Source organism: Mixophyes fleayi, chromosome 5, assembly GCF_038048845.1.
Source record: "Mixophyes fleayi isolate aMixFle1 chromosome 5, aMixFle1.hap1, whole genome shotgun sequence".
NCBI classification, from domain to species: domain Eukaryota; kingdom Metazoa; phylum Chordata; class Amphibia; order Anura; family Limnodynastidae; genus Mixophyes; species Mixophyes fleayi.
In genome coordinates this window covers 110,691,379-110,829,620 of record NC_134406.1, presented here as the reverse complement: position 1 = coordinate 110,829,620, position 138,242 = coordinate 110,691,379, and the positions used below count along the sequence as shown (strand labels likewise).

The window sequence follows — 138,242 nt, the reverse complement described above, 5'->3', positions numbered from 1 at the left end:
GATGGGCGGCACTTTAACAGCTAGGAGTGTGGAATAGTTGTCGCTAGAGTGGGGTACAAATGTGATGAGCGTGGATGGGAGTTATGTTTAGACCGTAAAAATAAGATTTCTGGGGTAAGTACCAGGCCTGGTGGCGTCACTTTGAGTAGAAAGGCTAGACCGCACAAAGGTTTCAGACAATGGTACAGTTTAACACTGAGTGAGAGCTTCACTTATATAGCAGGCAGTTATTGAGCGCAGTAACCTATATCAGCCACCGGGTGGGAGCACTGGCACTGTGAAGTACAGATACGTTTAGGCAATTTGACTATGTGAATCTGCTTGTACAAAGTAGATTGAGAGCAGCAAAAGTTTATTTCCCACAAACTCCTATCTCTCTGAAAGAGTTCTACAGATCTGTATGGCAGGGAGCCCCACTAGAACTCACATTGAGTGTGGCAGGTGATGTGGAGATTCCCACGTCTATGAGGTGAGATGGAGATGATATTTAGGTAAATGGATCTTCTTACACACTGCAGGAGTGTGCTAAAGTGTGGGTGATCCGGGCAGGTGAAGGGGGAAGAGACTTACCCCTTACTGGATGATACAGGCAGGACGGTCTGTTTCAGTGTGTGCCGACCAGGAGGAGCAGGTCTGACTTTATTTTGTAGATGGTCCTCAGACTTTACAGCATAATAGCCATCTTCTGCTTGCAATTTGGAGCTGCCATGCTTTGTCAGGGGAGGTCCTGGTGATGAGAGGATCCGTGGGGGACACAGCACCCAATAATACAGTACTGGGTCTGGCAGGGGGTAAGATGTGTCCGTCAGGTCCGAAGATCGAGGCCGCGGCTTTTCAGTGCTAGTTAGGCCTCAGGGACACCGGGCGGGCTGAGCACAAGGACGACATCCCGAAATGGAGCCGGGCTGCAGTGGAGGGTGCCAGAATGGTGTTGTGGGTGTACCTTGGGTTGGTGGGTAGCGTCGGGGACCCCAAAGCGAAAAGGGTTCCACGGAGCTCCTATACAGTGTGTCTGTCTGATATGGCTGTCAGACCATGCCACAAGAGGGCTGTTAAATTATACTGGCTTGTTTAGATCCAAATGAAAGGTGATCATTAGAAAAGTAAGATATTTCAAAACAGCAATAACAACTACGTCTATGAGAACACTTATTCATAGGGTGAGGCCAATCTATCCCATAGATCAGAATTAGAATGGAATGGGTAGAATGGGTAGAAACATAAAATATGTTTTATGTATGAATGGGATTGAAAATTGCAATTTCTTGGGTTGTGACATTTTGAAACAAATAACATGATTAAAACTCCACAAAGAACTTACTCTAAACTACTAAAGGGAGAAATATAGCTATCTCTAAGCTGCACAATAACAAGCAAATGTGGCACAAATAACACATTGTTTTTACGAGAATATAACCAGTCATTATGAGAATATAACCAGTGGATTGGGAGGGCTGTTAAGAACTCAAATAAAAATTGGTGATTAACAAATAAATTAGAAGGTGGCTACAAGTAGCAGTGAAATAAAAGTTATACTGAGTTGGTCATATTGAATGAATGGAAGTGGATTACAAGAAATAGTGGCACAATAACAAGCCAAAAAGTACATTATGGGGCATATTCAATTGTCGACGGTAATAGTGCTCGGAAAAAACGTTACTACGGTAATTTTCTCACTGGATTTCACCTCGCAGCTCCCTGAGCCGCGAGTTGAAATCCAGCTAACTTCTACCGTAATAACGGTAGTAGTTTTAACGCCGCGGAAACCCGCGACAATTGAATATGCCCCTATAAGACTACTATAAAGGTAACATAAGTGGCACAGAGTGCTGATGACAATAACAAAACTTGGTGATTAATAAATAAGAAATCACAGTATAAGGATACCTTACATCTAGTTGACCCCAAATTGGGAGAACTAAACAAAGACTACAACTTTCAATGAATAATCATCAAAATGAATCACAATTGTATTATGTGAATAAAGCAAGCTACGCAATATAACTTTTGATCACACTTATTTTAAATTTAATATTTTGCTTGGGAGAAAGAGGAGTCTGACACACACAATAAAATGTTTTAAGGATATATATATAAATATATGGTATAAAATTAAATGCATTCCATTATGGATTGAGAGACAACTCATTTTCTTTTATCTAGTAACTAAAATATAACACCAAAGTCCAGTTTCTTACCACATTACATTAAATCCTACTTTTAATTATTTCTACTAAAACATTGCTCGGTTTAGTCTAATTTTTGTCTTTACTTAATCGTGAAAGTGACTGAATATCTGGACTTTTGTATTATGTGTCACTTTTATGTGTCTGATGCTTTTTATTACATTGTTTCTCTTTCATGGTGTAAACTCCGGCACAGTACATGTTGAAAATGTCAGATGTAATAATCTGTTCCGAGTTTGCCAATCTGGAAGCGCTTCAATCAGCTGGAGAGAATAGACACAGAACAAGTTCTGTATGCATGAAATATTCTGTTTATTGATACAAAGATACAAGATTGTATAGCCTTCTGAATATATGAATCCTACGTCATAAGCATACAATAGTTTATGGGATGCGCTGTGGATTAACTATTTCAGGTATTCTTGAGGTGTTTAACTTTCTCCCCCATCTCAGGCCAGATGTGCCAGTTATTCTTATCCCAAGGAAGGCTGGAGGTTTATCTCTTGTCTGCCATATCCAAGGACATGGGTGCAGCTCCCTGCACAGGTTGGGTACGTGTCCCCGACTACGAGTACACCGACCAGGACTTACCCGACTTCAGAAGGCAGAAGCTGTCAATCACGAAAAGATGTTAACAACGAAGCTTTGAAATCACGGTGTATTTGTAGTCGCATTAGTGACTGCCACTGCCCTGCACGCTACAAGCTGATAATGAACACACTTGTTGACTCCTTTAGACAAACCTTTCTACATTCTCACAGGAATTCTCTATGTCAGCTTAACCTTAAGGCTGTGGGCTTACATCTTGCAAAACTGCATTTCTGCAGAAAATGAATAACTTCTTTTAGCAAATAATATATATATATGCGAGTTACAAAAATGGCTGAACAGAGGCTTTATGAGGCCTTAACAAAAAAATCATATTTAACAAAAATGAATGTGCACACCTCGGGACTACAAAGAACGCCCATAAAAATATGCATACTCCACCCATTTATCTTATTTAATAATACTCACTTTGTAAGAAGGAAATCTAATTTCTGCAGAATGAGGTGCATCTGTATGCTTACTTAGTACTTTAGTAGGCAAACCTTCACTCCACCCACTTCCCTCCCCTCTGCCTGTGCAAACATCTGCTCCACTGCAAACAGTATCTTGCTTCTGAAAGCCATGCCACTCTGAAAACATGTGTGCAAATTGAGGTGCGTGTCAGATCCAAAGCAAATTTTTGTATTGTGCAGCAGATGGTTTAGGCCTCATAAATAAACTCACATTCAGACACCAATTTACATTACTGTTTCAACTCTTTAACCTGTTCAAGACCAGAGGATATTCACACCTCTGTGACCAGGCTCATTTTCATGGTTTTATGGCTTAGTTATCTTGGGAAAGAATTTTTCATTTCTTAGTCAAAATTGATAATTTTCTTTTCCTCGTTCTTCCAAACCAAGATAGAAAAGAGCAGAGTGAGAGCATGAGGACCAATGAAAAGCCACAATCAAGAGACTGTGGCATGTGATATACTCCCCTCATCCACCATCATTTTAAAGTGGCAGACGGAATTGATTTGCCGGTTCTGTAATACTGCGCTGGAGGATCCCCAGGAAAAACCACTACATGGAGGCTCCCAACATAAGATAAAAGAATGTTAACAAAATGTATCGAATAGGTGGTAGTGCAAAAGGGTTAAGTAAAATATTACACAGGGTCAAAGACTGGGAGGTAAAAGTATTAAGTGCCGATTTTTTTCAACTCGCCGCTATTATTTTGTGACTTTGCAGTCAAAATTTAAAGCGACAATGGCTTTAAAGGTAAACCAATGCTTTTAAAGCCATTGCCACTTTCAATTGTCACTGCACACTCACTGAATAGCGATGAGTTAAAAAAAAAATGGCACTTAAAACATTTACCTCCACGTCTATTTTGAGTAACTTCTGGAGACTATTTTACAAAGTGATTTGTAATAACCAGGATCTAGCAGTGCTCTTTAGTTCTATACATATGTTACTGGGTAAAAACCTTGTTAGTTTTCTGAATATCTGAAAAAGGCTTTAAGCAAACAAACTATCTGGCTTGCACTAGAGAAAGTCTCTCCACCTAGACTGTTCTTTATTCTATGAGGAGTGATGATAAATTACTGGAATGTTTGACAGCTAGCCTTAACAATACAATGGAGCAAATTAAGGCTATATGTTACAACTCTGCCTGTTATTTGTATCTAGCAGCAGTACCTTATACCACCAGAGGTGCTGCTGTTCTGTTCCTGAACTTTTCTACATGCCTGAAGGAGTTAATCACCTTGCATTATGCCTGATTAGAACTGCACCTGTTGCACTGCTTTAAGTACCTGCCTCAAGCTGTGCTCTGAGCAGTTCATCCTTGTATACCTGGCTGCTGCTTGTGTTCCCCCTGTTCCTGTTTGATTCTGCTGATATTTGATCTTCCATTGTGACCTTGGCCTGTTTACCGTTTATGCTTGTCTGCTTGTGACCCCGAACCTTGCCTGGATAATGGATACCGCTAGACCTCTCGTTACCTTAGACCTTGGCCTGATTACCGGACTATGCAAGTTTGCTTGTGACATTTACTTTGCCTGGACTCTGTTTGCGTCCTGGACTAAACTTTTGCATCCTGGAATTGGGTAACTCACCCTTATTATCCCTGCATTCAAACTATATTAGTATTCTGTGGAACCAGTTATTTCTGTGTACCTTCCTGCCATACCTGTTCATTATACCTGTTTATGAAAACCTGCATGTTCCTGGAACTGAATCCTTGCTTATATATTTTGCTGGAATAAAGACATTTGTATTATACTTCCGTGGCTGCTTGCTGAGTTTACTAGGAATCATAACATGATGAACTGCCATACAATCTAGACCTGCTGACTGCACGCCCTCTGCTTAGTCCCGGGATTCCTAGTATTTTTGTATTGAACTCTGTGTTTGGCTATTGAGACCATGTCACTTAATCCACAACTACAAATACTGCAGATGGACATTATTCAGCTCCGCTATCAAATCATACAGGTATCCACTCTACTCCAAGAACTGCTTAAAACCCTTCCTGCTGCTGTGTTAAGTAGTTTCAAGCAGCAGTCTCTGGAGAGTCCCCAGCTGGGACGGCAAGTTGGGCGCACTTGACGGGAAGCCTGGACTGGGCACAGCACACCGACTGGATAGCATTGTGAGATACCTCAGAGCAGACAGCACGGTGAGATACCTCAGAGCAGACAGCGCTGTGAGATGCCTCAGAGCAGACACCGCTGCGAGATGCCTCAGAGCAGACAGCGCTGCGAGATGCCTCAGAGCAGACAGCGCTGCGAGATGCCTCAGAGCAGACAGCGCTGCGAGATGCCTCAGAGCAGACAGCGCTGCGAGATGCCTCAGGGCAGACAGCGCTGCGAGATGCCTCAGGGCAGACAGCGCTGCGAGATGCCTCAGGGCAGACAGCGCTGCGAGATGCCTCAGGGCAGACAGCGCTGCGAGATGCCTCAGGGCAGACAGCGCTGCGAGATGCCTCAGGGCAGACAGCGCTGTGAGAGACCACAGAGCAGACAGCACCAAGTGGTAACTCGGGCTGAACCGCATAGAGTGGCAACTCTACTCCCGAGTCTTCAGCCGCTGCCTCTACTCCCGAGTCTTCAGCCGCTGCCTCTACTCCCGAGTCTTCAGCCGCTGCCTCTACTCCTGAGTCTTCAGCACCAGAGGGGGTGCTGCCCTTACAGTCTGCTCCAGAGGGGGCGCTGCCCTTACAGTCTGCTCCAGAGGGGGCGCTGCCCTTACAGTCTGCTCCAGAGGGGGCGCTGCCCTTACAGTCTGCTCTAGAGGGGGCGCTGCCCTTACCGTCTGGTCAAGAGGAGGCGCTGCCCTTACAGTCCGCTCCAGAGTTGCCTGTCCATGCGGTTCAGCCCGAGTTGCCTGTCCATGCGGTTCAGCCCTAGTTGCCTGTCCATGCGGTTCAGCCCGAGTTGCCTGTCCATGCGGTTCAGCCCGAGTTGCCTGTCCATGCGGTTCAGCCCGAGTTGCCTGTCCATGCGGTTCAGCCCGAGTTGCCTGTCCATGCGGTTCAGCCCGAGTTGCCTGTCCATGCGGTTGTCGAAGTCAGCAAATTGGATAAAGTCATTTCAATTAAAGTCTAGCAAACTTGGTTGTCTTTGTCTGAAAAGATGCGTACGGTACGCATCGACGTACAAGGGCACGCTACGGCGTGAAAGGGCGTACGCATCCACTACACGTGGCAACAACAGTAATTGGTCTTTTACCCTACATTCGCACAAACACGCATACTTATAAAATAGTACACATTAATGATAGTTGCAACACATAGTCAGTTATGTCGAAACATAGTAGTATTTATAGGTTATATCAGAGTTACATGCATATCAGTGAAATACACGGAATGGGTTAAAGGAATAACATCATGAGTGGTATCATAATGAACCTTATTACATATCCTACTGTTTGGTTCACTCTGCGAGGGAATCGCAGAGTGCATACGCAAGTTATGAATGATAGGGAATTATGAACTACTTAAGACTAAGGAATCCTGGCGGGAAGAGCAGAGCATACCCCCTGCAGAGATGACCCCCTCCTTTGGATTCCTTAGGATGAACCAGCCAATGATTGACGACCCCTTGGACATTCCTGAGACCCGGACCAATAGATGCAAGCTATACCATCTTCATTGTATTACTGTATTTGATTGTGTATATAAGCAGCAGCTTGTGATCCAGAGTGCAGACATCTTGTCCCCAGACTTCAGGATTGAATGACTGCACTGGATCCAGAGCGCCTGCGATAAGTAACGGCTGTATTTACTATTACATCGCTTGAGCATATTATTCCACTTATTGCGAATAAATCTTTGTGCTTTGGAAACACAAATCGAGGTTCGACAATCGTTATTGGTTAGCAACAATACGCACATAACACGGTTCAGCCCGAGTTGCCTGTCCATGCGGTTCAGCCCGAGTTGCCTGTCCATGCGGTTCAGCCCGAGTTGCCTGTCCATGCGGTTCAGCCCGAGTTGCCTGTCCATGCGGTTCAGCCCGAGTTGCCACTCTATGCGGTTCAGCCCGAGTTGCCACTCTATGCGGTTCAGCCAGAGTTGCCACTCTATGCGGTTCAGCCCGAGTTGCCACTCTATGCGGTTCAGCCCGAGTTGCCACTCTATGCGGTTCAGCCCGAGTTGCCACTCTATGCGGTTCAGCCCGAGTTGCCACTCTATGCGGTTCAGCCCGAGTTACCACTTGGTACTGTCTGCTCTGTGGTCTCTCACAGCGCTGTCTGCTCTGAGGCATCTCGCAGCGCTGTCTGCTCTGAGGCATCTCGCATCGCTGTCTGCTCTGAGGCATCTCGCAGCGCTGTCTGCTCTGAGGCATCTCGCAGCGCTGTCTGCTCTGAGGCATCTCGCAGTGGTGTCTGCTCTGAGGCATCTCACAGCGCTGTCTGCTCTGAGGTATCTCACCGTGCTGTCTGCTCTGAGGTATCTCACAATGCTATCCAGTCGGTGTGCTGTGCCCAGTCCAGGCTTCCCGTCAAGTGTGCCCAACTTGCCGTCCCAGCTGGGGACTCTCCAGAGACTGCTGCACAAGCTGGGAAATCTTCAGAGTCTGCTATTGAGCCTGAACACCCAAAAGCTTCTTCGGAATCTTCAGACCCTCCTCCAGCCTTCTTTGATGGAGACCTGAAACAATTTGCTTTAGTCTTTCAAGTTTGTATGAAGCAATTTGAAGAATTTCCAGGATATTTCTCTGACCAATTTAACCAAGTTGGTACGATTATCATGAATTTCAGAGGGGAGCCGCAGACTTGGGCTTTTTCCCTTCTTAAATCTGATGATCCCATTACTCACAACACCATGGACTTTATAAATGCAGTCTGTCAGAAATATCTTTCATCTCCAGTCAAGTCACCTGATCGGGGTCTCTCTATGCCACCTCAGTCTCCACAAGCATCAACCTTGGTGACTGGCTTTTTGGGCATATCGCCATCTTCTAATAGAATAAAAGGTCCTATCCCGACCCTTGGCTGGGACTCAGACTCTGAAAGTGAGTTCATTGAAGATGCTAGAGACTTAGTGGACGAACTTGCCAATTCTTCTTTTGCTTTTGAGGAATTGGGTCTTCTCTGTACTCCTTTGGAGAAGAGCCCAATTGTGTCTTCAGGAAGATCCCATAAAAAGAAAAAGAAGAGGAGGAAAACCTGAAGGGAGCTTGTATGGAGCGTCTGGAATCCGCTCCTTAAAGGGGGGGCTATGTTACAACTCTGCCTGTTATTTGTATCTAGCAGCAGTACCTTATACCACCAGAGGTGCTGCTGTTCTGTTCCTAAACTTTTCTACATGCCTGAAGTAGTTAATCACCTTGCATTATGCCTGATTAGAACTGCACCTGTTGCACTGCTTTAAGTACCTGCCTCAAGCTGTGCTCTGAGCAGTTCATCCTTGTATACCTGGCTGCTGCTTGTGTTCCCCCTGTTCCTGTTTGATTCTGCTGATATTTGATCTTCCATTGTGACCTTGGCCTGTTTACCGTTTATGCTTGTCTGCTTGTGACCCTGAACCTTGCCTGGATAATGGATACTGCTAGACCTCTCGTTACCTTAGACCTTGGCCTGATTACCGGACTATGCAAGTTTCCTTGTGACATTTACTTTGCCTGGACTCTGTTTGCGTCCTGGACTAAACTTTTGCATCCTGGAATTGGGTAACTCACCCTTATTATCCCTGCATTCAAACTATATTAGTATTCTGTGGAACCAGTTATTTCTGTGTACCTTCCTGCCATACCTGTTCATTATACCTGTTTATGAAAACCTGCATGTTCCTGGAACTGTATCCTTGCTTATATATTTTGCTGGAATAAAGACATTTGTATTATACTTCCGTGGCTGCTTGCTGAGTTTACTAGGAATCATAACACTATATAGGAATTTTGGTATGCTTTGTATGTGACTATTTTATTAAGGTTGTGCCTCAGTTTACTCACTTTTGCATATTAAGTTATATGGTTATGTGTGCTATGTAAATGCATTAACATGTCAAATATTTTTGTGTCTTCTTTCTAAACAATACATTGTAAAAGAAAAAAAACAGTGTTTTGAAAAGGTAGCTAGTCCTGTATACTAGTACGTGACTGACTTTTTAGTCAATTTACAATTCTGACACATACGTGCAATGGAACGGATGAACTACATTGCATAAAGTAGATGTAAACCACTTTTACATCTACTTTTTGGACCTCCGTTCTGGGATATCCTGGAGGGCAGGTCCAAGCCCGAGGTGTAAGGATGACACGATTTGGGTCATCATGGTCCTGTCCCCAGCTGAGGAATGATGTGTTTTGCTTTATCCTGCAGAGGGGGAAGGAGGGGGGGGCAGAGTCTGTTGACACAAGGCCCCTAATATTTAAGTGTGCTTGATTGCTGCCTGGAGCTTGCAGCCAGCAGCGTGGTGTGCAAGACGTGTGGGGGGGAGGGGGGGGGGCGACTTAAGGCTAGGCTGGAACAGGAACTGTCAATGGTGTCTTTGTGCATAAGCGTCGGTGGACGAGTGGTGTCAGCAAAATGGAGGCTCTAAGATCAACAAGCTAGTTATTCAAATCTTGCAGTTTATATACTATTGGTAGGTAAACCTTCTGCATAAATTTTGTGTACCAAACATATTTAAATTCAGCCATTTAGTACAAAAGTACTGCATGTGCAAATCATCAAAATGAAACTATAACCAGTGTACGTTTTTTTTCTTAACTGGTATTTTCGAGGGTCTGAGCAGAACAAAGCAATAGCCCTGGTTAAATCATTCACTCCCAAGACCACTCTTTGTCACTTTAGCAGTTGTCTCATCTGTAACTACTGTATACTTGCCTACTCTTCTGGAATGTCCTGTAGGCTCCCGAAGTTTGGCGAGTCTTCCCAGACTCCTGAAAAAACAGACACTCTCGAGGATCTCAGAAGGTGACAGGGCTTAATTATGTAACTTGTGTCATTAAGCCCTGCTCCACCACAAATCGTGATGAGCGATGCTATGGTGACAATAGTGTCACCTCACCCCCACACACACACTTGCAGGCTGAGGGGAGACAGTAAAAGTTGCTAAGTATGTACTGGCAAAGAGAACTGTGAACAGTTAACTAGCAATATGCCTCCTAAGAGCCGATGCTTGCCACTGAAACAACAAAGCGGTACTGTAGCTGGATCACTTATAAATAACTTAGTGTATAAATATATTTAAACTATTAGTACAGTGCACCTTTTTATATTATTAAAAATGTACTGATTTTTATTATATTGTGTTGCTCTTTTGTATAGGAAACGTATTTATTTCTGAGACAGTGTCAGGGGAGGAAATTCACTTTTTGTTTTGCAAGTTCTGAAGATAGACTAATCATGCTAATTAAGTTTTTTCATGTGAAGTGACCAACACAGCAGGGGGTCGTTACCGTTTGGTCCTGTGAAGGTTTTCTTCCTGTACTTTGGAACCTGTCTAAACAATGTAGACTCAGGCTGCAAGTAATACAGGAAACTTAACACCCAGTTTTAGGAAATTAAGAGATTGATGTAAATTTTGTTAAAGCTTAAATTGCATTAGCTTCACAGTTAAAGGATATATTACAGCCTAATGGTAATTATTCAATGTGATTTATCAGTCTTTGCGGAGCCATCTAGGATGAGGGGGTCGTGTAACACCCTGCTAACATGTGGGTCAGAATGTATCTAAAAATAGCCGTGTTTGACCATGTAATGTATCATACCATCTGTAACTTCTGCAAAGATTGATACTACCACAAACTGGTGTGTTTAACTGTCCTTATAAGGACACTTGAGCTAATATAATATCACTGCTTCAAGATCCTGCTTTGGCGCCTACTTACTGCGGCAATTCCTATGACCTACAGATTAGACCAATCAAAACCGTTACCCAGCTGTTCTGAGGTTGTGAGTCAGCATTCCAGTACCAACACTCTGCTGCTACTTTGCAGCACTGGCCAGGAGGAACCATTCACAGCAACCTTGATCTAAAAGAAGAGGTCAGGAGTACCATCCCAGGTGCCCAGTGAGGGGGTAGACCATCAGTGTACTGCGACACTTGGTGTGCATTTGGGATAAGAAAGAAGGATCGGTGGCAAGGCAAACCCAACCTGTCCCCAGTAACACAACAGATAGGGTAGCACAGGAGGTTCATCCTGTCACAGGTACTTGTTAATTAAATAGCTGCCAAGCAGTGGTGGTGGGGGACTGGAGAGGAGGTGGGTGGGATTCAATTTGCAACACCAGCTTCCCACTCATGCTGAAGATACCCAAAGTCTCCATAGAATAACAGATAGGCAGAGTCCATGTTTCAAGTGGCACTCATATAATTAGCAACTGCCTACCTGTAATACTTTAGATGCCCACAATAACACAGTTACAAATACAGTAAAATAATATGGTTATTTGTAGTTGTCTTATTTGGGAATCTTAAATATTGTATATAGTCAACTATGTGTTTTGTACAAATTTATTATTTACATACTATTTTAATTTTATTTTGTTTATAAATTGTGTCACTTCAAAAATATGGAGTAACATATATAAATCATATTGATTATTTTATGTCTGCCTTGAATACGTGGCTGGGAATACGAAAAACTCTTCAAGTCATCATTTGATATTCCCACGGGGAATGTGAATATCTGCCAAATCACATATATAATCAGTTGAGAGGTGCATCTGCAACTAAATCCGAAGCATAATAGAAATAGAAAAGGGTGAATATATCTTTATTTATTTTTATTTTATTATATTATATAGGGGTTAATAGAGTTATTGTTATGTATGCAACCCTCAGTCGATTAGAGCGAGTGTGCAAAATGAGTCTTAAATTCTTCTGTTTCTTTGAACTCCAACAAGCTTAACCAAGGGGGCGTGAAATCTGAGTACTTATCGTTTACAGAAAAAATAATATCATCCATAGACATGTAATACTCCACTCTGGTTATCCAATCCTTAATCGAAGGAAGGGATTGGGATCTCCAGTGTGCAGGTATAACCGCTCTGGCTGCATCGTTTAGATGTTTTAAAAGTGATTTCTTGTATTTGGATGAAGGAATATTAGAAAGAGACAGGAGCCAAAAACCCGGATCCTCAGGGACCTCATGACTAACAATGGTCTTTGAGAGCCTAATAACTTCGTCCCAAAAGGGTGTGGTTCATGGGCAATCCCACCATATATGCACCAAAGAGCCAGAAGCTTCATTACACCTCCAACACAATGAGGACATCTGAGAGTGATATTTATGTAGTGTGGAAGGGCACCTATACCATCTGGACAGAAGCTTATAATGTGTTTCAACAACAGAGGCACTCAAAGAGCAACTATGGGTATTTTGATAGATTTTGGGCCATGAGGTTTGTGATATATAAGGTGCCAGGTCGTGCTCCCATGGACCCGTGTAGGATGGAGATGACTGAAATATATAATTCATTAGGATTTTGCAAATCCCTGATATGGTATGAGAGGGTGTATTCTTAGATAAACACAAAGCCTCAAAAGGAGAAGGTTCCCTACTTAGTGATCCACAACTTCCTATAGACTTGACATAGTGCATCACCTGGAAGTATCTCCAATACTCGATGGAGGGTAGAGAATATGCAGATTGGAGTTCTTGGAAGGAGCAGAGTTTCCCATCAACCGCCAGTTGGCCGAGGCAGACAATCCCAGCTCTACTGAATGAATTTCTGGATAAACCAGGAGGAAAATCTGCATTAGACATGAAGGAAGTCAAAGGGGAGGGAAAGGTCGACACACTTCTCCAAGTGTGGAGTTTATTCCACATCGTCAAGGTGGGTCCGACCGTAGGGTGATTTATCTTAGGGATCATAGACAGCCAGGGCAGAACACTCAACGGTTTTTCACTAGAATCACCTTCCAATTCCAGCCATTGCTTAACTTCCCCCCCTCTAGTCCACTCCAAGACCCTATTCAAATATACTGCCTGGAGATAACTTTGGAACTTTGGCAACTGGATGCCTCCTTGATGCTTCCATCTATACAGAATAGAATGTTTGAATCTGGGTTTCCTTCCCCCCCAAACAAAGCTACTAATTCATTTTTGGAGATTATCAATAAATACCTTGGAAATCTGAATTGGTAATACTTGCATAATATATAGCACCTTGGGTAATATGTTAATTTTTATGATACTCATTCTGCCAAACCAGGAAAACTTAGGAAGGGACCATGATCCTAATGCTCTTTTAATTTTAGACAACAAGGGAGAATAATTCAGACAGAAAAGTTGATCATTATTTTTTGCAATGGAAACCCCTAGATAGCGTATATGTGACATTTGCCATTTAAATGGGAAAGCCACCTTTGAGACCTGCAATAGTTTGCTCTGGAGCAGAGATGTTGAGCGCATTTGATTTAGAATAGTTTATTTTAAAAGTTAGAAAGTTGACCAACCCTTAAAAACTCAAACATCAAGTTAGGAAGAGATATAACCGATTTGGTAACTATAGCTAATAAATTGTCAGCAAATAGAGCTAAACAATATTCCTTTTTTCCTACCTGCAGGCCCGAGATATCTGGATTACATCTAATAGCCCTCGCCAAAACCTCCATACATATAACAAAAATGAAAGGAAATAATAGACATCCTTGGTGTATTCCATTAGAGATAGAATCAGATAAAATACTGTTAATTCTAACTTTGGCTAAAGGAGAACTATATAAAGCTAAGATTCTATTTAGACAAAAGGGTCCAATCCCCATATGCCCAAGAATCCCCCTCATGAAACCCCAATCCACCCTGTCAAATGCTTTTTCAGCATTAGTAGATGGGAGGACCGTGGGAGTCGAGGAAATGGAGACTGAGTGTTTAAGATCAATAATTTTGGTTGTATTATCTCTCGTCTCTTCCAGGGATGAATCCCACCTGATCATTAGAAATCAGATTAGGAAGGAGTGTTTTTGGCCGATTAGAAATTAATTTGGCAAATAGTTTGACATCTATATTTAATAAAGAAATTGGGCGGTAACTGGGGCACAATGCAGGATCTTTCCCCTCCTTAGGGATGACTGTAATATGACCTTCTAATGACTTGGGCGAAAAGCCATTTACATTAGATACATCATTAAAAGCTTTTAGAAGAATGGGGCCAAGTTTTTCCATAAAAGCTTTATAATATGAAATCGAAAAGCCATCTGGGCCATGGCTTTTCCCTGATGAGGAAGATTTGATGGCCTCGGAGAGTTCCGCTAGTGTAAAGGGAGAGTCAAGCAGATCGCTAGTTTCTTGTGAGATCTTGGGGAAGTTAATGTCCCTTAAATATTTATTTATCTCTTCCACCCTGGAGACTTCAGCGTCAGTTGAAGATGAAGTTCGAATATTATATAAATGGGAGTAATAATCCCGAAAAGCTCCCACTATATTTTTGTCTGTGTGCTTCAGGACTCCCTTACTATCTTGGATCAAATGAATGTAAGTGAGAGATCTTTGGGCACGTAATGCTCTTGCCAAGAGACGTCCCGGTTTATCACCCCATTGATAATATTTATTTCTACATCTTTTCCAAGCAAGTTTCATTCGATCGTTCAACCATTTATTTAAAGAAGATCGTTTATTTTGTAACTCAACCAAAGTCTCAGGGGAAAGAGAATGTTTGTGGTCAGTTTCTAATTTTTAATGTCCAAAAGGAGAGCATTTCTGACGGCAGCCTTCTGTTTTTTGAGAAAAGTGCCTAGTTGTATACATCTGCCCTGAATAAAACATTTGTGGGCTTCCCAAACCACCAATTTAGATGTCTCGCCATTATCATTAATAGAAATATATTCATCAAGGGCAGACTCTAATTGTGATCTACAGTAATGATCTTGTAAAAGTAACTTGTTAACCTTCCACATCCATTGTCTGGGAGGGAGGGCAGCCATATTGATAGTCATTATTAAAGTAATTCTATCGTTTTAAAATAAGCATTGCCCAATCAATTGAATGTGTGTCCAAAGCACAAAGTAATTTATTTTAGCAGATGTAAATAGTCAACAATTCAATACATTATTATATTATGATACAGTACAGTACAGCACAGCCAATACCAAAAGATAAGTACATACCACTGCAATCGCTTGCGCACGCTGCGCAACCACGGGACCCGATGGACAATATTCTGTATAGAATATTGTGTCAGAGTTGACTGAGGCCACAGTGAGATGCAGCTAATATATATACAATCAGTGTTTCATTGTGAACAATAGAGATGACGTAGATTGTTTCTATAGGTCCAGACGTTGGGTGGGTCCAGGCCAGACAGGTAATAGGTTGATTCAATCTAAGGAATCCAAAGGTGGGGGTCTTCTCTCCAGGGGGTCTGCTCCTTTTCATAGCCAGTATCATACAAAGGTTTACTCTCTAATATCAATAACTAAAGTATGCAATGTGCGATCTCTTCGCCGACTGCATCGGACAGCTGCTGATGATTAGGGCTTCAATATGATATCAGGCATGACACCTTTCCTATTACCTAAACCTTTAATAACACTACAATGTACATATAATCACTATATATATATATATATATATATATATATATATATATATATATATATATATATATATATATATAGACTAATAATAAACCGAATACTATCTGCTCCTGAATTACAGTGTAACAGAACCAATATGAAATTATATAAATAACTGTTGTAATGCAAGTGTGTGCGTGCGTATTTTACCGTGCGAACGCACCACGTCACGTACCACGTGGCGTACGCTTCGCAATACGCACGGCAAACCAATATTAGACCAATATACTTTCGTTCATCCAATTATACGACTTTGACAGTCCACCCTTTGATAGTACAATAAACTATCACCTTAAAGATGTTATAAGTAGGATCTCAGTACCACGTTTCATTGTTATGTAATACAAATCCCCCTTGGTGTATGTCCACGCTGTTTGTAGATTTAAACAAGTTATCATGAGAGAGAGTCTTAATCCTCTAAACGACTTCTTCTTTTACTATAAACCGTACACTTCTGGAGCTTGGAGATAACCTTTTGTATGCCCTTCAAGGGTGCAATAAAATACTTAATACATTATTTGGAAAGGTACATGGTACAGTAGAACGTGTATCAGCTATACAGAATTTTCTACTACAGTTCTTCAAGTTTAACAGGTTCTTCTGTCCAACGCATGTCTTTAAGCTCAGAATACATTTAAACATTTCATGTTCATCAATAGCATCATCCTATGTCTATCCATAATGCCATATGCAATCTCCTTCAGCTTGCGTTAATATACACACATCTAATAATGTCACCAGTTCTTGTCATCAACACTTGTGGGCGGGCTATTGTCTGTTCGTTCTTCCCAGTCTCCCAATACTCAGATTTAACAGTGATCGGCTTGTAAAGCATTGGGAGACTTCAGACTAAGGGACCTAGGTGTCCTACTTTTTCCCCTAGTGACCTCCCACCCATAGTTCGGGTACCTCAAGAATATTTAGTGGAAAGAGAACTAATCCTACTTGATATAATCACTGAGGCACGCGTGAGCACGCCCAGCACTTTGTTTGGTCTAAAACCTTACCCTCCCAAGAATGATAATCATTCTCAAGGATGCCTGCTCAAGTCCGAATATTACTGGACTGGCATCGCTGGGTGTGTCTCTTTTTTTAACTATGGGGTCGCCGTACTTACGGACGTAATGCTACTCAGACAATAGCCCCTCGCACTTTCTCCAAGCTTCAAGGTTTCCAAATTTTCCTTTACCCCTGAATTGAATAGAGTAATTGGCCGGACTGATTATGCTACTAACTTCTTCCTCCCCAATACCTCCTTATCATTACCTGAACCAGTCTCTGTCACCTGCTAATAATCAAAAGAATTAACCGTCCTGAGAAGAGAGTGAAATGAGAGAACACAAAAGAGGAAAAACTACAACTTCATGCTGGACAACAGTCTTAGCCTTTGGCTCAGGTGCTACTAACTGCATTCGAGGCCTTCCAGTACAGACTCATGAGTGCCCTTGGACCCTTCTCTGAGTGTTGGCCCCTCTGCAGTGGGTGGTATGGGCACCAGTGTGTCTCTGCTACCCTTAAAGCCGTGAGGCTGGTAGCCTACACCTGGTACCTGTTTGGCAAATAACCTAAGCTTAAGAAATTTCTGCTCCGCAACTTACTCTCCCGATCCAACATCCTGACAGTTAGTGTGACCTTTCAGGAAACAGTGTTTTGGACGTTCTCGGTTGCTGTCTCACTATTTACCTTCTCTCAAGGTCTAACCTAGCCTCCCAGTTACAATCTCATCTCACGAGGGGTCAAGAACATTTCAAAAACTGACAGGTTAGGAGTCTGCCCAGGGGTGATCTCTTGATAGCGGGAAAGGACTAGTGGTACTTCAATCAAGTTCCAACTCTTATTCTATTCAATTCATTCTACCGAGTACCACTACTTTATGTTCACACTGGTTTATGGCTAATTGAAAGTATGTGATTTGTTACCACTACTCATACATTATACATCTATTATCCATAACATGAATACCCCTATCATCTATTATAACTCTAGGACTATCACATTGAATAACAAAAGCTTTGAGTATGATACAGTAATACATTAGACACATTTCAATACACCTCTACCTAGACATATTTCATTGGTACACCTGTGTATACTTGAGGATCCTGCATGGTGGTAATTGGATGACGTGTATTTGTTTTACCTGGAGGAAAACCCATCAGTAGGAGGGATATGGGATGGCTCTATTGGTCTACCTTGTCCATCTCTCCAGAGTCCACCAGACTCCTCACCACATCTCTTCACCTTCCAGACAGTTTATCCCTCGGGTAACACAAATCTTCCTATATTAACCAATATGTGTATGCGTGCATGTGTGTTTGTGTTCACCTTTTTAAAACTAAAACAATACAACGAAAAACAAAACAAAACATAGATTTGTTAGCTGTCACATAAAACCCTGCTGTCTATTTGACAGCTATGTTCTCCCTGGTGTGACAGCCATGTATGGTTGTGCGTGTAAGTGTGGACCTTACTAGCAGCTACTTCCGTTGGTAACTGTGTCCCTGTATAAAGTCCTCTATGTAGTGTCCTAATCATGTGCTGGTATTGCTATAAAACGATTTCTCAGTCACCTCAACATCGCCCTCTAGACTAGAAAAATGCTAAAGACCAATGTATATCAATCGATTTTCCCTCTGCCAACTCACATGTCATTCTCAGTACCTCATATTCAGCTACTTGACTAAGTGGGAAAGGCAAAGAGGTCTCTTTCTATAACACTTTCTTCAAATATAACAGTATCCAGTACATGCCTGTCTAACAGTGAAAATTATAAAACATGAAAATTCTACATTTTCTAGGGTTTCACATTATGTCGTATCTTGTGGTAAAAATCCTACTCCAATGTTCTACACAGAGATGCATATCTGTATGCCTATCCTCTAGCAATCTCCTGTCTCCACCCTTTGTGCATCCATAAAAAGGCACATTTTTGTACAGGAGGCACGAACCAAAACAACAAAAAAACAAAACAGATATGCAATCTATAAAACATGAATCGTATTTCCACAACAGAACCTTTCTGCTTAAAAATCAGCAGTTTCTATACACATGAAAACAAAACCCCTGACTGTTTCTGTAACTTGTGTCAATCTAGTGTGTGTATCTCTGAATTTGTCTTATGTAAAATCATAAAAATATGTTTTAGCCCCATTGTTGAGACTGTGTCTGATTTTATCTCTACCAGAGCAGAGAGAGAGAGAGGGAAAGAGAGAGAGAGGTAGAGAGAGAGAGAGGTAGAGAGAGAGAGAGAGGGGGAGAGAGAGAGGGAGAGAGAGAGAGAGGGAGCGGGAGAGAGAGAGAGAAGTAGAGAGAGAGAGGGAGAGAGAGAGAGAGAGAGAGACTAGCGTTTGTGTAAAGAATGAGAAATAGGAAAGCAATGAATGATGGGAATACAAAGGTTTGAATACAAACATACATGTAGCAAGGGAGATTTTTACAGCAAAATGACAGCTGGATTGGACTCTGACTCTATGGGGAAATGGCTGTATTTATTCCACTGTTCCCCTTAGCTATTTGCTAACTATGACCCCTCCCCATACTTGACTAGGGGTTCTTAACAGTGCAATCCAGTGTCGTCCGTCATTTGTTCATTAAGAACTCGGTATCTCATTGACTACATACCTTTTCAACTGACTTTTCTAACTTATAATAGAGAAATGTAAAAATGTACTCTTAGTGACTCATATTTTCTCTGAAATACATAAAACGATATTTTGGAGCAAAGTATGTACATACTTCATTGTTGGATAATGATTCTCAGCCAAACAAATTATCATGAGTCACTGCAGCCTAAAACAAAAGAGTGTTCCAATTGTCTATTGTTAATTAGTCTTTCAAGAGTAATTCTTCTATTTCTCTATCTCACCCCTTTTAAACACTTGTCTATACTTCTTTTGTGTCCCCTTTATCTGTGAAAAGAAAAACAAGATAGTTATCTTAAAACAGCAAACAAAACAAACATTTCTATTCTTTGCCGTCGGCTAGTGATTTAGGAAAACAAACATGTGACAACATAAAACGAACAAACAAAATCAACAAAGATTACTTTTAAAAAAAAAATAAGTTTCTTTCTACATTTTGCACCTTAATGCTCACCACAGATTAACTCTAGAGTCGGCTATATTTCTCCCCCAGAATATTAGTTGTTACAGAGTGTGCAATCAATTAAAGGGGAACCTATGAGAGAAGTGTACGCCTCCTTTGTGGATGTCTATGTGATTTCCAACCCAGGTATTCATTCTTCTCTCTACACAGTTCCTACTCATGTGTCCCTTCTTATGGCAGTAGAAGCACGTCCCTGTCATGTCTGCACAATGTTTTGCTAGGTGTCCTATTTTATTGCCTTGAAAACACTTCCTCAACTCGTGTTGTTTCTCTTCCTTTTTACAATCTTTCCTAATGTGTCCTTCTTCTCTGCAATTGTAACATCTCACTATTCTGGGTTTCCTGTTATGTGGGTTGTATTCTGGTGGTCGTGTGTGCAGTCCCTCTAGTGCTGGGATACTTATCATCATTACCCTATCACTTAGTGTCTCTTTCTGTTTGTTTATACTTTTATCATGTTCTATAGCTGACTCCCTGAGAGCACTTACAGTGGTTCCTTTCCAGTATGGTAATGAAGTTTGCACCCTTTTTTTCAAGTTTTCCCTGAGTCCATCCATTAGAACGTGAACAGCAACCTCTCTGTAATCTTCATTATCTTTTATGTCTGGTACCCCAGTATATTTGACCATCTCCATCAGAGCCCTGCAAAAGTAGTCTGTTGCATTTTCACTATCTTTTTGCTGGATACTAAAAATTTTACTCCAGTCCACTATCACTGGGAAATATATGGCCAACTGTGTGATTATATTTCTAATATTGTCCTGATTATCATCCTCGGTTAAGGATTCATCCTCCTCCAACATACAATCATTAATGAACTTTTGTATATCAGTATTGAGAGGAAGACAGGTCTTCAATAATACTCGCCAATCTTTATTAGTTGGCTCATACACATTACCATAATATCTAATAAACTGCTGACATTTGGTCAAATCTTTCCTAGGATCAGGGAAATCAGACAAAATTGAAAATGTTTCAGACCTAGTGCATGGATCATGCTTTGCTACATGTTTTAAGGGAACATCACTATTCCTGTCTGCTTTCCCATTAGGAACTGCTGCTGTGCAGACAGGATGTAAGTCTACCAAATCACTAAAACTAGTTGCTGAAATTGCTGCTGCAGTACAATGGATGTCTCCCCCTGTGTTAACCTTTTCATTATCCTCACCACTTTCAGCAGTTGCCCCTGCTGGTGGGACCGTTCCTCTTCTTTTTCCTGAAACATTACTTTTAACGTTACTTAAAACAACATACAACTTACTAGTAACAGTTTTTACATTTTTGGTATTGGCTGTACTTCCCGCCCCAACCGAATTTATCGGGGGCGTGTTTGCGCTCAGTTCGCCACGCTTTGCAACGCACACTTCCGGAATGCTTGTTTCTGGTACGCTTACTTCCGCTGAACACGTGTTTTTCCTTACACTCACTTCCGCTGTGCGTTCGCTGCTCTGCCACGTGTTACCTTCTATTTGCCACAATTTTAAACAGTCATCATGTTCAATTCTCGTTTTTGTTGATTTAATCAACCGCACTTTATCTCTAACATTATTTAACACCTCTGAGTCAAGAGTACCTATGTTTGGGAAAGGTTTCACACACTCCAGGGTCATCTTGACCCATTTGTCGCAGTATGCTGTTGCATACGCACCATATTTATTAAACATACGGAACCTTGCGGAATCAATTGGTCCTTCCTTAAGCAGCACAACATCAACCATCTCTAGCGTTTGCTTAGCACCCATTGTGAAAACAACCTATTTCTCAATGCTACGCAAAAAAAGACTTTTTACCTGTTCTCCTTTCAAACAGAACTTACTAGAGATTTTTTATCCGTGGACGGTTTCACAGGCTACGCCCACGCACCTCCTAACCCAGAAATATCACTATGGACAACAGAAATATCAGCTCCTCGATATCCTGGCTCTCCACAAAATTCTGTTGAGTATTACTGAACTGGTAGTACCGGGGTTTTATACCCGTTTGTACCAGCGTAATTCCTCTCAGCCGTTCAACCCAAGTCACAAGCACGGTTGTACAACCATGCGGTCCGATCGCACCGCTTAGCAATACTAACTATTACTAAACTTTGCGATTACTCTTGGGGAGAAAGTTTCCAAAAGCTTTTTAACTGTTCTCTTTTCAAACAGGGCTTTTGCTGCCAGTATACCTGCCTTGTATACTACCTCGGTTGCAAGCCCGCCTCGTCAAGCGGCAACCGATATCCCTGTCTTTTTGACAGTAAATCAACTTTCACTTCAAAATCATACAATCACAAAACACATACACCTTAGTTTTCTGCGCAGAAAATAACTTTCCCAAACAATGGCACTATCTTTTCAGAGACTTTACCATGTGCTTACAGTATGCATATAACAACTATCAAAACTATTGTTCAACCACGTGGCAAATCTACCGGAAGTTCGCGTACGCACAGCAGGAAATACACATACGCACAGCAATGCAATACACTTTTAAAACATAAAACGACAATAAAAAGAAACATTTTTCTTTCTTGTCCCTAGATTCTAATTAGCGTTCCTTCAGTCTATGCAACAACGGACATTCGGTTTCGCAACACACAGTGAACCACAGGTATTAGACGTATTACGTTCTTTCCTGCTTTATACGACGCGTCCGTCCATCCACCCTTTGTTGAGGAACCGAATATCGTAAGCGTTGCATACCTGCCGGTAACGTAACTCCTAACTCAAGAGCCCCCAAATTATTAAAGTAATTCTATCGTTTTAAAATAAGCATTGCCCAATCAATTGAATGTGTGTCCAAAGCACAAAGTAATTTATTTTAGCAGATGTAAATAGTCAACAATTCAATACATTATTATATTATGATACAGTACAGTACAGCACAGCCAATACCAAAAGATAAGTACATACCACTGCAATCGCTTGCGCACGCTGCGCAACCACGGGACCCGATGGACAATATTCTGTATAGAATATTGTGTCAGAGTTGACTGAGGCCCCAGTGAGATGCAGCTAATATATATACAATCAGTGTTTCATTGTGAACAATAGAGATGACGTAGATTGTTTCTATAGGTCCAGACGTTGGGTGGGTCCAGGCCAGACAGGTAATAGGTTGATTCAATCTAAGGAATCCAAAGGTGGGGGTCTTCTCTCCAGGGGGTCTGCTCCTTTTCATAGCCAGTATCATACAAAGGTTTACTCTCTAATATCAATAACTAAAGTATGCAATGTGCGATCTCTTCGCCGACTGCATCGGACAGCTGCTGATGATTAGGGCTTCAATATGATATCAGGCATGACACCTTTCCTATTACCTAAACCTTTAATAACACTACAATGTACATATAATCACTATATATATATATATATATATATATATATATATATATATATATATATATATATAGACTAATAATAAACCGAATACTATCTGCTCCTGAATTACAGTGTAACAGAACCAATATGAAATTATATAAATAACTGTTGTAATGCAAGTGTGTGCGTGCGTATTTTACCGTGCGAACGCACCACGTCACGTAACACGTGGCGTACGCTTCGCAATACGCACGGCAAACCAATATTAGACCAATATACTTTCGTTCATCCAATTACACGACTTTGACATCATATAAACCGGAGCATGATCGGAGTCCGTCATCTGCCCTATCCAAGAGTCATCTACTAGATCAAAAAACTTGTGATTAATGAAAAGATAGTTAATATGAGAGTATGAGGAATGGGGATATGAGAAAAAGGTATAATCCCTAACAGAAGGGTGGAAAACACGCCGAGCTTCGGCCAACTGGTGGTCATGGAACTCCTATCTGACCCTGCAAGAATCTTTGAGAGACGTCCTAGGAGAGCCAGTGGAAAAGTCTATTTGAGGAGTCAAGGCCAAATTTAGATATACACCGACCACTACTACACCTTCTAGTTGATCCTCAATCCGAGATAGGGTTCTAGTTATGAAGGCAACCTGCGAACTATTTGGTGCATATATGTTGACAAAAGTAAATAATTGGTTGGAAATTCTAACTTTAACCAGTAGGACTCTGCCTTATTCTAAATTGGACTTAGAGAGTTCTGTTAGTCAGAGGCGTTTAGCGAATAGAATCGCTACCCCTCTGGTCTTACTGGAGGAATAATTATTAAAGACACCTGTTGGATAATGGCGATTACATAATTTGGGAGCTATACCTTTTTTAAAAATGGGTTTCTTGTATAAAAGCCACATCAACCCTGTCTATGTGAAGTGTGTGAAAAAGGCTAGATCGCTTTTGCGGAACATTTAAACCCCTACCATTCGTAGAAATAAATTTTAACTTATCCATTGTCTAGTCTTTTCGGAGGGAGCAGCATTAAATGAGGCTTTTCAAGATTCTGATAGAAGAGTTCATAAGATGACACCCAATCTTCCGCAAAGTGTATCTGAGATGGAGTTTCAAAGGAATGAAGAGGGGAGGAGGAGAGAAGGGAAAAGATGGGGAAGGAAAGACAAAGACAAAAATAAAAAATGGAAATCATTACAATTACAATTAGGTGCAAAAGATCTGTAATGATCAAAATTGGAGACATCCATCACAAATACCAGAGGGGTAGGATGCCAAACCCCCTGCACAATTTCTACAGGACAGAATTAAATAGGGCGAGGGGGGATGTCGGGTAGCACCAACCAGGTTTAATGCGCAAAAAAGAAAATAAAGCTTAACAATCTCTGCGTATAAAATACATATGGAGCAACTGTATATTTAAAAACTAAAATATACTAAATGCATGAAATATGAAAATGGGAAACCATTTTTATTAATAATCTATGACCTAGACCTATAACGAATTCGAAAAAATGTCAACCTAACAAATATAGGTGTATATTTATAACAGAGTAATTACACACTTACAATTGAGTACTTAACATATAACAGGGAGGAGGAAACCTCCAGGCCTAGGCCTAATGTCACCTTTATAATGGTCAAAAAATATACATGTGACCTATGATTGATAGACATGAAATCTGGGCTATCAAAAGTGGAGCTGCAGAAGGTGATGGTACAGACACAAACGTTAGAATGGGATATCTTCACAAAAGTCCTTTAGCTCAAGTCACATTTTGATCCTCTAGGGCGGGGGTCGGCAACCCCCGGCACGCGTGCCGGAGGTGGCACGCAGCCCCTTGAGTCCTGGCACGCCGGCTGTCCGACTGTTCTAAATGACAGCCGGAGAAGAGCTGAACTGCAAGCGCAGCAGTTCAGCTCTTCTCCGGCTGTCATTCCTTCCCCGACACTGAACTGCTGCGCAAGCGCAACAGCTCAGCACTTCTCCGGCTGTCATTTATTAAAAATGACAGCCGGAGAAGAGCTGAACTGCTGCGCTTGCGCAGTAGTTCAGTGCCGGCTGCGCAGTTCCTCCCAAGCACCTTTGCGGACCGGATCACTGCTAGAAGTATAAAATTATATAATTTTTTATTAATTTATTAGTGTCCTAAAAAAATTTTTTATGCAATTCTGAGGCCATAAGAGTCAATGGGGGCATTACTGTGGCATAAAATGTATTGGGGGAAACTGTGGCATATTATGTGTTTCTGGGGGCAACTGTGGCATACTATGTGTTTCTGGGGGCAACTGTGGCATATTATGTGTTTCTGGGGGCAACTGTGGCATACTATGTGTTTCTGGGGGCAACTGTGGCATATTATGTGTTTCTGGGGGCAACTGTGGCATATTATGTGTTTCTGGGGGCAACTGTGGCATAACTATGTGGCATAAGATGAATTGGGGGGCACAATTATGAGGTATGATGTGAACTACTGTGCGGCATAACATTTTTTTTTGCTAGTCTCTTACTGTTAATATGATATTAGCCTCATAAAATGAGAAATAATTATATATATATATATATATATATATATATATAGCCGCCGAGAGGGGAGGGGCGGCTACAAATTGCCTGGGCCTGCTTGGTGGCCCGAGTCCCCTCTGGAGACCTAATTTTAAAAAAAAATTTTTTTTAAAAGTACTTTTTTTAAAAAAAAATAATTATTGAGTGCAGGGGAATCGGTAGTGGCTAAATCCCCTTCAGCTCAGGTACCTTCAGACGCCAGGTCATGTGACTGCAGTGGTCACATGGTACTCGGTGGGCTGCTGGATATCTTCCCATGCTGTGCAGTGGAGAATAAGGTAAGAAGAAGGTGTGATGGAGAGGGGCATGTGTCACTAAAGGTGCTGGGCAGAAGGGGGGCAAGTGTGATTAAAGCATGTGGGCAGAGGGGACATATGTGAGCAAAGCTGCTGAGCAAGGGAGCATGTGTGAGCAATGCATTTTTCTGTAAGAGGGTGGCCTGGTGCTTTTCACTTGCTAGACATGCCCCCAATGATGTACTGCCACACCCCCAATTGTACGACCACTCGCATGGGGAAAAACATTTTTTTAACTATGCTTAACTATAAGGGAGGACATATGGAGTTGCTGTACTGGGGCCATGAATTTCTCTAGGCAGCTCTGTATGTGTATGTATGTGTGTGTGTATATGTATATATATATATATATATATATATATATATATATATATATATATATATATACATATATATATATATATATATATATATATATATACACATACATATAGACATACATATACACACACACAACTGGCACACCTGGGCTTGACTAGATTTTAGCCGGCACTCCGATAGAAAAAGGTTGCCAACCCCTGCTCTAGGGTGTCGGATGGACGAGGGGTATGTATCAAGCCGAGAGTTTTCCGGCGGGTTTGAAAATCAGATTCTAGCTATAATTTATTTAGTGCATTCTACAAAATGAAAGCTAGAATCTGATTGGTTGCTACAGGCAACATCTCTACTTTTCAAACCCGCTGGCAAACTCTCAGCTTGATACATTTACCCTGAGATCTCCTTCTATTTCTCGAAACTTTGTGCCAGACTTCTCCACTCGCTGCAGGAAGTGACGACAACAGTGATGCTGGATTTTGCCAATCCGGAATGGAGAGTTTTGGAAGATTTAGACTTTCACAAAATTAATCGATTTCAGAATGGTTGTGGAGAGTGAAGACTTTACCTTCATGGTTCACTTGAATACTCAAGGGAAACCCCCAACGAAATCTTATGGAGTGTTTCTTAAGTTCATCAGTAAGGGGTTTCAGCAACCGCCTTTGTTGCAAGGTGGACCAAGACAGGTCTTGGAAAATCTGGATCTCATGGCCATTAAATATTAGACTTGAAAGGCCTAGAGCTTTTCTTAGTATTGCTTCTTTAACTGTATAGTAGTGGAGTCTACAAATGATGTTGCAAGGTTTATCAGATTGTGCACCTCTTGGGCGGAGGGCTCTATGAGCCCTATCAAATATGAATTGGTCATTAGGGTCTGCTTCCAATAGTTCATTGAAAATCTTACTGAAAGCGTCTATGATACCCTGAGGAGGTACGTCTTCTGGCACTCCACTGATTCTAAGATTATTTCTCCGCCCTCTGTTATCGATGTTATCTAGTCTCTTACAAAGCTCGGCAGCATCTTTTGCTTGATGGATGACAAAGTATTGAAGTTTATCAATACGAGAATCAGTTGCCTCTTTGTTTTCCTCCAATGATAACACCCTATCGGCAACCTGAATAAGGTCTGATTGGAATGATGCAATCTGTGACTAGAGGGTCTCCTGGACTTTAGTTTCAAGAGCCTGGAAGTCTGATTTGGTGGGCAGAGTTTTTAAATGTGTAGCACAGTGGCCTAGTGGTTAGCACTTGTGCTTCGCAGCACTGGGGTCATGAGTTCGATTCCTGACCATAGCCTTATCTGTGTGGAGTTTGTATGTTCTCCCTGTGTTTGCGTGGGTTTCCTCCGGGTGCTCCGGTTTCCTCCCACACTCCAAAAAAACATACTAGTAGGTTAATTGGCTGCTATCACAAATTGACCCTAGTCTCTACCTGTCTGTCTGTATATGTCTATGTGCGTGACTATATTAGGGAATTTAGACTGTAAGCTCCAATGGGGCAGGGACTGATGTGAATGAGTTCTCTGTACAGCGCTGCGGAATTAGTGGCGCTATATAAATAAATGATGATGATGATGATGATGTGTAGTAGCCAGAGAAGCTTTACTAGAAAAGAGCTGATGAAAAGCTACTTGTGTCGTGGATTCTTTCACTTTCTTTTGAGCTTTCTTTAAAGGAGTTCTCTTATCCTTCCCCATTTAATACCCCTGCATGATCTTCAAAACGGTATTTGAATGCAGAAGTTGCTTTACAAAGAAATCCTGGTCATAAGGCACCCCGGACCCCCTTCCCGCAGGGGGGACGTGTTAGTCGGCCATAATTAAGGAAGTAGACCCAATGTCACTGCATGACGCACAAATTGCATCATCCGCCTGCTAAGAAAGCCAGTCTCTTCCACAGAGATCTCCTCACTCTGCGGCCTGCACAGACTCCACCTGCACTGCCTGGCAACCGGAGGACATCACAGGTCTTATCGAGGGGAGTCAGCCGCACATCGAGACCGCAGCAGGTTCAGGCGGCGTCAGGAAGGCGAGTACTTGGAAACCACGATCTCCAGGAGAGGTACTCAAGATGGCGCTTGCGCCACTGGACTCCTTTGTTGGTCCATGGCGGTGTCCCAAGAAACCGAGCACTCCAGAAATAAGTGTGCGCCAATCCACCGCATCTACACCCGATCCGCCTGAGAAGATATATCTCATTGAGCGGAGGGGTAAAGAATCAGAGAGGACCCGGGCCCGGTGTTTCGCAGCCGTTAACGCGATCCTGCACAGAGAGGTGAGAGTTAGGCTCCAAAGTGAATAACGGGACCTCAGCCCAGAGAAAAAACTTATTTTGTTCCTCAGCCGGTCCCGGTACTGTGCCCAATCTGCCACTGCCGATATAAAGGGGAGAATGTGGCCAAAACCTCCAAAATATCCCCTCAGTAGCCGGAGCTCCTGTGTCACAAGTCCACTTAAGATGGCTACCAAGCCATGCTCCCCCAATTTAGTAAACTTTAGCATAAGCCTGATATAGTATAAGTAGATGGGTGTACCTGGGTCCCACGGTTTCAGCAAATGGAATTAGGGATTTGGTCAGGATTAATGATGTCCTTAATGCTGAGAAATACAGGCAGGTACTTACCCATCATCTAATACCATCAGGGAGGTGATTGACTGACTCTGATTAAGAACTATCTTCATCGTAAAGAAGAACACGGAGTCCTGGAAGTGATGATATGACCCCCACAGAGCTCTGATCTCAGCATCGTCTAGTCTGTCTGGGATTACATGAAGAGACAGATGGTTTTGACTAAGCCTACATCCTGTCACGGGCACTAGGAGTCTTTACCCAGGAATCACCAGGTGATAGGCTTACCAGAGCAGTATAGGTGGTAATATGGTACTCTGGTAGCAGGGTGATCACGGAACAGGAAATAGCAGATGATGAGATGCTCAGGAAAGTCTATGACTAGCAGCACTGGCAATATGGAGGTAGTAATACACGAGGAACTGTATGGACAAAGGACACGTGAAGGTAGTCAGTGGTCTGCGGTAGCAAGTTGTACCACTGCTATAGTGAGGAGGAATGTCCAACAGAAACGAGGAGGTGATGAGAGTCAGCGGTCTGCGGATAGCAAGTTGTACCGCTGTCTGAGTGAAGGAATGGAATCCAAGTGGAGGTATCCGGGGAGTCAGTGGTCTGCGTTAGCAAGTTGTACCACTGCTATGTGAGAGGATACTGGAGCAGGTGAAACTGGAAACAGGGGTCAGTGGTCTGCCACTAGCAAGTTGTACCACTGAATATATATGTGAGGAGGTGCACGGGGAGAGACTGCAACACAATATATACACGGGCACCTTGACTTTGATCCACAGTAATATGCACAATATAAATGTATAAATGACTGAACAACACTGCCAATATAGAAAGTCTCTTGAAGTAATCCAGCATGAGATAACACAGTCAATGATGGCAATAGACTCAGCGGATAGTACACTCCAGAGGAGAACCAACACAGTCCAGCAAGGTATGCAATACACAGCACAGTCAATGGGAAGTATGCATACCGTGGTTCAGGAGAAGGCAGTCAGACAGAAGTGCAGAGATACCTGAACGGCAGGAGGCCGGCAGGATGCAAAGTCCCTGGATGGGTGAAGCGGTGGTCTAGCAGGTGCAGCGCACAGGTAGGTAGACCAGCAGGGAACCCAGGAAGGCGTGGAGAGCGGATCAGCAGTAGATGGATGCGTAGCGCTGAGAAGTAACAGCAGCGGGTCTCTGCGGGAACACGGAGGTAGCCAATAGCAACCAGCAGGTGCAGTAACGATGGGACACCAGAGCAGAGTTGAACTGGAACAGTTGATCACGGAGAGTAGCGGGTAGCAATAGTGGCAGCAGACTCAAGGAAACACGGGAGAGTTGACAAGGGCTGAAGACTGAAGCGCACAGAGGCGGCGGATAGGAATCAGCTAAACAGTCACGATGAAACACAGGCTGGTTGCAGGTTGAAGACTGTAGTGCACGGAGGCAGCGGATAGGAATCAGCTAGCAGTCACGATGATGAGACACAGACGAGTTGCAGGTTGAAGACTGTAGTGCACGGAGGCAGCGGATAGAAATCAGCTAGCAGTCACGATGATGAAACACAGACGAGTTGCAGGTTGAAGACTGTAGTGCACGGAGGCAGCGGATAGAAATCAGCTGGCAGTCACAATCATGAACAGGTGAGTGGATGTGAATGAAAGACTGTAGTGCACGGAGGCAGCGGATAGGCATCAGCTAACAGTCCCAATGATACAAGGTAGAGTTGAAGTGGTTAGAAGACTGTAGTGCACGGAGGCAGAGGATAGGAATCAGCTCACAGTCACGATGATACAGTAGATGGTAGAAGTGGTATGGGAACCACAGTAGTAGAAGTGGTTTGGAAACCACAGAGGTAGAAGTGGTTTGGAAACCACAGGAATCAGCTGGGCTGAATAAACGAGGAAACACAGGAACACCTTCAGAGACTCATGGGGAATGAGACTCCAAGATCAGGCAATGTGGTGATGACCACAGGTGCTTAATATAGGGAGGTTGCCTGATCTGCCAATTAAGTTAAAGGAACATACACTGGAGGTATAGAAAGGGCTGCGCATGCGCAGTCCCTCAGGATGGAGGACGGCCACGGTTCCTAAATGCCGGGAAGAAGCACTCACAGTCCGGTGAGTGACAGTACCCCCCCTTTTAAAGGTGGGCACAGAACGCCTGGAACCGGGCTTGTCCGGATTTTTGGAATAAAACTTCTTCAGAAGGGCAGGAGCATTCAGATCTTCAGCTTTGATCCATGAACGCTCTTCAGGACCAAAGCCCTTCCAATGAACGAGGAAACGGAGGACTCCTCGCGAAATTTTTGCATCCAATACCTCAGTAATCTCGAAATCCTCCTCCTGATGAACTTGAACTGGCTGCGGTGCTGAGGGAGGAGTCGAGAAACGGTTGATGATGAGAGGTTTGAGCAAGGACACATGGAAGGCATTGGAAATCCGAAGATTCTTAGGAAGAAGAAGTTTAACACATACTGGATTGATAACTTGAATGATCCTATATGGACCAATAAAACGAGGGGCGAATTTCATAGATGGAACCTTCAAACGAATATTTTTGGTAGATAACCAGACACGATCTCCAATTTTTAGTGGTGGAATAGCCCGCCTCTTCTTATCTGCGAAAGACTTATATTTATTAGATGTCATCTTTAAACAGGTTTTGACCTGAGACCAGATATTTTTGAAGGTTTGACAAGCAGTCTCCACAGCAGGAACTTGGGTGGGCGGGAGGGCAGGAAATTCCGGAAAAGACGGATGGTGACCGTAGACCACAAAAAATGGAGTTTTGGATGATGACTCATGGTACATGTTGTTATGGGCGAATTCAGCCCAAGGGAGCAATTCTACCCAGTTGTCTTGGTTGGCTGAAGAGAACATCCTAATAAAAGTCTCAAGATCTTGATTGACTCGTTCCGTTTGTCCGTTAGATTGCGGATGGTAAGACGATGAGAGTGCTAATCGTATGCCCAAGGTTTTACAAAGGGCCCGCCAGAATCTGGAAACGAATTGTACTCCTCTATCCGACACAATCTCAGACGGACATCCATGGATGCGGAAGATTTCTTTAATGAAATGTTCAGCCAGAGTAGACGAGGAAGGTAAACCGGACAGAGGGACGAAATGGGCCATCTTCGAAAATCTGTCTACCACTACCCAAATAGTATTGTGATTCTTACTTGGTGGCAAATCAGTAACGAAATCCATACTAATATGGGTCCAAGGCTTGGACGGAATGGGTAGTGGTCGCAGCAACCCTGCTGGAGTTCTGCGGGAGGATTTGAACTGAGAACATAAATCACAGGAAGCAATAAACTCTTTGACGTCTCTCCTCATTGAAGGCCACCAGTAACTACGAGAGAGAATCTCAAAGGTCTTGTGTTCACCGGCGTGTCCAGAAAAACGAGAGGCATGGAACCACGAAAGGATTTTCCTCCTCAGAGTAGGAGGCACAAGGGTCTTCCCAAATGGTAGCATTTTGGTGGATGAAGCAGCCAGAGAAATACATTTGGGGTCTAGAATAGCATGGTTGGGAACCTCTTCTACATCAGAGGACGTCACAAAAGCTCGAGATAGAGCGTCAGCTTTCTTGTTCTTAGCGGCTGGTTTGAAGGTTATAATTAATTCAAAACGGGAAAAGAAAAGAGACCATCTTGCTTGACGAGGGTTCAAGCATTGAGCAGATTGCAAATATGACAAGTTCTTATGATCCGTGAAGATCGTCACCGGATGGCGAGCTCCCTCCAACAAGTATCTCCATTCCTCTAATGCAGCTTTGATGGCCAGCAACTCCTTGTCCCCGATAGTATAATTTTTCTCTGCGGGCAGAAGACCCCGAGAGTAGAAGGCACAAGGATGTAATTTTTGTTGCTCCGAGCGTTGGGAGAGAATAGCTCCTAAGCCCACATTAGAGGCATCTACTTCTAGGAAGAAGGGGAGTGTCACATCAGGCTGTCGCAGAATGGGAGCAGACGAGAAGGCCTCTTTGAGGATTTGAAAGGCTTGGAGAGCCTCAGATGACCATTGCTTAGTATTAGCCCCTTTCCGAGTTAGGGCCACAATGGGAGATGCAATGGATGAAAAGTCTTGAATGAAGCGTCTATAGTAATTGGCAAAACCTAAAAAACGCTGGATGGCACGAAGAGTAGTTGGCTGAGGCCAATGTAGTACAGCATTTACTTTGTCTGGATCCATCTTCAGGCCAACTCCGGAAACTATATACCCCAAGAATGGAATCTGGGGTAACTCGAATGAACATTTTTCCAATTTACAGAACAACGAGTTTTTCCGTAGTCTGGAGAGGACCTCTGCCACATGTTGGTGATGAGAAGGCAGGTCCTGTGAGAAGATCAATATGTCGTCTAGGTAGACAACGACACATACATATAATAAGTCCCGAAAGATCTCATTGATGAAACCCTGGAAAACAGCGGGGGCATTACACAGCCCGAAGGGCATTACTAAATATTCGTAATGCCCATCTCTGGTGTTAAACGCGGTCTTCCATTCGTCACCGGAACGGATTCTAATTAAATTGTAGGCACCACGAAGATCCAACTTAGTAAATATCCGAGCTCCCTTGATGCGATCAAATAGCTCAGTGATCAGCGGAATGGGATACCGATTCTTGATAGTAATGGCGTTGAGTCCACGAAAATCTATACAAGGGCGTAATGATCCATCCTTCTTTTTGACGAAGAAGAACCCAGCTCCAGCGGGAGAGGTGGAAGGTCGAATGAACCCACGCTGGAGATTCTCCTGTATGTACTCAGATGTGGCTTGAGTTTCAGGTAACGAGAGAGGATAGACCCGACCCCTGGGAGGAGTCTTGCCAGGTAGAAGGTCGATCGGACAATCCCAAGAACGATGAGGAGGAAGACGTTCAGACTGAGCTTTATCAAACACATCGGCAAATGAAGCATACTGAGGAGGGAGTCCCGGGGAAGAAGATGAGATGGAAGATCGCTGTACTTTAAGAGGAATAACTTGAGAGAGACAACGATGGTGACATTCAGACCCCCAAGACGTAACTTGAGGGGTGCGCCAGTCAATCTGGGGAGAGTGACACTGAAGCCATGGAAGGCCTAAGACAATCGGACTTGTCGTAACTGGAAGAATTAAAAACGAAATTTCTTCATGGTGTAGTACACCAATCTGAAGGGTTACTGGAGACGTACTCTGGGTGATGAGACCATTGATGAGGCGTGATCCATCTATAGCCGTCACAGTAATGGGTGTTTTTAAAGTGATCACTGGTAGGGACCATTGATTCACTAGTGATTTAGAAATGAAATTTCCTGCTGCTCCGGAATCAATCAATGCCTGTGACTCAAAGGATTTGGTAGCAAAGGAAATCGTAACATCAAAAGCGCAGACTTTAGATTTCATAGACAATGGAGAGGACTCCAGGGACCCTAACTTCACCTCTCCAGAACTAGTTAGGGCCTGGCTTTTCCCGATCTCTTAGGGCAAGAGCTGAGCATATGCGTGGAATCAGCACAATAGATACAGAGTCTATTCTTTACTCTTCGTTTCCTTTCCTCTGAAGATAATTTGGAACGTCCTATCTCCATGGGAATCACAGAGGATGGAGCTGGACGAAATTGAGGGTTTAAACGAAGAGGTGCTTTGACAGCTGTTGTTTTCTCAGACTCTCTTTCACGAAATCTCATATCTACACGATGGCAAAGAGAGATCAAATCTTCTAGTGACGAAGGAAGCTCTTGGGTAGTCAGTGCATCTTTAATTTTATCGGAGAGCCCCTGCCAGAAGGCGGCAACTAATGCTTCAGTGTTCCACTGAAGTTCAGAGGCTAAGATCCTAAATTGAATGACATACTGTCCTACTGTATGGGAGCCTTGTCGCAAACGAAGAATGCTGGAAGCAGCGGAGGTCACACGACCTGGTTCATCGAACACACTTCGGAACGTGGAAATGAATTTGGCACTATCTTGTAGAATTGGATCGTTTCTTTCCCACAGGGGGGAGGCCCAAGCCAGGGCTTGTCCCGAAAACAATGAGATAAGATAGGCCACTCTGGAACGATGGGTAGAAAAATTTTGAGGTTGGAGTTCAAAATGGACTGAACATTGGTTAAGGAAACCTCTACAAGTTTTGGGGTCCCCGTCATATTTTGACGGAGTAGGCAGGTGAAGCGTAGGAGCTGTAGACACCTGGGATGGCACTGGGGAAACGGAGGAAAGCACAGGAGCTTCAATATTAGCTGTAACAGTCTGTCCAGATGTTCCTTGGGAGGTTAATGATTGGTAACATTGAAGTAACAGCTGTTGGCGAGCATCCTGTTGCTCCACACGGCTGACCAGATGCTGCAGCATCTCTTTAGCGGTAGGTTCCGTATCTGGGTCTGTCATGGCCTGATCTTACTGTCACGGGCACTAGGAGTCTTTACCCAGGAATCACCAGGTGATAGGCTTACCAGAGCAGTATAGGTGGTAATATGGTACTCTGGTAGCAGGGTGATCACGGAACAGGAAATAGCAGATGATGAGATGCTCAGGAAAGTCTATGACTAGCAGCACTGGCAATATGGAGGTAGTAATACACGAGGAACTGTATGGACAAAGGACACGTGAAGGTAGTCAGTGGTCTGCGGTAGCAAGTTGTACCACTGCTATAGTGAGGAGGAATGTCCAACAGAAACGAGGAGGTGATGAGAGTCAGCGGTCTGCGGATAGCAAGTTGTACCGCTGTCTGAGTGAAGGAATGGAATCCAAGTGGAGGTATCCGGGGAGTCAGTGGTCTGCGTTAGCAAGTTGTACCACTGCTATGTGAGAGGATACTGGAGCAGGTGAAACTGGAAACAGGGGTCAGTGGTCTGCCACTAGCAAGTTGTACCACTGAATATATATGTGAGGAGGTGCACGGGGAGAGACTGCAACACAATATATACACGGGCACCTTGACTTTGATCCACAGTAATATGCACAATATAAATGTATAAATGACTGAACAACACTGCCAATATAGAAAGTCTCTTGAAGTAATCCAGCATGAGATAACACAGTCAATGATGGCAATAGACTCAGCGGATAGTACACTCCAGAGGAGAACCAACACAGTCCAGCAAGGTATGCAATACACAGCACAGTCAATGGGAAGTATACATACCGTGGTTCAGGAGAAGGCAGTCAGACAGAAGTGCAGAGATACCTGAACGGCAGGAGGCCGGCAGGATGCAAAGTCCCTGGATGGGTGAAGCGGTGGTCTAGCAGGTGCAGCGCACAGGTAGGTAGACCAGCAGGGAACCCAGGAAGGCGTGGAGAGCGGATCAGCAGTAGATGGATGCGTAGCGCTGAGAAGTAACAGCAGCGGGTCTCTGCGGGAACACGGAGGTAGCCAATAGCAACCAGCAGGTGCAGTAACGATGGGACACCAGAGCAGAGTTGAACTGGAACAGTTGATCACGGAGAGTAGCGGGTAGCAATAGTGGCAGCAGACTCAAGGAAACACGGGAGAGTTGACAAGGGCTGAAGACTGAAGCGCACAGAGGCGGCGGATAGGAATCAGCTAAACAGTCACGATGAAACACAGGCTGGTTGCAGGTTGAAGACTGTAGTGCACGGAGGCAGCGGATAGGAATCAGCTAGCAGTCACGATGATGAGACACAGACGAGTTGCAGGTTGAAGACTGTAGTGCACGGAGGCAGCGGATAGAAATCAGCTAGCAGTCACGATGATGAAACACAGACGAGTTGCAGGTTGAAGACTGTAGTGCACGGAGGCAGCGGATAGAAATCAGCTGGCAGTCACAATCATGAACAGGTGAGTGGATGTGAATGAAAGACTGTAGTGCACGGAGGCAGCGGATAGGCATCAGCTAACAGTCCCAATGATACAAGGTAGAGTTGAAGTGGTTAGAAGACTGTAGTGCACGGAGGCAGAGGATAGGAATCAGCTCACAGTCACGATGATACAGTAGATGGTAGAAGTGGTATGGGAACCACAGTAGTAGAAGTGGTTTGGAAACCACAGAGGTAGAAGTGGTTTGGAAACCACAGGAATCAGCTGGGCTGAATAAACGAGGAAACACAGGAACACCTTCAGAGACTCATGGGGAATGAGACTCCAAGATCAGGCAATGTGGTGATGACCACAGGTGCTTAATATAGGGAGGTTGCCTGATCTGCCAATTAAGTTAAAGGAACATACACTGGAGGTATAGAAAGGGCTGCGCATGCGCAGTCCCTCAGGATGGAGGACGGCCACGGTTCCTAAATGCCGGGAAGAAGCACTCACAGTCCGGTGAGTGACACATCCACAGTTGATCTGTGGTTAGTTCTCCAAGATGTTTGGAACAACCTCCATGTCAAATTCCTTCAAAAACTGTGTGCAAGTGTACCTAGAAGAATTGATGCTGTTTTGAAGGCAAAGGGTGGTCACAACAAATATTGATTTGATTTAGATCTCTTCAGTTCATCCACTTTTCATTTTGCTAATTGATAAAAATAAACTATTAACACTTCTATTTCTGAATGCATTCTTATTGTGCAGCATTTTTTCCACGAACGTTGCACAGTATTGTATACAGGGCCGGACTGGCCATCTGGCACTTCTGGAAAATGCCAGAAGGGCCGGTGGCTAGACGGGCCGGCCAACACTTCCCCTGGCTTTCTGATGGCTGGCTCCTCCCCAGGAACCAGCCACCTCCGTTGCCCTGGACTACTCTGCACTGTGGACACAGTTTGCAGATTTTTATTTTTCTGAATGAGGGAGGGGATCGCAGGGGGGGAAGGGGGGGGTCGCCGGGGGTGCCGCGATTTTCACGGGGGGGGGGGTTGTTGGTCGCGGGGGGTGCCGCGATTTTCAGGGGGGGGGGCAGTTGTCAGGTGTGTGAGAGAGCCAGGGTGGAATGAGTGCAGGAAGAGGACAGAGAGCCAGGGGGGAAAGGGATGCGAGCCAGGGGGAAAAGGGATGCTGGAAGAGGGGTGAGAGCCAGGGGGAAAAGGGGTGCTGGAAGAGGAGTGAGAGAGCCAGGGGGAAGAGGGGTGCTGGAAGAGGGGTGAGAGCCAGGGGGAAAAGGGGGTGCTGGAAGTAGGGTGAGAGCCAGGGGGAAAAGGGGTGCTGGAAGTGGGGTGACAGAGCCAGCGGGAAAGGGGGTGCTGGAAGAGGGGTGACAGAGCCAGGGGGAAAGGGGGTGCTGGAAGAGGGGTGCTTAAAGAGGGGTGACAGAGCCAGGGGGAAAAGGGGTGCAGGAAGATGAGTGACAGAGCCAGGGGGAAAAGGGGGTGCTGGGTGACAGAAAGGGGGAAAGGGGTACAGGAAGAGGGGTGACAGAGCCAGGGGGAAAAGGTGGTGCAGAAAGAGGGGTGAGAGCCAGGGGGAAGGGGGTGCAGAAAGAGGGGTGAGAGGGACAAAGGATAAGATGGTGCAGGGGCATAGCTAAAAGAAAGTGTAAAGGGAGAGACATCTTAAGAATGGGAATGTCAGGGATGCAGCCATCATAAAACACAAGTAGTAATGAAGAATGGGAATGCACAGAGGGGACAAGTGTTAAAAAAAAAAATAAAGCCTTCATACTCCATTCAGGTATATTTTCTATACCCCCACTTCTAAATTTCCACTTCGACCACTGCCCTCGGCCCCTGCTCCCAACTGGCTGTGTGAGCTGACAGCTGCTGATCCCTCCTCGCTCAGCGTGCCCAGTAGAAAAACAGAACACAGGATGCCATAATCAGGTAAGTTCATATATTTTCTCGTGTCCAATGTGTTTTTCACCATCCTTTCTTGAACTGCGTGCACTACTGTGTATCCAATGATGTTTAAAACACTATGTATTGCTCATTATTGCGCTGTAATGTTTCTTGCATATTTATCTGTACAGAGATTTTAAATTAAGAGGAAAAAACGCTGCTTGTCATACATTTTATCTGTGATTGTGTCAATATATCTATTTTTCTTTGCATTGTAAATGGGGTATTAATCTGCTCCTGGGACTCACACTCTCGGTATCTGATATGCTGTACCAATTTTTATTTGTGAATGAGTTTTTGTCTGGTCACTACTATAGATTTGGGGCACTACTGTATGGCATACTGTTATTTGGTGGCACTACTGTATGGCATACTGTTATTTGGGGGCACTACTGTATGGCATAATGTAATTTGTGGGCACTATTGTGGCATAATCTGATTTGGGGGCACTACTGTATGGTATATGATTTGGGGGCACTGCTATGCCATAATATGATTTGTGGGCACTACTGCATGGCCAAATATGAATTGAGGGTAATATTAAGTGACATAATATGACCTGAGGGCACTGCAATGTGACATATTATGAGCTGGGGGCACTATGGTGTGGCATAATATGAACTTCTGCCAAAGGCAAGTCTCTCATTGTTGAATGACAGGAGCCCAAAGAAGTTGCTGTACCAGGGCCCAAAATTCCTCTTGTCGGCCCTGCCTATGAGTCAAGGGGGTAGACGTCTCCAGGTAAATAATCTAAATGTTTCCTATCTAATCAAACTGATGGATCACATCCAATTATCTCTCACCCACCTCCTCTATCCCCTTCATTTATATACTGTGTTATATAAAATGACTAGAAAAGACGCATATCCAGTTACTGTAGTAAAAAAAATATTTTTCTCTGACATTTTGCTGTAGTTGGAAATACTTTTAATGCGGCTGCATGGGTTCAAATGCTCATTCAATAGTTATGGGTTTTTTCAAATATATGTTAGAGTTTTATTTCATGTGGAATGATTCATGAAAATTCTGCCATTACTATTTAATTGAGGGAAAAGGGTACCTGTTAACTATATGTGTGTAAGTACTCTGTTGTTGCTATTTTGTGGGAGATTTGAAAATAGCAAAACATTGGTTTCCTACAGTGGCGCCTGTATAATTGGTGGCATTGCTGTAGTATGGGGTGACGTAGTGGTGGCGGCATTGTTGTAGTGTGTTTGGGGCTTAGTATTGCTAATAAGTAGGAGAGAGTATTGCTGTAATGTGGGGGGTGACGACGGTTGCTGTAATGTGGGGGTGATGACGGTTGCTGTAATGTGGGGGGGTAATTCTGGTTGCTGTAATGTGGGGGGTGGGGTAATGCTGGTTGCTGTAATGTGGGTGGGTATTGATGTAGTATGAGTGTGTGTGGGGGGCTTTTTACTGCTGTAATTTTGGTACAAATAATGTATTGTCATGGTATTTATTGATGTAATATGGGTGCTAACAATGTAATGTTGAGGGTCATTAGGAGAAATAAATACCCCCCCCCACACACACTCATACTACATCATGTTGTACTGCACCAGCAACGCACACTACCCCAGCATCAGTGTGCAACAATATAGTGCATGAAGCCCACAACACGTGGGCCTGTGTGCTTTAAATGCCAGGGCTGATTTTTAGTCGCAGTCCGGCCCTGATTGTATATACTGAAAATGGAATTGCTTAAAACAAGTTATTGTTGCTGTTTTTTTAAAAAAAGCAAACAAAGTGTGACAATCTATCAAATAATACAGCTTCAAATCTGGGACTGACCTTGGAAATCAAGAACTGTTGGCAGGGGCTGGCAAATTTTTGCCCCAGGAACAAAAAGGAAAAAAAAAATCAGGTAGCCCAGTCAACCAGCCCAGCCAAATCCTGACTGTTGGCAATTGCACATATTCATTATATGCAAACACAACCTCTTATGGAATAAGTTACTTTCGAAGCTTTAAGTTTGCATTATGTGGTTACTGAATATGAATATTTAATTTCTTCTATTCAACTTACACTTTCTCAGCTTGCTAGCCAACCATTTTACGTTCGCTTAGTCATTAATCTTGAACAAAGTAGCGCTCCGTCTATTTGATGTGTCCTTCAGTAGCAGGCGACTGGAGTCTTGTCGGCCTCCGTAGTACTGAGAGCTGTAGGTGTTACGTCAGAGGAAGCAGTTGTACAGAATGTGACTTGCGCATACGAGCGGCCTGTCATAGAGAAGGATTTTATGGTTTACCTTTGGCGTTGTATTACAAGTCAGTAGCACTTTGTGGGCCATGGCACTGGTCTACGAGAATCTGAAACTGTAAGTAATAATTCATCGGATCATATATTTAATGCTACTTGTCATTTGCAGCTTATCATTCATTTTAGTGTGCTCAGCAAGTCAGCTAAATATACGGAAAGTATGTTCTTTGCATAAATCCGGTCTTTCAGCTGCCCAGCTACCGTCCAGATGATTTGTATATGAAAAGCTTGTTTCCCCTTTTGCGACTTCATATGTTTTGTTTCCAGTTCTTCTAAATGGTAACAGTGTACATAAGGTCCTACCACACCTTTGTATTGTATGATAGGATTGTAGTGATACCTTTTGTTGCACACCATTTTTTTACTCTGTCGACATTTACTATACACACTTTAAAACATACTTTTTTGGTGTGTTTAAGCCATTCTGGTCAAGCACGTTGACTGCTTATAGCACTTTCTTTTAAAGTTTCAGAATATCATATGTCACTCTAATGTTTAACATTTGTCTATTTATACGGGTGCCGATGTTTACACATTTTTACTTAATGTGCTTCTAATGTTTGTGTCATGCATTCATACATATCTTCCATCAATTCCAAAGTACTGTACAAAGGTGGAAAATGATGTAACAAGCCAGTTACAAACAACACAAGCAAATTTATGAGATTGTGATGTTCTTAATTATGATCTGTTACAATGTACTAGTTCAATGTATGGTACCCACAAAATGTGTGCTCTTCCTTTTTAACAGACTGAAAGTGGCAATAACTCTAAAAGAGTGTTGTATTGGAACTTAAATTGTATTACTTTCCTATTCCCTTGAATGAACCGATAAAGATTGATTTTAAATAAAAAATCAGAGCAAATATATTTAATTTTTTTGTGAGCACATATAATACAGTACTGCCCTTACAGAGCAGTCATCAGGTTATCTAACAATCAGCGAAGGTCGAAGAGCTGATTAAAGTTGGTCTATAATGACCCTCTTATAGTAGCTTGTTTTCCCCTTATATAATGCCATAACATAACTTATGTCTTCCTTCTGTAACCTCTCACAATCATACCTGAACTGTGTCCTACATTACTTGAACCTCATGTCTTTTGCATGACATGCATTGACTGAAAAATGTATGAATGGGTCACAGAACGGAGTGCTTTGTAACCCGACACTAATTATCCCAGTCCCTCCAGCATTTGTATTCCTAATTGGATCCAGCCTAATCTTACTCCAAAACAAATTTTACATTTTACCTGTGTGTTGCTGCCTTCTACTATGGATTTTCATGTAAACGAAGACAAGTTCACTTAGCAACAACCTGCAGATCTATACCACATTCACATTGCTGCCCCTGCAATATCCTGGGTTTTTTGAAGCCCGGATTTTGCCGTGGCACAAAGCATCCCAGCTCATCAGACCCCGTTCACACGGCACCTTGGACCCGGGAAATTCCTGGATCGACTCCATTCATACAGAACACGGGTCTGCACTATCAATAAGTGTCAGTCATCACAAGAGTAGCTATGATTGGTTGAAAAAGATGAGGTCATTTACAGGGGACTTTTTTTTTTGCACACAAAGATGAGACCACAATTTCTCCTGCAGGTTGAGTCTGTTGTGAGAAAGATTTTATTCAGCTTATCGGGAATAAAGTCCACCAACAGTACACTTTGAAAGCTGTTTCCGTGATAAGACAAGAAGCTCTGAGAACAAGCATAGGAGTATATTCTAGATTGATGAGATCGTGCCCAATCCAAGAAGGTTTTGTAGACACATTGTCTTGAATGGGAAAAACAAAGTGGGGGAGGGACTGGTCCATTTCAATATGATTATTTGTCTACCGTCATGCAGCAGAAAAGTGGTGATAATCTGCAAATTATAATATTTTTAACCATTCCAGAATATCTAACATTAAAGCAAACTGTTTCTTCAGGAAAATACACTTTTTAACTTGTTACCTACCAGCATTTGCAGTCCTTACTATCCAAGAAATAAACTTGGAACAGGCCCACCAAATTTGTGCATGACCCCCTTCCCCCCGCCTTTACTTTCCCCACACCCAGTTCATCACCGCTTTTGCGTAGGAAGGAATTAAATTATTTCGGGACTGAAAATATTTGAGATAAGGTTGTGATTGTGGGAGAATATGTTTGCACAGCTGACGTTTCAGTAATACTGGTAAAGAACAATGCAGACAGCCTCTTTTTGTCTGAGATTGTTGATAACCAAGAACAATAGTTTGCATTTAGCTCCATAGCAAATGTAAACACGATTTCAAGTATCTCAAATTCTGTTAAGCTGGCCACATGTTGCGTTATTAGGAAAGATTTGGGGAAATTAGCCTGATTTTGCCGCAATGCATGATCATTTTTCTATAGAACTCAATATTATAAAGAATGTTTGTAAATGCATTGATGTATGACCACTATTAACTTATGTGTACAGTCAACTTTTAATACCCCAGTGACACCGAAAGTCACCTGACCGCTTGCCATAAGTGTCGAGTGGCCCATTCTTGCCCAATTTGGTCACGTACGTGTGTCACCTAATACAGGAGAGAATGCCTGGGTAACAGTGCGTATAGCCAGTTTTAGGGTGGTGGGACATGAGCTGGTTTAATTTGGTAGTAAAATTGTCAAGGAGAAATAACATAGATGTCTATGAAGCACAGTTCAGCTATATTTATGCCTGACCCAAAAGATGCAAGGTTGACTTCCTGACAGTTATCCCATTTAAGAGAACTTTAGTCAGCCTCTTTCTCTCTGAAATAACTGATGATAGCACTGGCTTGCACTGAGCTGAATAGCAAATGCTGAAAATCTGATGACAACCACAAGTCATGATCAACCTTTGATCAGGATTTTTTAGTTGTTGATCGGGGTCAACTGTGTGTGGCCAAATTGTATATATATTTGACTTCCCTAGTTCTTTGTCTGAATCTGTCTAAGTATGGTAAAGAATCATTTAACATGTATGTTTGTTAATGTTATAAGTATTTGTTTTTTCGAACAAAAGTTGTATTTTAGATGGTCATTATAAAGGCCTGCCTATTGAAGGATATTTTGCCCACATAAAGTAAAAATCATGCACACTCTTTTATGTTTCCTTGCTGTCACATCATTCCCCCCCCCCCCCCTCAACTAGGCATTTTAAAAAATGTTTCCTACATAAATAAATATTAAAATAAAAATATTGAGCAAACATTTGCAGGTAAAAAATTAACAGTGTTTTTCACCACTTTTTAATTTGACGTCTGGAAAAGTGGCTATCTCCTACCTATTCAGGGGAAACCCCGGTTTTCAAGTCACTGTGACAAATAAATAGTGTGACTTGTTAGGATTTTGATGCCGTCCATATTCGTATTTGCATCCTATATGCATAGAATCAATTACCTTTCCTAAAAATCCATGAAATAAATGAGAATAAAACGTTCTTTATTGTATGCTTACAATAATGCCCCCATTTTAGGTAGCTCAGTTTTAAATCTCAAGAAATTTCACATGATCTAATAACGCAAGGACTGTAAGTATCGTAGTCCATACATATTTGTTTACTTTTTTTTTTTTTGCAAGTCAAACTGTATACTAATGGTAGATTTGTCATACTTTATTCTACTTTTAGCTAGAGTAGATTACATGCTTTTTATTATACTCAGTTTGTAGGTCCCTCCCTGATTTACTATATCTGTATTATCAGTTATCATCTTGCATATTTCATAAACCTTTCCAAGTTTAGTTATAACTAGTGCATATTTTAACAATGTATTTTGCTGGTTGATCATGCCTCTTGACAGAACTCGGGTTGAAAGTAGACACAAATGTGTTAGTAAGGTTGGATATTATAGCGGTCATTTTTCTACTGTGTTTACAATCATGATTCATCATACTTATGGAGTTGTATCTCATAGGAGAAAAGTAAAGTAATCCCAGTGTGTGTGTGTGTATATGTATATATATATGTATTGTGACACGGGCACACTTTTACTATGGTTTTATTGTCAAGATGGAAAAGTAAATTGACACACTTTTACACTTCTCCTTGTGACCCTAACTCTAGATGGACAGAGACCAAATCCCTAGCCACCAGCCACTATCTGACATAGCTGAATTAAACATGCAGGTTTAAATAGTTTATACCCCTCCCACAGCCCTAACTTGATGGACAGATGACACTCCCACCTTGCCTTTAAAAGGGAGTATGTTGCAGGTGTTCTCTTCTTATTGAGACACACCCTGTCAGGCTTCTGCTTGCTGTGGAAAGATGTTTTAAACCACTTCAAAACATATAGGCAAACACCTCCCTTTGTGTGTGTATGTGATATATTATATTATATTTTGTAAATAGAGAGATATATTGAGTTAGATATATATAATTATATTACTCCCTAGGCCTATCTCTTCCCCCCTCATTGTCACTCTTTAGATTTCTGAGTCTTTTACTTACATGTTCTTCTTGGGTCTGCAACGGATTTCAGTGCAAGCTTTGAGTCCTGTCAGCCAATCACACAGTCTTTTGGGGGTCATGTGATGACATGCATTGTGTCAACATGCCACAGGGGGTGGATCTGCCACCCCCTTCTGATCTGGGTCAGAGGAGACTCTACCGGGAGTCCAGGAGACTGCCTGCTATTTCGATGTGATGTGTTATCTCAATGTAGGCAACTTGTGTGTCAATTTCCTTTTTGCATATTCTTGACCTCTGTACCTGTTTCTGTTTGCTCCTTTGGGTGTCTGTTTTGCAGTTATGTCTGTTAAGTCGTTTGTGTGTCATGTAAAAGAGAAATAAATTAAAGAAAGCAAATCTAAAGGACATAGCAACTGGATCATGTCCCCACCCTTTTTAAAGCACCATACTAATGCATCTGTTGGTTACCATTAGTTCGGAGTCCCAACAACTGGAACTCTAATCCACAACACATTCTAAACACCATACGTTTTTAACATTCATAAGTGAAAAATTGACCCAAAACACTCTTAATCTGCCCATGCCTGTCCTTTTGAAAATGTGTTCTGTTGCAAGATATGTTGTATGGTGTGCAACTATTCTGGCCACAGCTGGGATACTGTTTTGTCTCTTAGTGCCGTAATAGCACTGTATGTTCTAATGCTGTTCAAGGGAGCACTTATCGGTGACAGAAAGTTCTAATGTTACACACCAGGAGGAAACAGAGATCAAGTATGGGCACATGCAGCTTGTACAATACGCTGGTGGTGTGAGAAGTTTTATTATAACATTTCAGGGGTTATTATTGCTTGGTCGTCATTTGGTATGTCACCTATCAATGTACATTGCTGCACTACTAAAACATTTTGTTTGTCACAGTATATTTATTTATTTATTGCAAATATCATAGCTCCTAACTTCTTGCTGATTTCAATGACTGTTCTACATATTATGTAAAGTATTTTGTATTATTAATGTTTCACCATGCCTCCTATTTATATTGTCACAAGATGTAAGCTAAGTTGAACTTCTTATGTTTTTGTGAATATTGATTTGTGTATATTTGTGTGTGTGTGTGTGTGTGCACATGTTTTATGGCTTAATTTATGCTATTTACTGCACTAAAGTATTGGCTGTTGGATAATATTTTTATGGCCCCCAATTTTTTTTTATTCTGTGTGTTTTATTTTAATGTATCTTTAGACACACAACACCAGAGAAGTTTTTTGTGGAAGCATGTGATGATGGAGTTGATGATGTTCTTATTATCGATAGAGTTTCCACAGAAGTTGCTCTAACAGGTAATATTTATGCTTGTTATTTTACCTAAAATATGCTGACTTTCTATTTCTCATCTCCATATTTACAGTTTTTATTTCAAGTGCCTACCTCAAGCTTACATGAATGTTGCAGTCTGGCTGTGTGTCACTGGATAAATGAGCAATTTGACTGCATACATAGATTGCCAGATTGCTCAGATCCAGTTCTTCAAGCACCATGCCGATCAGCTGGCATATCCCGTACCCTGATTTTGTAATTGGATATGGAAGGCACATCTGTGGTACAATAGTTGGTTAATTTGGTTGAGTTGTCCAAACTGACTGATCATAATCAAACCTTGTATATCCACACTGTATCTCCACTAAAAAGACGTGAAGGGGATATCCACACAGAATTTGTTTATTACATGTTCAAATTTAGTATAATAAACAAATAGCCTTTTATGTTTTCTGGACCCTGTTTACCATCACCACACCTATAAATAAGGCTAAAAGTACCATTTGTTATTTCATTATGATGTGTTTAGTTGCCTGGCAGCCAGGATACCATGTAACTAGGGCTTTTTTTAAATTGGTTGTTTCTGTTATCAGGATAACATTGGGTCTCCAAGGGAGACATGAATAAGGCTGAGAATGCATTATCCCTCTGTTTTCCCACTTGTATTTTACTATTTTAGACTTCTGTCCCGCAGGAGACCCTTTGCAGATGTGGAGATTTACCTGCATATAGAGCAAGAGAATCGAACTTGTGCTGTTAACGTGCATATACTATTAATACCACTTTCACACTGCCGCCCTGGCAATATCCCGGGTGACGGTGCAGGACACCCTGGCAAATTCCCAGGTAGACCATGTTCAAACTGAACACGGGTCTGCCCGGGTCTCCCTGGCAACATCACAAGAGGAGCTTTGATTGGGTCCTCTTGTGATGCAAGTTTTTTTTTTCTTTACTTTTTTTCTCTTTTCAATAGCTTTTGGTGAGACCCGGGTTGAGAAAATCCTGGTCTCGCTGTTCAGACTGGAGGCTACCAGGGTCTTACCTGGGAATAACCCTCAGAAAGACCTGGGTCATCCGACCCTGGAATTAGCAGAGGACCCGTTCACACTAAGGCAGTGTGAACGGGGTATAATTAGCCATAGAATAGCCAATAAACGAGAAGTATCCTTTTGCAGTTGTGGCTGAAAATAACTTATCAACTGCCTACCAGTGCTCCTGAGCAAAATAACTCTGCATGCAGTACTTACCAGTTCATTTATATTTTCCTGGCAATGATTATTTCAACCCCCCCCCCCCATACATGCTATCCTGGAGGCTTGGTAGCAACCCTTTCCAGTGCCTGTTCCCCCTTGATGATGCTGCTGGGTACACAGCAGGAGTTTGAATAAAAACTCCTGCAGATGCAAGCGAGCAGTGTTGACTGGACGCATACGCAGGAGTTTACATTGGTGCTTCAGATGTGAGTTTTTCCTGAAATGTGGGCCACCCTGCTGAAATAAAAAAAAAATTGGCTAGAGATCTTTAAAGAGCTCATCTCACCTACAGCACAAATTTTTGACTAGTCTGTAGCAAAAAATAAAGGCACTCTACTCAAAAGAAGCTCATCGGATACTCTAATTCACATGTTAATTGCAGCTACTGCCATCCCTACTGCCACAGTGGCCCTCTACACCAGTGAGAATAAAGTAGCAGTATGTGTATAGAGAGATAAATCTCCCAAGAGACCCTTTTATGTATTGCATTTATTCTCCGTGACAGATATATAAAACGTAACAGCATGGAGTGTGGGTAAAAACATGAACCATACTTCAGCCATATTATACAAAAAATTTGAGGAATATTTTTTGTTTAAATGTACAAAAATAATTCTTATCCATTTTCTTGTCACAGAATTTAATATTTAACTTCTCCATCCATATAGTCATCATTAACCCCTCTTCCTCTATTATCATCAAGCCCAATCCACCACCATAACTCCATTGTCAATCATTAATTCCTCCATTGTGCATCCTTATTGGCCCTCCTTTAGTAATCTACCATTCCACCACTTATTCCCTCTATCATTAACCCCATCTTTTATTAGTAACCCCTCACTCACTGCCGTGCTTCTCCTCCTCATTTACTTAGTGGTCATCTGATTACTTCCATGCCACTGCCAAGCCTGCTTGAATGCTGTGCTCTTACTATATACTCACTAGAAACGCAGGTGCCTACATCACTGGAATTTTCTGTGGGAGTGAAATGTCAGGAGCCCTCATAGGCACAGCCTGATAAATTGATTTTGCTTTTGTGAAGGGGCCCAGGTCAGTGACTGGCCCTGGCTGGGGGGTGGTAGGCAGGCTGACTCGTTGTGATTTAAGGTGTAGCTAGCATATGGTTTTTTTAAAAGTTTTATTTATGCAAGGTCAGATGGAAAATAATATCTAATTGACAGAGTATACATAAACTGGCAAAAGAGATAAACAATGTCTACGACCAGTGCAGGAGAAGAAAACATCCTACGTCAGCATAGAGTTGCAGATGGTTTGAGAGATTGTCCATTAATTTTTCTTATAAAGTAAAAGGGAAAGAAAAAGGAGGAAACGTCAAAGAGGAGAAAGAGAAAAAGGAAGAGTGGCTAATTTCATGTTGTGAGACGCAAGATGGTGGCAAAGAAAGATTGGGGGAGGGGGCAGGGCTGATAGCAGTATAATGCTATGTGAATGGTGATCGTGCCTGGAAAAAGATGGTCCATGGGTTCTATACCTTGGCGAAAGCTTTCGATGAGTTGCGGACAATGCTGGTCATGTATTCCATTCTGTGCGTCTGCCAGATTCTGTTAATTATGGTCTGGACGGAAGAGGGAGTCTGCTGCTGCCAGTCCGCTGCAATCTGGCAAGTGGCTTCCAAGAGGATGTGTCTAGCAAACCTGTTCTGATGCCGAATCGCTGATGGGGCTCCCAGAGAGAGAATAAGAAATGTAGCTTCTAGGGCAGTGTTGGCTAGCCTGTGACACTTCAGGTGTTGTGAAAATACAAGCCCCGGCATGCTTTGCCAATATATAGCAGCTTATTGCTGGAAGGGTATGCTGGGACTTATAGTTTTACAACACCTGACGTGTCACAGGTTAACCAACACTGTTCTAGGGGCACATCCACCTGAAGAATTGCTTGAATCAAATGTATAACCTCAACCCAGAAACGTGTCAGTTTTGGGCATTTCCACCAGATGTGGGGGAAAGAGCCCTTGTGGTGGCACCTCTGCTGACAGAGATCTGAGGAGTCAGGAAGGATTCTATGAAGTTGCGAAGGTATATTGTACCAGCGAAACAAAATCTTAGACATTCTCGTTTATTCTGACGTAGATTCTGACACAGATAGAACTAGAAGCATCATTCTCGTGGATCTCTGACCATTCGTCATCTAATAGGGTTTCACCAAGGTCGCGTTCCCAGAATAGGTCATGGGAAACCCAGAGACCTGAAGTTGGGGGAGCAAGCTCGTGGTATAACGTAGAGATGAGACCCTTTGTGGAGGATTGGCATAGGCAAAGAGATTCAAAGGTAATGGGTGGACGTGAGAAAGGTGACCTTTGTCTGTATTACAAAAGTGGCGTAGCTGAATTGATAGAACTGTTTTGAGGGTGATATGAAAGCAAGATTGAATATCAGAGAATTGAGGGAAAATCATAGAAGTCCTGGGGGGAAATCTGTGGAGTTAAATGACAGTAGTACAGGATAGTACAGGAGAGGGGTGAGGTGGGAGGACATACTTTTCAGAGGAGGAGTCCCATAAGCATAGGGAGTGTGACTGGATGGAGTAGGGAGCGTTTTGGAGAGTCATAGGAGAGTGCACGGTGACAACAGAACAGACCTTCAGTTTTAATTTTAGACCAGACTCCACTAAACCACACCATAGAACGCAGTGAGCGGAGCGGTAGTAACGTCGGGAATCTCCAGACCCCCTCCCCGCGAGGACCTCTGAAGTACTTTAAGCCGGACTTGGGGGGGGGTGTTTTCCAGACCAAATTAATTTGGAGACATGGAGTTGGAGAAACTTAATAACGTAAGGGTGGGACATGGATGGGCAGGTTTTGGAATAGGTAAAGCAATCTAGGGAGAATATTCATCTTAACAGAATTTATACGGCCGATCCAGCAAATATAAAGATGCTACCAGGTCAGAAGATTTGTTTTTATTTGGGCGAGTAGACGAGGGAAATTTGCTTGAAAAAGGCGACAGTAGTGTTTGGTAATAAAAACCCAGAGATATTTGATTTTTTTTGAAGATACCACCGAAATGAGAAAAGGCGCTTAAGCAGAGACTTGTCTGGGGCAGGAACATTGAAGTCCAGAACCTCAGTCTTGTCGGAGTTGATTTTGTAGCCAGAAAATTGGCCGTATAGGTCCAGCTTGGCAAAGAGGTAGTCAGGTAAGTAATGAACAATAGGACATTGTCAGTAGAGAGCGCGATTTTTTTGAGCAGTGGGGCCCACAGGTATGCCAGATATATCATGGTTGGCCCGGATCCTGGCAGCCAAAGGCTCAATGACGAGAGAAAAAAAAGTGGGGAGAGGTAACAGCCCTGACACATGCCATTCGAAATGGCAAAGGGCGCCATTCGCAGAGATCGTAGCTGAGGGAGTGCGATACAGGGCCGAGATGCCGTTGAGGAACTTGCCAGAAAATCCCATGGCTCCAAGCACCTCATTCATAAAAGACCAGGAGATGCAATCAAATGCCTTTCTGCATTGTGCACCATAAGTAGAGAAGGAAGTCTATCGTTATGAATCGAATGTATCAAATCGATAACCCTTCTGGAATTATCAGACGCCCTGGAATGAAACCCGACTGGTCAGGATGGATGAGGAAAGGGAGGAGCGATTTCAGTCTGAAGGCCAAAATTTTGGCATAAAGTTTCAAATCAATGTTGAGTAAAGATATAGGCCTGTAGCTAGTACACAATGGTCTTTACCCGGTTTCTGGATAACAATAATATTATCCCTAGTAGTGGCACAGTCGAATGAGGCCCCTTCAGGCACTTTGTTAAAGAATTTTGTTAGGTGCGCACCGAGGACCCTGGGAAACTTTTTATAGTATTGTGTGGTGAGACCATCAGGGCCCGGAGCTGACAAAGTCTTCAGAGATTTAATAGCCGCCAGGACCTCAGGCAAGGAAATTTCTGAGTTTAGAGTAGACTGCTGTGATTGGGTGACTTTAGAAAGAGCGGTAGTTAGAAGATAGTCCTCTAGAGTAGGGACCGACAGGTCTCCGTGAGGGGGGGTGCAGGGAGGTTGTAGAGGGAAGAATAAAACTCTCAGAATTCTCGGACTATAACCAACAGGTCATAGGTGACATCCCCCTGGGGATTGCCGAATTTTATTGGTTCAAGGCTAATTTTTTCCGGGGTTTTCTAGCCAACACGAGTCTGCTTTGTCCGCTTAATCGTAAAAGCGCTGTTGGAGTTTTTGCATAGTGATGGCGGCCCTACAGGAAAGGAGTGTGTTGAGTTGACCCTTCAGTAAATTAATCTGAGAGAGAGCAAGACAGGGTCCTGATGAGTCTGGTGTTGGGCAAGGAGAAGGCAATCTTATGTTCTAAAAAGGAAACCTCCTCTGTAGCTATTTTCTTAGAGGCCGCAGTCAGACTAATCCAGTGGTCACGTATAGTAGCTTTGTGGGCCTCCTAGATAATCCCTGGGGCTATATCTGGGGTTGAGTTCTCCAGGAAGTAGGTATCGATAGAGGTTTTATTGTTGAGACACGTGGAATGATTAAGCAGGAGTGAGTCATCTAAGCACCATCTACCGCGTTGTGGTGGTGGTTTAAGAAGATTCAGGAGGAGGAAAACCCCTGAGTGGTCAGTTCAGAAGAGGGGGTAATGCCTGCTTGGATCACATGGGGGATAAGAGAGTGGGAGACAAGTAACATATCTATACGTGAATATAATTGGTGGGGTGGCGAAAAATGTGTGTAATCCCTGGCGTCTGAATTGCATAGCCTCCATGAATCATACAGATGATGGTGGGTTAGCAGAGCTGTAAGTGAAGTGGTTTCAGAGGAGAGGGTGCACCCTGTCGGAAGGAAGAGACCTGTCCAGGGTGGGGTCAAGGGCTACATTGAAATCTCCGCCAATTATAACGTGACGCTGCGCCAGCCGCTCAATACATTTAAAAATTTTTGGTGAAGAAAGACTTTTGTCTCTGGTTTGGGGCATAAACTGGAGTAAAGAGAGAGAAGTGGAGTAAAGAGGGTAAAATACAGTAACCATAAGGCGGGTAGACGGAGGTGGAGGAAAATATTTACACTGATCTCTGTTGGAATGAGCTCTCTCTACCCAGGACAGGACAGCATATTTGAATTCACATAGTCGCTGCAGGTAATGCAATCCGAGCACAGCGAGGGACAAATGTATTGGAATTTTCAAAAAGACAGATGTCTGAGAATGGCTGGTATAATGTTTGAGCACTATCAGAACAGTCGCAGAGGTGGACTCACAATAACTGAAATTGCCAAATCAATAAGCCGAAGGGAGCTTCAAGGGCGATTGGTTAATTGAGTAAGGGCACAGGTATCACAGGCACTTAGAGAAGAAGCCCAATTAATCCACTGGGCAGAGTGGGATGGTAGTCGCATATCAATGAAAGAATCACAGGGATGAGTGGCAGAGCCAGGGATCTCGGTGTCATGGAGGACCATATGGGAGTGTCCAGTTCAATAGCTAGTATAGAGGTCAGAGTCCAAACTCGCCAAGACTGGCGCAGATGATAAAATATATGGGAGTTCCTAATCCCGGCCGTTACACGAAGAGAGGTCCCAAGCACCGACTAGAGAAAGAGGGAGTTGGAGGTAGCTGTGCACCTCTTTTTGTGAGAGGGTCCAGGGCCAAAAGCACTTGATGGGGATCCAGTGCATCTCTATATACCGGGACACAAAGGGAGTCCAGATTGCGCTTGTGCAGATGAGGGATTGGCCCTGCGTTGGAAAGCAGGTAAGTGTGATGTGTGGGCGGAGAGGGAAGGTGAACGGTCCGACACGAGAATCCGTGGCTAGACGGGTCTCCGGTGTGGAGAAGGCCTGCACTGGATCGGCACTCTGCGCCAATTATCAAGGGTTCCCAAATGGCACCAGTCAATCCTCTGTGGTGAGGGGACTTCTCTCCTACTGTGTCTGCTCACTTTTGAGGGCAATCAGCCGACTTACAGTGGACATTGAGGCAATCAGGAACAGAGCTACGCAGAAGCCCAACCACATACAATGCCACGCCCCCTGTAGCTAGCATATGTTATTTGCAAAATTGCTGGCTTTTAACTTTTAGCCCTGGCTCCCAACCCTTGTCCTGGGTTTCAGTAGTGATGGCTCTTGAACCTTCTATGTTACATGTTTTCAATAGGAGAGGAGAAAAGAGTGCTGTTTTACACAGCCAAATCCAGGTGAGTAATTCAAACCTGACCAGGCTAGAGTGTTCTAAATAATGGGGCATCTTATTGGACCACAGACATATCTGCTTGTATGTGGCCATTGGTAATTGCCCCAAGTTGATTATATATATATATATATATATATATAGTGAGAGCTGTTGTATTGTGAAATGATTTCCTGTTAGAAGCAGACAGTGATCGGTGAAACAGTGCCTGTCAGGTGCTGCGTACTATAGTTTTACTGTGTTGTTCTCTGTTTCTATTGTGATATTTCTATGTTCAAGGTTTTTTGTTTTTTTTTGTGTGCAATACAACCTTTGGCATCCCCTTTGGGGCCAGAGTTTCATACTATCAGACATCTGGATGGCAGTTGCTGGACACATGAACATAGCCTTTATTTGAGGCAGTGCTTCTTTCCAGACCCTTTTTTTTTGTTTTGTTTTTGTACCTGAATGGACATCTCTAACAATAGTTAATTGATTTTGGGATGCTTTATTTAAAATGCATCCTAACTTGTTACAAGTGAGTGTACTTTATGACTGGGTATACATTATAACCATGTTTTCAAGACGGTGAAGTTGCTTACAATTAGTACATTAACATTGGGCTTAGATGTTTCTCTCTATCAAGCTATGTATTTTCATTCCTATTCATAGATTTCACTTTATATTGGTTGGTATCCCAATGAATTGTTTTAAATGATCTTGGTGAAATGTTTTGTGTGTGTAATAAAATAGTTGGTTGTCATTATGTGGTTATGTAAGCATTATTTGGATATAGTTTATTTATGTTCTGTTGCACCCATAAAAAGGATTTATCATACGCTTTATTGGAGGTTTAGTTGTATATTGAGTGACCTCTGGAGCAAGTAGTGACAAACCCAATTCTTTCAGTGTGACTGCTTTTGGAGACTGGGGATCCTTCCTGGTGCTGCTGATTTACATCAATCATTGTGTATATTTACTAGTTATATACAGTATCCAATCCATGTTCCATCTATCTCTGGTATTCTGCCTCTTCACAAAGGCCCCTCAAAGTACACTACATATTATCTAGCCATTTTGTTTATTTTTATGTTTTAAAAGTAAAGCGAAAAAGAATGACTTTATCTTCCACATTTGCTCAACTGTGACAGGATTACACTGTCAAATTCTATTACTGTTTGTACATAGAGTACATCGCAGTTTCTAGATGATTTGGTTTGCTACAAGGCTATTATTGTCTTTTATTTCTAAAGCAGCACCATACTACACATAGCACCAACACTGACACAAATAAATTTGTACAGTTACATGAAATAGATGGTAATTTCACCTGAGTGCGGTCATCTTTACCTTCCAAGAGATATGGGAAACTATAGATACATAAGGTAGCGGAACAACAATTGTAGCTGGTGGTGGTTGGGAAATTGTGTGTGGCTGTTGCAAGGCAGAAGCATTATCTACCACAAATATTAAAGCAGCTATTAGTGACTTCCATTCCTGTGCAGAAAATTCCAACCATGCCAGGGGTGTGGTATGTTTGGAATGAGGGAAAACAGTATGTAAAATCAATGTCTATTGTTGAAGGAGACCTCCTACAGATCTGGGGCCTCATTTCCTAGAGCTCTGAAATAAATGACACTAACCAGTAAAAGTGTTGTGGAGTTTATTACACTCTACTAATACCTGCAGCAGTCAGACACACTTTAATTCTCATTCACCACCCAGTTTTATCTCTCCTTCTGTATATCTACTACCACAACCAAAACCCGTGCTCTTCAGCCTTTCAATTCATGGAGGACCCTACTCATTTCACTAACACCCAACATCATAGCACGAGCCATGATCAGGGTACTCCCCTCCTGTAATACTCTGTGCCACTGTGAATGTCTGCTTAAATTCATGGTTTCTTTATTAGAGAATACAAAACTAATATTATTGCTTCTAGTAGACTTTATCTGTTCAATTGTGTTGATGAAAATGAGGGGAAGAGCATATCTGGAAATTTTGAGATCACAGTGAGGCATACTTAGAGAGTAGCACATTCAAGTTAATAGCTGCCTATATTTGGTGATCTTCTAGATACTTTTAGTCTTAAAAAAAAAAAGGGTCATTTACTAAACACAAATCATACAGGTGCGCAATACAGTTTTATTTTCTCAAATGCACCACATGTTCTGCATTGTACATAGCAAGGAACATGCGCTTATTCCTGATTTAAGAACAGGCGCTGTAAAATCACTGCAAGTCTTCCTGAAAATGAGCATTACAAAAAGAGTGAAATGTTGCTCAAAGTCCATCCTATCACAAGGATAAAAAAAAGTAGAAAAATGCTATACTGGAAAACAAGTTTTCTAAATACACTCTCTAAACCCCATGAATCTCCCATAATTTTTTTTGCGTGTTGGCCATGTATTACTGCACTTAGCCAACTTGGTAAGGAATGCAGTCATCTACCCAGCTTCCCTCATTAGAAGATACTAAATTTTGCATCCCCGCAGAACATTTTTTAAAATATAAGTTTTATTATATAGGTTTTTTTTTTTTATTTGTATTTGTTTTAAGCTTTATCAAGTAATAACCTTTTCAGAAAACATCTCTGACATTAGAGTATCATTTTATTTAGGATAAAGAGCTCCTACAAAGAGTAATAAAACTTCAGTACTTTGGACCTGTTTGACAGTATCATAAAGTCCTAATCTTATCTAGGCTACAGGAAAATGTTGTTCGAAAAATGTATTGTAAATAGTGGTGATGTGCTTATTTACAGTGGCAGCATGGGAATATTTTGTGCCTTTAAAATTGATATTATCTTTTTCAGCAAAGAAAGACATACCTCCTTCAGCAATTACAAGACCAATATATGGTATTTTAGGCACCATTCGGCTAGTTGCCGGTAAGTCAAATGATGATTTATTGTTGATATCGATTTTGTTTTTTTGACTTGTTAATAGCTGTACAAGCATACAGTTTGATGGGAATGTCAAAAGTCAATCTTTAAAAAAAAAAAAATATTTGATGGCTTATACAGTTAAATCCCCTTTTCTCATACGTCCAATTGGGGGATACTGCAATACATAGGGGTATAGTAGGTGATACCAGGAGTCCAGGCACTTAAACAGTTAAATCTGTCAGTGTAACTTCACTCCTGCTATACCCCTCCCACAGGAAGGATATTCAGTTTAGTTTTTGTGCCTTAGGAGTTGGGCATGTGTTCCAGGGCTCCTGCCCTGGTTTTAATGTTTTTTTAAATTTTATTTAATATTTATTTTTATTTTAAAGAGGGGGAAATGCTGGGTTCAAGGACACCTCCCAGGGGGTGGATAGCCTGAGGCCTTCCTCCACCCCAGGTCTCTGAGCCGGGGTGAGTAGCTTTGACAGCTATCTCGCCCCCAGCATTGTTGGCAGTCCAGTTTTAAATTTCCAGTACACAAACAGGTGCTGTGGTCGCGTCCCTCTCCTCTCTAGGCAACGAGCATTGCCGGACAAGAAGGGGGACCAGAAGTAGCCACAGCAGATCTCCGTTGAATCTGAGAGGACAGCTGTTGCTACACCTCACACAGGGCACAGATTAACGGAGAAAATCTCTGTTGTGATGCGGGAGCTGCAATTGGTTGAAGAGAAACGGGTTGTCCTTGACTCCTCTCTTGCTTCCTGGCGACAGCACAGAGCTTTCAGCGCCATTTCCACACTGTGGGAGAACGGAGCTCAGCTGTGACAGGTTTTTACCTTAATCCGCTATTTCTACAAATTTAATTGTCTTTACTAGTGTGTGTGTTTGTGTGTGAGGCTCTTATTGTTGTGACTTGTCACTGTTTAGCATTACAATTATATCTATTTGGAAGATTTATATATTTTATTGTTTGCTGTAGCTGTTATACGCAGGAGGGGGGAACCAGATATATTCTTAAATGCATCCTGGACCCATGTTAATATGTATATTGTATATGTAATTCCTGTATTTTCCAGAAGAAGAAAATGTTCTATTATATTCTCTCTGAAGAAGTATTTAAAGAGATAGATATTGTTTACCATGCTCACATTGGGTGTTAGAAATTTTCACCATGACTGGAAAGGGGACCTCTAAGAAGGGAACTGCTGCAGGGTCTGTTATGCATTACAATTGTGCCAAGTGTAACGAAAAATTGTCCTGTAGACAGTCTAGCCCGAAGGCCCTGTGTACAGCTTGTGAGGCCAAGATCTGGGTTCACAACCAGACCCAGTCTATTTGTAGGGCCACTGATGAACCTGCTTGACTGCATCCTTTGACTTCGACATTAGCAGAGCTCACAAGGGTAATTTCTCACCGTGAGGTAGGTCAACTTTCTACTTCTGTTTCTGCGCTACACCAGTCAGATACACAGTCCGGACAGTCCACTTCAGGGGCGTCCCAAGTAGAATCATCTTTAGCACAATCTCTTGCAGTTTCGGCCCATGGTTTAGTTGCGGCTACTTCCTCACTGGAACGCTTACTGAATGCGGCTAGGAGACAGTCTCATAAGCATCAGGCCTCTCGGGAAGCTAGGGATTTAATGTCCACTTCAGAGGTTTCATCAGAGGCGAGGTTCACCGATATTCTGGGGAGGAGGATTCGGCTAGTGTGGAAGATAAATCCACAGTGCAGGGGATTGAGGACCTGATGTTAGGAGTGCGCCAGACTTTAGCCTTCACCAACCCAGAGGTATCCCTGGAAGCTGTTTTTTTTCTGTTTAAAAGATAGATGAAACAACTGATTTCCTTTCTTCCATCGCCTCAGTTAATGGAAATCATTTCAGGTGACTGGAAAAATACTGATCAGCGTTTTAGCAGGCCAGGGAAATTTAAAGCTCTCTACACTCTTCCAGCTGAAGATTGTCACAAATGGGAGGCACTTCCAAGGGTGGACCCTCCCATATCCAGGTTGACTAGAACAACCACTTTACCAGTTGAGAGCGTAATTTCCCTCAAAGATGCCACAGACAAAAAAATTTGATTTTGTTTTGTTTGTTTGCTCAGGTCGGCTTACAAAGCAGCTGGTAGTATTTTCAGGCCGGCCATGTCCATGGCCTGGGTCAATAAGGCTATCCAAGCATGGGCAGAGCAGTTGTCAAAAGGTCTCCGAGATGGAGCCCCTAGTGGCGAATTAATGGTGCTCTCCGATCATATTAGAGAGGCTTCAGGGGTTTGTAGAGCAGGCTTCATTGGTTGTCAATTTTTTCGCAGCTAAGCTCTCGGCATTAGTCATAGCAGCAAGATGTTCTCTATGGTTGCAATCTTGGTCCGTGGACACGGATTCCAAACACACCGCGGAGCCGGTTCCTTTTGATGGCATCTCCCTCTTTGGAGCTAGATTAGACCAGCTCATTTCGGAAGCTACGGGAGGTAAAAGCCCATTTTTGCCAGACCAGGCCTAGACAGCCTAGGTTTCGATCCTTTCGGCCCTTCCAGAGGATCCTCTGCTAGGGCCCAGTGAAATGCCCCTGCTAGGGGCAAGTTCCGTATTAGCCAGGGTCCCTGATGTAGGGGACATCCTAAGCCGACAGTCGGCGTCAGCATGACGTGACCTCCAGACATAGCTGTGATGCGGGCATGTCTTCTGCTTTTTCGGGACAGGTGGCTGGTTTCATCATTAGACCTATGGAGCCATTGTCACAATGGGGTACGTCATAGACTTGCCTCAGTTTCCTCGTTGCTGGTTTTTACCATGGGGCTTCCAGTCTGCAGTATTTGGCGCAAAGCCCTGCAAATAGCAATTCAGAACTTGCTGGACGCGGGAGTCATCACCCCAGTTCCACCACCGGAAAGAGGTTTGGGGTTTAATCAAACCTTTTTCTAGTCCCAAAGCCGGTCGCCTCATTCAGACCTATATTAAATTTAAAGACCTTAAATTTACAGGTCACAGTCAGGGGATTCCAGATGGAGTCTCTCAGGTCAGTGATTGTGGCCATGGAGCAGGGAGAGTTTTTAGCTTTCCTAGATATAAGGGGCGCTTACTTGCACATTCCCATTTTGCAGGGCCATCAGTGCTTCGTACACTTTGCAGTAAAGGAAAATCCTTTCCAATTAAAGGAGTTATCCTTTGGACTAGCGACAGCTCTGAGGTTTTTTTTTACAAAGGTGATGGCAGTAATGGCGGCCCTTGTCCGCTCCCAGGGTGTCATGATAATTCCTTACTTGGACGACCTTCTGTTGAAGGCTCCATCGGCTCGGATCCTGTCACAATACATTCAATTGACCAGATTCTTCCTAGAAAAGCATGGTTGGATAATCAACCTGCCAAAGTCACCTTTAACCTCATCACAGAAGATGCGGTTTCTAGGGTTAGATTTCAACACCAGGTGTCAGAGAGTGTTCCTCCCGGAAGTCAAAATCCTATTACTCCAGTCCAAGATCAGAGACCTCTTAAGCAAGTGTCAAGTGTCCTTGCTAAGATGCATGACGCTGCTTGGGACAATGGTGTCAGTCTTCGAAGCAGTGCCTTATTCTCTGTTCTATTTGTGGTCTCTGCAGTGGAAAATTCTGCGCAAGGGGTCATGCTCTCACTTACATCTGGACGGGCAGGTGATCATTCTATCATCTCAGGTCCACCTGTCCCTCACTTGGTGGCTGCTCAGGTCTCATCTCTCCCAGGGATGATCTCTTCAGACCTGGGAATGGACGGTTGTCACCACAGACGCAAGTGTCAAGTGTGTCAGGTTGGGGGGGCTTCATTTCAACCCTCAGATTCCAGGGTCTGTGGGACCCACTGGAGTCAGCTCTTCTCATAAACATGTTGGAGCTACGAGCTATATACAGTGCAAGTGGTACAGGCTCAGTTGTTTTTGTGCGCAATGCCGATCAGAGTCCAGTCGGACAATGCGACGGCAGTAGCGTACCTCACTCATTAGGGATGCACGGGCAGTGCCAGGACCATGAGCGAAGTGACCAGGATAATGCTGTGAGCAGAGAAACACATTCCAATTATATTGGCAATATTCATTCCAAGTATAGACAACTGGGAGGCCGATTATCTCAGCTGAACTGATTATCTCAGTTCATCCGGGAGACTGGTACCTTCACCCGGAAGTCGTCTTTATCCGGAAATCACCTGGTTCCACGCTGGGGTTGTCCAGAAATAGATCTGATGGCTTTGTGGTTGAAATTCAAGGTGTTTCCTCGGCAGGATTCGTGGATGTTCTAGTGATTCCTTAGCGGTTTCACCTAGTTTACTTATTCCCTTCCCTTCCTCTGATCCCGAAGGCTCTCAAGAAACTGAATAGGGAACGGGTGAAGGCCATCCTAGTGGCTTCAGATTGGCCACGCCTAGCCTGGTACTCAGACTACAAATTGTAGTAGAACCCCCTTTAAGCCTACCTCTCAGGCAAACTTAATCACTCAGGGTTCCCTTCGGTGCCATTCGTTAGGTCGGCTGACTTTAACGGCATGGCTATTGAGACCATGATTCTGAAGGCCAAGGGTTTTTCAACTAGGGTAGATAAGTCCATGATCAAGGCCAGGAAGCCTTAATTGGCAGCCAATTATTACAGAACATGGTAACCTTATCAAATTACTTTCACACTTCCCGTTTCAAACTCTCTAGGTTGCTGGCCTTTCTTCAAGCTGGTTTGGACAAGGTGTTGCGCTTGGCCTTGTTGAAATCGCAGGTTTCAGCATTGTCCATTTATTTCCAGCGTTAACTGGCCCCTCTCCTGGAAGTTCATACTTACAGGGGGCGCTTCATATTTTGCCTTCTTTTGTTCATCTCGTCGAACCGCGGGACTTGAATTTGGTTCTACAGGCCTTGATTAAAGATCCTTTTGAGCCTTTACAGTCAGTGGAGTTTCGTTTCCTTACCTGGAAGGTGGCTTTTCCTTTGCCGGTGTCTTCAGCACGCTGAGTTTCTGAGTTGGGGGCCTTATCTTGTTCTCCCCCCCCCCCCCTTTTTTTTTTTTTTTTTTTTTTTTCATGAAGACAGGGCGGTGCTTCACTCTAAGCCCTCATTTGTCCCTAAAGTTGTTTTCCATTTTCATTTAAATCAGGAAGTGATTGTCCCTATCTTTGCTCAAAGTTCTTGTGTTTAGACAGATAAATAACTGATTACTTTAGAAGCCCTATTGTATGAAATTGGGAAATGTATCAATTGGAGATGCATCTTAGATTTTAGCTGAATCCTGTTACAAAATATTGTGCTTTCATTTAACTTTATTCTAGCCATTATTTGCATTCTACAAATGAATAGGCTGAGCCGCTGTTTTGTTTTTCTAAGTAGGCTTCATGTTTCTAATTGCTCATGACAATCACTCAATAATAGAATGTTATGCAGCAACTACTGGAACTGGTAGTTCTACATTCTGGATCCATATGATTACTATTGCATAAGTGAAATTTACTAGGTTTAAGAATCCCCAAATTAACTGTTATAGCTTAAGCAAGCAATGTATTTTATAACTGCTAACTGGAGCTGACTTATTTAGAAATAAATAAAAATAAATAAATAAGAATTCCTTTTATAACTTTACTTAATCTAAAGTTAGCTATACATGTTAGTTATCAAAATAAAGGGTAGCAATGGATAATATCTGTTAACATATATTTCTAGGATAGTTTCTAATTTCATGAAAATAATCATAAATAGATTCACACTTTTTTCTTTTTTTTTATTTACCTACCGGTATATTTTTTTTGTCTAATTTAGTCTATAATACCCCAAAAAAAATTATTTAAAAATGCTACTGAGAGAGAACCCTTTACGTCACGATAAAAAAATTAAAAAAAGCAACAACAGAAAATTAACTTGGATACCCTATCAAATAGATAATTCTTGTTTTAGCAAAAAGTGTGCAGTGTTTAAAATTACTACTTCATTTCCCATGCTCATACTTCCATCTTTAGCATTTAAAAGTGCACACAAACAGTTTTTAGAAGAAAAATCAGTATTGCAGTTTATTTGTGATGTAGATTACTTTTTGAAGGTATCTTGAAGGCTGTTTTGGCAGCCTTCAAGTCGCCATTAAAACCACAGGGAAAGTTTCTGTTTGAACATTCCCCAAGATTTTTTGTTTAAAAACTCCTAAACCTGAACTGATTCTTGAATTTGATGCATCCTTAGTTTCAGCTAATTAACAATCTTGATCTTAATTATATCAGGAAAAACTGTACTTTTTACCTTGCCATCAAAGCACATGTATGAGGAGAACAGACCATAAAGAGGTGGAGGTTTCCAAATCTAGACTATTTCATTTAATCATTAATTTTGTTTGTGTAAGTCCATCTAGTTTATTTTTATTTTATATTTTGTTTTGGGTTTTAATTGCAATTCACCAGTTTTATACAATAAGCATATTGAATGAATTTCTCCAATTTTATTTACTAGGAATGTATCTGATTGTCATTACTCGAAAGAAGAAAGTAGGAGATCTTCTTAATCATTCCATTTGGAAAGCAACAGATTTTGACATAATTTCCTATAAAAGGACAATTTTACATTTAACTGATACTCAGGTGAGTTTTTGCAGCAATTAATACATGTATATGAGTAGTGGGTATGTTATAATTATTTGACATAAATTAAATTATTGCAATAGAAGAAACAGAGAACTTGTTCTGTGGAGGATTTTTTGTACTTAAATTTCTGACAATACATGCTAAATGCCAACAGTGGTTGTTTAATCAGTTGCAGGATAATAAGGCCTTCCTTTCCATGATCAGCCATATACTCAGCGTTGATGGATTTTACTTTTCCACCTCTTATGATCTTACCCATACCCTCCAGAGATTGTCCAACACAAGTCCTGAATTCCAAGAGATGAGCCTACTGGAAAGGGTAAGAGAAATAACAAATACTTACAAAAGTGTATGTAAATAATACATAATATCAATATTTACCTTTTAATACTTAATATGCATGCAAATATGATGGCTGTCTACATCAAAATATATGCATGCATTCCTTTACAGTATATCAGCAATTCTCATTTCTTACGCATTTAAAAAAGAAAAAACAAAAAAAACAACCTTACAAATGTTTCATCCAACTTCACTGTAACATGAATAATTGAGAAAACTTACAGTATAAGTGTAAACTCTCTCATGCATGGTCCTAATACGTTGGATTATTTGTTTATATATTAGTAATCTCCCAATTCAGTAAGGCATTATTTTGTATATTTTTTTTATATACAAAATAATACTTTCTTATACTTTCTATGTAAGACATTGCCTGTCTGGTGATGCAAAAGGAATCAAATGTGTATACAAAATATTTGTATGCCTTAAATAATATGTATTCAAAATCAGAACAAAAAGAAAACACAAACTTTTTTTAATGCATTTTTGTTCCCTTCACTTGAAAACTCAAAATGCATACATACTTGCACGTGTCCTTAGGTAAGTTGTGTATATTAACTGTGCATTTAAAATTATATTGGTACCTGTGCAAGTGTGAACACCAGACTTGTATGACTCTGTACCCCATATAACCATAATTGATAAGACACCTACTTTGTCGCACACAATATATTCTGCAAAATAAGCTATAAAATAGTTTCAATAACAGCGCCATCCAAAGATAGTACTCATTTCATGCTGATAGTAATGCCTTTTTCTGTTGGCAAAAGGTCAGTAAAGCATTACTCATACTTTGAATATTAATAGTTGTATGTGTCTTATTTAAAAATGCCTGTGCCTAATCCATTTGGCACAATTTCTGAGGCATTGTAATAAGGTATACAACCGAAAATTTAGTGAAAAAACATGGAATAATTAGGCACATGGGACATGACTGACATTGGATATATATACCCTGCACCAGACCTTGACACATCGGAAATATATATTTATGGATACAAATTAATAGTGTTTGGAACAGAGAAATTGACCTTTTCTAGTTATTTAACGCATAACATGACCATTATCTTTTACGGTGGGTTGTTGTTTTTTTGTGTATGATTTTGTGGTTTTTTTTTTGTTTGTTTTTTTTATTCCATTCCAGAGCAAGGAAGTATAGTAATTATTTCATCATCATTTGTATAGCACCACAAAATACACAGTGCTGTACAGAGAATGTTTGTCCTGCCCATTGGAGCTTACAGTCTAGCTACCGTAGTACAGACACATGCCAACAGATTGACACAAGGGTTAATTTTGTCATCAGTCAATTAACTTACCACTTTGTTTTTGGAGTTTGGCAGAAACCGGAGCACCCAGAGAAATCCACACAAACACGAGGAGATCATACAAACACCACCCAGATAATCATGACCCCAGTGCTTGGAGGCAGAAATGCTAATCACTATGCCACCGTGATTTCATGGATCACTGTCAAGGACAACATTTTATTGCTTTATTTTAGTGTATTTATTAACATTTTGCAATTACATTAACCATACACCAAAACAAAACACTGGTAATCCTAATCTAAGCTAGTACTACCATCAGAAAAGCATAAGGTTTCATAAATCTAATCAAGTAATGGAAGGCGGATATATTCATTAATATACTGGACGTTCATATAGGTGGGTACAGAGGCCATTAACGGCTAAAGAGAAATGGGGATGTGAAACAGATGATTGGGTAGTTGTGTGAGGAGCAGTGTTGGCATTAATTGTAGATGACCTATTGGAAAATATCACCAAACCAGTGATCGCTCTCATTAATTTGATGTTGGAGAATTGGCCAAATTTCAGAAATTCTAACTTCAAAGTAATTGTTGTTCAGTCTGTGGCTTTCAAATTTTAAATTCCACCAACGACGTTACTGGGATCCACAGTGCTTTCCCCCTTCATCTAGCACCCAAATCACATCACATCCTAGGGTTGTTACTGACAAAAAAGCCTTTCAGATCTGTTTAAGACAAATTTTACTCCACTAATTTCTCATGGTTTCCCCTGGCCTCGGAGGATTAATATTATTAAGATGAATACTTTACCCAAAGTTCATATCTCCTCTAAACACTCCCTATTAATATCCCTCCCAGATATTTCATTAACCTACAATAACTGGTTTGTGAATTTGTTTGGGATGGTAAATCCCTTAGAATTCTTTGTACTTAATATCACAAGACATGAGATGGCCAGCAGGCAAATTATTGCACGGATGGGTAGTTCTGCCCTATAAAAAATAATTTTTATATTCCTCATGGTTTTTCTCGTGCTATTCCGTATTTTTGCAAAATGTCGTTATTCAATTCTGTTGATTCAACATGTACAGTTACATTAGGACCAGCTGAAAGGTAGGGCAATGGAGGCAACTGCCTTAGGTCTAGGCCAAGGAAGGCCAATTAAAACAGAATAAAAAATTATAGATGGAATTAGTGCTATTTTTTTTCTTTATATTAATTAATATAACAAATCCTGTGGAAATTGCTCATCTTTTTTTGATATAGAGAAATAACTCTTAACACCCTAGCACAAACAACAATCCAATCAATATCTTGCCTCTAAAGAAATTTTCTTCTTCCTTTTTTTTTTTTTTAAATTTGTTACTGCTTTAGTAGATTTAATTTTTTGCTTTTACCCATGATTAATATTGGAGAAATAATTACTAAAATGCATGTAGGTCTTTGTCACATTTAATTTACTGACTTCTAAATGGAATGCAATGTAGGTGCTACAGATTTTTATTTTGCATCGGGTTCTATTTTTTAGTTGACATTTCATGCAATACACACCCACAGCCTAATAGATAAACATCATATACAGATCTAAAGTATTCAGTCTAGATCAGGCCTGTCCAACCTGCGGCCCTCCAGATGTTGTGAAACTACAAGTCCCAGCATGCCCTCCCAGCTATCAACAGGTTGTCTACTGGCAAAGCATGCTGGGGCTTGTAGTTTCACAACACCTGGAGGGCCGCAGGTTGGACAGGCCTGGTCTAGATGGTATTGTTATGATAAAGTAAAAGTAATTGGGGGCATTATTGCTAGTCAGTGTATACAATAAATTTCTTTTGGTAAGAGATCCAAGTTTTCTTGGAAGAAATTCTTATAGAAAATGTAGAATTTCAAATGAAGCATATACCTCCCTGTTAAATCCATTCAATTATTAGTGAAAATTTTGATTTATATATCTTTTTGGAACTATTAATGTGTATATTTATAAAACTAACAATGAATTTGTGTGTTTTTCAGGCCGATCAGAGATTTGTTTGGAATGGTCATTTACTCAGAGAATTTTCTGCTCAACCCGAGGTAGCAAATTGTTTTCATATTTGATCATAAAGCATGTTGGTCATAACAATACAAATTTAGGTTGTGGGCATTTATTAATTTTCTGACTAATTAGGAGTGTGCTTGACCACATAATGGATGGTGAAAATAGAGCTCCATGAATCTTCCACTGCACCTGATGATATTATCCAAAAATTTGTTTTCCACTGAAACAGTTTTAAAAATCGTTTAATTTCTTTAGCAAACAAAAGTTGTTAAAAGCATGTAGATAACTTTGAAATCCCCTTTATTATCTAAATTTGTTTAGTTATTATTTGATAATTAATAAAGGAGATGATATATAACCAAAAATTCTTATACTAGTAGCTGCGCACGTTGCTGGCATTTAGGGTAGGAATCGCCACTTATTTTTCCTTGCACCTCTATGGGGTATTTTTCGTAAAACACTATATAGCTATATAATCACAACAATTAGAGCAGCAAATAACTAGTTATGTCTGCCCCCTTCATCACACTGCTGCCCCCTTCATCGCACCATTATTTGCTTACCTTCCTATGACTTTCTTTTCTTCTGTTTCCGTCTTTTCTGTCAGCTCCTTGCTGAGAGCGTAGGGACATGATGACGTCACACCCGAAAGTCAGTGGGGAGGAGGGCGCGATGCATTGTCCCATTGTGTCTTGAGTTGGCAGTTTGCTGGGGGGGGATATTGCCCCAATTGCCCATCTCCAGATCTGCCCCTGGTCTATAGACAGCATTAAAATGTATTGTATACAAATGCAGCGCAGTGTTGTATGTAAATGCTGTAATCCATTTTCTTGGAGGAGGGAGTCCTCAGCTTGTTAATGCTTATAACACATCATAAAGGAGAAAAAAACAGACTATGTGGACAAAGATTAACACACATTTTTGAGAATCTTTTGAAATAAACTTCTAAATAAAGCAAATTGTATCTTTTGTAATGTTGAATTAAACTTATTAAGTGACCCTTAAATGCAGAGAATGAAACCTATGACCTTGTCCTGGTACAAATTTGACAAAGAAACACTTTTGTTTTCTAACTTTATTTGCAGATTCAGAAATTTGCTATTCCAGTCATTCATGGATGTATCCTTTTAAAATATTGTCAGTCAACGCTAAATATGATAAAACGCCTTTACATTCTCATGCCTTTTTAGCTATTTTAAGGGAACGTATGCTACAATTTAATCAGGTAGGTTTTATATTGTAAAATAACGAAGTATCTGCATTCATTTGATTGCTGCAAGAACCCCCTGCCATGGGGCGGTAAATTATCCTTCGCCTTATCCATTGCCCTGCACCAGATGAATCAATTGTTCCTTTCCACTCTCTCATTACCTACCCCTGTTAAAACGCATTCATTCACATATTGCATCTCTCCATCATGCACCTACTCAATTTACACTCTCCCTTATTTACTATCGCCACACCTCCCTTCAAATTCCCCTTCTTTCTCTCATACTATTTCTCCCTCCCCTATTATAATTTCCCCTTCACTCCTTCCCTCCTCACTATTCTTCTCACATAAACTGTTTTGTCTTCTACACCCACCACACTTACCTGCTTACATAAATAAAAATAGACCTCACAACCACAAATCCTTCTCGCATGTCATCTTCCTCACCCTGTTCCTTCTTGTGGTTGCTGGTGACATCGCGTCTAACCCTGGACCCCGTACAGTGCCCACTCTCTGTTTACGCTCCTCTTTCCTTCCCAAACCTTTCGTCCACCTCGTACTTGCAATCCTACCAACCTTATCGACATATCTTCCCTTCTCTTGTGCACTATGGAACGCCAGGTCTGTTTTTAACAAACTTGCATCCATTCATGATCTATTAATTTCTAAATCCCTCCACCTCCTGTATATTACAGAAACTTGGCTCACTTCCTCTGACATTACTTCCCCTGCAGCTCTCTCCTATGGGGAACTTTTCCCCAGACCCGGAAACAGACAAGGTGGTGGAGTTAGACATTCTACTTTCTCCAAATTGCACCTTCCAAGTCATACCCTCTCAATCTTTACTCTCATTCTCTTCTTTTGAAGTATACACTATCTGTCTATTTTATCCTCTTCACCTTCGTGTTGCTGTTATTTATTTTACTTTGCAGCTTGACTTACTTATTTGTTATCCTTTGACCTGCCTACTCTCATGCTTGGCCATTTCAACATTCCGATTGATAACCCCAGTGTCTCTTCTACCGCTAAACTTCTTTCACTTCCTCGTTTAGTCTCTCCCAGTGCATTTCTTCTTCCACTTTGATGGACACTCCCTTGACCTTGTCTTCTCCAGCTACTGCTCCATCTCTAGTTTCACCAACTTAATGTTCCCACTCTTTCACCACAACCTCTTTTCCTTCAGCCTCATCTTACCTCATGCCCTTCCTCCTGCACCCAAATCCACAAGACACCTAAGCAACCTTAACTCAATTCACTTCTCATCTTCACTAAAACAATTATTGTCTCCTATGTCCGCATTGTCCTGCCCTAATTAGGCCGCATATTTCTACATCAAAAAACTTACTTCAGCTGTAGACCATGCAGCTCCAGATACTGCATACAGTCTCCAACGATCCAAAACTCCAACCATGGCACACCAAACAGACCCGCTACCTGCAAAAAGCACTGCAGAGTGCCACTGAAGGAAATCTTGTTCCTATCCTGATTTTCTCACTATAAATTCGTCCTTTCATCTTGCAGCACTGCCCTTTCAATTGCCAAACATTTATCAAATCTCTAATATCCACCCAGTCTTCTAACTCACATTGCCACTTCGACTCCAATCGACAAGATATTTCCTCATGCCAAATTTCACACACTCCACCCACCATACCCACCTTCACCTATACTCCACAATCCACCCTTAATTCATTCTATCCAGTAATTGAAGACTAAGGGCTAGATTTACTAGCTGCGGGTTTGAAAAAGTGGGGATGTTGCCTATAGCAACCAATCAGATTTTAGCTTTCATTTATTTAGTACCTTCTACAAAATTACAACTAGAATCTGATTGGTTGCTATAGGCAACATCTCCACTTTTTCAAACCCGCAGTTTAGTAAATCTAGCCCTAAGTGTCTACATTCATCTCCTCATCTCACCCTACAACCTGTCCACCCTATTGTATCCCAACTTCTCCACTTACTCTCCTCCACTGCATACCCACGTCTAACTCACCTTTTCAACCTGTCTCTCTCCACTGGCACATTTCCATCCTCCTATAAACATGCTCTCATATCACAAATTCTAAAGAAACCATCTCTCGATTCAGTCTCTCTCTCTAACTACCACCCTATTTCTCTCCTCCTCTTTGCCTCCAAACTACTTGAGCGATTAGTGTACAAATGCCTCCCTCACTTTCTCTCCTCGCACTAAATTCTTGACTCTCTGCAATCAGCCTTCTGTCCCCAACATTTCACTAAAACTGCTCTCACGAGTGATCGATGTTCAACTTGCTGTGAAGTCTGAAGTCATTCTCCATACTCCATTTTCCCAGACCTTTCTGCTGCTTTTGACACTTTTGATCACCCTCTTCTCCTACACTGCCTTCTCTCCTTTGACCTTCATGACCGTTTTTTCCTGGTTCACTTCCTACCTATTGAACCGCTCCTTTAGTGTTTCTGCCTCTGGTACTTCCTCTGCTCCACTCTCACTAAATGTTGGGGTCCCACAAGGCTCTGTTGTTGGTCCTTTACTTTTTTTCATTGTACACCTCTTCTCTTGGGGCACTAATTCACTCATTCGGCCTCCAGTACCACCTCTATGCTTATGACGCCCAAATCTATTTCTCTTCCCCTAACCTCTCCCTTTCTGTACTATCTTGTGTAACCAACTGTCTGTCAGCTATCTCCACATGGATGTCCCAACGCCACCTAAAGCAGAGCTTATTCTCTTCCCTCCTCCCACAAATCTCCCTCACTGTCAATAATACCACAATTTCCTCAGTCTCTCAAGCCTGCTGCCTTGGTATCACACTTGACTCCACCCTCTGCTTTATGTCTCACATCCAGACTCTTTCCCAGTTCTGTCGATTCCACCTTACAAACATTACCAAAATACACCTTTTGGTTATTCAACATGCTACCAAAGCTCTTATCCATTCTCTCATCATCTCCCACATAAACTCACTTTTACCTACAAAGCCCTCAACAACACTTTCCCATCATCCATCTCAAATCTCATATCAAAATACTCACCTTTTTTCCCTCAAAATTCTACACACATTACCCCATAATGACAACGTGAAAACGTTTTTTTTGAGATTTTTGCAAATTTATTAAAAATAAAAAACTAAGAAATCACATGTACTTAAGTATTTGCCATGAAGCTCAAAATTGAGCTCAGGTGCATCCTGTTTCCACTGATTCATCCTTGAGATGTTCCTACAGCTTAATTGGAGTCCACCTGTGGTAAATTGGACATTATTTGCAGAGGCATACAACTGTCTATATAAGGTCTCACTTGACAGTGCATGTCCAAGCACAAACCAAGCATAAAGTCAAAGGAATTGTCTGTAGACCTCCGAGACAGGATTGTTTTGAGACACAAATCTGGGGAAGGGTACAGAAAAGTATCTGCTTCTTTGAAGGTCCCAATGAGCACAGTGGCCTCCATCATCCGTAAATTAAAGAAGTTCGGAACCACCAGCTGGCCGGCCGTCTAAACTGAGTGATCAGGGAAGAAGGGCCCTAGTCAGGGAGGCGAGTAAGAACCCGATGGTCACTCCATCAGAGCTACAGCATTCCTCTGTGGAGAGAGGAGAACCTTCCAGAAGGAAAACCATCTCTGCAGCAATCCATCAATCAGGCCTGTATGGTAGAGTGGCCAGACGGAAGCCACTCCTTAGTAAAAAGCGCATGGCAGCCCATCTGAAGTTTGCCAAAATGCACCTGAAGGACACTCTGACCATGAGAAACAAAATTCTCTGGTCTGATGACTCTTTGGCGTGAATGCACGGCGTCATGTTTGGAGGAAACCAGGCACCGCTCATCACCAGGCCAATACCATCCCTACAGTGAAGCATGCTGGTGGCGACTTCATGCTGTGGGGATGGTTTTTCAGTGGCAGGAATTGGGAGACTAGTCAGCAGGACAACGACCCTAAGCACACAGCCAAGATATCAAAGGAGTGGCTTCAGGACAACTCTGTGAATGTCCTTTAGTGACCCTGCCAGAGCTCGGGACTTGAATCCGATTGAACATCTCTGGAGAGATCTGAAAATGGCTGTGCATGGACGCTTCCTATCCAACCTGATGGAGCTTGAGAGGTACTGTAAAGAGGAAGGGGAGCGAAACTGCCCAAAGATAGGTGTGCCAAGCTTGTGGCGTCATATTCAAAAAGACTTGAGGCTGTAAATTGCTGCCAAAGATGCATCAGCAAAGTCTGTAAATACTTATGTGCATGTGATTTCTTAGTTTTTTATTTTTAATAAATTTGCAAAAATCTAAAATAAAAAAAATTCACGCTGTCATTATGGGGTATTGTGTGTTGAATTTTGAGGGAAAAAAGGAATTTATTACATTTTGGAATAAGGCTGTAACATAGCAAAATGTGGAAAAAGTGAAACAAAATGAATACTTTCCGGATGCACTGTACGTACACTAACAAATCTAGACTTATTTAATGCTGTTCTAGAGGGTGGCATGTTTTGACTTGCAACTAGAGCAAACATTATTGTTATCCCAAAACCTGGATGTAGCCCAGCTCTCTGCAGCAGCTTTAGACCCATATCTGTACAAAATGTTGACTTAAAGGTACACAAAATAATTGGCTACCCACTTAAATCTGATTCCCCACATCATCATAGCTCATCATTTATGAATCCAACTCTGATAAAAAAAAAGTTGACTTTTAGATGGCTAGCCTGGTAAAACTAAGTACCTTGGAATAATCCTTGTTAAGCATTATAAGCAGCTTTTGCAAGCAAACTTTCCACAGTTATTTGCAAAATTAAATTTCTTAATCATCCACTTCTACCATTGGGTTATATGAGGGCACATTGAGTTGGCACTTAGTTAAAACTAAACTTGCTGCTGACTCCTCCCCTCTGCGACCCCTGCTATCCTTAGTTTAGTTTAATTTCCCAAGAAGTTGGGTTGCTTTAGTACTGCTCTGCAGTACTTGCTGCCAGCTACTTTAGTCTTATTTTATTTTTTCCCGTGGATGTATTCTAGTATTGGGGAGATGTAAGTGCTGCCGGACAGCGCTTATATCTGTAGCTCGGGAGACGGAGACATTCTCTTTTTTCCTAAAGTTTTTCCTGAAGTATCACAGGAGTAGGGGGACCCGCTCTTTAGCATAGTTACAGCGAGCGAGCGCTGTATTCACTGTTGCTCGCTGAGCATCGCGGTTAGGCCGGGAGAAGTGAATGGTTGAACTATGTTGGGAGTGAGGTCACAGAGACTCCCCCCCCTCACATGTTGGAAAAGGATCAGGGGACCCTAATGAAAGGAACCTCGCTGAAACGATCATTGGGCAGGGCATACTATTGTGTTGCATCTTACTATTTTGTATTTCTCTTATTGCTGGTCTGTTCATTTATTCAACAGCTATGGATTTTGCTCTTTGAATTATGGACTATGCAGAGCTTTTAAATTTTTGGTTCATTTTGAATTGAGCACACCCTCGTGTCTAATATAAATATATATATATATATATATATATATATATATATATATATATATAATTATACACACTTGGCTTTAACTGAGTTTCTGGGTTCTCTCTCTGTTTGGGGCATTAGCTGGGGTCAAAATAAGAAATTGTACTATCTATCTGCTCTATTGTGTGTCTGCCTGTTTTTCTGATTTTTTTTTCCTTAAAAAAAAAAATAGAAGGATTATATATAATTCTTTCCTTATGTGTGACAAAGGGAAAAGCGCACGGGTTAAATGTTATACCTGTTCAAAGAGAGCTGCCAAACTTCCTGTGAGTCAGCAGGATCAGGGGGCCTATTTGTGCGCAGGGTGAAGTAGAGGCTAGTGAAGTGCTTTGCGTTCTAGCTGGTCCATTGTGCAATATGATGTAGCACATGCCCTTGTGTTTCAAACTCCCATTATCCTATAGATTGTAAGCTTGCGAGCAGGGTTCTCTTACCTCTCTGTCTGTATGTTTTACCCAGTATTGTCTTATGAATGTTTGTTCCCAATTGTAAAGCGCTACGGAATCTGCTGGCGCTATATAAACAAACGTTGATGATGATGATGATGAAGTGCAGGCACTGGGGAATGCCACGGTGATAGTAGAGGAACCAGTGTGGGTCTCCTCGCTGGCACAGTCAGTGTTGATGCTAGCTCAGCTTATCAACAGACAAGCAGACTCTGCAATCATGGCTGTATGTACTCCTACAGGTTTACGCTTCAATTGCCTCGGCAGAGGCTATGGCGACAGTTACGGAGGTGGCTGGGGGAGACATGGCTCAGATGTCTTCCCTATTTCCCTCAGTGTTCTCAAGGGGAACCACCTGGTTCTCTTCCCTGGGAAAGCTGTTAGACCGCTTGAATAGGTTTCTAGATTCGCCTAGGATTTTGGCACCTAGGCTCAAGCGGCAACGATCCTTACACATTTTTGTCACTGCCTGATTCTTCTGTCCAGGGGCTGTTTAAACTAAAAAAGCCCAAGACAGTGTGTTTTGCTCCCTCTGCAGAGCTCACGGATATAGCAGAATCTGCTCGTAAGCAACCGGATAGAAAATTTTCCATTCCTTGTAGGTTTGCTCATCTCTATCCTTTGCCAGAATATGAAGCGGCACACTGGTAACAGGTACCCCGAAGTGGACACTCCAGTGGCCCGTCATACAACCTTGCAGGTTTCGAGCTCAGCGGTCCTCCAGGACCACCGCAGACTGATAGGTAGAGGGTTGTCTCAAGATTATTTTTTCCGCTGCTGGTACCTCATTTAGACACATGTTTTTCTTCTGCATGGGTTGCTAGCACTATGGAATCTTGGGCAGAATAACTGGCTGCAGGCTTGCAAGATCCAGAGCTACTTCCTTTAGCTCTGCACTTGAAGCATCTGCATTCTGAACCGCTTCAGATAAATAGCTTCTGTTCATCTCTTCCGCAGTATGTGTTGCAGGGGTAACGGCCAGGAGAATCGTCTGACTTCGGTCCTGGGACGCAGACGTGGAGTCCAAGCAGACTCTGGAAGCCCTGCCTTGTTCCGAGTTGGTGCTCTTTGCCCAGAACTGAATAACATGATTAGTCAGGCGACTGGGAGGAAAAGTACTTTTCTTCCAATGAATGTCTCCAGATGGCGGACTCCTAGGTTTGGCTCCCTTCAGAGATCCTTTCGTTGGAACCCGGTCTCCAGAGGTCAATCCTCCAAAGGGGGCAGGCCTTTTGCACTCTCTGTGCAAGTCTGCTCACAGTCCTTCCAGATGTTTGAACTTTTCTCCAGGGGGTGTTGCGAGTTCAACCACCAATTGTTTTACCTCTAGGTTTTAAATTTGGTATTGGAGATTCTTCAGAAGTCTCCTTTTGAACCTCTGAGTTCGACTGATTTGAGGCTATTAACATGGAAAGTGTTGTTTTTGCTGACCATAGCTGCTGCGCGTAGGGTGTCCGAACTGAGTACTTTGTCCTGTAGGGCTCCTTATTTGGTGTTCTATGAAGATAGGACAGTCCTTAGGACTGTTCCTTCCCTCTTACCTCTTGTTTCAGGATTCCATATTAATCAGGACATTGTGGTCCCGGCTTTTAGGGAAGGAGTGTTCTCTTTGGGCTTTCTTCTCCTGCATCCTTAGATGAGGTTAGGGCCTTGCGAGTTTATGTCAATAGAACTTTGTCTTGTAGATAGATTGATTCCCTCTTTGTTTTTTATGATTCCCAGAAGAGTGGCTGGCCAGCCTCCAAGCAGACTATTGCTCGTTAGATTAAGTCCATGATTAGGCATGCTTATGTGAGCTCGAACTGACCTGTGCCAGGAAGGAATACTGCTCATTCCATTTGTTCAGTGGGAGTCTCTTGGGCCGTGCGCCATGGCGCTTCTGCAGATCAGCTTTGCCAGGCGGCCACCTGGTCCTCTGTCACCAAGTTCTATCACTGGTTAATGTTTTTGCATCTTCTGACCCAGAGTTTGGCCCCAGTTTCTTGCGGGACGGGCTATTCCTTAGGGGGCTACTTTGGAAAGTCCCTATGGTAGCAGTGTCCCCCAGAGTGGATGATTGAGAAAAGAAGATTTATGTACTTATGTTAAATCTCTTTCTCTGATTCCATCTGGGGGACACTGCGTTCCCTTTCTTTTGCTCTTCTGCTTTGTGGTCTTGGTTGTTTGGTCTTCTCTCTTTTGGCTTTAGTCATGCACTGAGGCTAGCAGGGGTTGCAGAGGGGAGGAGTCAGCAACAAGTTTAGTTTTAACTATTTAAGTGCCAATTCCAAGCACCCTCATACAACCCCATGGTAGCAGTATTCCCCAGATGGATTCAGAGAAAGAGAGATTTAACATAAGTACATACATTTTCTTTTGACCTCGCTACTTGGATAGGCTCGTATTAATGCTCTACCAAGGTTACTTTATTTATTCCCAGCCCTCCCCATTTGAGTTCCCCCAACACAAAAGCTCATCCTGTTATTTCCTTATCACTTAAGAATCACGCCAACATTATTTAGCGCCTTCCCTGTCCCCCTATAGTTCTAATTTGGTACAGTTCCCTTTGTCCAGGTAGGAACAAACAAACATTTGAGCTTTGCTTGGTCATATGTGACTTTAGTCCCAACTTTGGGTTAATTTCATAGCTAGAATCCTTATTCCCAATTAGTTTTATTTAATTTTATGCCGTCAATTATAATTAAGAAGTAATGTTCCTTTTCAATCTGTCACAATAAGAAGCACTACACTACTGTCTACAGTTCCCACAATTATTATTGAAACACGAACTGTATTCAAATTGATGATCTATATCAAAACTGTAGTTTTACCACACAGAGAAATTAGATTTATGTAGACTCTAAAGTTTGCATTGATTGGAGTTCATAAAATACAGTAAAGTCCAATGCAAATAAATGCAATATATTTGTGGCCTATCTGGTTATTGGGGATAGATTTGAATATTATTTTTTTGTTGATTTTATAAGACAGATGGATTTAACTACTATTTTGTGGAATGGTGAACCCTTCCAATATAACACAAGGAGATCAGTCCTTATGTAGATTATTTTAACAGATTCACAAATCTGTATATTCTATAAATGGTAATTGAGCTTCTCATGGGAGAAAGTATAGGCTCACTGAGATTAGGGAAAAATCACAAAGTGAAGACAGGACACAGAGGAAATATATATATAAAAAGCACATCACGACCTACAAAAATAAGACTAATAACGGCAGGGGTAGCAAAAAGATATATATATATATATATATATATATATATATATATATATATATATATATATATAATGTGTGTTTATTTCCCCTAAAAGATCATGGCCTCTAAAACTAAATGAGTTGAAGAGGAGGATTACCCCTGTGAGTCAGATCACGCAACTGGTTAAAACCAATCTGTTTTGAAAGAAGGCCTTGTAGGTTACCTCTATTACATCACAATAGCATGTGTGTTAGCAATTCTTCCCTCACTATTTCTTACAAATTAAATATTGCCATCGCGACTCCCATCCAATTTCATCTTACTTTAATTCATTTCATAATATATTTACATGTAATTTATGATGTTTTCCTTAACCTTGTTTCCAGTTGTTGCTATACATTCCTGTTCCATTAATGGAAAATACTTTGATTGGATTCTTGTCTCTAGAAGAAGCTGCTTCCGAGCAGGTGTACGATATTATGTTAGAGGTATAGTAAAAATGTCTGTTTTTGCCACTCTCTTAATATGAATGTAAATAATGCATTACAGAACCCCACAAAGGGAGCTCTGGCAACAAGTCCTTTCCGCCACCCTCTTACAAATTGGGCATTGTTCTTCATTAATCATTAGGTCACACGTCTTTTGTCAGAAATTTTTGATGATCTCCCAAAAAAGTGACTTTTTGCAGTGTATGTTAGCACATTACAGTGTATCACAGTATCAGATATTGGTTAACTATTTAAATTATGTTACTTGCTGTAAGCATAACCATTTCTAACAGGACCCAGGAGTAGTATAAAACCTGTAGCAGTCAGTCCTGAGTCGAGGTTATGCGGGTCATATGGCTTGTCATCACTTTTTTGTTTAAACCACTGTACTTTCCAAAGGGCCCTGGGATGGGGGTAAATGTGCTAAGGTGCTGTAAGTAACATTCATGTAAAAATAAATATATATTTAATGTGGCAATTGTAATGAAATTTACACCAAATGTCAGCAACAACCCTTGCAATCCACAAATGAAAAGAAATCAAACCATAGATGTTCATAATTTAAGTTGTGTAATTATGTGAAATGACGCAGGGAAAAAGTATTGAACAAGCTTCCTGAAATGTATTTAATACTTTTAAAAAAATACTTTGTTGGTAATGACAGCTTCAAGGCACCTCCTGTATGGAGAAACTAGTCGCATGCATTGCTCAGGTGTGATTTTGCCCCATTCTTCAACGCAAATAGATATTTGCTTTATGCAATTCCCTGTCTATTAGAATTTAGAAAAATACTTTGGCCAAAATGATTGTAGGAATTCTGAAGGGTCCATTGCATATGTCTACCTGTATTCATTTCTATTTGTTACAAATACATGCAGTTTCTAAATCATTCAAGAATGATATTTAAATATGCCACCATAAATATTAACACTGAGTGAGAATGCAATTCTTGCTACTGATTGGGTATATTGATATTGACATCATTGAAAATCTGGCACAAACGTATTACAAAACATATAGAGTATATGTAATATGATCCATAAGTTTACTGCTTATTTTTTGGAGGGGGTTGTTTTGTTGTGGGGATTTTTTTAGTTTCCTTTGAACATTAGCTTTTAAGGGTTTACCCATTTTAATAAAAATAATGCTAATATGTAACTACCTTCATAGAGAGTAGAATTAATATTTAACCTTGGTTTAAAGTGGCATTGACTCAAAAGGGCTGCCATTAAATGGCATTACCTAGAAGTCCATCTTCCTTTTTTTGTGGAAATCTTAACTCTTATAATCTCAGTGATCCTTTTCTATCAATAATTTAACCTTTTTTTGGACACACTAGTAATGACTATGAAGTCTGTGCACAGTAGATCACACAGCCTTTTCTTCCAAATTCCATCATGTTGAGCATTATGTGCTAATCTGCATTTCCTGGCTTACTGAAATGCACTATACTGTGATGGCACAATGGTAACCTATTATATTTCATTTATTTAAGTATGGCATATCATATGTGCTCTCCCTCAAATAGAGTTGTCCAAACAGCTGCAGTTGACCCATCTCAGTCAGATTTGAAATACTCACACTAGCAAAGACAATAATCCGCACAGGGTTAGGACTTTACTTCATCCCTATATTGTCATTAATTAATTGATATAGGTGAGGGGGTGCTCTTCCCTCTAACAAGCATTAAGGAAGGGGGAAAAGAAATGGACATTGACCTCCTGGACTGAACTGATGCTATTGAATATTTTTTGCCTATGATAGCCATAATGTTTGAGATATACATTTTGAAATGCTTTTGATGCAGAAGTTATTTGATTGCTCATGAAGGTGTCCATTCTAAGGCGGTATTTCTGTAGCCTCTGGATATTCTACTTGGTATTAGTGGATCGGATGGGTGTGGTACGCTGGAGGAGTAATATTGTGAAGATGTGGGCTGGGGGCTTCCCTTGCTTTAAGGGTCACGGTCTCCCTGTCCTCTCATAGCATATACTAGTGTTTCCATAAATACGTGGGGATAGCTGTATAGGTTGTTTGAGGGAATGTGAGGTAGTTGTAGTGGGATCCAGGTATGTCTTATTTGGGGATGGATTAATGGAGAAGGGGGTTGTTTGGATAGGGTAGGGAGTGTTAGGTTCATTAGAGTTCAATGCAGTGTCAAATGTGTTCTTCTTTTTTTATGCAAATTCTTTCAGTTGGTGAGGTTAACTGATTTGGTATATGTTAATGCGACTGACTGGTGGCTGGGTGTCTGCCTGTGTCTGAGGGGGTGGTTTTCTATGTGGAAATGTCTCATGTGTATTCCCTGGTGTTATGGCGAATGGGAAGGTGAATAGGGGGTTAATTAAATTTTTACCTGGAATGTTTGTGGCCTAAATAAAAAAATAAAAAGATCTTTGGTCATATTCCAATTAAAAAAAGTATTAGGCAGATGTTATATGCCTCACTGAGACTCATCTAGTGGGAGGTACACTGTTGGCTCTTAAGAAATCGTGGGTTGGATGGGCTTATCTTGCTACTCAGTGTCATTCCAGGGGGGTATCTCTCCTTATAAATTTTGAAAATTTTGTTTTGGAAGAGGTGGAATCCGACCTATTAGGTACATACATTTTTTTTGAGAGGTATTTTTGATTCTACTAGTATAAATTTATTGGCAGTCTATGTCCCGCCCCCTTATAGTGGTGAAGTCTTAAAAGAATGCAGTGACTTCATCTCTCCATCTTCTGATACTCCTGTGATTTGTTGGGGGGATTTTAATAATGTGTTGGATTCTAATGTTGACAGGTGGAGGGAGGCGGGAAATACTACGCATGTTGGAAAGTCGAAGTTTGCTGATCTGGTGGAAGAGATGGGCTTGGTGGACGTGTGGCGTCTGAGGCATCAGGCAGAAATTTGTTTCTCTTGTTACTCTACTTCGTATTATGGCTTTTCCCGAATTGATTTGGGACTTATATCAAAGGGGCTGCTGACCGCTGACTCGGATGTTGCATATTTACCGAGAGGGATTTCGGACCATTCTCCTTTAGTACTAACTTTAAAACTTAATGCCTCTCGAGGCCAAATATTTTGGAGACTTAACCCCTTTTGATTGACGTTATTGAAGGATGGGGACACATTAGAGTCTCAATGGTTGGGTTATTTTGCTATTAATGTGCATTCGGCTGCTCCACCTTTCATTTGGGATTCATTCAAGCCCTTTTTAAGAGGTTCCCTAATTAGAAGTATTGTTTTAAAAAAAGAGGCCAGGCTGCGAGGTGATATGTTAGAGAGGGAGGTTTTAGGGTTGGAGGAGGTGTATCTTTCTTCTCATATGGCATCTGACAGACAGGCTTGGTTAATGGTACAGCGAGAGTGGTCAGACCATTTGCTAGACAAATCGAGACGTAAGTTGTTATTTACTAGGCATACTCAGTATTTTGAGGCGGATAAATGTGGTAGGTTTCTGGCGTATTTGGCTACATCGGAGAGAGCGGCGACTGTAGTGGCAGGACTCACGGATCCTGTGGGTGTTGTGCATACCTTGACTGAAGAGATTAGTGAAGTTTTCTATATGTATTTTAAAGATGCATATGCATCTAGGGCTGAATATTCTGATTCCGATTTAGACTCGTACTTGGCGACTGTTTCCCTACCCGAGCTAAGTGCAGCTAGCAGGGAGAGTTTGGATTTGTCAATCACTGATGAGAAGATTGTAGCTGCGATATCCTCGTTTCCAAATGGCAGGGCTCCGGGTGTGGATGCGATCCCTATAGAATTGTACAAGAAGCATATGGGATTTTTTTGTGCTTCGTTTGCAAGAAATGTTTACAAGTTTTAGAGATTTGGGTTCTGTATCTTCGTCCATGTCTGACGCTCTTATAGTTCTCATTCCCAAAGCGGGGAAAGACCCCTTGTTTCCGGATTCATATAGACCTATATCACTGTTGACAATGGATATTAAAATATTGGCAAAGATTTTGACATCTTGTTTGAGTCGGGTGATTGGTGAGATTGTGCATTCTGACCAAACTGCTTTTATGCAGGGAAAATCTACTACTATAAATTTGCGTAGGCTTTATTGTCACCTGCAGTTGCCCCACTCGGGGGAGGAGGAGGAGGCGGTGGTGGTGTCGCTAGATGCTGCTAGGGCCTTTGATTCCATGGAGTGGAGGTATCTGTGGGCGGTGCTATTGAATTTGGGTTTGGGCCGATTTTTATCCAGTGGGTGGGATTTGTTGTATTCTTGCCCTACAGCTAGAGTCTGTGTCAACGGTTTTGTGTCTCGTCAGTTTGCCATGGGTAGAGGTACAAGACAGCGCTGCCCTCTGTCTCCCACCCTTTTTGCCTTGGCTTTAGAGCCACTGGCATGTGCTATTAGGGCACAGTCAGATATTGCTGGATTGGAAATGGGCTGCAGGATGTACACGATTGCCCTTTATGCAGATATGTTACTTTTTTGTCATATCCTAATAGATCCTTGCCTGTACTTCTTCGCGTGGTCACGGTTTTCGGTTATTATTTGGGAGTTTTGATCAACTGGGACAAATCAAGTGTGACTCCGATTAAGGGTACTTGCCCTATGGGACAAGTCTTGCAAACCCCTCTTAAATGGACCCCGGTATTCAAGTATTTGGGTATTTGGATTTCTAGTGACATTGGTCAGTATATTCAGCATAATATCCAGCCTCAGATTGACTATCTTAAGAGCCGGAATGGGGTGTGGAAGCAGCTGCCACTAACGGTCACAGGTAGGATCAATCTGGTAAAAATGATAATTCAGCTAAAGTTTTTGTATGTTTTACAGCAGTCGCCAATTTACATCCCTCATAGTATATTCCGTTCTTTTAATCGTCCCATATCATTATTGGTGTGGGCGGGCAAGAGTCAAGCTTACTACTTTGTCGTTCCTGGGGGTCTGGCTCTGCCAAACCTGCGGCTCTATTACTTTGCTTCTCAATTGGCACATATTGATGTATGGATTCGGTCGCGGGTGGGCTTGGACCTGCATGATTTTATAATCTCTGGGACAGGTTCTAGACATCTACGGATGCAGTTTCTTCTAGCTGGTAAAAGGTCTGGGGGTGATCCTCCTTTGTTGACGCAGGCCATGAGGGTGTGGCGGCTCTCGTATCGGATTGGGGGTGAATCTGTCTGTGATCCATGTACTCCACTTTGGGATAATCTGGACTTTGGGAAGCTGGTTAAGATGAGGGGAGCTGGAGCCTGGCGCATCTATAATATAGTACATATCGGGCAACTGTATGAGAATGGGATACTGTATTCTTTTGAGCAACTACAGAGATTATATGAACTACCTAGGGGTTACTTTTACACGTATCTGCAGCGAAGACATGCCTTGGCCTCACAGTTTCAGAGAGCCGCCCCGAGTTTTAGTGCAGATCCTCTGAGGGTGCAGCTGTCGAGGTTGGGCCCAAGGCGGCAAATTTCGTCTATATATTCAACTTTGTAGGAAGGATCTGGTGCGGGTGGCTTGCCAGAATTGCGACGCCGGTGGGAAGGTGATCTTGGGGAAATTGGCGATAAGGTATCGGATATTATGTTGTGCAGTCCGAACCGGGTCACTGCCTCGGTTACATTTCATCAAGTTCAGGTTTTCCTTTTGCATAGAGTGTATTTTACTCCTCTCCGGCTCTCTAAATTTAGTGGGGGTCAGTTGGTTCTGTGTCCTAAGCGTGGGAGTGAGAGGGAGGACTTTTGGCACATACTCTGGAAGTGCACATTGGTTTCCTACTTATGGAGAGAGGTGGGGGTTTGTATAAATAAACTAAAGGTGGGAGTACCTGCCATTACGCCAGGATTATGTATATTTGGTTTGGGTTTGGACAAGAACATTCATAAGCTTATTAGCTTGCTCATTAATAATATACTTATGCTGGCAAAAGTGGTTATCGCTAGGAAGTGGATGGCTCCGGAGGGCCCTAATTTGAGAAATTGGATTGATCTTGTTAATAACACAGTAGGCCATGAGAGATTTATGTACACTAGTAGGAACCTAGTTGATAAATATGAAAAGATCTGGTATAGATGGAGAACGTCCCCTTATGTTACAGAAGGATTGAGGGAGGTGGAGCTTTCTTAATGTTGTGTTTGGGGCAGGCACCCAGCCACTTTTACTATTAATGTCAGTGTTTCTTGTATCTTTTGTCAGTATTGCTGTCCTATTGCCTCTTTGCATGTTGTATTTTGGGCAGTTCGCATGGATTGTCTTTATTTTCTGAAATATAATGCATTTTGACTATGTTTTTTTATAGCTATATATGACACTGCTTGTGCCCCTGTGTGGGTTTTAGTTTGTTATTGTAGCCTAATGTTTTGGGCTTCTTTTTTGTTTGTTAAGAAAAAAAAGAAAAAAATGCAAAAAAATTTTGCTTGATTTTAAAAAAAAAAAAAAAAAAAAAAAATATCGGTCACTAAGTTACTCATGATACTCTGAAGGATTTCCCTAAGTATCCACTCCCCAGCATATATCCCAAATATACATAAGTGATATATAAATTTCCTATTCCCCTATTTATCTATATTGCAACCAGTACAATTTACAAAAATTACTTCCCTTGCAGTTAATTCACTATCAGATATAATAAGTATTAATTCAATAGTCATTAGCCATTTCTCCTAAAGGTATTACTTTTCATATGGGTCCTAAATGTGTCCCATATCAAATGAGGCATTCACCTATTATAGAAGCCCTAAGCATCATATGCCTAGTTATGCCAAAAGGAATACCTGTCCTACGGTCAATTACCTACCCCTTATGTATATCTATAAAAGGACAGCTAGCGATATTAGTCTTAAACCTAATGGACTTCAAATCTAAATCTGAAACCTAATCTGGTGCATTCGGCATTTCCATTTGTCAAACAATTGCTGGAGAGCATTAGCGGTACTACCGCTTACTGGCCCCACTTCCGGGTTGTGACGTCAATTACCCTACGTACGTGTCACTTGGTATAGCTTTATCAAAGGAGGACCAAGGTTTAATGCTGTGCTCTGGGTTCAATCATGAATGCTTTTGTCACGGGCACTAGGAGTCTTTACCCAGGGATCACCAGGTGATGGGCTTACCAGAGCGGTATAGATGGTAATATGGTACTCTGGTAGCGGGGTGATCACGGAACAGGAGACAGCAGATGATAGAGATGCTCGTGGAAAGTCTATGACTAGCAGCACTGGTAATATATAGGTAGTAGTACACGAGGAACTGAATGGACAAAGGAAACGTGAGGGTAGTCAGTGGTCTGCGGATAGCAAGTTGTACCACTGCTATGTGTAAGGATACTGGAACAGGTGACTCAGGAAACAGGGATCAGTGGTCTGCCTCTAGCAAGTTGTACCACTGAATATATATGTGAGGAATAGCACGGGGAGAGAATGCAATACAGAGGATACACGGGCACACTGAACTTGATCCCACGATGATATGCACAATATAGTAATGACTGAACAGCACTGCACAATAATACAAAGTCACAGGAACTATCCGGGCAAACGATAACACAGTCAAAGATGGCAATAGTCTCAGCGGATAGTAAACTCCAGAGGACAACAACTCAGTCCAGCAAGATATGCAATACACCAGCACAGTCAATGAGAAGTATGCATACCGTGGTTCAGGAGCAGGCTGTCAGACAGGAGTGCAGAGATACCTGAACGGCTGAAGGCCGGCAGGATGCGAAGTCCCAGGAGGGTGGAAGCGGTAATCAAGTAGGTGCAGCGCACAGGTAGGTAGACCAGCAGAGATAGAAACAAATACTCAGGAAGCAGTAGTATGTAGAACTGGACTCCTGGAGAACCCTGAAGAGTAGAGACGGTCTAGACGAGATAAAAGCAGCGAGGCGTAGATCCGATGCAGACTGGCGAGTTAACACCGGCAGGAACACTGAGAAGCACGGAGAGTGGATCAGCTGCTGCAGACACGAGTAGAACTGAGGGGTAGCAGCAAGCAGGACTCTGCAGGTACACGGAGGTAGCGGACAGAAATCAGCAGGTGCAGCCACGATGAAACACGGGAGAGTAGAGCTGAGCTGGAACTGTTGAGCACGGAGAGCAGCAGATAGGAATCAGCTGGTGCAGTCTCGATGAAACACGGGAGAGTTGAAGTGAGCTGATAACTGTAGTGCACGGAGGCAGCGGATAGGAATCAGCTAATACAGTCACGATGAAACACAGGAGAGTTGAAGTGAGCTGAAGACTGTAGTGCACGGAGGCAGCGGATAGGAATCAGCTAATACAGCCACGATGAAACACAGGAGAGTTGAAGTGGTCTGGAAACCACAGGAATCAGCTGAGCTGAATACACGAGGAAACACAGGAACACCTTCAGAGGCTCATGGGGAATGAGACTCCAAGATCAGGCCACGAGGTATGGAACTCAGGTGCTTTAAATAGGGAGTGTTGCCTGATCAGCCAATTAACTAAAAGGAACAGGTACTGAAGGTTTGAAAGGGCTGCGCATGCGCAGACCCTCAGGATGGTGGACGGCCACGGTTCCTAAACACACGGGAAGAAGCACTCAGTCTGGTGAGTGACAGCTTTTAAGAATATTATTAATAGAGGTATGTTTTATAACTAACTTTCTAATAGGATAGGAGTGCCTTTTGTCCATTTCTTTCCCTCCTTCCTTAACATTTGAAATACTGTCAGGCAGTACTAACTGTTAAGGCAGACTTGAGGTGTGAGAATATGCTAGGTTCTGTTAATAACTGGGAGGGACAGATCTTGTTGGGTTGACTATCTCCTTTTATATTCATAAATATATACAACATTAATATAGAAATACAAATACATTTTTCATGCCCAAGACTGTGCTGGTGACAAGTGAACAGAAACCAGCATACATAACTGTTTTTCACTGTAAGGCTGTGAAAATCTCTAGAAGGGAGTTGATTTGAGATTCTCTTAATTCCTTTAAATGTGCATTGAGATGCCTTTCTCATACTGGATGGTATTCTTAAGTTAACCAAGATATATACGATGCGTGCATACATTGAAAATTGTGGGTATACTATACTCAGAATACTTCACCATAAGGGCGCTTCCACTTTACTTTCAAAACCTGACTAGCAACAACACACGAATGACTGGCCCCACACACTTCTAAACAAGTTGAAAACCAATACTGTATTTATATCGTCTACCTCATATTGACTTGTGTCATTATGCAAGAATTATAATAATAATAATTATTATTATTTATGTATCGCCTTTCTCCCAATAGGGCTCTACATTGTTGCAGAGGGTGAGGCAGTCACCTTAAGTACACATCATTCCCTGCTTACAGTCTAAATTCCCTTCCACATGTACACGCACATTGGGTCCATTTTTGTTAGAAGCTAGTTAACTTACCAGTATGGTTTTGGACTGTGTCTAAGAAACCCACGCAAACATGGAGAAAACATACATTACTCCATATAGATAGGGCCATGTTGGGAATCAAACCCATGACCCAGTGATGTGAGACAGCAATGCTAACCTCTTTGTCACCATGCTGCCCACATATTATTTCTCTGAATGCTATTGAGAATGGGAAGCTTTGTGTATAGTCTAACTAGCACAATTTGTCTTTTTTTCCAGTTTCTATTTTGTTTCCATAACTATAATTGCCATAATTGTTGTGATCGAATTAGGTAATTAATTTATGTGGTCAGGAAGAATTTATTTTTACCATCTTAAATTATCAGCTGCCTCACTGTAGTTTTTGTTTTGCCTTGCTCTTGACCAGCACCCATTTGAGAGTGAAAATGAAAAAAAAAGTTGAACTTGGTAGACCTGTGTCTTATTTACAACCTCAATGACTGTAGAATAATGAATTCTTCTATTTTTATGCTTATTGTATTCTTTTTTTTATTTTAGGTATTGATTCCGAAGGCCATGCTGCAAATTTTGTAGAGACAGAGCAAATTGTGTACTGTAATGGAGGAAAAGCTTCATTCGTTCAAGTAAGTCTTGTATAAATTCTGTTTTGTCTTTCTAAGAGGCAGAAAAGAGAGAAATAAATTGACTAACCATTAGCTAATTACATGTAAATAGTTTGGCAGTCTTCCAATAAACAAATAAAACCATTGTGAAACAAAAATACACAAAAAAGTACACAAATAGTTAAGCAACTTTCAGTCTTAACAAAAATTATTATTAGATTATGGACAGTAGACAAAGTAAGTATGGGCATGAGACCAAAGCGTAGAGAGGGTCCTGCTTGTAAGAGCTTACAATCTAGTGGGAAAAAGACAGAGCTCAGACAAGAGGAGTGAGTGTGTTAAGAACCCCTCCAGCCAGTACTGCAAAACCCGGAGTCTGCTCTGAAGTCTGGTGTTCACTGTTGCCCCTAGTGGTGGAGACAGACTTGGCTGCAGACAAACAGAGGGTCGTGAGATGTGTACCGACTCAGGAGAACCCAGGAATAGAGTGTTAAGGCCGACAGCAGCGTGGGGTCCAGGCAAGAGTCGGGGCCAGCAGTAGACAACGTATCCAGAGGACAAACCAAGGTCAGGGGGCACAGGTTCAGGATCCGGGGACAGGCGTAAGATCAGGGTCACTAGCAGAGGTTCGGAATCCGGGTTCAGGCAATAGATCGGGGTCAGAAGCGCAGGTTCAAAGTCCAGGGACAGGCAAAGGTCATACACGAGTAATCAATCTCTGGTTACACACCAAACACAGGAGCAAATAGCAGGCAGCAGTACTGAAACAGGACGCTATAACCGGCAGTGAGGCTCAGTCCTCACTGCCTTAAATACTGCAATGGACCAATGGGAGCCAGACTATAATCAGCCCTAGAGGCTGTCATAACAAGGTTCAGGTGTGTGGCTGTAGGTTAGTGCGTGCGTGCCCGCCTGCTGCTAATGCCGGGACGCGGCTCAAAGAGACTGCAGCTTCCCGACCGTTGCTAGCTAGAAAACTATTACTATGAATTACAGAAGTACAAACAGAATTTCTGGTGTCATAATAAAACATAACCCATTTAATTTGCTTTATTACAGATGTTTTTTTTAAACATGTATTTACCTTTTCAAATATGTGTTTTCATGTTCCTTGTCACCTAAGGTCATTTTTAATAACTTGTAACATTGCGAAGAAATTATCTAATTGCCAACTGTTCTTTTTTGCTTGTTTTTGTTTTTTAGACTCGAGGATCAATTCCATTTTTCTGGTCACAGAGACCAAATCTGAAATACAAACCAAAGCCTCAAATCAACAATGCAGTAAACCATGTAAATAAATGTTTATCTATTACATTTGTTGTTTGCATCCTCTAACTGTACCACTGTATAAAGGTTGTGGCCTTTCTCACTGCCTCTCTTGCCGTAACCATAAAACGAACCAGAGTTTAATAAAGTTTAAATTTCTTTAATAATAATAATTTCTCTTCTTGTAGAAGTGTATTATCGCAACAGTGCCTTGATAATTAATTAGATATGCTGAGCATGCCTATAAGTGGTTGAGATGTGAATAATGTCTGCTTTCAACTAATGCTTTCAAAAACAGGTTGGATGTTTGAACTGTTTTTCATATAGAGGCGTATTATACACCTTTGTATGCAGTTAACTTGATACTCCACTGATGTGACTAATACATGTGTTATATGTGTTTTTACTTGCATTATAACATGCTTATTAAATATGTTTAGTTTTCAAATGTGCTGAAATGTGACAAATGTGCGGTAATGGTACAAGAAGATCTTGAATAAGCACAAAAATGTTTAGTGTCACATTTGTTTACATGCATTTAATTTGCATTAAGAATACAAGTAGTTTCAAATGCAAGCGGGTGTTGAAATTCACTCTAATGAAAGTTAAAAGAATGTAGACACAGTTGTGGTGTAATTTACGCCAAAATCAACCACTTTAATCTGCCATAATATAGTTTAAAACTTGTACTTAACTACTTATTAACTTAACTGTACTTAAAATATAAAGTACCTTCATTATGATGGAAAATAAGCAAAACCCATTATCTCATGGATTACCTCTACAGTACATTAGCCAGACATGCTTCAATCCATTTGTTCTTATGCCAGTTTGTCAAACAAGAAGGTAAAACATGGTTTTAGCTAATCTAATCCAATTCTGTTTGATCGGAATTTAATGGAACTGGATAACTGGTCTGGGGCCAACCCGGCCAACAAAAATTGTGTAATAAAGTGTTTTTCCATATTTAATTATTTAGTTTATTCACCTCTTGATGACATATATTTCTTGTTGAAATTTTGTAAAATTTGAATTTTAGTCCTAAGACCCAGAGTTCAGTGTTAAAGTGTGCTGTCTGTTTATGTTTCATTTACAGATGGATGGATTTCAGCGACATTTTGACTCACAGATAATTAGTTATGGGAAGCAAGTTGTAATTAACTTGGTATGTTTTAAATATTTTATTTGCTTGTTTTTAATTTGAAATGTCTTAAGCTGCTGATTATATACCTTTTTAAATACTAACATGCAAACTATTGTACTGCAATGGAAGATTTAAAATAACTGTTTTTAAACTTAAAGTACACACTTTTGAATGTATTGCCATGTTTTTATTCCACATTTTGGTTATTAAATGGATAGACAACCCTGGGGCAAATTCTTAACATAAGTAAATTGAGGAAACCTGATGAACACTTCAGAAAAAAAGTTCCATATGTGCAATCATTTTATTTTGGTTCCTTTTTTTTCAGGTTAATCAGAAAGGTTCAGAAAAACCACTGGAACAAACATTTTCACAAATGGTAACTGGCCTTGGAAATGGATTGGTTAGGTAAATGTGTCTAAACTTCTTATAGTATTTTTGTTGACCTACTTAATAGGGTTTTTAGATGTTGTGTTGTGTTTTTATTTTGTTATGAGAAGGGCAGTCAATTGTTGCAGTCACACTTAAAGAAAAAAAAAACTACTAACAAAGATGCAAAGTGCTAACATATAGTGCTTACAGAGCAGGCTACTAGTTTGCTTTTTAATGTATATTCATATAAGTATATACACTATATGGACAAAAGAATTTGGCCACACCTGTTAATTATTGAATTGAGGTGTTTCAATCAGACCTGTTGCCAGAGGTGTATAAAATCAAGCACCTAGCCATGCAGTCTCCATTTGCAAATATTTGTGATACAAATTGGGTCGTTCTGAAGAACTCTGTGACTTCAAGCGTGGTACTGTGATGGGATGCCACCTTTGCAAGAAGACAGTTTATGAAATTTCATCCCTGCTGGATATTCCACGGTCAACTGTAAGTGATGATATTAGAAAGTGAAAGCGTTTAGGAACAATTGCAACTTAGCCACGAAGTGAAAGACCACGTAAAATTACAGACCGGGTTCAATGACTGCTAAGGCACATGGTTGCATAACAGTTCCCAACAATCTGCTGATTCCATAGCTGAAGAGTTGCAAACTTCCACTGGCATTAATGTAAACGCAAAAACTGTGCGGCGGGAGCTTAATGGAATGGGTTTACTTGGCCGAGCAGCTGCATGCAAGCCTCACATCACCAATGCCAAGCATCGGATGGAGCACACCTACACTAGTGTGAAACAATGGAAACGTGTTTTGTGGAGTGACAAATTACGCTTCTCTGTTTGGCATTCAGATGAGAGAGTCTGGGTTTGGTGGATGCTGGGAGAACATTAACTGCCTGACTGCATTATGCCAACTGTGAAGTTTGGTGAAGGAGGGATAATGGCATGGGGCTGTTTATCAGGGTTTGGGCTAGGCCCCATATCTCCAGTGAAGGCTAATCTTAATGCTTCAGCATACCAAATCATTTTGGACAATGCTATGCTTCCAAATTTGTGGCAACAGTTTGGGGAAGGCCCTTTTCTATGCCAATATGACTGTGCCCCAGTGCGCAAAGCAAGGACTACAAAGACATGGTTTAATGAATTTGATGTGGAAGAACTTGACTGGTCCGCACAGAGCAGTGACCACAACCCCATCGAACACCTTTGAAATGAACTGGAATGGAGATTGCAATCCAGGCCTTCTCGTGCAACATCAGTGCCTGACCTCACAAATACTCTACGGAATGAATGGACACAAATTCCCACAGAAACACTCCAACATCTTGTGGAAAGCCTTCCAAGAAGAAAGGAAGCTGTTATCACTGCATAAGGGGGACCAACTCCATATTAAAGTATATGTATTTGAATACAATGTCATTACAGTCCCTGTTGGTGTAATGGTCAAGCGTACGAATACCTTTGTCCATATAGTGTATATATCTATCTGTGTTTGCTTGTTAGCACATCTCGTCACCGTCTAATAAATGGTGCATTTAAGCTAATAAATCCAAAGCAATAATATTAAGCCCATGAGTAAAAAACTGGGACAATGAGTATGTATACTGTCCAACATAAAATGTGCAACTGTACCTGTTTTCCTGATTTGATATGGAGTCTGTGGAAGCTATTAGTGTCTGTATCTGGAGAATACACAGTAACTTGAGAGAGATCAAAAAGCTGTAATGTACTACTTTGCTGAAATAGAAGTGCCTCCAGAGGATATCTGAGAGACAAGATTTTATCCTACCGGGCAGCCTTCTGTTTCCGGGCATCGATGTCTAGTATTAATAATGGCTGCATCTAGCACTTTGATGTACAAGCAGAGAAAACCCTTTCATGCCATCTCCAACTAACACATGAAAGAATTCACCTTCATACATGTGCTTGCAAATTGAGTGTTTAATTTAAAAAACTGATCATTGTGTGTCAGTTTAGCAGGATAGAATTACTTTTACAGGGAGGATGCTTTCTAAAATTACTTACTTAAAACCCAAACATAGAAATGTTGTCCTCTTCATTTCATGTTGCTAAATCCTCCAGTCTAAGAGAAAATTTTATCTGCCAACTAGATGAAACATGTCCCAACATTTTACATAATTTCCCAGTTTGTGGCAGTTAGACATTTGAAAATGTGTACCATGATATTTGCTTTACTCCCATATGTGACCTTAGAGCTCTGAGTGTACTAACAGATTTTCCTGAAATATAGTTTTTCTATAGGATATGCTTACTGCAAGTTGAGGTTACGGAGATAATTTAATAAAGCATCATTTTGTTCTCCACTCGACTACTAGTTTATTGACACAAACTCTTGGTTTCACCATTTTAGTGTTACACTAATAGTGTTCTCATCGTGGTAGGGGCATTTGCAGAGCTGTGTTGTGGAATTAAATGGTCATAGTTTATCTCATTAGGTGCTTATTACATTGATACATTGTCACTTTTTTCAGCATTTGCTTATTTCCTGGGTGCATGATATTTTCAGTGTTGTAAATACTGATTGTTCATGTTTAAATGACCCCTTTGTGGGGATTGAACATTACAATAAAGTGTACCATTCATCTGTTCTGTGTAAGACGGGTTTTTTTTATTTTTTCTGTTAAGTGTAGTTTTATGATGTTGTATTTGTTTTCTTTCATGCTTACTATATATTTAAGGTATCAACTGTTAGAGTTATCAGGGCCTGACTGTTCTTGTGTAGTCTAGTACCACTGGCAGGGCCCGTCTTTTTTTTTTTGTGTAGTGTAATGTAGTACAACTAGAAGGGCCCAGCTGCTCTTGTGTAATGTAGTACAACTGGCATATGGAATAAGCTACAAGGTGAAAAATAGCTTGCCCAAGCAGCCCAGGATTGGATTTGATCAGATATTTGCATTAGGCTGTTCAATTAACATTCTTGTTCACTTTATATCTGGACAGAGAACCAAAGTCCTGCAACTCAACAAATAAATTGGGGAGGGAAGTCAGGGGCGACGACAAGGTTAAGAGGACATCTTCCACAAAGAGGGAAATCTTATATTGCTTACTTTTAACCTGGATTCCCTTCACAACCAATTAACATTCTTGATGCACTTGAACTACACAGTTATGCGAGTTAGCCTTTAAGATCAGGCATCTTGTGGGAGCAGGAATTTCTCCATAGTTTGAATCAGTCGTTCTATAGAAAGCACATGAGTGGTCAACTATGCATTAAAAGAACTGTGATGCCCATACCCAGAAGTGTCATGTGACCAACCGGAAAACCTCTGTGGAGTTGTATGGTTCTCCCTGTTCAATTGGTTCTTATTGTAAACCGATAAAATCTTTGGTCACCAACGGAGGCTCTATTTAGTCAGAACAGTATTTAGGTTTGGAGATGCCCCTAGACCTTGTAAGTGAACGCTCTAAAATATACTGCCCATCAAATATGACAGCTTATATTTGGCATTGTGTGTAGGTAGACCAATATGCTTGATAATAATGCTGAATATTCATTCAATATATCAGGACTGTTTGTAAATGCCATTGGAAGATGACTACAGATGACTCTGGTAGTAACCGCTACCAAGCCTCAATGTTGTGGAAAGCGGTGGTAGTCACCAAGAATTTCCCCGACATGACAATAACGATACTCTGCTTACCGACAGTCTGTCCGGAGCTCAAGGAAATGCGGCGAATCAACATCCCATCGAACCAAAATTATGTAATTTTTTAGAGCAACACTGATTGGTGGCACTAAGGTGCTCATTTAAGGAGACGATGACTGTACAGTGTTAAATGGTTTGCAAAAAAAAAAACCACAAAAAAATCATTGTACAGCCGGCGTCTCCTTAAATGAGCACCTTAATACCGTGTCGCTCTCAAAAATTACATCATTTTGGCCCGACGGGATGTTGATTCGCCGCATTTTCTTGAACTGTGTTTTCCAAGGAGTCAACCTGAACAGACTGTTGGTAAGCAGAGTATCGCTGTTATGTCGGGGAATTTCTTGGCGGGTTTTCAGTAGTCGGCGTTTAGTACCCAGCCCGTGAATAGATGGCAAGGGAATGACTTACAATGATCACCTATTAAATAAACAGTGGAGGACCCTTTTAAGCTCCACCACCATCTTGTAAAAGGTGGTAGTTTAGAGTTCTCTCCCCTCTCCTAGATTGAGCTCCAAGAAAAACAACTGCACGTTCCTTTTAAATTACCTGTTCAAAACTCTGCCACCATTTAATGGTGGTTAACTTAATTGATTTGGCAGTTCTGTATTGCAGAACTGGCTGAGCCCCAAGCAAAATGGCTGTATGAAGCACCTAGGGCTCTGGCTGGAAGAGGGAGCACCTGTAATACCACATTTTTCTAGGTTGTAGTGCAACTTTAAGGTATAATCAGCACAAAGGTATAATCAGCACATTCTGACATCCAAGCATGTGATTATACAAGTATTCATTTTATGTTCCTATTAAAATTCAAATTGTTATATTTCAGTTTATTAATCCATAACATTTTCTGTCTATTTAACAAAAATGAAGATTGGAGAAAATAAATTTAACCCTAAATAGGTTTTATAAAAATGTTATCTTTAATTTGTAAATATTTTGGTAACATTGTAAACGGTGGTAGTGGTGATCATGGCTCTGACAAAGCCGACACACTTAACTACAATTTAACCCCGAAAGCAATAATAGCGATAGTCTGACAATATGGACTTACCATATAGCAGGCACTCATTCTGTCCGGCACCTCTAATGATGTACAGATGTAAAATGTGACTGTCTGAAATGTCTACATAAAAAAATGACGTTATTTTTAATAGTCACATTTTACATCTGTATCTTCGTACCACACCCATTGTAAAAGGGTATATATTTTCGTGTATGGACCCTAATAGTCTGGCAAATGTTTGGATGACCATTTAATAACGTTCTATATGACTATTACCATCAACCAACTCCTCGCAAATGTAGTTCTGATTTAACCTAAGAAATATTTTTCTTATTTTCCCTTAAATCCACAGGACCAGTTTATATAATAGCTTATACTTATATGTTCAAGAAAAACTGCACACAAAATGTAACTTCATTTAAAATGTTTTGTATTATTAATTAACATTCTATTTGTAAAATTCATATATTATAAAACAGTAGAGAGTGTATATTATACAAACTCAGCAGGTTTCGTATGCTCTATTAACATGAGTGGTATAACATAGATGTTCATACAATACACTACATTCATTGCCTGTTTTATAAATATACACGTTATTCTGTTTTTGTTTTGATCAGCCACTGTGTGTGTGGGTGTGGGTGGGGGGGGGGGGTCCACTTCACCTATTGTCTAAAGGCGTGGGACTGTATTGTGTGTGTGTGTGTGTGTGTGTGTGTGCTGGGTGGAAGCTGTGGAGGAAGATACACAAGCTAGATTCCATTATAAGCATTCAAGAAAAACCCACTTTTCAAACTTCCAAACATACATTCATTCAGCTCCATTTATCTCACGTATATCCACAAATAAACTTCTATTTATCTCACATGGTGACGTCTAGCATCACAGCAAATACTTTATTTAATTTACAATGGCAGCCATCTTGAGGCCTGGAGGAATTAGATCAACCTCCATTTTCTTTATTGTCTGAAACTCAACCTGCTCTGAACACGTATATCACCTTGCTGCCATGGTTGCTATCATCCCATAAATTCAATTTCTCCAGTAGTAAACTGCATTATTTCAAAGATTCTCATTACAAACTACCTTCAGTCATTCCACAATCCATTCTAAATATCTTATGAACTCCAGCACTTGCATTTTAAACCACAGACAAAGAATATAAACTCTATATATACATTGAAACACCATAATCATATTCCACTGTGTCTCATAAATCAATGTGTGTGTGTGTGTATGTATGTATATATATATATATATATATATATATATATATATATATATATATATATATATATATATATATTAGTCCCACAATTGTACAGCATTGCAGGAGTAAGCAGCAACATGGCACATTGTCAGCCATCCTAACACTCTATCCTGCCATACTGCTTAACTATAACATTATCTAAAATATATACAATTTCTATTTACAATCAATCTACAACACAGTCACATATTAATCACACAATCTACATGATCAAATCTACAACATCACATTGTCTTACTAACTATTCACAGCATTACAACACTATTACAAGACCTGCAGTTACACATTTTTACATTCAATCTATGTTACAAAACCTAACAAACAAGCAGTTACACATTATAACTATATTCCATTCAAATACACTATTGTATTAATGAAAACTCCTTAATCTCAAACCAAAGACAATTGCTACCATTTAAACTCCATATCTAACTTTTATAAGCTTATACAAGCCTTCAAGTATATACTATAATCTATTTTCATACTATTCATCCTCTAATATAAATTGCCTTCCAGGCCACCTCACATACAGTGCATCTGGAAAGTATTCACAGCGCTTCACTTTTTCCACTTTTTGTTATGTTACAGCCTTATTCCAAAATGGAATAAATTCATTTTTTCCCTCAAAATTCTACACACAAGAATTTTGCAAATTTATTACAAATAAAAAAACGAATAAATCACATGTACATAAGTATTCACAGCCTTTGCTCAATACTTTGTTGATGCACCTTTGGCAGCAATTACAGCCTCAAGTCTTTTTGAATATAATGCCACAAGCTTGGCACACCTATCTATGGGCAGTTTCACCCGTTCCTCTTTGCAGCACTTCTCACGCTCCATCAGGTTGGATATGAAGCGTCGGTGCACAAACCTTTTCAGATCTCTCCAGAGATGTTCAATTGGATTCAAGTCTGGGTTCTGGTTGAGCCGCTCAAGGAAATTCACAGAGTTGTCCTGAAGCCTCTCCTTTGATAGCTTGGCTGTGTGCTTAGGGTCATTGTCCTGCTGAAAGATGAACCGTTGCCCCAGTCTGAGGTCAAGAGCGCTCTGGAGCAGCTTTTCATTCAGGGTGTGTCTGTACATTGCTGCATTCATCTTTCCCTCTATCCTGACTAGTCTCCCAGTTCCTGCCGCTGAAAAACATCCCCACAGCATGATGCTGCCACCACCATGCTTCACTGTAGGGATGGTATTGGTCTGGTGATGAGCGGTGTCTGGTTTCCTGCAAACATGACACCTGGCATTTATGCCAAAGAGTTCAATTTTTGTCTAGTCAGACCAGAGAATTTTGTTTCTCATGGTCCGAGAGTCTTTCAAGTGCATTTTGGCAAACTTCAGGCGGGCTGCCATCATCATCATCATTTATTTACATAGCGCCACTAATTCCGCAGCGCTGTACAGAGAGCTCATTCACATCAGTCCCTGCCCCATTGGAGCTTACAGTCTAAATTCCCTAATATAGACACACACTCACAGACAGACAGACAGAGAGACAAACAGACAGAGACATACAGACAGAGAGGGAGACAGACAGACTAGGGTCAATTTTGATAGCAGCCAATTAACCTACCAGTATGTTTTTGGTGTGTGGGAGGAAACTTCAAAAAAAACCTTTTTTCACGTTGTCATTTGTGGGGTAATGTGTGTATTTTGAGGGAAAAAGAGAATTTATTTCATTTTTGAATAGGGCTGTAACATAACAAAAAGTGGAAAAAGTGAAGCGCTGTGAATACTTTCCAGATGCATTGTATATATATATACACAAACCCCTCTATTGCATTCAACATACAATTTCCAGCATGTGAGAGCCGGGTGAAAGCTGGGAAGGAAGAGGGTTTCATTTCCTCTTGTTACACAAGATCAAACCTTTCCTCTGGGTGGAGTTAACCCTCCACAGGAAGTTGGTCACAGCATTTCATATGCAAATCTTGAGCTGCCGCTCAGATTTACACAAGTCCTATACTAACAGATGGGGGAGGGAATTTCCATTTGTTAACTAAATTGATTGAAGCATGACTGCTAATATATTATAAAATGGAATTTAAACTAATAGAATATCTATCTATCTTCTTCAAACAGAAATAAAGTCTAAGCTAATGTTTCCTCACTCTGTTTTCTTGTTGTTGTTTTTTAAATAGATATTTTGCATTTGATTTCCACAAAGAATGCAGCAGAATGCGTTGGGATCGCTTGCAGATTTTGGTGGATCAGCTTACTGAAACCCAAGATGACTTTGGGTGAGTTATTTTACAATCTAAATTAAACTTTTTTTTAAATGTCACCACATTGACCTTTTTCTTCTTTTTAGTAAATGTGCAAAATAGACCATTTTTTAGATACTCCCTCTAGCCAGGTGTATGTGACTGGTACCTTTTTCTGCCAAGTTACAATTTTCAGTGGTGCCAGGAATGTCCAGTTCTCTGGGATATCTGCCCACTGCTGTTTTTTTTTTTTTTTAATGATGGCAAATTCAAGGGAAAGCACAAAAAATATATAATATCAGGAATTCCCTTCCTTCTCACCACAAGGATGCAGTGCATGCATTACTAGTCACTCCTCTCTAGTCTTTTCAGAGTCTGGTGCAGGTCGAGGTGGATAGGTTTCAGAAGCTGATGACCTCCCATTTGCACTAGGACCTTGGGCCTCTACCAATAGCTTATCAGGCAGTTGTCCTAATATTACAGTGTGTGTTCCCCAAACAATACTATTTGGAAAGTAATTCATTGATATTTGATCTGATCTTTATCATCTATTTTGGTAATTATGGTCCACAGAAGACTATGACCCTGAATGCCGAATGGATGATTCTCATCTAATTTGTTCACTTGTGTATGTGGCCATATTAGATACTGATACTGTCGCTTTTGCACTCAAGCTGAGCTGCAGAATTGTACTGTGTTTGGCTGGCATTTTTCTTGGCCTGGGCAAAGCTTCTCTGATTTTCTTTTTTACGAAAACCTGAGAGCTATGGGGGAGATGATGGAGGCTGCAAAATGTCATGTAAAAGCTCCAAGCTATCATCAAATGTTTTAAATTGGTAAATATCAGCTGATTGTTTAATAAATAATGTTTGTCTCAACTAATTTCTCTGGCCTCCTTGAGGGCCCCGCGGATATTGGGTGGTATAGAGAAGGACAGGGTAAACTGGCACTAAGAATTTCTGTTAACTAAGCCCTAGCTCCTCACTCTCTCTATACCCCACTTCCTGTTTCATCAATTTAGTTTAAGTGCCCGACTAATTTGCTGTGTTTGGGCTGTACTGCAGCCCTATTCTGTTTAATTGCATTTATTTTTATTTGTTTTACTTTACTTTTGAATCTGAGGCTTCTGCCTCCTTCTCTGTGACAGTCGGCGTCACATGGAGCCGCGGCTGTCCATTACTGCCTTTTGTGTGTAGTGACAGCGCACAGCATGGACGGTTGTGGATTAGTGGAGGGGGCTGTCCTGCTGGGTCCTGAGGGGAGGTGTTTTTCCTCTCATGCACTTCCTCCTTGATGGTCTCACTCCCTTTTGTGCAGACACTAGAATAGGCAGCCATTTTACAGCTCCAACTTCTCCCTTTTTCTGCCCTGTGTCCTGTAAGGTAACAGGTTTTTTTGTTTTTTTTTTTATCCCCCAGGGTTTTGTCCTTTAGACTGTGGGGGCTGTTTGACTGTATTGTAGGCTCACGTTCTGTATTTGATTTGTATGCTGCTTGTTTTATTTACTGTGTTTTTCATTGTTTATTTGACGGTTCTATCTGTGTGTTGTTTTTCCCATCTGTTAACATGACAAAAAATCAATGCAGGTTAATGCTGGAATAACTTCTATGTTGAAGTTCACCTGTGCCACCTGAAATGTTAAGTTACCAAATGAACAGTCGGGTGTGGACACCTTGAGCGCGGCCTGTCAGTCTCAAAATCCTATGCCATGCGCACCAAGAGGTTCTGGTACTGACTCGGCGTAGCCCGTCTGGGCTGGATGTTTTTTTTGAATACTGTGACTGAACTTGCCCAATTGGTGCAGTTTCAGTCTGTGGATGGTCCTTCTTCAGATAACCCTTCCTCTGTAGCGAGTGAGGTTTATTCTGTTGCTATTACACAAAGTCAAGGGACCGGCTGGACTCGTGGCGGCGGATTCTGATGATCTGATTTGAGTTCTTGGTCTTGTGTCCTCAGTACTGGGTTTGGTTTCGGTCTCTTCCTCCTTAGAGCAGATGTTGCACACAGTCATCCTCGTGCAAGTGGGTGGTGGCACCCCTGCAGGAAAATGAGTCCGATTCTGACTGCTCTTCCCAGGAGGAAGGTGAATTAGCAATTGATTCTGATATGAATGCTCCTTCTGTGGTGGAGGAAGTTCATCCTGAGCATCAGTGTGTGGAGGAATTAATGCGGGCTGTGCGTCAGGTACTTGAGATTCCTGAGGCAGCAGCTCCTGAACCTTCTCTTTGTGCAACAGACAAAGCAATGTTTTGTCTTTTCCACCTTCTTCCCAATTTGATGATTTGTGGGCTGACCCTTGGTCCACCAGATCGGAAGTTCCAGGTGTTTCATCGGCTTCAGTCGTGTTATCCCTTTCTTCCTGAGGTTCTTGCAAAATGGGAGGCACCTCCACGTGTGGATGCTCCTGTTGCAAGGCTGGCCAAAGTTACTACCATCCCTCTTCTCAATGCAGCCATTTCCAAGGACGGTACAGACTGTAAGATTGAGGCTGTCGTAAGTCTATTTTTGTGGCGGCGGGTGCCTCTTCGCGTCCTGCTTTGTCATCGGTGTGGGTCAACAAAGCTGTAGAATTCTGGTCAGAACAGCTGTGTGAAGGTTTGTTAACAGAGACTGTCTTCTGAACTGCTTCCGTTGGTGGAGCAAATTCAGAGGGCTACGGATTTTTTAGGGGAGGTGGCCCTGGACTGATAGTGGCATGAATATCTGCCTCTGCGGTTTCGGCTTGTCAGACTCTCAGGCTGATGAGTCTAAAATAGCTCTTGACACAATTTCCTTTTTCCGGGGTGTTTTGTTTGGGCATCAGCTTGACTCCATTATCAGTAAAAATACAAATATCCGATTAATATAAAAAAAAAAAAAAAACATAGTAATGCGTGGCAGACCTTACAATCCACTGCAGCAAGTCAAGGGCTCATTGCAAAGCCCAAAACAATGTAAACCAAAAGGAAAAAAAAAAAAGACTACAATGTAGAAAGTAACTAAACACATTCAATAAACCCATAAAAATATATATAAAAAATATACACACAATAAGACTTCAACAAAAAAGCACCAATAACTGTTTGACCTATTACTAATATCTCAGCTCCGGGAAACCAAGTGACTGTAGTTTCGAGGAATAGCAAAAAGAATGGAATGGACATTAACTCCCTCATATGTTGGATAATAATTCCAAATGATTATGTCCATATAAGAGTTAGAACATCATGAGATTTCCATATGCAACAGAAGCTCAACTTCCTGATAGTAGTAATGTATTCGGCGTTTTGCAGATCCTCGCCTTATGCCTCTTAAATGTTGCTAAATCAATCCTATTCCAAATTCTAATTCAGGTAAAATAAAAACGCATTCGTTCCTCTTACCAGTACTGGCCGTGTGTTCACCACCCTCCGGAGGGGATTTAGATGTCACCAACTTCCAGTGCGCTTTCTCAGACTGTTCTATCCGTCTGTTTGATCGCACAGTGATACTGATGATGTGCTACCAGTATTGCGGGCTGGATGGAAAGCAAGTTTGTGACCTATTGGGAGTAACTTTTCTTGAACAGTCAGAGCAAGGAATATATCAACAGGTCACAGCCTCAGATCGGTATTTAGAAGCATAGCTGGCGTATTTCGTGCCAAACTGAGCACTTCTTCAAAGCTAATGGTAAGCTCACAAATACCGACAATATATACACCTTAATAAACACAGGTGTTAAAGTTCATCAATTAATCATAATTGCTGAGGAAGGTCTTATATATTTTAAACTAACCTCGATCGTACAGCTAGAATAATTCATTACACACCAAATTAAATAAAATCAAATAAATACTACAAAAATATAAATACATAATAAAAATATGCAAAAATAAAAAATCCATAGATATAGAATACAGTATAAAAAGTTACAAAAAGTAAAAAGAGCCGATCCATATCCTGACTACATACATACATACATACATACATACATACAAGCAGTAAACACAAAAAAAAGAAAAAATAACTACAAACATATATAAAAATGGAAACATCTCAGAATGTCAATAATTATAAATATAAAAAAAATTATTTATACACTCAAATTTCCAATAACTAATGAATGATGGTAAGGATAATCACAATGCCTAGTTGCCTAGAGATACATAGACACCACTACAACCGAGAAGGATATATAATCAAATACAGCACTCATAGGGGCATATTCAATTGTTAGCGAGACGGGTGAAAATCCCGCGCTCGGAAAAAAATAAAAAAATCCTGCGCTCGTTTTTTCCTGTTTGCGCGTGTTTTTTAAAAAAACCCGCTCAATTCAATTGTTAACATTGCATCCACCCCCTCGCGCTCTTATTGGTCCTAGCGAGTTTGAAAGGAGGAGTGGTTAAGGCAGTCATTTTAGTATAAAAAATTAACGCAAATTAATGCAATCAAGAAGGGCCCCAGCACTGCACAAGAGAATGGGCCCCCCACTGCAATCAAGAAGGGCCCCAGCACTGCAAGCAACAATGCCCCCCCACTAACCCTGCCTCCTTCCCCCCCTGGACAGCAGATTTGAAGATTTTACAAGCAGGAAAATTTTTTGCCGTTTGCAAACATTTCTTGAACACTGGCCAAGCATGGACATTTGTAAGGTACAAATATTTGTGGGACAGTGGGCAAGCCGGACATTTCGAAGGTACAAATATTTGTTGGGACTTTGCGTAAATGAGTGTGTGTAGGTAAAGCATCAGAAAACTTAGGATTTCGTCCATGGTGAGTATTTTTTTTTTTTTTCGTTTTTAATAAAAAATCTATGGTGTACATGAGGGTGTTTACTGTATTTCTTGGGGTTTTAGTATTTTTAATAAAGATTTGTGGTTGGAATGAGGGTGTTGTGCTTTTATTTAACATTTTGCTTTGTGAAACTACAGATCACAGCCAGCCGTGGGTGTAAGAGCATGTTGGCACTTGTGGTTCTACAAGTGCCAACATGCCCTGGGTGCCATGGGTACGCTGGTGCTTGTAGTTAGACAAGTAGCAGCATGCCCACACTATTTAGGCCAACATGGCTGGCTGGGACATGTAGTTCCACAAATCAAAATTGTGGGGTTTTTTTTGGGTTTTTTTTCATACAAAATCCCCATTTATTACCCTACTACCCACAGCCCAGCGGTAGTAGTGCTATCGGCACTGGGCTTGGTGTCCCTAGGGGGGTGGCTTGCTTACATTTTTCAGCAGACCACACTCCCTAGGGAATCCAGGCCAGCGCTGAACAGTCTGTGGGTGTTTAGTCATTATGGCCGTGGGACCCAAACTGCGTTCCCCCCCCCCCCCCCGCTATAGTGCCTATCACCCCGGCTGGTTTGCCTAGTGCTGGTTCAATAAAAATAGGGGTAACCCTACGCAAAAATTTTCAAAGATTTCAACACACACAGCAATAGCCTGCCAGCACTAGGGTTAAGACTAAATAGAGTGGGGAGCAAACGCTTTTGGTTTTAAAAAATAAATAAATAACATGCTACTTTTCACAATTTTGAGAGCTGACTGAGGTCAGGCACAACCACCCCACCCCCCCTATCTAAAGAAAAAAAATAATGAAGTTTAAATACATGCACCACCAATGGATTTTTTTAAAGGGGGAACTTTGAAAAAATTATTAATTATTACATTGTTATTTTTTTTAAAAAAAATAGTACTTTTCAGTTTTCATCAACTTTTACACCTATTTTTTCAGTTTAATTTATATTTTTCTTAACTTAAAAAAAATTTTTTTGTCTTTGAGCAGACAAAGGAGGTGCGAGATCAAACAGCAGATTTGCCTGTTTCACCCACAGCGTTAAAAAAACAATTGAATAGCTTTTTCCGCTGAGGGTTCGCATCCAGCCTATACTTTAACATTGACAAACGTTTGGAGCGCGATAAGACCGTTTCGGTAAAAAAATTAAAAAAGATTTGAATTGCGAGAGAAGTTTCCGCGCCCGAAAATAAGAAAAAAAAAAAAAAAGACAACGCGCTCAAAATTACAAACTCTCTAACAATTGAATACCCCCCATTAAGTTATATTATAAATAATCAGATTAAACATCCATGGAGATGAAATAAAACAGAAAAATTTAATTTATTGTAACAAATATACAAAATAACCTACTTCTATATGAAATTAAAATAATATTACATTATACTAATCATCAAAATATACATAAACCATTATCAGTCAAACAATGGGAGGAAAGAGCACTTTTCTTCCTGTCATGCAAAGGATGTCCAGGGTCTGGTTCTTCTGGATTTCAGGCAGGTTTCACGGTCAATATTTCTCGGGCCAGTCCTCCAGAGGTCAATCATCTGCCCCAGGGGTGGTCTGTAATGTGGGCTTCAGATCTGGTCTTTTTGGTGTCCGGCAGCTAAGTCTGCAGACAAGCAGTCTGTGTGACGGGCATTTTGCCCCTCCATGGCTGCCAGTGGTGGCATCCTGTCTTTTCTTATTCAGGGATCGGTGGTTTCGGTCTACCACGTATGTCTGGGTACGGGGAGTTATGGACAGGGGTTATATAATCTATCTGCTTGGTCATCCTCCCAGACTGTTTTTCACCACAGGGCTTCCTGTATGTCTACGAAAGAGATTAGCTCTGCAAGACTCAATCCAATCCTAGATTTCTTCCGAAGTGGTTATTCCACTGCAGGATTCACAAAAAGGTTTGGGATTTTATTCCAACCTTTTTCTGGTGCTAAAACCATATTGTTCGTTCAGACCCATTCTGAATCTGAAATCTTTAAACACTCAGGTCATGGTGCCCAGGTTTAAGATGGATTCTTTGCGGTCTGTGATTCACGGCATGTAACAGGGGAGTTCATGGTGGCTCTGGATTTCAAGGATGCCTATCTGCATGTTCCCATCTTGGGAGGGTCATCAGTCCCTCCTAAGGTTTGCGGTTCTGTCAGAGCACTTTCAATTTCAGGCTCTTCCCTTTTGGTCTGGCCACGGCCTCGTGGGTCTTCACCAAGATCATGGCAGTCATAGCTGCTCTGTTCCGGTCCAAGGGGATTACGATCATCCCTTACCTGGACAATCTTCTTTTGAAGGCAGAGTCTCTGGAGGTACTTCAGTCTCATATCCAGGTAGTGATCCAGACTCTGGACCCCAACCCAGCGGATGATCTCTTTGGGACTTTTATACGACACCCGACAAAAAAGGGTGTTCTTGCCTCCGAATTCTGGCCTTGCAAAAGAGGGTAAAAATTCTCTTGGCTGCCAAACAGACCTCTGTGCATTTCGGCATGTGAATTCTTGGCAAGATGGTATAGTCTTTCGAGGCAGTTCGGTTTGTTCAGTTTCATGCACGGGAGTTACATTTGGAACTTCTGTCAAAATGGAACAAATCCCACCAGAGCATTAAGGGTGGGTGGGTGCCTGGTGTCTCCAAATGGACAAAGAGAAACAGATTTTACATAAGTATTAAAATCCTATTTTTAAAACTACTTGTATCATGGGGGGAATCTACAAAGTTTATTTGCAGCGATAATCACAATTTTTTAGTGATTTTACAGGTCGATTTTTTTTTTTTTAATCACCGAATCTATTAAAGGCATATTTGACCTAAAAATCCACATTTATTCTAACCTCAAATAAAAGCAATAGCAAAAAATGCCAGGCACCGCAAAGTCACTGAAATTAGATTTATCATTAATAAGTATAGAACAGGTGAGTCAAGCTAGGAAATTGATCTAGAAAATCATCAAAATGTTTCCTCTGGTTTTAGAGCAGTGTTTCTCAAACCCAGTCCTCAGGACCCCTAACAGTGCATGTTTTCCAGGTGACAAATAATGATACCACATGTGAATCTGTTACAATTTGTCAGTCAGTTATGAATACACCTGTGCTAAAGTAAGGAGATATGGAAAACATGCACTATTAGAGGTCCTGAGGACCAGGTTCAGGAAATACTGGTTTAGAGAACTCAAGATTAGTTCAGAACCAGTGATATAAAAACGTCTACAAGTATTGAAATGAATAGACACATTCATTTCAATGTTGTTTTCACAGGTGCACTAATAACTCCTTTGAAATGAATGTGAAAAGCTCTGTCTATGGAATTTTCCGTTGCTAGCCAAAGTGGCTTGTCATGTGATAGTCTGATATTTGGAAACTGTCTGGAATCGGGTGAATTCCAAATGATCCTGCATTTTTAATTTGACAGAAATAGCTACAATCTGCTTTGTGGATTTGAGTTTGGACACATTATTACAATTTCTTTTTCAGTGATTTATAGTGATCTTGATCAATTTAAAAGTAGTAGCCCACTTTTCATATCTTCACAAGTATGCAAATGTGCATAATTTTTTTTTTCTTGGATATCCATCATAAACTGCCCCTTGGTGGAAAATATGGTATTGAAGGGAATTTTTGCAAAGCAGAAAATAAAATACTTTTATGTACCTAATATGAACCTTTTATAGTGACAAATATCTTCATGCCTGCCCCTCATTTAAATTTCATCATAATCTGCAAAATGTACACACACATGCAGATGACTCGCTTCCAATTTTAATTATAATGTTTGAAATATCTTTAGTCCTGAAATGTTTGCATATATTTCTGTGACTATGAAGATCAGTGGTAGTGGGATTTGTAGTCTTCATCATTGAACCAATTCCTGATTGTGATTTCAGGATCATGTAAGGACTTTACCAGGTGTTTTTTTTTTTTAGCTTATGATGGCAAAAATAATAGTGGAACTTTTTATATACTGCATTGAGTTACATGCTACAATATAAATACATATGTTGGTTGCTGTAACAACCTAAAGTGGGATTAAACAGGAAAAATAAGATAAAGTTCTAATTTAAACCTTTCTATTTAAAGTTTATGCATTTATAAATCCAGTGGTTTCTTTTCTCATTTGTCAAAGGGCAGCCACTGTCAGGGATAGCCTGGTTATCCAGGGTTCAGGCTAGCTGGAATCATGGTGATTGGTTCCTGGCTATAAATGTCCTGTGCATATGGCTTCACATTTCACACTTGTAAAGGGAAAATCCTAAGATTTCACCATGTGATGGCACTAGGGATTCTTATTGTGTGGAGAAGGCTCAAATACTCCAGTTGAAACCTGTTCCAAGTCTCCCCTGCAATGTAGTGCTATTAGATGCAAAAAGTACACTTGTCTTTTATGCCTTTCCTCAGGAGAACTTGAATAGGGTTATATCTAGACAAATAGTTCAGAGGGACCTTTGCTTAATCTTTTAAACTAATTAAACTATTTGTCCAGATCTGTTGCCCTATTGGGGTCATAAGCACTCATGTGTAGATTCCCAGTAACATTTAAATCTCTGAAGTAATGTACTTCTTCAGTTGTATAAGTGCCTTGCAGATTGTTATGTACTGGTTATGTTCCCCAATCATAAACTCTGCCTACTTGGTATGCCTTCTCATAGCTGTTATTTTTCTTTTTATTGATCATTCCTTTATATTTTGTGTATGTATTGTTTTCTATTTTTTGTATTTACTTTAGAAAAATTATGTTGCTTGTGCACCCTGTTTTGTTATCTTAGTTTAGTGTTTGTTGTTTGGTAGCTAGTGCCTTGTATGTGAGTTTAAAAGTCTAGATACGTGAGCTCTGTGGCACAGATACAGCCTCAGATTATAACACAACTTAAATTCTAGCTGTGGCTGGATCACTTACAAAAAACTTATTTGTGGCTGGTCCATTGTAGAAATAATTTATCCTAGAAATGTATTTTAAACAGAGGTGCAGGCATCAATGTATAATTGCAAAATCATTTATCGTGTTACATTGGGATGTGTTATGTAGGGAAATGACTTTGGGGGTTTTGTAACTTTTCTTTGGGAATTCTCAAGTTAGCAATAGAATGGAGGAAATTTGTATTCTGCAACTGTCTGAAGAAAGGATCTATGTTAATGTGATGTTAATGATGTGTGTGTGTCTCCCACACCCCTGAAGGCACAGGAAGGTTTAATTAGACTTGCTGTTAGATTTCCTCTGTCTAAAACAGGATGCAGGAAATCACAGCAAGTTTTAGGATATCACAGATAAGTGTAAATATTGATAGCTTTGCATTGCATGTAAATACATGTTTGGGAAAAAATCGTATCCTGATATTAAAAATAGCTCAGATGTTGCGGAACAGTCTCAGATCAGGAGGCTGGCTTACGCCCTGCCAGGAGTAATATTAGAACTGTATAAAAAGTGAGCTGTTTGAGCATGTAATGTATCATCATTCTTGTTCTATCTGACCTGATCCCTGGTACCTTCAATCCGTGTGACTGCAAATAAACATCACTTGCTTCAAAGACCAGCTTGAAAACGTCTTCCATGCTGAAAATCCTGTGACCTACAGATTTGACCCAACTATAATTCGTTCTCTGTTGTTCTGAGGTTTGGACCCAGCTTTCCAGTACCACAGCTCTGCCCACTACCCAGCATCTCTGGCCAGTATGATAGGCCAGGGGGAATCCACCCACAGCAACCCTGATCCATAGTAGGAGGTCAGGGGTACTAGTCCAGGTACATCAGCAACGGGGTACACTAGCTTTGACAGTTACCCAAAAGGAGTCCAGTGGTGGCAGCAGCTTAAGCCCCTTCTACTGCGGTTACAGGGCGCATTTTGGGATAAAGAAAGAGAACGGTGTTGCATTAAGCCCAGCCGGTTCCCAGCAACAACAGCCATGGTGACATAGGCGGTCCATCCTATCACACTAGCCTTAACAAATGGATTTAAAAATATCAAGTTCTTTACACATGCTTGCAAGGAAACAAGAGTCCAACATGAAGAAGATGCATTGTGGCCCCTATTCAAAATTCTTATGCCCTCAACTATACCATGTATGCAGTGTTTCTTGGCAGAAGAGGGCCTTTACAGAACTGAAATGTTTTCAGTTTAATATAGAGTATTTAAGAAAAACAAATGTGAGGTGGCTTGAAACTTGAATATATAAATTATATGGAAGTATATCTATATGTGTGTTTTGTATTTGCACTAGCTACTTCTTGGTGGACTCTGAAGGCAAAGTGTTAATGCATCAAGATGGAATGTTCCGAAGCAATTGCATGGATTGTTTGGATCGCACAAATGTTGTCCAGAGTCTGTTGGCACACCGTTCTCTTCAAGCTCAATTACAGGTACAACATTTTCATTTGATTACTTTATATTTTATTATTGAAAAATGTTTGAAATACTTGCTTTTACTTATGACATAAGAATCTGGCTTAAAACGGATGCTTCAGCATTATAGGTAATCAATTTACTGCTATTGCCAAGAAGTCTACTACGCTGGCAGAGTCCCCTCAGCTGTTAAGACCACTCTAATCCTATGGTAATCTATGTAAGAGTTGTCAACACTGGGTTAACTAAATGTGTGTGATTTGATGGAGTCTGGTAAATGTGGCTTAATTATAGATTAAGACACAAAACCTAGTTACCCCCGAGTACTGGTCAGGTTGCCCTTTATGTTTGCAGCAGATCCAGGTTCACATTCTTATCTCTAGCCATTTGTGGGCTAATACGTAGATTGTTTGCCTACTTATTGAAACATAATGCTATATAGTCATCTACCATTTATAATAGTCAAGTTGCCCTACTTATTTTGCTTCAATGCAGATTCAATCCTGAAAGGTAAAATATTTGGGCCTCCATCAGAATGCAAGACCCACAGGGAAGAAATTCATCTGTAAACTACTTGTGGGAAGGTACACCGATCTGCACAGCATTTGCAGAAACAAGGACATGGCCAAACAAACACACCTACCTACTAAAACATGTTAAAAATAACCCAGACATCTACCTCTTTATTGCCTTGTGCTTCTTACAGAAACTGTAGCAGGCGGTGCTTTGTGGCTATGTCTGTTTGCTACTGTTTTCTTTCTACGTTTCAAAGCATCTTACCTAATCACTGGAATCAAATTTGTTAGAATAATTATTTTAGAAGTGTGGCATAGTTTCATATTTACTCTTCCCCTACACTAAAACACCTGCCTTAAAAAGTGAACTGCCTCTTGCAGGAGTGATTCCTTCCTGCTTTGTGCTTCCAAACACTGCTTGCTTAACCAAAGTTGATTGTGGCTACACAGGAGTCCAGAGGAACAATATATTTTATAAGGAAGTCACCGGAAAGTGACATTTTATATTTTGATCAGCTGTTTGTCTTTCTGAGTTCCTGTGCAGACATAATTGGCGTTGGACAGGTGAGTAATGTTAGCTCTGTACATGTGCACGAATGTCTCAATATCAGTCTGACTGTAAGTGTTAATCTATATTAACTTCACTGTATCTTTGTCTGTGTATAAGTTTCTGTTCAGTGTTTTTGTTTTTTTGCATCCCATTATTTCTGGGACCTGTATAAAAGCATTTGGCCTGCAGCTTTGCTTTTATTTGATCAGACATTAGTTACTTCTAATACCTTTTATATTTTACATTAGGGTGCATGGTATCCCATATCTATTTCACAATTTTTAACGCACCTTTTTGTCTGGTGTGTGTTCTGTTTTTCGTTTTGCTTTGTTTGTTTGTTTTTTTTCCATTTTCCCTCCATAGACGCAAAGGAAAAGTTCAAGTGTCATGACTAGTATTGAATGAGTTAAACTGATACCATTTTTTTTTTTATTTTTAAAAGTGATAGAACTAATTTGACAATGAACTTTGTACAGCTATTTGTTGAATGTTTTTGTCTCTGCTTAATGGTAATATGTAAATCTGTGAAGATGTTTTGCTAGTCACAAAATAATGGAATTGATTTGCAAGTTTAGTTCAGTTTAGTAGGTATTGAAATATCTATCTAATAATAATTTCTTAATTCATAATTTAGAGACTGGGTGTGCTTCATATTGGACAGAAAATTGAAGAGCAAGTACAGTTTGAAAAGATCTATAAAAATGGTAGGTTTTTTGCAAATCTTTACGCAACTGAAGCTTTAAATGCAGCATATTTTAGGAGGTCCAAATTGAAATCGTACTTTCTATATTTCAAATTGTGTTGAGCATTTAAGTTGTTATAAAATATATTTTGTTGTAGACGTTTTTGATATAGTTTCAATATTTTACATTGTATTTACAGCTTGGGCTGACAATGCAAATGCTTGTGCAAAGCAATATGCTGGGACCGGTGCTTTGAAGACTGACTTTACAAGGCAAGTGGAAATATTGTTGTATGAGTGAACGTAATAAGTACTTGACCAAGAGGAGAAAATTAATATTGTGAATTTGTAATACACCCTGCCACTGTAAAAGTGGTTTGACTTATTCACTTAGTGGATCTTCAAGGGGTGTGTTTATACACAATATTAGTGGGTGATTGCTATACTGTTCAAATACTGATATAAATGTTGATGGAAGTATGCCCACATAGACTGACAATGCACACACACAATGTAGTGGCGAGTGTGCAGTGCTGGTCACATTCTATGGTAGCCTGTTTGTTACATAGATCTCATTCTCTGATGGCCATTACCTGGTTGCTAATATACAATTCAGAGGCCATTCTCTGCTGGCAGGTGTACAATACAAACCATATTTGCTAATAAGTGATTAACTATTGTATCATAAATATATTTGTTAATAGCACTTGATATACATCTTCATTTCCCAGAACTGGCAAACGAACACAGTGGGGACTTATGATGGATGGCTGGAACTCCCTCATACGATATTACAAGAACAATTTTTCTGATGGATTTAGACAAGTAGGATTTGTTTCTTTTGTCTTTTGCTCTTTTTAATTGCTCCTGTTTATTTACTATGGCTAAAACACTGTTCAAAATAACAAAACTCGTAAATCATTGCAAAGAATTAAGTGCAGCCCTCTGTTTTCTGGCACCTGATCCAACTTAGCCAAAATACACAATGAAAACCAGACATGAAAACAGAGACGGCGCTCCTAATCAAATGTTCAATATAGTAATTTCTACAACAATACTATATTCTATTTTGATTCCTACAAAAAATTATACATACACGTGATCCTCCCAGGATATAATTATTCCTTGTGAATAATAAAAAAATATTGGTGAAATATAATAACGTCTTCTATACTATACAGTCCAATATTGTGCGGTGATATGAGTTCCTATATTCCGTGGATTCAGGTTTTCTCAAAAATTTATTTCAAGGAATGTGCACATAAACAAAAAACATCATTGTGCAATATGCTGCAATTCCAAACACGTTTCATTAACTTCCGTCAGTCCTTCCCCATGAAAAATAGTAAGTGGATTCTATTCAAATACAACTTATATACACCTCGTTATCCTCTCCACACCCCTTTTGTGAGTGCACTTACGAGATTTAAAATCAAAGATCGCATTGAATAATCACTTTGTTGTATCCTGATCAATCATATTTGCTTAACTTCCAAAGTCTGTTCATTCATTCATTTGTATAGAAAGGGAAGGAAACCTCAATAGTTTTTTTTATTAAAAATGCAAACCGTGTATAAAATCTGACAACAATTCCACGGTACATATAAGAGTGGATACTCCAACAAAGATGTAAAAGAGCTTCTAGGAATGTATCCCCCGATGGATCTCAGGGTTGCTGGCAAACTTTCCTCTGCAGATATTGGGGGGAAAGTCCACTGATCTCTGTGTATAATCTCGGTACCCAACGCGTTTCGATTTGAACAATCTCTGCCATGGTCACGTCTCGCACCATAACATGGATGCAGGCACTGGATACTCTGTATAAAACCAGTTTTACCACCATGTTTTGAGAAAAAGGTACATTTAATGAAAGTGATTGTATCTTGTGCCAAGCACCATTGATTACTAACTACTCTTACAATTTTTTGGTAACAAATTATCAGTATACAGTTAGACTGGCTATGAATAAGTGTTTTTTTGTTGTTGTTTTTTTTATAAAGAGTGATCAATTCAAATACTTATTGGACATTTACTTTTGCCTTTTAAATATTCTAGAAATGGAACTGGTCAGGTCCCTATATTTGTGCCCATACCACCGTTTATAAGGATATTATGGCATTTATCTTTGTCTCAGTGTGCGTGTCAGACCCCAAATTTCATTGCATTATACATCAACGGACAGCATTACTCATTTGATTGATATATGTAATTCTCTTCAAAGGAGCGGCCTCTTTGGTTGAGATAAATTATGTGCAGGGAAAGTGACTTTGTGGACTCAACACTTTCTAGTGGTCCTCAGGGTCACATTCTTCCATGGCTGTGTACACAGCACTGGCTTTTTCCAAAGCTGCACCCGCATCCTAGGTGGGAGGAGGGAGGGGCATCTAAGAACTGCCCATACCAGGGCCCAAGAAAACTTTTGGCAACCCTGTTAGAGGAAGCTGGGCTGTATGTGACAGAGGCATGATATGAGGATTGGAGTGGAGGCAAGAAGTAAGCCACCGACTGAATTAGATGGTGAATAGAGCAGATTCCCCTAATTCCACAGTGATTGGAGGATAGTGATGTGAGGCTCTTGTCACACTTATAGGGGTGGGTGCAAGGTGTCAAAAGCTCTGTTTGTATGAAAGTTCAGACAGCCAATGTGTTTTTCCCTATTCACAACACAGACATAAGCCATGTTACACCTATTAGAAATGGCTGCTAAAGTTGGATTTTAAATAATAATTGAACACAACTTTATTAAAAGCACATGTAAATAAACAAACATAATAAATTAGGCTGTTAATGTTGCATGCAACCTTAACTGGCCCCACCCCAATGATATTTTGATTGCTTCATTCATAAAATTTTAATTTTTATATTACTGTTGATAACACATGGGGCATTTTAAACTTAATTGCATCACTTGCACCACACAACATACCCTATGACAATATTTACAGCACTCACAAATGCATGAATTTCATAAATAATAGAAAGAAAGCTTCAAGTTTCATTTAAGGGACTGTATTGTGTGTGTGTATAATAATTTTTACATTATCTTTAGAAATAAATTGGCCACTGTATTACTAATGAGAGGGATTAGTTTCTCAAACATAAAAACTGGTCTGCATACGTTTGTGACTATCCTGCCAAATGTTTTAGCTTTTATAAATAGTCATGGCAAAAAGTGTACCTACTAGTAGTAGTTTGTTGGTACAAATTACATTTTGTAAGACTCTTCTGGAGGAATTGCATAAATGTAGGTGGGATAAGTTATATGTTAATATGAGTGTGTATATATACACTCAGTGACGACCCTATTAAGCACACCTGTACTCCTACTTGTTGTTGCAAATTTCTAATCAGCCAATCATGTGACAGCGTAAAGCATGCAATCAAGGTCAAGAAGTTCAAATGTTATTGAGACCAAATACCGAAAAGGGGAAAATATTATCCAAGTGACTATGACTGTGGAATGGTTTTTGGTGATATACAGGGTGGTTTTCTTATATCAGAAGCTGTTGTCTCCTGCAATTTTTTTTTAATGCACAACAGTTTATATATTTTATAGAGAATGGTGCACAAAAACATCCAACAAGCGATATTAAGGGCCTAATGTGTGTCAAAAAACCCCATTCTCCACACTGTTTTAAAACCACCACCTCCAGGCTGTATCGTTGACACAAGGCAGGATGAATCCATGTATTTGTCGCCAAATTCTGACATTATTTTTGCTCCAACATTCAGCTGGTTTTGGTGAACTTGTGCCCACTATAGCCTCAATTTCCTGTTCTTAGCTGACTGTAGTGAAGCCCGGTGTGGTCTTCTGCTGCTGTTGCGCATTCGCTTCAATGTTTAGCGTAGCACCACTGTTGTAATACATGATTATTTTAGTTACTGTCGCCTTCTTGTCAGTATGGCCATTATACTCTGACCTCTCTAATCGACAAGGCGTTATTTTCCACAGAATTGCCACTCAATGGATGTTTTTTATTTTCTGCACCATTATCTGTAAACTCTAGAGACTGTTGTGCAAATCCAAAGAGATCAGCAGTTTCTGAAATACTCAATCCACCCCACCTGGTACCAATCGTTCCACAGTCAAAGTAACTTAGATCAAATTTCTTTCCCATTTTGTTGTGTTTTGTCTGAACATTAACTGAACCCCTTGACCATGTCTGCATTGAGTTGCTTCCACATGTTTGGCTGACTAAATATTTAATGTAAAGGTGTAACTAATAATGTGGCATATATGTGTGTATATATTAGTAGAGAGAGATAAATGTGTATGTTTCTACTCTAGAGACTATATATGTATTTATACATGTAAAATTGTGTATCTTTTGCAGGATTCAATTGATTTGTTTCTTGGAAATTATTCAGTTGAAGAAGTCTATTCTACAAGTCCTTTACAAGTTCAAAAAGACTGGAAATTTTTAGCAGTAAGTTTGTGATCTTTGCCTAAGGTTGCTAAACGTAGGAGTTCTGTTTTCCCATTAACTCCCCCTACTATTATAACTGCAGTGGTCCCATGCCTCGAACCCATGCATTTCAGAAGATACACTCCCCTGCAGGTACTTGTGACGGCCACTTCCTTCTTGTTGATAGCCAGAAAGCTTTTAAAGTAGATTGTAGATGTTGAATAGTTAATAGATGATTGTGCTGATGAGACAGCTGCTGCAGCTTGTCCATTTAGCTTATCCTATCCAATGCCGGAAGTTTTACTTTCAACCTTCATGTGTATGTCGGCCAAAGAGAAGTAATAGTTATTGGGAAAAAAATGAATAATGACGTTCAACTGGCCACCATATATCAATATGCATGAACTACAGACCTAAACATTTTAAAGCAATGCATCACTTCCACTGTGCTTCCACTTTGGGAATTCTGGAAGTTTCAGTAACGTGGAAGCACACTACTGATGCATTGCTTCAATTTGGTTCAAGCAAACACTGTATTATAAGATAATGTTACCAGATTGAATAATTGGCTGAACAGATACTCTAACAACTCTGACTACCCACCATTTATCTGAATTGTCAGGTATGTAGGAGCTTCTGCATATAGATATATGGTGGTCAGTTGGGAACATGTCACTATTCGTTTTATTGCTGAGCATTCTTAGTAAGTTTCCACATATGGTAATGGTGAAGATACTGCCCGTTATTGATAACCTAGTCCTAGGTCTCATTTCACTGTAGCCTAGTCATCAATAGAGTTAGGAAAATGATTTAGATTTTCTGTTTGCTTTGGTGTAATATTAACCCCTATATTTGATAGGCTTGACCCCTACCATAAACCAATAACAAATAATTTTAGTGATGTCTTGTCTTATCAAAAGTTATCTGACCTATTTTCTTTCCAGTTGCCAATCATCATGGTGGTTGCGTTTTCAATGTGCATTATCTGCTTGCTCATGGCTGGTAAGTAAACTACATCACATAAATTCATTCTGAGTGTAAAATAAAACAAATTGTCAATTGTGAAAGTCTTTAACTTATACAAAGTATTTATAACTTTCTGCTTCTTAAAGGTGACACATGGACGGAGACCTTGGCCTATGTACTTTTCTGGGGTACTGCTAGCATTGGGACAGGCACCATTATCCTCTACAATGGCAAAGACTTTGTTGATGCTCCTAAACTAGTGCAAAAAGAAAAGATGGACTGAACTTTATATCGAAAACATCCTGGCAGTGATTGTTCCACAAGCCAAACATGGAGTCTCTACTAATCTACTTTCAATCTTATCTTGTTGATCTTCTTCCTAATGTTGAAGTGGATTTGAAACCATGAATAATAATGAATATTTATGCCATGGGCATGAAGACACATGTGCAATACTACATGACATGGAGCACAATATACTCTTAAAGAATGATCTGCTTCTTGATGTACATTTTCATTGATTTGCAGCATATTTCAGACTTCACAATTATAGGGGTTAAAACAACATCATATTGAAGCATTTTAAATTCAGTAGTTATATAATGAAGACTTTCATTTTCTGTCACACGCCTTACTATTGTCTCTAATTATAGAAAATATTTTTTTTCAATTACTAGTTTAAGATGACTTGCATGATTAATAAAATAACTATTATTCAACCTTTCTTTAACATGGGTAGGAAGTGGGTTTTTTTCTTTGTTTGCCTTTAATGTGTAATTAATGTTAATTGTTTTAATATAGAAATATTACTAAAATATAGTAGTTTACTCCAAGTATTAGAAAATAATTAAAATATAGAAGCTGCTCGTATATAATGTATCATGCTAAACTGTAGATTATTGTTATTAACATTTATTTACGTTACACCAACACATTTATAGCGCTTTACAATTGGGAGCATACACCATAATAATACAAGACTGGGTGTTAACAGACAGTCAGAGCAGTGAGAGGACCCTGCTTACAATCTATAAAGAAAAATAATATATACATAGAATGTCACTTTTTGTATATTCCTGCAGCCAAATAGCAATGGAATTAAATTGCTTAGAGCAGGCCTGTCCAACCTGCGGCCCTCCAGGTGTTGTGAAACTACAAGCCCCAGCATGCTTTGCCAATAGACAACCTGTTGATAGCTGGAAGGGCATGCTGGGACTTGTAGTTTCACAACATCTGGAGGGCCGCAGGTTGGACAGGCCTGGCTTAGAGGGCCTATCAGTGTTGTTTTGTTAGTGACTTTATATGTTAGCAGCAGTAATTTTATATTTGATTTGGTAAAATACAGGCAACCAATGTAGGGACTGACAGAGCGAAGCAGAAGTAAAATCAACATCAGCTATTTATATAGCGCCACTAATTCCGCAGCACTGCATTCAAAATAGATTGTAGAATTGAAAGTCTGGCTAGGGGAAGACTGGTAAGGAGGGACAGTATAAGCTCTATTTTTTAAATATTGATTTTAAAAGTATTAGAGGAAATCCCAGATAAAATAGCAGAGAGACACTGCGTAATGCCGGCTCACACAGATGGTGAGAGCTCTAGATAGGATAGATTTGAGTTTCATTTGCATAGTGATGATACTGAAATCCAAAGGACCTTATTCGTTTTCAAAGAGAAATGGTATAGAGGGCCTATCATCAAGCCTTGTTGTACTCCTAACACTAAAGGACTGGCCTGATAAGTAGGATTGGAAACAGGATAGTGAAAAAGAGTAGAATCGCGCTCTCCCCTACGTGATTGCAGGAGCTGCACTAACCAGATAGGGTATCCCTCCCAGTATAAATTTAACAATAACAATATATGGCTAGGCGCTCACTATCTGATGTTCTTAAAATAAATTAATAAATTTATGATTTATTAACGTCTTCACATATATGTAAAGTATGGGTGTCCATTCAGTATTCTGTCAAAAAATCTTATTTATTAAACCTAAAATTAAACTCCAATTGCGAGTTTAGACATATCAGTACAACATTGATTTCCTATTAAAAACCAGGTAGCATCACATTCACGTAATTAGATATGATATAATAATAAAAGAACAACATTAAAACACAGCATTCAAAAACACAGTATAATAAATAAAGTGCTCTTTGCAGATGTATACTAAATTCTAGAAAGAGTTCAAGGGCCTCCAGCCGGAACCAAATTGAGATAGGTCCTATATCGTAAACTGGGTATAAGCCGCATCACCGTAAATGCCATGAGAATCAGATGTAGTTATACACAATGTCCATGTTGGTCCGTGCTACAAAAGCATATTAATCCAATTGTCCAGCAATTTTTTGAACAAGATAAAATGTCTATTAATGGTACAAGGTCTTTAAAGTAATACTTGCTGTTGCTGTCCTGCTCGCTGTGTAATCCAGGGTGATGCCGCACGACACTGCCGGATTACACAGCGACAATTGCACTTTATTTTTTATACTGTGTTTTTGAATGCTGTGTTTTTAATGTTGTTCTTTAATTATTATATCATATCTAATTAATTACGTGAATTACTACCTGGTTTTTAATAGGAAGTCAATGTTGTACTGATATGTCTAAACTCCAATTGGAGTTTAATTTTAGGTTTAATAAATAAGATTTTTTGACAGAATACTGAATGGACACCTATAGTTTACATATATGTGAAGACGTTAAATTCATAAATTAATACATTTATGATTTATTAAGATCGTGATCATAAAGAGCTCTAAAATAAATGCCATACACAGAAAAACTATTCCTTTTACTTTTACTATGCTTTGAATTTTTAAACTCCATTTACTACCAATAGTGTGCAAGGTTGTGTCTCGGGTAACATGCATAAAGTATTATGGAGCTTTTATTAGAACAACCATTTCTGTTAAGCAGGTATAGTACTTTATCATGCAAAATGTGGTGCAGCACATAGATGGTGCACGTACTTTACTACTTTTAGGGCTTGTAACTCTACATCCTGATCAATCCTAATTCAATAATGTTGTGTATATAATTTAAAGAATATGCCTATTTTCAGAAAAGCAACTTATCATTAAATGTACTGTATCAAAGCATACACATTTTCCAATACTTTATGGTAACTCTGAGCTGGAAAGACAGAAATGCTTTGCCTTTGGCGTACTGTTTAGATTAGCCTCTTTGAGCAACTTAATGACTTCTTTTGGCATTGTTTTGCGTTTGAAAATCAGCATAGGAGGCAGCTTGGTTCCGTCGGCACAACAAGCTAGAACAACTGTATAATGGCTCTTTTCATGTCCACTTGTCTTCACAATTACAGTTTTCACCCCCTTCTTATCAACAGTTCTGTTACTTGGGACATCAAATTGAAGGGGTACTTCGTCCATATTTGCAATCTGTCCCAACTCAAACTGATGTGCCTTCCGACATTGAGTGACAAAACAATAAAATTCAAGGACCTGCTCATAGCTTTCAGGCCTCCTTTGGGCAAGTCTGGTGCGTGTACGCATGCTTAGTCCATTCCGTTTCATGAACCTGAAGCACCAATTGTGTCATCCTTTGAAGTCAGTAACTTCATTTCCATCAGCAATTCTTCTTGCCTCATGCTGAACCATCTTTGTGGACACAGGAATTCCAATTGCCCTTTGCTCTTCAATTCAGATCTTCAATTCTCTCTCTAAATAAGGCCATTTTGCTGACTTGCCTCTCATAGCCTTCTTCTGCCGTGGCGTTTTCAGTAGGGTTTCTTCTTCCTGTAGCCAGTCTCGGATTGTTTTCTCAGTTGGGGGCGGACCAAACTTACGCTCAGCAGCACGATTTCCATTCAGTTTTGCAAACTGGATCACTTAATTTGAAATGAGCACTGTATGAAAATCTTTTCTGAGCCATTTCTGGACAGAACATGGAATGGTACGGATTTTATACGGTACCGTAATTACGGGATATGGTATTGTAACCTTTTCACTGCTGAAACTGCTGCTTTATTATTACAGCATGCAATGTGTAGCAGGAGGAATCAAAAGGCTTTCTAATTTTTGTCACAGATCACATTAGAGCTTGCAATTTGTTGTCACAGAGCACACTACAGGAGCCTGCAATTTGTTGTCACAGAGCACACTACAGGAGCCTGCAATTTGTTGTCACAGATCACACTAGAGCTTGCAATTTGTTGTCACAGAGCACACTAGAGGAGCCTGCAATTTGTTGACTTAGAGCACACTAGAGGAGCCTGCAATTTGTTGTCACAGAGCACACTAGAGAAGCTTTCAATATTTTGTCACAGAGCACACTAGAGCTTGCAATTTGTTGTCCCAGATTCACTAGAGGAGCTTTTAATTTGTTGTCAGATTACACTAGAGCGGCTTACAATAGTCCCACATTCAGTCCCAGGAGTGCTACTGCACAGTCTTGTTGACAGGAGCCAAGTCACGTAGACACGCCCCAAGCGTGTCTACGTTACTTGTCTAATGTCATCAACGCTGTGCAGCTTTTATCAGACAAACATGCTGGAATCGGCAGTCATCGGAACTTTCAGTCACGTGACTGACAGCGCAGAGACTGTGGGAGGCGCCTGAAGGTCCTTTTGCAAAGTAACGGGGAAATGCTGGAGCCGATTAGCGGTGACTCCTCACACCAGATGCCGACTTCTTCAATCAGGTAAGTAGCGCTTGCAGTGTATAAGAAGTACCTTTTTTTTAGACCCAAAATTTGGGGGAAAAAGGTGCGTCTTATACATGGGGAAATACGGTAACTAAAAAAAACAAGGCTACAATAGGGGGATAAGGGATGCACGACGTACACAGTCCCATGACCAATTCACACTACTTGACAAATTGAAACATATAGATTCATTGGAAACAGAGGAATTAGATGCTGACGGCCACATTGACCATTTTTTAGAACTGGCCAAGGGGATCAATCGAACACCTCCGAGTCCAACAAGTGTCAGAAAAAGAAAGGAAAGACCGGAATCACAAGAGGGAAACTGGGAGGAGCAAAGGAAAAGAGGTGCACTTAGGCGCAAGTCCCAAACAGAAGTTAAAGAAATAAGCAATCAAAATACCGAAAGGGGGATGTTTAATCTAAGTAGTCAGAAGCTAACGAAAACCCAGATACAACTTCTTAACAGGGGCCTCAAATTCGCACCTACCAAGTAACTAAACAAATTTGAGACCTATATAGATCTTCACAAATTTGTAAGGAAGCTAACCCTAAAGAAGCTCTTCCAGACTAACAAAATCCCCTCCAATACTGAAAAGAGAATTAGTGTAGCTGATGGTGAAACAACAGCTGATAATTTTTCAAGTTCACCATTCCAACACACGCTATTAAAAAATAGGTCTACTTTTTACCCTAGTCATCAAAAAGGTCCCTATTTGGAGACCTTTCAGAAACTGATAGAAAGAGAACTATACAATCTTCACACCAAACCCAACAATAGGGTATACAAATCCAATATTAGCAAGTCAAAAAGGAAAGCCCTCAAAGATCTGCAGACAAATCGAGAAATTGTCATCAAACCGGCTGACAAGGGGGGAGGCATCACTATTATGGATAACACTTCCTATTTGAAAGAGTTAGAGAATCAGCTTAGTGACACCTCTACATACAAACTCTTACCCAGTGATCCCACCTCAATCTATAATGATGAACTCTCTACACTTCTTAATAGAGCATACAAAAAAGGCATACTTACCAAAACAGAATACCAATATCTACGTATTCAAAACCCAAGACTTCCAGTTATATATTTTTTACCTACGATTCACAAATCACTCACTAACCCACCAGGGCGCCCGATTTGTATCAAGTATTCAATCTCTCACTACTCACCTTTCAAGCTGCATTGACACCTTTTTACAGCCTGTGGTTACTCGCCAAAGAAGCTATCTTAGGGACACTGGACATGTTTTGCAGATCCTTGAAAATGTTGAATGGTGTCCAGGATACATACTGTTGACATAAGATGTTTGTTCACTATACACCATTATTGACCACGAGGTAGGGTGTAATCATGTTCAACATATCAACTGCGGAAACCGATATTCCATCGGAACAAATACAGTTCATTATGGAAGCAATAAGGTTCATATTACACCACATTTACTTTTGGTTCAATGGTCACTACTATGAGCAGGTTCGCGGGACTGCCATGGGTGCAAAATTTGCACCCAGTTACGTGAACCTGTTCATGGCACATTGGGTTAATAACCATATATGGCATAGAGGGTTCATAGACGACATGTGTCTGTGGACCGGAACCAGGGATACTCTTTTGGAATTCTTAACGTACCTTGACGCCAACAATCTCACCCTGAAATTTACGGCCCAGTTCAGTGAGAAAAGGGTCGAATTTTTGGATCTGGACACATCCATTGTGAATGACCAGATTCAGACTAAAACATTCTTGAAACCAGTGAATTGCAACTCATTTATTCCAGCTTCAAGCAATCATTTAAATAGATGGCTCACTAACATTTCAAAGGGTCAACATTAGGAACTAATCAGAAAGTCATACTGTGTCTGACCATTTCCACAAACACCATGATCATTATACATCATTACTCCGATTCATAGGGATCTGTAAGGTACAGAAACTCTGGAGAGGGGGGGATTACATTGCACTTATTTGTAAGGAAGAAGCTAGGTGGATTTACAACTTAAAAATCCTGGCTCCCAAGGGATTAAATGTGGACTTTGATTTAGGATATTTTTTTGAACACCTGATCCTCTTCACTATTCATAACATACACTCCAGTCCAACTACATTGTTCATAGTTGGCTCATTTCCTTAAACCTGCTTAGCTTCCAAGATGAAGCTTGGAGTCTGGTCAATTTCTGGATGGGAGACCACTTGTTAGCATTACAAACATGAGTATATGCATATTATCCAGAGATACAAGGTTTTATGTCCCAATTCATCCTTTATCATTTTACACCATCCTAGAACACTTTCCATCATTTTTTTTTTTATCTTTCATTATTGGGACTGGTTATGTGAAATTATGAATATGCGAAAATATAAAATACCAATGCACCTAAAACACAAATGAACTATAATGCATTGTTTTAACGCAAGCTATAAAAAGGTTCTTTATAGAACATCTCAACATCTTTTATGCCAGTAGTAATTCTGCTTTGTTGTGGGACATATGTGCTGTTTTGGTGTGTACAATCCCTTACAACTTCATTATTCAATGTGTTTTATACCATCATCATTGTTTACTCTTTGCCATTTATTGTATCTTATGCACTGTGCATTACCTGCACTTCAGTGGTGGATTTATTGCCATTCATCTGAGCCAGCTGGCTCATTTTACACTTACCAACTCAATTAACATCAATTACTAGCACCTGTTACCAATGACTAAGACCCACAAATACTGGCTAGGATCACCAGTATGCTTTTAGAAATCCCTGAGAAAGCCCATGGTCACACCCCGCAGGCGAAATGCGTTGGGTGGATTATCTTACATGTGTTTTGTTTTTTTTACCCTTTCACACACTATTTTTACTCCAATCAGTAATCGCCGGCATTATCGCCCACAACTGCGGGCCATAGGTCTGCTAACATGCTAGCTGCATCCCACCATCACAAGTGCTTCAGTTGACTATCGAGAAGCCCCATACAGTGTCCGGACATTTGGGGTATATCAGCGCCACCTATCTACAAAGTTGCATAGCGGGACCGATTCAGTGTCTGGGTGATTGCAGCACGCATGCGCTATCCTTCAACAGCATCCTACAGTGGGACTGACGAGAACATCTACCCAGAGCAGGGCAAGTAATCAGATCCCTAACTGTAGAAGAAAGACATCCCGGGCTGACGGAACCACCGACCAACTCAAATGTGAGTGTACTTTATAACCTTTTGGTTGTACAAACCTGTAATTTCTCCACCCATTGAACATGTTTGGAACTTATACGGTTTTGAGAATACTTTTCCTTTTACCATTGGAGCTACCAGAACATGTTTGGATTGATCTTAATTGGAATCCATACGGATCTGCTATTTCTTTCCACTTCTACCAATGACTCTATTCATTTACTCCACACAACATTGGAGTTACTCTGTGACTTCTTTGCAATTATTACAAGCTATACCATACTTTAGTTGAATATATATATTTTTGCAAGCTGTGTATTTTATATATAGATATCCTCTTTGAATTTATGTTTTTAATTGTTCTGGCCAGAACATGTGTATAGCACATCATTGAATAAAACGATTGTCCTTGATATTTACCCATCCATATGCGCCCAGGTACCTATTATATTTTTGTATTTATTATAATTTTTCCCTCGGAGGGTGGGGACTCCCCCCGAATTTTAGGTCCGTCTGTGGCAGCCCCCACACATACCAGGAAGCGCAGCCTCACTCGCCATCTTTATTCTCATTAAAAAAAATAAAACTCTCCAAAAATGATATCTGAAAAAATATATATATATATATCACTAAAATATAATCTATTACTAAAAATATACATATATCCAAAAAATTATATATCTAAAAAAATGATGTATATAACTAAAAAAAAAATTATCACTAAAAAAATGTTTCCAAAACAACATATATATAAAAAATAAATATATATATATCTATATCTATAATATAAATGTCTAGTGGCGTGTGTTAGTCTGTGTGTGTGTGGAAAAAATAAAACCAAGCTGCAGTGCCACCTGCTGGGCGGAGTTATACACTGACCTACTAAATTCTTAGTGTGTGTGGAAAAAAAATTCAGAAAGGGCTGAAATTTGGTATACTAAGATGTTTTTAATTTGTTAATTTAATTTGTTAATTGTTAAAAGTGTTTATAAAGATTTAAAAACAATATATATATATATATTTCTTGAAGAAGAAGTGACAGTTGGGAGTGGTTGGTGGTTGCCGGGGGTGACAGTGGGGAGTGGTTGGTAGTTGCCGGGGGTGACAGTGGGGAGTGGTTGGTAGTTGCCGGGGGTGAGAGGAGTGTGATACTCAGGACCGCTGAGATAGATCCCTGTGTCTGGATAGACATCTGGATAGATGTGGGGATGAAAATGAAGGATGAGGTGGTGACATGTGGACAAAACCACGTTAAAAAAGGGCGCTTGCGTCGGGAAGTAGCGCTCTTCCCCTGAGGAGGCCTGGGCTATGGCCCAAATGCATGTCAAGAACCTTTTTAACACCTTAAGTAGCTTGATTTGACTAGAATGCATGAGTATCATGCACGGGTTAACGTGTGTGTGTATATGTATATGTATATATATATATATATATATATATATATATATATATATATATATATATATATATATATATATATTGTGGCAAGAGCCCGCTACTGCTATAGCACATGCGAACAACTTCTTCCTTCTTCTGCAGTTTTATTGTCAGGATGGTAAATGTTTTGACGCCATACTAATTTCACACGGATTCTGGAGACCCTAAATGCTAGCTAGACAAAGACCAGCCAGCTTCCCCAGTGTTGGTCTCTCTGAACAATGAAACAAGCTGGTTTTTATACATGCTAAGTAGCTTAGATTCGCAATTTGCTTAATTTCTTTTTCACATTATCTGGAGAAAAACTTGAAAATACATGTTGTATGTTGGAGTAACATTAATTTGTTTGTTTTACACTTCACCACTATTATTAAAATGGTGTTCTGGGCAGGGCTTTATGTATAGGTTACTGATTTGTTCTTTAATATGAGGAAAAGAATGAGGGTAATATATTATGTTATACTGCTGATTCAGTTCAAATTTCGTAATTTCCTAATTTTTCAATCTTCAGGAGACACATTGGTCAAGCACTCAGGGAACTTCTTTGCAAGATTCCTGGATTGATGAATTTGTCTCTGCCTCCTATATACAGAAAAAACGTGGAGTGGCAACTATTTTTCGAAGAAACCTTTAGTATGATATCTTGGATTGTTTTGACGACCCTGCGGTAGGTTTTTTCTCTTCGATGTTAAAATGAATACAGAGCAGTTTACTTGTTTGAATATTTATGCCCAAAATGCTCCAAACCGTGATTTTTATGTATTTTTATCAGTTTTTTTGTTACAGCGTGACACTCCAAATCTTATTATTAGAGGAGATTTTAACTCTGTGGTTGACCCATATTTGGATAAATTTTAGATTCCATCCCACTTGACCAGTTCACAATGGGAACATATTCAGGGCTTGAAACATAGATACACTCTGACTGATCCATAGAGACTATACAACCCTATGGACAGGACGGGTTGGGTACGGATTATCGATGACCACAATTCCGACATGCTTCAACCCTACAAAAAAAAAACAATTGCACAAAAAAAACAAATAAGTACAAGCAGACTTGCTTGAAAGCCGAAGATGCAGATGTCCAAAGGCGCCGCAGGCTGACAGGCAGTGATTCCGAATGGACAGCTCTCCGGCACTTGAGTGTGATGTGTGCACGACTTAGATGAATGTTAATTTAAAGCAGCAATGTCTAGACCCCCAGGCTAAGTGTTTAAACACTTAGCCTGCTGGGGTCCAGACATCGTTTTTTTTTTTTATACTGATGAAGGATGTCAGAATTGTGGTCATCTGTAACACGATTACCACCGGGACAAAACATATACGTACTATTCATCTGTTCATCGTGCTTTTTCAAGGTTTGATTATTTATTTTCTAGTGGCTGACCATCTACTTTTTAAGATATACTCCACTAATATTAATAGTATTTTGATTTCAAATCATGCTCCTATCTCTGTCACATTATTGGCTCGCAATTATGTTCATGAAGTTTTCATGGAAATTTCCCTCTAATCTTTACCAATCAGAGGACTTTCGCAATTTTATGATCTCTATGTGGCTGTGTTTGTTGATGATAATTTATCTCATTGGGATGATTCTATTTTATTTTGATATACTACTAAGGCTGTGCTGAGAAGTTATTTTCTCTCATACTTGGCCAAGAGGAGTAGAGAGTATCGTGAAAAATATAATACTCTACATATGGCAATGTCCAATGCTTTTAACATCTATTTAACTAGTCCCTCGGAGGAGACTCTTTCTGTTTACAATTCAGAACGCCAACTTCTTGAAAGTTTTGTAATTTCTAATGCTCAACTTCGTTTGTATTACTCTAAGAATAAGTTTTACAGATGGGGCAATAAGGCGGGCAATCTTCTTGCAACTTGCAAAGGTAAAGAGCAATCAGATATTTGCATTATAAAAATTTTGATACGGGGTCTAGATATGCAACAACGGATGAGTGTCAGTTTTTCATTACTATTTTGTGCAACTCTATACAGCTTCTCCGATTGATTTTTTTTTTTATTCCAAATTATTGGAGGCTGTCAAACTACCGGCGCTTACAGTAGAACAAAGAGAATTTTTAAATATGGATATTAGCGAAGAGGAGATTAGTGACACTATTCAATCTTTAAATAATACTAAATCTCCGGGTCCTGACAGCTATACTACAGAATTTTTTAAATTGCTGTGTGTGCAGATTACCCTTTTTTTTTAGGTACATTATTTTGAAAGCTTCATCATGATAAACCTTCTTATCCTACTTTTAATGAAGCTCGCACTATTCGTATACTGAAGCTTAAAAAAAACCCTGATTTAGTTACTTCTTATAGACCTATTACTTTACTTAATCAGGATTTTAAGATTCTGTCAATGATAATAGCTAGTAGATTACAATTAATTTTCCCCTAACTTCCCTGTTAAAAGCGTTTGAGATGACGCCACAATTGCTGCAAAAGCAGTCCTAAGAGGTCAGGGTGGTAATGTTGGAGATATGCTTTTGAGTATTGACGCTGAGAAATCATTTGCTACTGAGTCTTGGATTCATTTTCAACAAGTGTTCTTATACCAGGCTTTTGGTTCTGTTTTTTCTCAATTTACTAGTTTTTTTTATATGACTTGCTGGTTATTTTTCTCAGCATCAATGGTCGGAAAAGTGCTCCCATTAATATGACAAGGGGAACCCATCAGGGCAGTCTTTTATCTCCATTATTATTTAATTTGGCTCATGACCTGCTACTTCGAATTTTAGATGCTATGCCCAGTTTTAAGGGGATCCTGTCTGGCACAACTGAAATTAAGATTACTGCATTTGTCGATGATTTAATGTTTAATTTATCAAACCCAAGTTCCTTTAATTTTATTCTAGATACTATTACAGACTTTGGCTCTGTATCTGGTTTTAATATTAATCAAGACAAATTAGTATGATTATTAATTCTTCTTTAGTACCTCATTGTCTTAAAAAAAATTACGCTTCCATGGGCATGCTCTGTTATAACATATTCAGGAGTACAACTCCCTAAATTTTTCATCAATTATATTTTGGTAATATGAAACCACTTATGAATTGGGTTTTGAATGAAATTCACAGTTGGTCGAAATTTCCCTTGTCATATTTGACCTATATAATTTTGTTAAAGATGGTTGCCTTTCCAAAATTACTATATTTCCTCCAGATTCTCCCTATAATTCTGATTTAGGCTGATAAGACGCTCCTAAATGGTGAATTTTGGAAATTTATTTGGCATAATAAAGCGCCCACAAATTTTCCTAAACTCCAACAAAGCCCATCTGAAGGGGGTGTCAATTTCCCGAACCTAAAATTATATACTCAGGCTAGTATTTTGCGTACTATTCGGGATTGGCTCCATTCTACAAATCTATATACTGATGTTCAGTTGGAACATTCAGTTTTGTTTAATGTTGATTAAATTTCTTTTTTGCATTTACTTAAAGCTGATCTTTCTCAGGATATCTTAGATGATCATTTATTGATTCTATCTAGATAAGCTGGAAAGCAGTACGGAAAAAAATTGATTTGAATAGTTCCCATTCCTTGTTTTTGTTTTTGCTACTTTCATAGTGGTAAAGCCTCTTATCCTTTTTCTCTGTGGAGTAATCAGGGCATTAGTAATGTTCATAATGTTCAATCCTTAATGAATCTTTAGAAGTATAAACCCATGATGTCAATGTATTTTTAAATATGGAATACCAATGATGCATTGGTTTGCTATTTACATCAAGCTCAACACTATGTTTTTACAATAGCTATGCAATTGACTTCATGCTATTGCTCTATTGAACTCGATGATGTATTATAAACAGCCTTTGGTTGCTCGAGGGACTGTTTCTTTGCATTATCGACTTCTGTGTAGACCATTTGACCACATGGTAGTACCTTCTGGGTTATCTCGATGGCTTACGATATTCCCAAAACTTTCTATGGATAGTCATGAATAGCCACCTCTAGCTACTCCCTGATTTATTATCTTATCATATATTCACACAGTCAAACAATATATCACCTTTAATTTGTCAGTAAACTTCTCCTGACCCCCTTAATCTATCAAAACTACATTTGTGACTTGGAAGCTTACTGTAAGGGAACACACAGGATTTCAGCCTAAATCTCCCTCTCACCTATCTCTTAGGGTACAGATTTAGCTGCTCCTTTCCCAACACAGACACACCCTTCCGCACATCTCTGCAACAGCAACCAGCTACGTATAAGGCCCATAGCAAACCTATGACTTAATCACCCAATTGCGCACACGCTATGATCTGGTAGCTAAACAATTAACCCTTCAGACACTGCTATCTAAACAGTTATCTCAGCCAATCAATCTCTCTCTTCTTAACAGGCAGGGAATTTGTTACATTACTATTAATGTTTTAAAATTTAATATACAAATCGTACAATGATTAAAGGTTATAAAATCAACTAAGATGACATGACATACATAACAATACAATTTTAGAATAAAGAGTGTAACTTACAGATAAGTGGTATATTCTGTGCCAAGGGAAATTGGCTTGAAGATGGACAGCTTATCAATGATGATTTTCCCAAAAGACTGACAATTTCTTGTAATTGATCTCGGCTTTATAAGGACACCTCTACACCATACCCCACCTCCAGGGTTTGTGGTCTGTGACACTGTTTACAATCATCAATCATGTTGCCTGATTTACTATCAAATTCTACTATGTGACCTAACTTTCCTGTGCAGTGTCATGCAGACCCAATTTTATTATTAATAGATCCACTATGAATTTACCTATTTATTGATACCAAACAGGTCTAGGTCCAGCGTATTAGTTGAGCTTATCTTCATTTACTCAACATCTCTGTGTGACAGAATGCTTTATTTGCATATATAGCAAAGCCTCAGACATATTAAATTTAAAAACAATAAAATAAGCTGACCTAAAGTGTCAATCATCTAAATTCAGGTGTTTGATAAACTGCTTAGCTTTGTTAAAATCATCAAACAGTGTTGTTTGACCATCATGTGTGATTTTGAGTTTAGCTGGGAACAATAGGGCAAAATGGATATGATTATCTGAAAGATATTTACATAGGGGAGTGAATTCTCTTTGCTTTTGGTATACTTGTAAAGAAAAATCAGGATATTATTTTTATTGAGAATAAGACTTCTTTGCTTCATATAAGCCCTCAAATATCTTCTTTATCACCAAATAAAGTTTAGCAATAACAACCCTGGGTCTATCTCCCGCAGTTCCACTATCAATGCTTTTTACTGATTCAGGCAGCCCGATAAATCGTAGGTTATTGTGCCTATGGTGATTTTCTAGATCGTTGACCTTATCCATTAAGGAATGTATGGTTTGTTTTTCGGACAAAGTAATGTCAAGTATCTCCTGTATGGGAATCCTCCTCATCACTAACACGTTGTTCTAAAGTAGACATTCGCTTATTGTTAGAATCTAGACAACCAATTATTAAGGCCATAGAGGTTTGTAAAGTAGATACTGTAGTCTGAATTTCCCCAAGCTTCTGTTCAAGCAGTGGCATAATAATTAGACATATCTTTAGCCGCTTCAGAAGCAGATCGAGCAGCCAATAAGGCAGGAGCAGGCAAAATATCCTCTCGCTTAGAGGAGGACATAGGAAAGGAAGAATTACTTTTTTTGTGGTTGAGGGTTAGACTGGTTCTGTCTAGATTTTCCCATTTTAGCAATAGCAGGAGTGTGTAGAAACTGATTCATCCCAAAGGTATATGAACATAAAAATACATTTTTAAAAGTTGCACCAAAAAAGAAAAAAAAAAAGAAATCCTTTTTTCCCATGGCTTCCAAAGCTCCCTAGCTTGTTCCTAACTTACAATGTTTGGCAAGGTTACGTAGTTTAGAATACATTTCCTCTCCTCATTCCCCCCTTATTGCGTCTGTCACAGAATCCTGGTAAATTTGATCTTTGGATGGATTGGAAGGTGCTCAGAGCTTGGCAGCTGATGGAGGGTGGCAAGAGCCATATTTTCTCCAGTGTGCAAGAGCATTTTGATCTACCAGCAGCTGATTTTTTGCTGTATTTGCAGACTAGACATTTTCTCCTTGATAAAGAGAATCTCTTGTTCGCAGGTAGGTTCCTAACATCTTTTGAGCCATTGTGCTAGAACTCTCAGGGCCCTAAACATACTATCTCCACTAATTATATACTTCTGATGGAAAACCTTCACAATTCTCATTTGATATTGTGACAGTTTGCCACCCTCTACTAGAGAAAAGAGTGGGCGTTTCACTGGGAAACCACAGAATAAAGTCTCTCTCTCCCTCACTCCCTCCCTATTGGATTATGTTTATTGCTGTGAAAGTTTCAACTTGTTAGCTGAAGACACTGCCAAGACTGTTTATCCATCCTGACAAGTAAAATAAACATCAAAGTGCTTCAGAAAACCTTTGTGAGGAGCCATCTGTTTGCACGCTTTTCACAAGTGGTGTCATCATGGGATGTGCAAAAGACAGCTAAATCATTGCAGTCCCCAAAGCCAACAAATCCAGGGTGGTGAGTTATGCAAAACCTCCTGACTACATTGATTGCTTGCTGCATGCAAAAGGTGTTGCAATCTCTGAACACAAAAGCAAATGCATAAAGTTTTTTTTTTTTGTTTTTTTTTTTTTGTTTTTTTTTTTGTTGCTTGCAAGTACTGCAAAAACCTGCTTATTTCAAATGTTTGTTTGCAAATGTGTAAAACTGTTTACTACAAAATCTTTGCTGCTAATGTCAGGAATTTATAGGTGACACAAACCTTAATTCCAAAGTAAATGTTAATTACAAAATCTTTTCTGCAAATGGTATGGAGTTTATAGGTGATGCAAACCTTAACCACAAAGCAGGCGTATGAAATTGATTGATGGTTGTTTGTTATGAACTACAAGTGACATACATCCTTTCACACAAACAAGTCTGTTTAATTTTTGCTTAGAGAAGCAAAGTTTCATTTTCCTTCACACCAAAATAGCAATATGGAGGAACTCTTGAGGTTTCTGGTGAATGTGACCACTAGGCAGCAAGAACAGCAGGAGGCATTACTAGCTGTAGCTGCTACACAACAAGCACAGCAAGCCCAAATGCTACAGGTTGCAGAGGCCCAGATAGAGAGTACAAAGCTCTTGCACAAAGAGCTAGTCCAAGTGAGACAGGTGCATGATGTGTCTGAAGTGCCTGTCTTGCAGAAAATGACCACCTCAAATGATGTGGAGGCATATCTCTTAGCCTTTGAGAAAGTCACCACAAGACCAAAATGGCCACCAGGAACCTGGGCGGAGAAGCTGGTGCCATATTTGAGCGGTGAAGCTCAGCGTGCTTATGTTGATTTATCTGATGAGCAGGCTGCTATCAGTAAGTAAAAGCAGAAATCTTGACCCGGATAGGTGTGACTGGAGCAGGGAGAGCTCAGCACTACCATGCAGGGCCGGACGGGACTAAAAATCAGCCCAGGCATTTAAAGTACACAGATCCACATCCGTTCCAGCAGGAAAGATAATATGTGCCGCCGAACAGGGCGTGACCTCATTGTGTTGTGGGTGTGGCCAACATGGGGCATTGATACATACATTATAATAATACATTACATTTATCATTTTAGACAAATACTCTACTGTTAGATGCACACAGCTTTGCCTTCACAAGCAGTACATTGTAGCAGTAGTATTTATGGGATAGACATTGAGAGTAGTAAGGAGGAATTTAACAAGAGTCAAGGGGGTGGAGAGGGGGGAAAGGGAAGCATAGCCGATAGCCGATAAGGAGTGGCCCTTTTTAAAGCAGAAAGAAATACCTAAGGGAGGCAATAGACTTAAGTGTATGCTTGCAAATGCTAGAAGCCTGACAGGTAAAATGGGGGAGTGAGAACTAGTAGCAATGAATGAGCAGTATGATATTATAGGTATTACGGAGACCTGGTGGAATGATAGACATGACTGGGCAGTCAACTTGGAAGGCTATTCTCTCTTCAGGAGGGATAGGGTAAATAAAAGGGGAGGAGGAGTATGTCTTTATATTAAGCCAGAATTAAAACAAAGTATTCAGGAAGTTATATACGAGAATATTGGTGATGATATAGAGGCATTGTGGGAGGAAAAAGTTCAGAGAAGTTGCTGATAGGGATATGCTATAAACCACCAGATATTAGTACGATTGAGGAAGTCCAACTTCTACAGCAAATTGAAAAGGCTACACAACTAGGTCAAATTTTAATTATGGGGGATTTTAATTATCCGGACATTGATTGGAGTACTGAGACCTGCGGTACAGCTTGGGGAAATAGGTTTCTGAGCACGCTAAAAGACCATTACATGTCCCAATTAGTAGAGGAACCAACTAGGAACCGGACTATACTGGACCTAGTAATAACAAACAATGTAGACGTAATATCAAATATTCAAGTAAAGGAGCACTTGGGAAACAGTGATCATAATATGGTCTCATTTGAAATTAGTTTCCAGAAACAACGGTATAAGGGATTAACTAGGACTTTAAACTTTAGAAAGGCAAATTTTAATATGCTAAAGGAGTCTATAAAGAGCATAGACTGGGACAAAGCCTTTGAAGGAAAAAATACGGAAGAAATGTGGGCTGTCTTTAAAATGTTGTTGGAAACATACATGTATAAGTTCATTCCTATGGGAAATAAATGTAAAAGAATTAAGTCTAAACCAATGTGGCTAAATAAAAAAGTAAGGGAAGAAATGCAAAGGAAGAAGCGTGCATTTAAATTGTTTAAGTCTGAAGGGTCAGAGGAGTCCTTCCGTAGGTACAAGGAATGTAATAAAACATGCAAAAAGGAAATTAGATTGACTAAATTAGAAAATGAAAGGCACGTTGCAAAAGAAAGTAAGACAAACCCCCAAAAGTTTTTTAAGTATATAAATGGCAAAAGGATTAAAAAAGATAATATAGGACCCCTAAGAAGTGAGATGGGTGAATTGATAAATGATACTAAGGAAAAAGCAGAGGTATTAAACACGTTCTTTTCTTCAGTATTTACCAGAGAGGAACAAATGGCAGGAGTAATACATAAAAATGGAAATGAAACCATGCCATTAATTAATACTTGGTTGTCAGAGGAAGAAGTCCAAAGGCGACTGAAGAATATTAAGATAAATAAAGCTCCAGGTCCAGATGGCATACACCCAAGGGTCCTTATGGAGTTAAACTCGGAAATAGCTACACCGCTATTCTTAATTTTCAGAGATTCAATCTCATCAGGCTCAGTACCAAGGGATTGGCGAATAGCAGATGTGGTGCCGTTGTTTAAAAAGGGGATGAGATCACAACCAGAGAATTATAGACCTGTAAGCCTGACATCAATAGTGCGGAAACTACTGGAAGGAATTTTAAGGGACAGTATTCAGGATTACTTGGTACGCAATAAAATTATTAGTGGGAATCAACATGGATTTGTGAGGGATAGGTCATGTCAAACTAATCTAATTAGTTTCTACGAGGAAGTTAGTGGGAACTTAGACCAGGGCAGGACAGTAGATGTGGTCTACTTAGATTTTGCAAAGGCCTTTGATACAGTGCCACACAAGAGGTTGTTTTACAAAATAAGGGAACTGGGTCTAGGAATCAAAATTTGTACTTGGATCGAAAACTGGTTAGAGAATAGGGAACAGAGAGTTGTGATAAATGGAACATTTTCTAATTGGTCAAAAGTCTTAAATGGAGTACCTCAAGGTTCCGTGCTGGGACCACTCCTTTTTAATATATTTACTAATGACCTTGGTGATGGTTTAGAGAGTAAAGTTTTTATTTTTGCAGATGACACTAAACTCTGTAAGGTAATAAAATCAGAGCAAGATGTAGCTTCTCTACAGAGGGACTTAAATAAACTGGAGGATTGGGCGGCCAAATGGAATATGAGGTTTAACACAGATAAATGTAAGGTTATGCATTCAGGGATCAAAAACAAGAACGCAATCTATAAATTAATTGGAATTAATTTAGGAGAATCTATAATGGAAAAGGCCGGAAAAGGCCGTTGCCTTGGCAACGGTCGGGCCCGAGAAACCGGAAGTGACGCCCCGATCGTCATGGAGATGGCCGGGACGTTCACTTGCACAGTAAGTGAGTCGCGGCGGTGCCCGAGGCCGCTGCGGCTCCTGATACATGCATAAAAAGGGGCATAGATGCAAGGGAAGACAGTGTAATTTTGCCACTGTATAAATCGTTGGTAAGACCTCATCTTGAATATGCAGTACAGTTCTGGGCACCACTCTATAAAAAAAAAGATAACTTTGAATTAGAAAGGGTTCAGAGAAGGGCGACAAAATTGATAAAGGGTATGGAGTCATTAGGTTATGAGGAAAGGTTAGCCAGTTTAGGCATGTTTACTTTAGAAAAGAGGCGTCTAAGGGGAGATATGATTACTATGTACAAATACATTAGGGGTCAATACAGAGAGTTTTCATGGGAACTTTTTACCCCAAGGACCATACACAGGACACGTGGTCATCCCCTAAGGTTAGAGGAGAGGAAATTTCACAACCAGCAAAGGAAGGGGTTCTTTACAGTAAGGGCAGTCAAGATATGAAATTCATTGCCAGGGAAGGTTGTGATGGCAGATTCAATAGATATGTTTAAGAAAGGGTTATACAAATTTTTAGCGGAAAGGTGTATCCAGGATACGACCGTTAATTTAAAATGAATGATAGTAGTGGATATAGGGTAAAAATAGGACTGCAATATTGAGTCTGGGGGGATTTTCACAATTGAAACAGATTGGCGGTTGCTTACTCTGGATTAATTTCAAATATAAGTGCAGGATCGCAGGAGATCCAAAATAGGTTGAACTTGATGGACTGGTGTCTTTTTTCAACCTCATCAACTATGTTACTATGTAAGCGGGACATAGCTCCCAACTGTCCTTGCAGTCGGACCAAATCCTGACTAAGGGAGACAGTCACCCAAATTCAGGACTGCCCCACCAGTTGGCAGACTGTTCTGCTCTCTCCTACCTGTCTTGGTCACTTTCACCACTTGTAGCAGCTGGTTTCTTTCCTTCAGTTCATTCTTGTCTTGATCCTGGAATGTTAGATGCCCTATTTTGAAAAAAAAATGAGTACATGAGATTTAGAAAACTCCAACCAGCCCTGGTGTTAAAACAATAGCACTCACATTTTATAATTAGGCCTCCCTCCAGTCCCCACAATAATAATATACATGTTTAATAAGTAGACCTATTTCCCTGCAACCAGCCCCAACATTAAATTAACAGTATACCCATTTACTCAAAACATATTTCCCTCCCTCCAAACAGTCCCAGCAATAAATTAAATAGCATTAAAGTTTAATAAATATAGCCATTTTCCACAACCATCCCCGACAATAAATAATTCATATTCACATTTAATAAATAGCCCTCCTCCCCAAAATCAGCCCCATATTAAATTGATAGCCCTAAACCACCCCAGCATTAAATTAAAGGTTCCTTCACCTCACCTTAAATAATTAGCCCCCACCTACACTCCACAATTAAATAGCCTACCTCCCAGACTATATTAAGATCCTCCCTTCCTTCACATATTATATTAAAATACTGCGTGCGCACACACACGCACACTATATGAACATGACCAAACGCACATTATAGCAACATGGGGCCACACAGAAATACTATTAGCCACACAGACATACATATATACACATGTTGTACACTTGTGACCAGAATCAATAGATTTATATCTTTCTCTGGATTATTGATGTCATACTCATATGATGAGGTTCTTATATTTTTAAGTGTACTGGCCAGTCACTAAATATTCATTTCCAGGTTTATTTGTTTTCTTTTATATTATCACATCCAATTGTTTTTTAATATCTTTATATGTACATTTTTGGAGATTTATAAAATAAACTGGTATTATACATAGTCTGCCATCTAAGGGTATTTTTTATTCTTGACACATATATATCGTGGCGCATCCCACTTTTTGAAATTTATAGCCACACAAACACACTATTTGCCACACACACACACACA

General features: G+C 40.5%; 1 protein-coding gene across 1 annotated transcript; it reads left to right on the top strand.

Annotated features, from left to right (window-relative positions):
- Positions 1 to 40,790: 40,790 nt before the first annotated feature.
- SACM1L (SAC1 like phosphatidylinositide phosphatase) lies at positions 40,791 to 117,690 on the top strand. The gene is made up of 20 exons (XM_075212676.1): positions 40,791 to 40,942; positions 46,529 to 46,626; positions 56,802 to 56,876; positions 63,312 to 63,439; positions 63,612 to 63,761; positions 67,065 to 67,124; positions 68,175 to 68,208; positions 77,808 to 77,909; positions 87,762 to 87,847; positions 89,030 to 89,116; positions 90,189 to 90,257; positions 90,565 to 90,644; positions 98,706 to 98,804; positions 109,722 to 109,860; positions 111,543 to 111,612; positions 111,791 to 111,863; positions 112,322 to 112,415; positions 115,925 to 116,017; positions 116,941 to 116,998; positions 117,109 to 117,690. The coding sequence occupies exons 1-20, from the start codon at positions 40,914 to 40,916 to the stop codon at positions 117,243 to 117,245; spliced, it is 1,761 nt and encodes a 586-aa protein (XP_075068777.1). The 5' UTR covers positions 40,791 to 40,913; the 3' UTR covers positions 117,246 to 117,690.
- The last annotated feature ends 20,552 nt before the right edge of the window (positions 117,691 to 138,242 follow it).

Excerpts from the sequence above, each read along its gene's own strand:
- SACM1L (XM_075212676.1), top strand. The coding sequence starts at position 40,914 with ATGGCACTGGTCTACGAGAATCTGAAACT. Across the intron at positions 40,943-46,528 it reads GTCTACGAGAATCTGAAACT|ACACACAACACCAGAGAAGT; the intron begins GTAAGTAATAAT and ends ATGTATCTTTAG. Across the intron at positions 90,258-90,564 it reads AGCAAGTTGTAATTAACTTG|GTTAATCAGAAAGGTTCAGA; the intron begins GTATGTTTTAAA and ends CTTTTTTTTCAG.